The 143,343-nt window shown below is 40.7% G+C and overlaps 2 protein-coding genes and 1 long non-coding RNA gene across 6 annotated transcripts; all 3 read right to left on the reverse strand.

Annotated features, from left to right (window-relative positions):
- Window positions 1–32,581: 32,581 nt before the first annotated feature.
- Window positions 32,582–34,214, reverse strand: LOC140992337 (uncharacterized). Its single transcript, XR_012178021.1, has 3 exons — window positions 33,092–34,214; window positions 32,930–33,008; window positions 32,582–32,848 (listed from the first exon to the last, which is right to left on the reverse strand). It is a non-coding gene; the product is annotated as an uncharacterized lncRNA (long non-coding RNA).
- A 30,899-nt stretch (window positions 34,215–65,113) lies between these two features.
- On the reverse strand, window positions 65,114–92,008 carry tspan4b (tetraspanin 4b). Of its 4 annotated transcripts, XM_073462482.1 has the most exons (8): window positions 91,758–92,008; window positions 86,302–86,371; window positions 85,755–85,946; window positions 85,403–85,477; window positions 84,548–84,643; window positions 82,924–83,037; window positions 67,496–67,579; window positions 65,114–65,951 (listed from the first exon to the last, which is right to left on the reverse strand). In XM_073462482.1, the coding sequence occupies exons 2-8, from the start codon at window positions 86,368–86,370 to the stop codon at window positions 65,883–65,885; spliced, it is 699 nt and encodes a 232-aa protein (XP_073318583.1). In that variant the 5' UTR covers window position 86,371; window positions 91,758–92,008; the 3' UTR covers window positions 65,114–65,882. The 4 variants fall into 4 exon arrangements, with proteins under 4 accessions (XP_073318583.1, XP_073318584.1, XP_073318585.1 ...); XM_073462483.1 differs by lacking the exon at window positions 67,496–67,579; XM_073462484.1 differs by lacking the exon at window positions 91,758–92,008 and having other exon boundaries at window positions 85,755–85,942; window positions 86,302–86,359.
- Window positions 92,009–112,787: 20,779 nt separating this feature from the next.
- On the reverse strand, window positions 112,788–121,525 carry LOC140992120 (uncharacterized). Its single transcript, XM_073462383.1, has 17 exons — window positions 121,234–121,525; window positions 120,906–121,014; window positions 120,719–120,805; window positions 120,120–120,509; window positions 119,865–119,969; window positions 119,538–119,770; window positions 118,498–118,676; window positions 118,143–118,236; window positions 117,828–118,063; window positions 117,529–117,643; window positions 116,704–116,821; window positions 116,509–116,600; window positions 115,398–115,515; window positions 115,199–115,300; window positions 114,953–115,126; window positions 114,265–114,441; window positions 112,788–113,370 (listed from the first exon to the last, which is right to left on the reverse strand). Exons 1-17 carry the CDS (start codon window positions 121,303–121,305, stop codon window positions 113,162–113,164), a joined length of 2,610 nt encoding a protein of 869 aa, XP_073318484.1. The 5' UTR covers window positions 121,306–121,525; the 3' UTR covers window positions 112,788–113,161.
- Between the last annotated feature and the right edge of the window lie 21,818 nt (window positions 121,526–143,343).

The raw sequence follows: 143,343 nt of genomic DNA on the forward strand, positions 1-143,343 counted from the left end.
GGAGCTGGCCAGTGCTTCCAGGCTTTTCCAGGTGAGACAGTGATCTGATCAGGAGGAAGATGATGGCGTCGTCCACGGCAGGTTGGTAGGCAAACTGGAGTGGGTCCATAAAAGGACCCATGGATCGGTCTATGACTTTGGATTGGTCATAGTGGGTGATGTCTGCCTGGGGACAACTCACAAACCATCAAGTGTTAATGTCCTGAAAACACATGTGCTTAGAAATGGTTGTAGATCCCTTCTTAGCCCATGCCCAAACAAAATTCTGGTGAAGGAGTCACTCCACTACATACCATTACACAGCAGCTGCTCTCCAACCTTTTGTACTTAGGAAGGGTACTTTAAAGGGGAGTATAGACGCACTGGGATCTACAGTTTTTGACAAGACCAGGTAAGATGACAAACCAGCATATTCAGTGGATGATCAAGTCTTTCTTGATATAATGAACAAAGCAGTGTACCAGGATGATGGCAACAACTGGGTGGCGCCATTACCATTCTGCTCCTCTAGACAGTGCCTTCCAAGTAACAGAGAGCTGGCAATGAAGCATCTTTGTTCTCTCAGAAAAACACTGGACAGAAAACCTGACATGAAGAGGCAGTACATTGACTTCATGCAGAAGATGCTTGTAAATGATCATGCAGAGCCTGCCCCTCCACTGGAGAAAAATAAAGAACACTGGTACTTACTGTCATTTGGTGTATACTACCCAAAAAAACCTGGTCAGTTAAGAGTGGTGTTTGATTTAAGTGCTGAATATGAAGGAGTGTCCCTGATCAAAGTACTGCTTAGTGGCCCTGATTTGAACAACACCATCTTAGGAGTTCTCCTACATTTCAGAAAATAATCTGCAGCATTCACAGCTGATGTACAGCTATTGTTTTGTTGTACGAGAAGACCACCGAGATTACCTCAGGTTCCTTTGGTATGAAGACAACGACCTCAGCAAAAATGTGAGGGACTACAGAATGAAAGTTCATGTGTTTGGTAATAGCCCCTCACCAGCCGTGGCTATCCCTGGTACACTGCATGAGGCGTGCTGCATTTAAGGGTGAGAGAGAACATGGTACTGATGCCAAGCAGTTTGTAATGTGACATTTTTATTTTGACGAAGGACTTTCATCTGTGGCCATCCACAAAGAAGCTATTGACATCTTGACAAGACCACAAAATATGCTAGCAGAGTCCAACCTGAAATTAGACAAGATAGCATCCAATAGTCACAAGGTTATGGAAGCTCTTCAACCTGAAGACAGGGCCAAAGATTTGAGATTGGATGACCTTCCCCTACAACGCAGCTTAGGAATCCTTCGGAACCTGGAAACAGACAGTTTCACATTTCAAGTGTCTCAAGAGGAAAGGCCATACACAAGAAGAGGTGTTTTGGCAACTGTAAACAGCTTGTATGACCCTTTAGGATTTGTGGCGCCTATAACAATGCAAGGAAAAGTCCTACTCCGTAAACTCTTAGCTGAGCAAAGTGACTGGGATGAACCACTCACCTCTGAGAAGAAGGAGGAATGGAATAGGTCAATAGAATCTTTAAAAGATCTCTAACATCTCCAAATAGCAAGGTGCTATGTTTCTTTCTCACTGTCCTACGCCGTCAGATGCATCCACAACAGCAGTTGGAGCTGTAGCCTACTTAAGAGCCATCGACAGTGAAGGTCAGTGCTATATTGGGTTCATCATGGGCAAATCAAAACTAGAGCCATGGCCTGCACATACCGATTCACAACGAGCGCTATGTGCAGCTGTTCTAGCTGTGGAACTGTATGAGCTCGTAAGAGATGAGATTTGACATTGATGTGGATGCTGTCAAATTCTTCACTGATGTAAGATAGCGTCGAAGCAGACAAATGATCATGGATGGAAGTGTTTCACTAAAGCAAACAGTGTAAGTGACATTTTCCATGCAAAAGGTGTTATACTTCTTATTGTACAGAGTGAAATCTTCAAGGAAGAACACAAATGCCTGAAAAGGGAGCTGTAATTACTAATACAAAGTGCACTCAAGTGGCTCAACCCTATCACTGATGAATATGGATTACTTAGGGTTGGTGGTCACCTGGCAGCTGCCAGTGTGACAAAAGAAGAAAAGCACCCACTTACAATTCCCCATACTCGCCACATTGCAACTCTCTTAATGAGATACTACCATGAGAAAGTGGCGCACCAGTGACGTCATATCACTGAGGGAGCATTCAAAGCCACTGGATTTTGGATCATTGGAAGCAAGTACCTGATCTTGTCTGTTATCTACAAATGTGTTATCTGTCGTAGACTTAGAGGAACACTGCGGATCCAAAAGATGGCAGACTTACCAGCCGGCAGGCTCTCCCCAACACCACCCTTCATGAATGTTGGGCTTGATGTCTTTGGCCTGTGGGTAGTGATGACACCTCATACAAGGGGAGGCAGTGCAGATAGTAAAGGTGGGCAATTAGGGTTTGAGTTACAACAAGAGCTGTGCACACTGAACTTGGACCTGCAAAACTTCTTTGCTCTGACAAAGGCACCAATTTTATTGAGTTAAGAGTTGCAAATTGACAACAAAGATGCTACTCTCAACAGCTACCTTCAGAAGAAAGGCTGAACATGGCACTTTAATCTCCCATACTCCTCACACATGGGCGGTTCATGGGAAAGACTCAGAGGTGTTGCCAGACGGATCCTGGATGCAATGCTTCTTCAGTCTGCACCTACTAGGCTTACGCATGGGGTATTGAGTACTCTGATGGCTGAGGTAATGGCAATAATGAATGCCAGGCCATTAGTGCCATTAGTCTAGTGACCCAGACATGCCGACTATTCTCACAACAGCAGAAGACTCAGAAGACAAGTGCTCTGTCAGCACCCTCTGGCAACTTTGACCCAACAGAACTCCATGCAGAACAATGGAAACAAGTTCAGTGTCTTGCAGACACACAAAGATGGAGGGGGGTGTACCTTGCCATGCTTCAGAGTCGACGAAAATGGACAGGGGACAAGCCCAACATAAAAGTTGGAGATGTCATTTTACTCAAAGATGACCAAGCTCACAGGAATAACTGGCCAGTTGGAACTGTCATCAAGACATTCCTCAGCTGTGACAAGGTCAGCAAAGCAGAAGTAAGGACAATGAAAGTGTTTCTGAGACCAATCTCTGTGATGATTATCGCTTTATCTAAAAGGCAGTTGAAAATTGACTGCATAGTTGTATTTGTATGTGTTTTAATATTAAGTGATACACTTACATTGTACGAGGCAGGAGGTGTCCTGCCCTCTGTTGAATGCATGTGTGTTACAGCCTCTGTTAGCTTTTCAGCAGCAGCAGTAGTATTACAGCAGAGTTAATGAGGCATGGTGGAGAGCAAAGTGCTACTGGTTCTCCTGCTGTGTCTTTCATCTTTCTACATTGTTGCCTTGGACACTATTTGTCTGTAAGTGTTATGTTTATCGTTTTTTGCATGTTAGAAGCATATATAAAGATATATCCTAAGAATATAGTGTTGTAGTTTCTTTACTTGAGACAGAATGGAAAAAAAAAAATAGGGGCGGCTGTAGCTCAGTGGGTAGAGCAGGTGATCAGCAACCAGAAGGTTGCTGGTTCAAACCCCGGCTCCCCTGGGGCGGAACTGAGCTACATGCCAAAGTATCCTTGAGCAAGATACTGAACCCCGAAATTGCTCCTGACATGCAGCCTGGCCTCCGCCCATATGAAAACTGGGATTGGCTCCAGCAACCCCCCGAAAGGGGGGATAAAGCGGCAACATCCCCGCGACCCTCACGGATAAAGCGGTTAAGAGAATGAAAAATAACTTAATTGATAGCCAGCATACCACTGAAATAATGATAAGCAGACTGACTCAGCTGTTTTGACCAGCTGTACCTTACATTGTGCTTATTGTATGTGCTCTGGTCATGTTCTGATTTGTGCTTTGTTTGTCATTTGTGCTTTTGTTGCAGTTTTACAAGTAAAATTGTGGTTCTTCACTAAATTCAAGAGCAGTTACACCTTGTTTTTATTCGGGAACTGCATACTGTTCGCTAACTGTCTAGCTTTGAATATGGCAACTCATTGCGAGGACAGTATAATCTTGTTGTATGGATCTCCATGAGCAGTTTGTTTACAACTGATAACAAACTCAAAAGTTTGATTAATTTAACAGTGTGCACTGTACAGCAACTATTAGTAGACAGTAAACAGTGTGCTGTATGGTTCAATTCAGTACATAATTTCAGTAGACAATGACAGTTAACAGTGTGCAGTATGGTTCAATTCAGTACATAATTTCAGTAGACAATGACTAGTAGAATAGAATACTACCAGCAGTCACAGAATACAGCTAATGATAACAACACGTTCAAAAGCATACAGGGTGTTAGTTCTCAGCAATAAAACTGACTGTAGATGCCGTGATTACCTTAGACCTCGCTGAGTTGTGGTTGGTAAAATTGTGTTCTTGCTAGTGCTATCTTAAATAGCATCCTCTTTGTCTGCATAGGTTTCACCATGCCGTCTCACCAGATGAAGGCTTAGATACTGTCATGTCTCGCTCTGTGTTGTAGTTTGTTTTCCACTGCCTGTAGTATTTACCTTTCCTCTTGTGTCAGATCCTCTCTCCCTGCCCTTGTAGGTTTTGCCTCCACCGTGATTGTCTTTCCCTGCCCTGATTACATTCACCTGTTCCCCATTACATGCTCCCTCTGTTGTATATAGAGTTCCTGTGTTTCCCCTGTCCGTTGCCAGTTTGTCTCTTGTCTCCGTGCGAAGCGATCCAGCGATAATCCCAGTGTTTGAGTGTTTTTTGTTTTTTGACATTGCCTGTTTTCCTCGACCCCGTCTCTGCCTGATCCCTGCCAGATTTGTTTGCCTTCTTCTGACTGATCACCTGTGTACCAAACCTTGCTAAGTAAAGACTTTTACTTTAATCTGAACTCTGTGTTAAGTCGTGCTTTTGAGTCCATTCGTTTGTTGTCACCCAGTTGTGATAGATACATGCTACCACTGTACATAACTTTACAACCGGCCTGCTTTTTGTCCAACTTTCCATCCTTCATATAAATCCAAATTGCTTCCAAACTTTTGATTTTAGATTGGTGCATTGTAAATCTTGTCGCTGTTGTCGGAGAGTCTTGTGCTGACTTTTGAACTTTTACAAGAGTTTGAAGATGTTGTAACTTCACTCATCTGATTCATACCTTTAAAATCAGGCCATTGACCAGTTGACAGTAAGTTTAGATCTATCCAAAGGTCTGTGTATCAGTGTAGTCGTATCTTTAACTTTAAAACCAATTTTCAATTCATATCAGTTCATTTTTACACCTCTAGTGGACAGCTTTACGTCCATCAATTCACACCTGACCATAAATGCATAGACATGCACCTTGTTACTACTTTCCCACTCTCTATGCAAATATCTGTACACCTACATAACTAGGAGAAATGACACAAAAAAGAAATACATTCATGTATAACATCTGCCAAATGAACAAGAAGGCCCAAATAATTAAGACTTAATGCTGAATTTACAAGAAGGTACCAATGATTTAGAATTAGCTGTAGCCATTTCACAAAATGTGTTAAGTTTCTCCTCATGCAACAACTCTGAAGGACCTTGCAAGGACCCTATTGTTTTTGTAGTGATTATTATTAGGGCCCGAGCAGGAAACCTGCGAGGTCCCTATTGTTTTTGTAGTGATTATTATTAGGGCCCGAGCAGGAAACCTGCGAGGTCCCTATTGTTATTGTAGTGATTATTAGGGCCCGAGCAGGGAACCTGCGCAAGGACAGTGCGTTTTGGCTAATAACTCCCATATACTTTGTCGCACATTCAAAAACCTTATATCCACGCATTCAGTGAATTATGCTGACTCTTCTGATATAGGCCACGCCCATTTCCGCCTACAGTTTTTTTCCGCAAATTCGCAAAATGTCGAAAACCTACTTTTTCGAAATCCTCCCAGGCAATTTCACCAATGTGCATGAAACTTTGCACACAGCATCTGTGGACCCTTCTGACAAAAAGTTATTAAAAGAATTTTGGAATTCCAAATAATACTCAAGTTATTACATAACAACTTTCTGCAGATATCGTTCCAAACAGGAAGTGTTGCATATCTCCACATTGGTGTGTCCAAATGACATGAAACTCAGGATACTACTTCCCCATGAGCCCATAAGGCTCTGTGCAAAATTTTGGTGGATGACCACTAGGTGGCGCTCTTTAAATTGAAGTATTTTATATCTCCATATTGGTGGGTCGGATTAACACAAAACTTGGTATAATTCTTGCCACTGCCCTTCTGAGGACAGCTGACGAAGGTGTTACCGATCTGACACTAGGTGGCGCTCTGGTGGCAGTTTCATTTTATATTTGGCACTGTGCCCACACCATAACACTTATGGACATGAAATTCATAGGGGTGGTATAGACTGGCCCCTGTAACTCACACACCAAAAATGACCAGCAGGTGGCGCTATTATCAACATAAAGCAGTTCTTGGCTAATAACTCCCACATAATTTGTCACACATTGTTAAACCTTATATCTACCTCTTCCCTGAATTCAGCTGAATTGTGTGATGTGGGCCACGCCCACGTTCGCACTGAATTTCCATTCGCAAATTCGCGAAATGTCGCAAACCTACTTTTTCGAACTCCTCCCAGGCAATTTCTCCGATTTACACCAAACTTTGCACGCAGCATCTGTGGACCCTCCTGACAAAAAGTTATTAAAAGAAATGTGCTAGTCCACAGAACGGCCAAAATATAAAACAACAATTTCCTGCACATTGTGGTCAAACAGACATTCTTGTGTATCTTGATGAAATACAGTCCGATTAACACAAAACTTTTGGCAATTGTGTTCCATGGCACGATTAGCATTTCTACAAAATTTCGTGCAATTCGACCAATAGGTGGCGCTTTTATTGCTAAATGACGAAACAGCAGCTTCACTGCCTTCAGTTTTGTTTCCTCTACGGAAGTTGTTGCATGAACAAGCCTCGACAGCAGCACGCCCCGACGCGCGTGGACTGCGACGGCCCGTTCATCGCTGCTTGCAGCTTTAATTAGGGCCCGAGCAGGGAACCTGCGAGGTCCCTATTGTTTTTGTAGTGATTATTTTTCTGCCAAAATGATCGCATTTTTCACTGCCTGAACATACCCCAAAACTCACCAAACTTGGAATATAGATCAGACCTGGCGAAAAATTTTCTAATCTGTTGTCATTGTGAATTTTTACCACTAGGTGGCGCTATAATCAAGGACAGTGCATTTTGGCTAATAACTCCCATATACTTTGTCGCACATTCAAAAACCTTATATCCACGCATTCAGTGAATTATGCTGACTCTTCTGATATAGGCCACGCCCATTTCCGCCTACCGTTTTTTTTCGCTAGCTTGCAAAATGTCGCAAACCTACTTTTTCGAACTCCTCCCAGGCAATTTCACCAATGTGCATGAAACTTTGCACACATCATCTGTGGACCCTTTTGACAAAAACTTATTAAAAGAATTTTGCTATGCCAAAGAATACTCAAGTTATTACATAACAACTTCCTGTAAAATCAGGTCAAAACAGGAAGTGTTGCATATCTCCACATTGGTGTGTCCAAATGACATGAAACTCAGGATAGGAATTCCACATGAGCCCCTTAGGCTCTGTGCAAAATTTCGGCTGATGACCCCTAGGTGGTGCTATTTAAATTGAAGTATTTTATATCTCCACATTGGTTAGTCGGATTAACACAAAACTTGGTACACTCATTGCCAATGGCCTCCTGAGGACAACTCACGAAGATCTGACACTAGGTGGCGCTCTGGTGGCAGTTTCCTTTTATAATTGGCACTGTGCCCACACCATAACACTTATGGATATGAAACTGATTGGGGTGGTATAGACTGTTATCTGTAACTCACACACCAAAAATCACCAGCAGGTACACTGTGGACCCTCCTGACAAAAAGTTATTAAAAGAATTGTGATAGTCCAAAGAACGCCCAAAATATGAAACAACAATTTCCTGCACATTGTGGTCAAACACACAGTCTTGCCTATCTTGACAAAATACAATCCCATTAACACAAAACTTTTCCTTCTCTTCGGCTGACTTGCGCTGGCAAAATTTACTGTCGAGCATTTTGAAACAGGAAGGCAGGTCGCAGACAGTAGAAGATTTAGAGTGGGCGGACCGGTGTGAACTTTTGCGTCGTAATCCAGTCACTGCAGCGAGAATGTTTGATTTTCGCTGGCATTTTTTTTTGAGGGAGGCCCTTATGTCTCCCTCACAGCCTTTGGGCAAAATAGTAGATTACTTTTATTGTGTGGAGTTTCAGCAGCGTGGTTCACCACATGTACATTGCTTATTTTGGATAGAGAATGCACCACTCATTGATAAAAACACAGATGCCGAAGTAGTGGCATTTATAGACAAGTATGTCACATGCGAGTTGCCGTCACAAGATGAGACATTATCGGACTTTTGCGTCACAATACCGCATTTTGAGTCGCAATGAAACAAGCAAAAATCACATAAAATTGCAGGGCGGTTTGGGATATGTCATGAAGAGAACACGGACTGAACCAGCAGTAATAAACTGTTGCCAACAGTCTGTCGTCATCCTGACAGTATTTGTGTGTTGTTGGCAGCTCCTACAGGGATTGCAGCGTACAATTTGCACGCTACAACCATTCACAACACGTTTAGCATTGGCACAGATGTTCGCCTACCACACACACCTCTGGGTGAGGCAGAAGTGAACTCTTTGCGTGCTAAATACAGTGATCTTCAGATACTGATCATTGACGAAATATCAATGGTAGATAACAGACTGTTGACATATGTGTATGGTAGGTTGAGACAGATAAAGCAGGCGGGAGACTCGCCATTTGGGAATGTGTGTGTTATTGCAGTAGGAGACTTTTACCAACTACCCCCAGTAAGAGCAAAGCCTCTTTATGAAGAGGATGTTGGAGGCAGCTTGTGGTCGAATTTGTTTCAGGTTGTGGAATTAACAGAAGTGGTTAGGCAAAAAGATCAAGTGTTTGCCGAGCTGTTAAACAGGGTTAGAACACGTTCCAAAGGGACTGCAATGTTAAGTACTGACATCGATACCTTGAAGCGTTGTGAAACGGGTGAGGTTAGTTCTGTTTTGCACATATTTGCTACAAATAGACAAGTGAATGCGCACAATGACCGGGCGTTATTGCAGGCATGTCAGGATTATGTCACCATACATGCGCAAGACTGTGTCAATAACAAAGTAACAGGACAACTGGAAGTCAAATCTGATCATCATAGAAAAACTTATACCACATCTTTAGCTGAAGTGTTGATGTTGGGTAAGGGTGCGCGTGTAATGCTGTGTAAAAACGTGGATGTGTCAGATGGTTTAGTTAATGGTGTCTGTGGCATTGTCACAGACATTGTCTATTTAGAGAATAACACGTTTCCTCAAAAAGTGTATGTGAGGTTTGATGACAGGCATGTTGGTGCAAAGAGGAGGACAGCATTCACAGATGCTGTAGGTATTGAAGCTGAGGAAGAAAGGGTTACCAACAAAGGTGGTGTGCGTCGTCAGTTCCCACTTAGACTTGCATGGGCGTTTACTGTACACAAGGTACAGTGTTTAACAGTTGATAGTGCAGTAGTGTCTCTCCGCAAGATTTTTGCTGCAGGACAGGCGTACGTTGCCTTAAGTTGTGTTAGAAATCTGTCAGGTTTGGTGATTCAAGATTTTGATGAAACGGCCATTTATTGTAAAGACAACATAAAGGACAGAATACCGAGTATGCCACCATTCCTGACACACAAAAGCATTAGGCACACATTAAACACAAGTAGCTGTAATGTCTTTTTAATGAATGTCCAAAGCTTAAGTCAACACATATCAGATTTGGCAGCATGCACGCAGCATTTACAGCTTCACTGTATTGCTGTTACAGAAACATGGCTAGCTCCTGCATCCTCATTAGAAACGGTACACATTGATGGCTTTACTTTTCATAGTAGGCCTCGAAGTGTATTGTACAGTAGTGACCACCCAGCACTGACTGCACTGCAAGCACAACAACATGGTGGGGTTGGCTTGTACAGTGCAGATAAATCAGCTTTTCTTATTCCGCAAACGCCGCCATTCAATTTGGAATGTTTAATGTGTCATAGTGTAACATAAGCAGTCATGTATCGACCACCATCATATCCCATGTCTTTGTTCATAGAGAATTTAGGCTCCTTGCTGAAGTGGCTAGAAGGTAAATATAGCAATATTGCTATCATGGGAGATTTCAACGAGAACATCTTCAAATCAACAACTATCTGCAAATTTCTAACCGACAAAGGCTATGCTCAATGTGTCACGCAACCGACTACAGAGAGGGGACATTAATTGATCATGTGTATGTGAAAAGTATACAGTATGACATTGAATGTGTTGTTTCCCCAACATATTTCAGTGATCATGAGGCAGTTGTGTGTTCTTTTAACAGTAGCAGTGTTGTTACATGACAGATGAAGTAATTGGAAGACCTGTAAGTTGTTAGTCAGTGTTATTTGCCAGTAGTTACCTCTACCTATAGGAGTTGATTGCTTGTTAAATGATGGTGTGTCTACTAAAAACAATGTTTAGCATAATGATAAATACTACTAATAATAATAACAATAAACAGATTCTATATAACCTTGAGGCAATTGTGTGTAACAATTACAACATGAGATTTTATGTCTGTCTGTCTGTATGTATGTATGTATGTATGTTATGTCATGTATGTTATGCTCTACCAAAACAGGTTCATTTTCATACATAACAACAGCATGTATAGTAAAAGTATTACGCTTTTTCCTTCAAACAACATGATTTGCACAGTTTTCTTCAATTCGTGACAAAATATATTATAGATGTCATTGTAACATATGATGTCATGCTACCATATGCTGTTGCTAATGTAGGTTTTGCTTTACCTGTCATATGCCAGCAAAAAGCAAAAGGCACTGGTATTGGCTACTCCTGGTGTATACTAGGATGGGGTTCGATTCCCTGCGGTGCCCTGCTAATTGTTTCGGAATTTACCAGAGATGGGGACTCGAGTTTGCGACTCGGACTCCAGTCGCACGTAAGTTGCACACACAGAGACTTCTGACTTGACTTGGACTCGTGCTCAAAAGACTTCAGACTCGACTCGGACTCGTGTTTTGGGACTCGTGAACAATCATTATGTTTTCTTTTTTGGTGTATTAATATTGAGGAAACTCTGAAACGTCTGACGAGCTTTAATGTGATTCCTTCCTTTTTTTCATAGTAACCATGGTAACCATATGACGCATCAGGTGCGCGCCTCGTGGCCTCACGCACTAGTACCTCGAATGACGACTATGCCGACCGGCGGCACACCTGCAGCTGCTGCTGTACCATTTGTGATTACATTTGGTTATAAAAACTTCAAACAGGACAACACCAACAAAACACGCGCTGACTGCAAAGTCCAAAATACCCGAATCAAGGATGCTGGATCCACCACATCAAATTTTATCAGGCACCTGATAACTCACCCGGATAGGTCCGTCACATTAGCGCATATGAACGGCTAGCTCAGCATCAGCTATGTAACATTCACTTAGCTTGCTACTAGCTTTGTAACTGAATATTCGAATAGATGAGTGAATGTTACTGTGCTGGTCGCACTTGTTTGCATTGAGTGGCATTGACATGACGTACAAAAAGAAAAAGTCCGGGTTACATTAATCATCTACGTTCCGCTGCCACCATCTACTGGCTAACCGTAACCGTAGAAAAATACATAGTTATACTGTCGGCTTACAGGCAGGTTACAGGTTAATTGTTGACCACGTAACGTTAATGTTACAGGTTTACCAGGTTACCATTACACTGATGTTAGATTTACAAGATTACAAGATTACAAGATTACTTTATTTGTCACATACAGAAGTCACAGAGTTACATGCAGTGAAATGTCTCCTGGTTACTCCTAAACTGGCCTCATACATAGAATAAATAAGATACATATGAATAAAATCAAACTAATATGTAAATAATAACAATAATAATAATAATAATAATAATAATAATAACAATAACAATAATAATAATAAGTTGTTTGCATTTTGCTAAAGTGTGATGTTTTGCACTAATTGGAATGATGTTAATTACAATGTCTGACTGGGTGAGGTGTAACATTTTCTATATTTGTTCTTATTATGGTCCCACTGAGCCTGCACAATAGGGGGCAAGATATACTGTAACTGTTTGTTCATGTTGGAAGAATACAGTTTCCTTTAAAGGAAAGCATTCATTGTGTGTTTTCTTCATATTGCATTGCAATAGCCTGTTTAACGTGATCATATAACAAACAACTAATCAGTACTGATATTGTATGCTAATAGATAAAGGAGTGATAATAATACAGCAAATGCTTTGAATGTCTTAGATATAGCTTTGCAGTATTCTTAGTAGACCAGATAGCAGCAGATGACAGAAGGCTCATTACAACCAGAAGAGACATAAGACTTTTATTTTTTAGAGACTTGAGACTTGACTTGGACTCGTGACCAAAGACTTCAGACTTGACTTGGACTTGCAAAAAAAGACTTGTGAACATCTCTTGAATTTACATGCAAGGCCTAATTACACTGCACTGTGCCACATGCTGCATTCACAGGGAAGACACAGCAGGCACGTAGACGTCTTAGCACTTGGCCATTTTTTTAAAATTGTGTGTCAGGGCTAACTAACACTGCCTGTAACAACAAGGTGGTCGTCAAGATGACACATCTATTACATGTCATGTAGTACGTAGTCATGTATGATGTGGAGAAATCAGCCTCTAAATGTCATGTACATCACAGGATATTAGTCCTCAGTGCACGTTGCAGAGGGTAAGATAGTGACTCATTCAAATATGTATGCATGTCTTCTGTGTGAGAGACGTGTGTGAGGCATAAGCTTTTACTTTGGCTTTGTTTAGGTTGTATACAATGTTCTTGTGATGCTTTTTATTTGTATAAAATGTGCCATTGAAATAAAGACTGATTGATATGATACCAACTTCTTGTGTGTAGTGGGTGGGGATGTTGGTAGGTTCTTACCTACTGTATATAACATACATACCCAAAACACAACTGTGCCACCTACAGGACAATTTGTGTCAAACACACACAACACATGAAAATGGCTCTTACATAAGCAAGGCATCAAAATCACTGCACCGCCACGCCCACCAGGTATAAGGGAGACGAAAAATTGTGATAACTTTTCCTCAGTAAGGTGTGTTAATACTGACTGACATAACATCTGTGATGTTACATCTGTAGCAGGAGATTGTTACAATACCCAGCACGCAGGTGGGTGAATGTCCAACAGCTGTGTCAACTCTGTGGCGTTACAGATCGGCCATCAATTGTCATGTTGTAGTGTATCATGTGGCATGTGTGTGGCTTTTGATGTCATGTAAGACATCTGATGTTTGTCCTCACTCGCATTGCTCACTGAAGACCGTGCTTCAGTTGCCTTCGTTATAAAATGTATGCTTGTGCTTTGTGCCAGAGACAGTGTGTGTGTGTGTGTGTCTGTGTGTGTGTGTGTGGCTTTTGGCTTGACTTCTGCTGTTTCTCTTGTTTTCATTCTTATTTTCAGACACTTTATTTGTATGAAATGTGCTATATAAATGATGTCTAATAAATTAATATGAGGCTGACTTCCTGTTTCCAGTGTGTGCTGCCATGGAAAGATTCCTACCTAAATAGGTGCATGTCACCCAAAACACAACATAGCCACCTAGTGAAGAGTTTGTGTCAAACACACACCATACATTGACATGGCTTTTACAATGGCAAGGCATCGAAATTGACGGCCACGCCCACCAGGTACAACGTAGGCGAAAGGTTTTGACAACTTTTCATCATCAAGGTATGAGGATGAGACTTCGTGACTGGGAAGTCTGTGGTGTTAAATCTGTAGGACAAGTTAGATAAAGTACAAGCCATAGAAATGGGTGAAAATGGTGGCGAAATCTCAAGTTTGCACCAAAATGGCAGACTTCCCTTTGGACTGAGGGTATGGGTCCAAGGTGATTTTTTGTGCGTCTGGCCATGATACATAAGCGTACCAAATTTCGTTCATGTATGTGCATGTAGGAGGCGGGGCTTCATGTTTGACAAAATGGCCGCTGTGAACCAAAATGGCCAACTTCCTGTTGGACTGAGGGTTTCGGTACCCGGGGATATTTTGTGCATCTGGTCGTGATACATATGTATACCGAATTGCGTTCATGTATGTGCATGTAGGAGGCGGGGCTTCAAGTTTGAAATATTCCAGGGGGCGCTGTGGAGCCATCTTTTCACTTAACACAGGATTAATGCATAGACTTATTCAGGGACAACCCCTCTACACGTGTGACCAATTTGGTGTAGATGGGCCATTGTATGCTAAAGTTATAAGGACTTCCTGCGCGATGGCGAAGGATCAAAATTGACAGCACTGCCACGCCTCCCAAGCACAATGCAGGATGTTGAAGGTATGAGGATGCTACTGAGTGAATGTGAAGTCTGTGGTGTTAAATCTGAAGGATGAGTTAGTTAAAGTACGAGACATAGACATTTCGGTCCGTACAGAATGGGAAAAGCCATAAGGGGGTCATCAAAATTAACCGCACGCCCACCAGGTATATCGGAGGCAAAAGCTTTTCACAAGGTGTCATCATCAAGGTCTGAAGATGATATTTAGTGAGTGTGAAGGCTGTGGCGTTAAATCTGTCGGACTAGTTACATAAAGTACGAGGCATAGAAATGAAAAAAAATGAATGGGAAAAGCCATAAGGGGGGCGTTAGGTGGCGCTACTGAGCTATCGTGCTGCACATGAGGGCAGTTGTGGTATCGAATTAACGTACTCATGGGTAAGGAGCTACGGGCCAAATTTGGTGAGTCTGCGAACATCCTAAAGTCCCGAAAAATACGTCGGAAAAATGAAATTCGCTGCACGCCATTCAAGATGGCCAACTTCCTGTTGCAGCTAAAATTCTGACAAAAATAATTCCTGGCTAAATCCTTGGGACCCGTGAGTCCTGTAAATTTCAAGACGATCAGAGAATGTTTTCGCGGGGACAAGACAACGTTAGGTGGCGCTATGGAGTCCCCTGACCACACCCACCCCCACATGTGACATATGTTCCAAGTTTGGTGAGTTTTGGGGTATGTTCAGGCCTCCAAATATGCGCTCGTTGTCGAGGGTGAAGAATAATAATAAAATAATCCTTACAGATACAATAGGTCCTCGCACGAGATTCGTGCTCGGGCCCTAATAATTCTTACAGATACAATAGGTCCTCGCACGAGATTCGTGCTCGGGCCCTAATTAAATCTGCAAGCAGCGATGAACGGGCCCTTGCCCCACATACGTCGGGCTGTGGCGCCGTTGGAGGCCTGTGCGCCCAGATGTGTGCTTGCCCGTTGCCTGTGGAAATGTTCTACCTACTGTAAATGGGATACGTGTCACACAAAACACAACAGTGACATCTTCAGTGACTTCCTTTGTCCAGTGGGTGGCGCTATAGATATGACACAGTATTAATGCATAGACCTATTCAGGAAAAACCCCTCTACATGTGTGACCAATTTGGTGCAGATGAGAAATTGTATGTTGAAGGTATAAGGAGTTCCTGCGTGATGGCGAAGGATCGAAATTGACCGCAAAGCCACGCCCACCAGGTACAACACAGGCTGTTGAAGTTATGAGGATGCTAATGAGTGAATGTGAAGTCTGTGGTGTTAAATCTGTAGGATGAGTTAGTTAAAGTACGAGGCTTAGAAATTGGGTTCGTACAGAATGGGAAAAGCCATAAGGGGGTCATCGAAATAAACCGCACCGCCACGCCCACCAGGAACAACATAGGCGAAAGCTTTTGACAAGGTGTCATCATCTAGGTATGAGGATGAGACTTAGTGAGTGTGAAGTCTGAGGCATTAAATCTATAGGCCAAGTTAAATGATGTACGAGGCTTAGAAATGGTTTCCTACGGAATGGGAAAAGCCATAAGGGGGTCATCGAAATAAACAGCACCACCACGCCCACCAGGAACAACGTAGGCGAAAGCTTTTCACAACTTTTCATCATCAAGGTATGAGGATGAGACTAATTAAGATAAAATAATCCTTAATTAGTCCCACAAAGAGGAAATTTGTAATATTGCAGCAGCAAAGGGAATAGCAAAAATATAAAGCATCAATTAAAACAGTAGCATATAAAGTAAAAATGTAACCAAAAAAAAATACGTAAAAAGCAGTAGAAACTATTTAAATAATATAAATAAGAAACAAAAACTTGATAATATTTACACCACTGCACATTGAGACGCAGAAATTGCACATTGGGATAATGAGATTTCACAGTTTGAAGTCGATTTGGTGTTTGTGTGTGGCTTCTGGGAGCAGTGCTAGTTGTACAGTCTAACCACAGCTGGAAGGAAGGACCTGTGATATCACCCCTTCACACACTTAGGGTGAAGCAGCCTGTCGCTGAGGGAGCTCTCCAGTGTTCTCAGAGTGCCCTGCATAGGGTGGGAGCCATTCTCCATCAGAGATAATAGCTTAGCTATCTTCCTCCTTTCTCCCACCACCTGCACTGAGACGAGGGAGCATCCCAAAGCAGAGCTGGCCTTCTTGATCAGTTTGTCTAGTCTCTTCTTGTCAGCAGTCGTGATGCTGCTGCCCCAGCAGACCACTCCATAGAAAATGGCTGATGCCACAACAGAGTCAAAAAAGGTCCTCAGGAGTGCCCCCTGCACTCCAAAAGACCGGAGTCTCAGGTATATATTTGAGACCAGAGTAGCAGGTAGGGTCTGCTTTGACCTTTCCTGTAAAGTGCATTTGTGTTGTGTGTCCATTCCAGTTCATTGTTTAGGTGAACATCCAGGTACTTGTAAGAGTTCACTATCTCAATGTCCATTCCCTGGATGTTCACCGGTGTCCGCACCTGTGGAAATCCACCACAAGCTCTTTGGTCTTCTCTGCATTAATCTGGAGGCGGTTCCGATTGTACCAGTCCACAAAGTCCTGGGTCAGTTCTCTGTATTCCCTGTCATCCTCATCTGTGATCTGTGGTCAATTGGTGAGGTAGTCAAGGATCCAGGATGACAGGTGGTGATCAACCACTGAGTGCTCCAACTTGTCCCTCAGAAGCACAGGCTGTATGGTATTGAAGGCAAAAGAGAAATCAGACAGCTCTGTGCAGGAGCTTCTTATGCTTTGGTAAAAGAGAAAGCAGTTCCAAATAAAAGTCTTTTATACTTTTCAATCCTTTTGTGTACCATGTGGCGAAAGTGTTGTCGTGCAGAGCAGGTGTAAAGGCATGTTTATGGCAAAATGGTGTGTACATTGAAATGCTAGAGACTTTCTAGAGATGTTTGATTTGAGTGATAATCTTCAGTGATTTTCTGACAACAAAACTATGACTTACTAATTTGTTAGCAGATGGAGCATTTGTAAAATATAAGGAAGAAAGTGAGACATATGGTTTTATTAGAGAGTTTAACTCCAATTTACAGGGGATGGCAGAATTTAGTGATAGAGAACCTCATTGCCACTATGTCAATGCCCTGGCATTCACTAGCCATAAGTGAAATTTGAATACTGGATGACCCAGACCACCATCCACAATGGGCCTTATTTTGATAGTCTATGCTTTTGACAACCCCAAATAAAGTCTAAAACATTTCTGTAGAGATCATTATTGGCAAATTTTAGATACAAGAAAATTGGTAAAGTTACCATCCTAATGGCATTTAGTCTGCCAATCATGGATAGGGGCAGGTTCCTCCAGTATTCTATGCTGCATTTAAGTTTATCCATACTCTGTAACAAATTTAAATTGAGATTTTTAGTCCTAAATATGTGATACAATCCTGAACAACCTTGTTTTTAAAAACACTCTGTGTTTTTAACTGAGTCAGAATACAATATATTAAACAGGCGATACACATTTGAAAAAGGAAAGCCTGCCAGGGATAAAGCCAGCTTGATCTGGATGATTGTTGCAATATGTTTGCTTAATCGAGTGGCCAAAACCTTAGTAAAAATTTTATGATTGGCATTGTGAAAAGAAATAGGCCTATAATTAGCAGGATTTATGGGATCTTTTCCCTTTTTCAATAAGGGACATATATTAGCCCCATAAAGAGAATTTGGTTGTGTTTTTCTTGCAGTTGAATAAGTTATCATTCTAAGTAAGAAAAGTGCTAAAATCTCATAGACCAAGGCATTTACCTGAAGGAAACCCTTTAATTGCTTCTGCCAATTCAGTGACAAAAAACAAACTTTCCAAAGAATGCTGATTGCTCTCATTCAAATTTAAGGACGTAAAAAACTGAGAAGTAATCAGTGTAGCTGTGGAAGTAGAGGTGTAGAGGTCAGAGTAAAATTCTTTAAAGCGATTATTAATATATTTTTGGTCCGTAGGTATTTGTCCAGTTTTAGACCGTATTTTATGGATAGCAGTCTTTGCCTGCTGTCCTTTAAGTTGTCTTGAAAGTAATTTTTGGGTTTTATTACATAATTCAAAATGTTTTTGTCTCGTCTTTAGTAAAAAAACAACAACTATTTAAGTATGTGTCATGGTGCTACTGTGGCAGTATGGTTGTTTTTATGTTTTTCTGTGTTCTCCCTTCCTGCTTTTCCCCCTCCTTTTCTCCCTCACCTGCTCCTTCTCCTGTGTGTGTGTCTGTGGGCGTGGCAGCAGCAGCAGCAGCAGCAGCAGAGTGGCACACCTTTCCCAGATCATCTCATCACCCTCTGGCTTTATCTACCTGATCTCTCCACCACTTCGGCGCTAGATTATTACATCCCATACAGTGATTGTAGTGCTGTGATTTAGTGTTCTCCATACACTCAGAGTATTTTGTGTTTTCTGTATTTTCACCTTTGCGCTAATGCCCTTGTTCTTTGGCTGCAGAAATCTCCAGCGCCCTTCTGCACTACTTCCAGTTTGCTCTCCTGTGTTCCTCCATGCCGGCTCCAGCCAACCCTGCTTGCCTGCCTGCCTGCCTGCCTGCAAGCCTGGTCTTCTGCTCCCCATTACCCTCTGGAAATCACAGTTTGTGAAATAAAATCCTTTATTCACTGACTTCTTGTCTCTATCTGCATTTGGGTAATACTCCCAGAGAGTAGAGTCAGAAACTTCCCCATTGTCATTAATCGCTAGAAATTCACTGAGATTTTTAGTCATATACACTGTAAGAAAAGATACACCATATCTACTCAATAAAAATGAGGCAACAGATTACAATATTATTAATTAAATTTCACAATGTTTGGTATTAAGTAAATATTAATTAAATGAGACCCTTAATAGTCATCCATTTAATATGAGTAGATTCAAATAGAAAACAGTACAGAATTAATTATAACCTAAACAAAAATAGTTGATTTGAAAAAGATAAACACCCTAATGTGTAAATAGTACTAATAAAAAATCATTTAATTCTACATATCAATGATATATAATTAATGGAAGCACAGGTATACGCTACCTGCAAAGCATTGCTGCTTGTCGCACTTCCGCCAGTGCCGTTGGGCCAGCTGCAGGGTCGTCAGCTGGGAACCACCCGTCACTGATGTTTCGCCCCATTGATCCCAGAACATCTCTGGGTGGTGGGGCCACGGTAACAGGGACGTCTCCCTACCGCTCCCTGCAGCTGACCCTAAGATCCTTGCTTTCCCCACGCCACATCTTTCCTTCGAAGCCAAAGCCAGAAGCTTCCTTGCTCTGCCTCCTCGGCCAACTGCCTGAGCGCCGCCTTCTGCCTGGACTCCGTGATTCCGAGAGCCTTCAGGAATTGTTGTGTGGATTTTCCAACGAAGCCTCGACAGCCAACTTCCACTGGGTAGGTGGCCGCCTTCCACCCAGCCTCCATGCATGTCGCAGCCAGCTCGCTGTACTTCTCCTTCTTTCTTTCAAAGGCTGCCTCCATGCCCTCCTCCCATGGAATAGTGAGCTCAACCATGATCACAGACCTTGCAGAGGTGGACCACAAAACGATGTCAGGCCGTAGAGAAGTTGTAGCAAACTCATGTGGGAACTGGAGTTGTCGGTCCAAGTCGACTCTCATGTTCCACTCACAGCCTGGTGTCAGGACTGACCACTTTTTCCTGGTGATGCTCTTCTGAGCCTCAGCTCCTTGCCTGATGAAGTGAATGCTCTGGGGGGATGTTGACGGGTTGGTCGTATTTGCCTCAAGTCTTCGTGCCTCCAAAACTTCTGCCAGTTTTCGGAGTACCCGATCATGACGCCACCTGTACCGGGTCAGAGCTGATTTGCATGCAGATAGTATGTGCTGCAAGTTGGGGTTCTCAGCGTCACAGAGAGGGCAGTTAGATTCCGAGGCATACCAGAGATGTAAGTTTCTAGGGCTTGGGAGGGTGTCATACGTGGACCTTATGAGAAAGCTCAGCCGTGCTTGTGGGATCTTCCACATGTCGGCCCACGATATGGTTCTGTTGGTCACTGCTTCCCAATTTGACCACCTCCCTTGCTGGCGTTGGTTTACAGCCTTGATCCTGTACGTCTCATCCTCCACCCTGGACACTTCCGAGACCACCAAATCTTTCTTCTCCTTTCTTGAGGCTTTGGACCATAGCTTGGGAGCTGTTCCCCACCCTAGCCCAGACCTGTCGCGCTGTGACCACCCGACGATCTCCTGATGTTCCAAATGGCTAATAGCTTGGTCGACAGCCTGTTCGGCCCTCCACTTCTGCCCTGTTCGAACTGGGGTCTTGGCCTCCTTCACACAAGCTTCAGTTGAGTCCCTGAGCTCGAAGACAAGCCTCACCTTCTCCTGCCTGTAGCCAAGGGAGAGTGACTTCAGGGGGAGCTGGAGGGTGTTTCTTCCAAACAGGGCCACACTGGAGAGGCACCGAGGAAGACCAAGCCATTTGCGGATGTAATTGTTGGCTTTCAAGTCCATCTTCTCTACTGATGTTGTGGTGATCTCGCACAGTTTCAGTGGCCACATCAGCTGTTGGTACAGGGTGAATTGGTAGCACCAGACCTTGAAGAAGCTTGCTCTTGCACTCTCTTTCCGACTCCTGCGCTTCCGAATCCGTTTGGCTCTCCTCAAGTTTGCAAGCCTGGCTTTTAGTTGGTCCCAGAGAACTTTCAGACCCTCCTTCTCATGCTCTTCAGCTTTCCTCCATGCTTTCCAAAGAAGCCGTCTTTCCTTAACCAGCTTGAAGATCTCCATCTCCCGCCTTCCTTTCTGTTTGGGGGTGGTGTTTTTCTGGGGCATCACTCCAAAACGTTCCTTCCCTTCCTCGTAGATGATGTTACCAAAGATGTTGAATTTTGCTGTTGTGCTGCCTGCCAAGGAGCTCTGGAGGATTGGGTGCACGCTCTGCTTGAAGTGTCTCCATGCATCCTTTTCACTGGATTTTGGCCACTTGACTTTGGCCAGGTGAGTTGGCTTCTCCTTTGGTGTTATTCCTCTTGTGGGTTCGCTGCTTACAGGCTCAAAGTGCTGCTCAACCAGTGGGCTGCGCTCCTGCTGTTGGTGGAGCACTCGCTGCTGGGAAAGCTGGTGAGGTTCTTCCCTCTCACCATCTGCAATAACTGGTTCAGTAGCACTGTGGTGCTCAACCGGGCTCTGAGTCCCTCTTGTCTCACCTGCTGACGCAGTGCAAGCTTGTAGGTGGTTCCTCCCCCCGCACTTTGCTTTCCCTTGGTGGATTCGCAGACCCCGGTAGGTCGTCACTTTGGCCCATCCGCAGGCGCATTTCCTAAGGATCTTTTTCTCATTGGTCAATGTCGTTCCGGTCGATTCCGTGTTGTCCGTCCTTTCCGGTCCATCTTCCATCCCACCTCTCGGAGGACCGCTGGGCTGTTTTCTCTGTATTGTGCTTGTAGTTGGTTTGGGGAACCCATTACGCGAGCTCGCTTCATGGGCATGTGGAGAGGGTAACTAGCCCGTCCACCCCCGGTGCAGTCTTTCCTGCCGCCAGCCAGTCTTCCCTGGCCGCCCACCAGTCTTTCCTGGCTGCCAACTGTCCTGTTCACAGTAGTCACTGGTGACCCAGGTAATTGAGTAATAATCATCTACATTAATCTGTGCATTGATTTGAATTTAATCAATGCAATGAATTAAATCTAAATATTCTAGTTTAGGAATAACTAGTCTATGGCCCAGAAAGTACAGAACTCAATAAATACTCAAATAAGACTTTTATTAACAATTCATTTTTGTGCTTTCGACACATTGTAGCACATCAGTGTACACTGCAACCACAGTCTCATTTCAAGACAGAAGTTAGATCTTGCATTTCCAACCAGAAATTTTAAAAAAGGACAGAATGCTGACTTCAAACTATTTTGTAAAAACAAAAATAAATTCCATTTTACACAGCACAATTATACTTCTTCAAACTTGCATCGACAAGCTGATGGATTACTGGAGCAGAAGCGGTGTATATAAAATGAAGCTCCTCCACCTAATCATCAGTACATTTACCAGAAACGTTGTGCACACTTTCCAACTTTAAGAGAAGTGAGCCAATTCTTTGGTGAATTTCATTTGATATATCCACTGGAGGATGTATACTGTTATCATCATGATCACTATCACCTGGGACTAAAAGATCAGTTTCATTTGGTAAAGTTTAGTGTTCACCAATGACATCTGGCTTCAAGTCTTCAAGTGAATGAGAGTTGTGCTTTCTGCTTTTGTGCACAAAAAATGTTCCATATATATTTGTCTTAAATGTACATCCAATAAAAACACACTCTACAGTTTCATGACTCCTTAGGTGATTGCCAAGGTGTTGGAAATATTCTTTTTCAGTGGGATATTTAGCTGAGCAAATAACACATGTGAAAGAGAGGACTACTCCTGGCCCCTTAGCTTCATCCTCTGCATGATATCTTGACAAATGTGTGTGGAGGGCACTTAATGTTTTAAACGAGCATGGACAATCATAATCGCGACAAGGTACCGAATTTCCAATCTCAAACGTCCTGTGCTGTAGTCTGTAATGCTGCAGAAGATCACCCCTTGCTGCCGCTCTGAATCCACAGACTTTACACTGCCATCTCATTTGGCGGCACCTAAGGAAAACACAAAGTTTTAGATATGAGAAGTGCCTTTCAGTTTCACATTTCTACAGATGAAAATCATCCCCGTGTGAAAAATGAAATGAATTCATGCAATATATTTACATATTTATAGATCCTGTATTTTTTAATGAGGGAAAATGAGTTGATGTTATTTTGTGTAAAACCCATATTAGACAAATTATTATTCTAAGTAGTCTTTTTTTAAAAACATTGTAAAACATATCTGGATGGGATCTTTGATCAAGTTAATAAGACAAAATTCTGGAAGCAATCTATTGCAGGGTCATTGTTTTCACATTTTCATTTCTTATCTCTTAACAGGAATTACAACTCAATCATAATTGAGAAAAGGTACCTAATTTCCAATCTCAAACGTCCTATGTGTGATGCTGCAGAAGATCATCCCTTGATGTCGCTTTGAATCCACAGATTTTACACTGCCATCTCACTTGGAGACACCTAAGGAAAAAACAGAGTGTTTTAGATGCGCCTTTCAGCTTCACATTGCTTATTTGCAAATGAAAATCATCCCTGTGTCAATGAAATGAATAAATGAAAATATATGCCTATTTATAGATCCTTGGATTTTTAATGAGGTAGATGTAATTTCAAGCATTTTAATGAGATAAATAAAATTTTCACCAACACCAATATAAACATCAACGCCAATATAAAATGAAATTGCAGCTCTAAAACGTAACAATGTTCATGGACTGATTTTACAGATGTTCTTGTCTGTCTGTGTTTGTATGACTGTAAAGCAACAATAACATGTTCTGAGTTATCAAACCACAGAAAATGTGTTATTAACCACCCAGCAAACGTATAATGATTTAGAAAAAAAAATCGTAAAAGTACGTAAAATTATGTTTCAAAATAGTTTAAAAAAAAAAAAGTGGCAGAGTGCTCTGAGACACTGCTGAAGGCGCCGAAAGCACACAAGTACAGCCTCTAAGCCTAATTTCATGCAGAACTCCCCAATAAAAATACGCAAATTGAAATAGGCCTTCAGGACGAGCAACATGATGATATTTTAAAGAATAAAGTAACGGTAGGGGCCACTGTTTGATTCGGCAACTATTTTGTGGGTAAATGTGGACTTATTTCGGTAAAAATGTAACTTAAATGACTAGTTAACAAGCCATTCATCACCACTCATCTATATGTGAAATGGCCATTTTTTCCAATGGAGTTTGGCGGCCAGCTCACGAAACTCCAACTATCAAACTAAACACCGCTAATCAGATATGAAACAGTATTCTGTCACTAAAATGTTTTCAGAAACTTTTTTAGTGTACTGTTTAGCTGTAAAATGAGAAAGCTTGTGCCATGTTAAGCCCCCTCCCCTCCTGCTAACGTTAAAGGTGCAGTTGGTAAGTCTTATGTAGCCCAGGTGTAAAAACACACAATTAGATGAAACCAATAGAAGAGGAGAGAGAGTATTCATTTTCTTTATTTTATTTATTTACATTGGCGAAGTTCAAATATCCTATTGCACTTGAATGCACCACTCAGTTCACATGACCCCACGTCGGGGGGACCTAGCCCTCAACAGCCAATCAGAAGCTACGCAGGACCACGTTCAACCTGTCACCTTGGAGGTGAAGTTCAGATGTGTTGTTTTCCGGTTCATTCTGCTCTCTGCCACGGGAGTGACGGCAGCTACCTGCTACGAGGGCGGAAAACGGAGGAAAATCCTGAGTTTAACTGCAATAAGAGGAAGATAAAGCCAGTGCTCTTACCTACTGGAAGTCCGGAGCCGAGTGACTGAACGAAGGAGATGAGTTTATTATTTATTGGATAAAAGGATGTTCGCTAATACTTACCGTCATCGTCCATGCTAATGCTAGCTCTGTGTGTCGCAGGCTAATTTCCATTTGGTGAGCCATTGCCAGCTCTGACATCAACGTGCAACTGTGAGTTTAAAGTAAATTGGAGGGTAATTTTTGGTGCAGTTTCTCTCACACTAGTAGGCCTATAGTGTAGGAGTAATTAAGCACATTTCTTTGTTACCTCTGAAACAAACTCAATTTCTATACTGTTATTTTACTTGTATATGTTATCCTGGTTTTGATATGGTTATGACATGATATTTTGAATGTTAATGGTTACTTACCATAAGTATTATTGAAATACTGTTTACATGAACAGTTAAATATGTGAGTACTTGGATGTTTAGTCCTCATATTTGATATAACTTGAACTTTGAATGTTGTACAACAGAAACTGAAAATTTGATAAGATTGAAGATTTTGAAGATTGAGGTTTGATGCAATATTTTGCATTTTTGACATTTAAACCTTTAATGATGCATCTGAGAATAGAGTGTAATGAATATGACCTTGTTTATAGGTCAGGTTTTTTGAGAGGACGGGAAAATCCGAGGACCAGGACGAGATCCCAGTTGTGACAGATGGCGAGCTAGGAACTTTGAAGGAGAGACACAGACAAGGAGATACACACATACCCCCTCACACACACATACATTCACATCACATTCCCCTGAACCTTTAAAACCGGTGCACCTGAAATCCCCTGAAATTCCTTGCAATTCCTTGCAACAATTCCCAGTTCATAAGGGCCCCAACGGACAATCCTATTTCATTTTCGTGTGCACACTTTTTGTTTCTGATCATTTGGGTCATTTGTGTATGTTTTTGTATAAATTGGTCATTTTTCTTTTTTCACTGTAACAATATAAGAGTGGCTACTCAACAGTTATCCCTGTGTTTGAATCATTATTGCTGCTCATCTACATGGCTCCCAAACGAATCTGGGTTCTTCTGATTCTAGCCATTGTCTTATTACTAGGGATGTCCCGATCAGGTTTTTTTTACCCCGATCCCGATCTGAGTCATTTAATATTTAGTATCTGCCGATACCAAGTCCCGATCCGATACTTAGCCCTAACTAATATTTTCTTAGATAATACAGCTGCATTAAGAAAAAAATCACCTGCATCCAAGCTGTTCTTAATAGCTTTTTTTATTTTGTTGAAACACAGTAAATACTTTCATATGGCTCTTTCTTATTCTGCATATCCTATTGCAAAATTGGTTTTCATTAGTTTTTTTTTTTTTTAACAAAAACAACAAGTAAACAAAGTCAGTAACTAAACCCTGATCCTCTACCATAGAGGTGGGCTGGTTATCCAGAACGATTAATTCAATGACCTTCTCTGTAATATTTGTGGCCATGTCGCTGACTCGAGGATATTTCTCTTAACTTTTGAAAGTATCCATGAGTGTTTGTTGCTTCGGTGCCTTTGCTTGTATTGCTTGAGTGAACTCACGTTTTTGTTTATGTGCCATATCAAATTTGTAGTATTAAATGCAGCTCTTTTGTTACCAGCTCGCGAAACTGTCATATTGCAGATGTTACGTGTTGCCGTTGGACTGCTTTCGCTCTTGCTTTCTAATTTGAAATATTTCCACACTGCAGACATTTTATCCACAGGTTCTCCAGACTAACGTTACGAGCACGACTGCATTCTGCCACAAATTGTGCTCCGTTGACGACAGCTGACGTAAAAATAATCGGGCTTGGGTCCACGTTCAAAATTGCCGATCCCGATCAGTGAAAAAATGCCCATATCGGCCCCGGGACATCCCTACTTATTACTAATCTAACTTGTTATTATACTGTAATTCACTTTATCATCGCTAAATTGGTTACACACTACAAAAGTAACTTTTTGTCATATTTGCTAAAACTGTTACTATGTAAAGACATCATTACATGAAACTAGTAATCTGTAAAAAAAAAAAACAGGCTCATTTAGCCCCACCTACTACTCCTACTGCAATTTGCCAGAATCCACCGCAACCGAACAAAAAGAACCAATCAGAGCCAGGATGGTGTCTGATGAAGTGTCTGACAGCTGTCAATCACTGCTCACGCACACACTGCAGACAGCCCCCTCCCTCTTCCTCCTCAGCTCATGCTAGCGCTCGGTCAAGCTCATATCTCCGAGAGCAGCTTCAGGAGCTTAGAGAAAGTAATGGCACAGCAACAACCATCAGCGAGGAAAAAACTACCGATACCTCCGTTACCAACAACAGCATACACGGCAAAGACTAGTAAAAAGAGGAAGCCAGAGCCGTAGTGCATATGATGTTACTGTGACGTTGCAGTCGGGCTAACGTTAGCTTGTTTCCGATGCTAGGGCTAACGTTACTGGTTGGCGTTGTTTTATTAGAAAGTAGCAGAAAATATCTTTATGAAGTGACCTTGCAGTCTTATCGGTTTTGTTTTTGTCCTCATAATTATGTTAACGTTTCTGTGCTCTCACAGATAAATGTTGTCATATGTGGTTTACTGGCCATTTAGCAATATTCACGACAGTTTTGGTTATAAAAAAAACATCGAAGTAACTTACTGAAATCAGTGTGTGCTGGGTTTTTACTGAATACATATTGCTGTAGATTACTTTTCATGTCGACATGATTTATTTCTGCTCGTTTGTTGGCCAGCAATGTTGACTATTCACAACAGTAATGTCTAATGTCGCGGCAAGTACCGTCCGAAATATAAGATACAATATACTTATTTACGCAATTTCATAAAAAACATACTGAGGATATATCAACACGCAAGGGACGTAGGAACCATGATAGCGAAAATGCTAACCCGCATCCTTCAAAATAAAAGTTTGACTTCGATACATATGAATTCTTCCAAAATGTATAATGCTGCGTTCATATAGCGCAACAAAATCACACTACTACATTAACATATAGCCTTGCCAACAGAAGCCAACTTTATGTTGCTGCTGAGTCTCTTTTTCTGTGATAGCTCATTTTATATTGTAATATACCACTACATGCGTTCTTCTTACTAGCCCAGTGATAACAAAAGAAGTTTTCTTACCTTAGTCAACCAGTTAAATTTTGCAAGATGAGCAATGTGGAAGAAGATGAACATTCACTGTCTGTACTCTCTTCAAATGTGTTGTGGCTAGATGATAGCCTGCTGCATTTAAAAAAAGCGCACTTTGACAGGAAGTGCTTTTCAATTCAAATTTGCCTAATTACATTCATTTGAATTCACTCAATATTCTCTCTATTTGGGATTAGATAAATATAATGCTTATGTTTTCTTTAACTACAATGGGTGGATTTTTATTTGAAATGTAATTAAATATTTGCCTCAAAATCAAAAACACAATCATATTAAATATATTTTACCTAATACATTAATTCAAATCTACATGACCACAGAATCATTTCTTACAGTGTACTTACGTTGGGTTAAATCTCCAACTTATATTTTGGTTTGGGAAAGGAGCGCTATAACTGCAGTGTAACAGGACTATGGTCAGAAATCACTATATTATGATATATGTTGCTAATATTGGAGATTGAACCAGCTTCCACAATGAAGTAATCAATTCTAGTATATGACTGGTGCACATGTCAGTGAAATGAATATTCCTTTTTGTCAGGGTGTTGTATTCTCCAAATGTCAACCATAATTCTTAATCTTAATATGAATCCAAATAACAATTGAAGTCACCACCAATGAAGATATTGGAGGATCCATTCTGTGGGAGTAATTCAAAAGCTTTGCGAAAAAAACGTGGGGTCATCAGAATTCGGGCCACATATATTCAACAAGGATAATCGGAAAATAATTAATATAACCAGATATAAATCTCTCATTCTAAACTTGGACTTAAGTAAAAAAGGTATAGTATTACAAAACAATATTGCTACACCCTTTGCTCGAGCAGTAAAGGGTGCATAGTAAATCTGTGGGATCCAACTAGGTTTTAGTTTACATTCTGTGACTTTAACAGTGAGAGTCTCTTGTAAGAATAAAATATCAGCTTTCAGAGAATTCAAATGAGAAAGAACTTACCACATTTAGTTTTTTCCAAGTCCTCTAACATTACACAAGGTTAGTTCTATTTGATCATTAAGAGTCATGGCCATACTCTACAAAAAAAGGTCAAATGGACAATAATCCAGTCCCCATGGTGTTCTTGGAGTCAGAGGCCTCACCTCCAAACAAATTGATGATCATTGTGGCCTAACAACTCAATTTTTGTTTCATCTGACCACAGAACTTTCCTCCAGAAGACATTTTCTTTGTCCATGAGATCAGCAGCAAACTTCAGTCAAGCTTTAAGGTGCCATGTCTGGAGCAAGGGCTTCTTTCTTGCATGGCTGCCTCTCCCTGCAAAACACACTGGACTGTGGACACTGTTGCCTGTCTTCCAGCAGCTTCTAATTCATTGCAGACTTGCTTTTTGGTGGTTTTTGGTTGACTCTTGACCATCCTGACCAATTCTTTCAGCAGCAAGTGATTGCATTTTCTTCCTGATCGTGGTAGTGACACAACTGTGACATGCACTTTATACTTACAAACAGTTGTTTGTACAGTTTATCTTGGGACCTGTAACTGCTTTGAAATGGCTCCAACTGACTGACCTTGTGGCTGAGTCTAGTGGGTGCATCAAATAAGCCCTATTAAAATGGGCCCAGAAAAGTCACCAGCTGTTATCAATCAGAATCACTCAGAAGGCCGTGCTATGAAGAAAATTTGATTCACACAACTTTCTGTAATCACAAAAATTGGTCGTTCAAGTTACTGTATGTATATTTTTAAGCCAGCAGATTTGGTAACATTTTCTTAACAAGTGTATGTAAACTTTTGATCATGACTGTACATCTTCAGTGTTCAGTGTATCTTCCTCACAAACAGACCCCAGATAGTTCAGATTGGTAGCCACACCACCTCTACATCAGTGCTTAACACCAGCACTCCCCAGAGCTGTGTGGTCATCACCCTCTTATTCACACTGTACACCCATGACTGCGCTACCAGACATCAAGAGAACTCTATTTTGAAGTATGTGGATGACACCACCATCATCTGCTGCATTATGAACAACAATGAGAGTTCAATACCTGGAGGAAATTAACAATCTTGCAGAGTGGTGCACAGAGAACAATCTACTGCTCAACATCAGCAAATCAAGGAGCTAATTGCTCACTGCTGTGTCGTGTGATCTAGAGATTTGGATTCTCACCTATTTCTACAGCCACGCATTCATTGAGTCAACAATTCTTTCAGCGGGGTAAAGGAAAATCACATCATCATATTAATCGTTTTTTAATGAAAGGCAAACATCATGTAAACAGATAAAGCAAGCAGGAACCTTGCTGCAGCAGCAATGCAGCTGCCATGCAGCCTATGTGAAACAAACACACGAGTGAGCAACAGCAGCTCAGTAAAGCAGCTGCCACACAGCACACAGGCATCCAGTGTGTTCAGCCTGTTATAGGTTCCTTGGTATTACCATCACTGAGAACCTGTCTTGGTCATCACACATCACCACCCTGGTTAAAAAGTAGCTGTACTGCTACTTCCAGTCAACTTCCAGACTGGAAACATCACAAACAAAAAACATATTTCTGCAACATTTTCTTTTAGGATAGAGATACAGAAAAAAAACAGATAAAATGAATCATGATAAGCATGATCAGGGAGGAATCACATCTTCTTGGACATAAACAAAAATAGAGCTATGGCCACCCAGTTGACCCTGCAGTTATTATCTTTGTTCATATCAGTAGGTCCAGACCAGACCATATATGGCCAGATATGTTTGTTGGATTGCTATGGTAACACAGTTAATAAAGTCTGGATTTAATGACGTGATGAGAGTGGTAAAGGATGCTATAGCAGATAATAAGACGGACTAGACCTCCTTCATAAACAACTATCCCCGAAAGGCTGCCCGCCCAGTAGTTATCAGGAACACTTCTCTTTATCTGCACTCTTTGAACATGAGTCTGTCACTATCGCTCCATCAGCCCCCTGCCCTCTAGCTCACCATCATTTTGCATCCTGATTCCTGCTGCACATTCTCTGTCTTTAACACAATCAGCTTTCAACTAGTATAAAACATATCAAGGATATAATACAGAATTAAATGTAAAAGCAAAAGTTTGTAGTAAAAAAAAATACTTAAAACAAATGAACAAATACAAATAATGGAGGACTTTATAAACACTTTTTTAATTAGTGTGTGTGTGTGTGTGTGTGTGTGCGTGCATGCCTGTGTGTGTGTGTGTGTGCTTGCTTGTTTGTGTGTCTCAAAGTCACTAACTGTCCCCCGATGCAGCAAATTATCAAATGAAATTTCAGAGTTGAATTTATTAAAGTAAATGTTTCGTATTTTATTGAATGGTTTAAATTCTAGGGGGAAGTTCATCTCTATCTCAACCTCACCTCTCAAACACTGACCACATATTTAGGGATCCAAAAAGCAAAGCTCTTGTCTGTTGCCTGTCTGAGCCCGGATTATTCTTCATCATCATCTTCTTGTGCCATAAAAGTTTAGAGATCTCAGAATACTCAACAGCTTCAGTCCCCAAACTGAACTGAGCAGATACATGTGAATTCTCAGCCACTACTCAAACAAAAAAAAAAAATCAATTGGCCAAATGGTAGCCATTAATGTTTGAACCAAGTTCAGAAACAAAATAGTTTCTTCCTAGATTATGAGGGTTAAGACAAATATATCCATTTAAACCACACCAATTTGGACCTTCTTAGTTTTTTGCCATTTCGAATTTGGTCCGTATTTGCTTTATCGAAATTTGGCATCAAAATTGCCACATAGTATATCTGGACCAATTTGAAAAAAGGGGTACTTTTCAGAATTTTTATTTTGCATATGCTTATGTAAGACTTTGAAAAATGTTTCAGCTGCCTCTGAGACTGCTCTGATGGACTTCCCCAGGGCCTGATCGTGGCTTCTGAGATCTTTCAGCAGTCTGATGGTAGAGCATCCCACACTTTGTTGTTCCAGCCACGCTGCTTCGCTTCTGCTGCTAGTTCTGCATAGCGCAGCTTCTTATGCTCATAGGTCTCTTCAACCGAGTGTGGCACGTGGAGGGTGGAAAAGTTGTACCAACAACGCCACCTGGGGAGTTTCGCCCCAGGAGATAGTTAAATATTTGAAAGAAAATAGTTAGATACCTTTACTATTGTTACAGGCTGCTACAGGTTCAAAATACCACTGGCAAGAGACGTTTTTAGAAAAGTATAAAGACAATTTTATTTTACAGTTAATCAATGAAGTGCATCAAATCGACATATGCTGCATAATATTTGAACATTTAACCTGGGCCAAGAGGAGGAGGTGAACGGGGCTGGGGCTTATCACGGCGACCCTAACTCAAATCAAGGGAGGGGTTACTAAACAAAACACCCGTGGCACCGCATACACACACACACACAAGGGGTTCGTGAAGAAAAGACCACCACCAGGGATTCGGTCGCCGCCTTGGCCCACAGCACCTGTCCACAAAGAAAAAAAGGAAATGTAAAACAGGCCTCACAGTTAAATGCAGCGTTTAAATATACAAAACGCACGCACGCACACTCCCCAAAGCAATATACTTTAAATAAAGAAACAAACAACAAAACAAACAAAACAAAAAGGTAAGTAAATGTTCGTTAAACAAACAAAATTAACAAAATTAATACAAAATAACTCTTATTCACATTAACAAGAATAATTAATAAACCAACAAAATGCCTGGGGCCAACAAAGCCCCGACACCAGCTCTGTGAAGAGCCTGTCTTGTCAATCACTGCTCCATCACAGCTCAGGAGAGCCGAAGAGCCACAGAGCACAGTTCCAATGAGCCAAAACAGCAGTGGGTCCAGGAGATGATGGCTTTAATATTTTTGGGCCTCACCAGCATGGTATTTACGGAGCGCCAGGAGGACGTATTCTAGGACAACAGCACAGGACAATACAATCAGCTGGGAGCGAGCAACAGACTGAAAGCGAGGAGCGGACAACGCCGACTTACCATGTGGAGACATCACAACAGCACACAGAAGGGCTTCCAGTGGGGCAACCCAGCCCCATGGCACCAACAGTCCGCCACACTGCAGCGAGAACAACCATGTCACAAAACATATTCGGTACGTGAATGTAAAGAGAGGCAGCGGTGCGCTTTAACACGCCTTACCTGTGCACTGCAGAAAATAGCATGCATCTTTATGGCAACACGCCAAGGACGCTCCAACGCCAGCACAGCCACACCACCTGGGCTTCACTACGCCAGCTCCGCCACGCCAGGCCACAGCCACCACCAAGGACGAGCGGAACAGGAAAAGAGAGAGCACGCAAGGTGGAACCAGGTGCCTATATAGAGGTGCGTTCCCCGCCCATCAATCAGTGCGCCAGAAAGACACAGCGCCCCGCTGCGAGGAGGAGTGAGCCGTGCTCTGGCCACACGAGTTCTCCCATGGAAATGTGAGCTCTATGAGGTAAGCAGCCTTTAGTGAACAGGACCAGAGTACCAAGTCTGGCCTGAGGTTGGTGGAGGCGATCTCAGGTGGGAAAATTACTTTCTGGTCGATGTCTGCCAGCATCTTCCAGTCCAGGGCCATGCATAGGTGTCCTGCCCGGGCTTGGTAGACGGATGTTTTGGCATTTTCTGGTTGGTTTGTGTGGTTTCAGGCCAAAGCCTCCTCTTCCCTGCTGGACTTGCCCCACAATGTCTTTGTGCCTCAGGGCTAATGTAGCTTGCTGCTATGCATTGGATGGCGTCCACTTCTGCCGAGTTACTAGGGGCAGTACAGCAGAACTGATGAACTTGTCTCTGGAGTTCATCAGTTAGAGGTAATTCCAGGACTCCTTTGCTGTAGAAGCCGATGTTACTTAGACATCGTGGGACGCCGAGCCATCCTTTAGTGTATGAATGGTGTATGAATGTATGGTTCGCTCCATCTTCTCCACAGTTGTTATAGGGACTTCACACACAGTGAGTGGCCACATTGTCTGGGGGAGGAGTCCAAACTGTAGACACCAGACACACCTTTAGTTTCCCAGGCAATAGTGCCCTGTTGATGTTCTCCAGGCTGTTGACAATCTCTTGCCTTAGTTGTTGCACTTGCTCTTTGTCCTTGAGGCTTGCCTTGTACCATCTGCCCAGGCTTTTGTCTGGCTGCTCAGACACCATTGGAATTGGGTCGTCATCAATGAAGAACCTTGTGTCACTCAGCACTCCCTTAACTATGGAGATGCTTTGAGATTTGCTGGGCTTGATTTTCATTCAGCCCACTTGATGTTTTCCTGCAGCTTTCCAAGTAGCTGCTTGGTGCATGCTGCAGTAGTGGTCAGTTTTGTCATGTTGTCTATGTATGCCCTGATAGGTGGAAGACGTAGCCATGGCCATCGTAAAAGCCACTGGTGAGACTGTGCAGCCTGCCATGATGCCTGTAGGTTGTAGAAGGCAATTTAAATTTAAGTTCCTTAATGCTACATAAAAAACAAACTACTTTATAGAGTGGAGTGGATATATTTAGGAGTCTTACAGCTAGAGGAAAGAAGCTGATCCTTGGCGGTTGATAGTTCTGTATCTTTTGACAGATGGCAGCTGGGTGAACAGACTGTGGCTCGGGTAGGTGCACACATCTCACTAATCACTGATGCTTGGTAGATTGGTACCAATGATGTTCTGGGCAGATCTATTCAGCCACTGTAGAGCCTTCTGCTTCACGATCGGCCGATCATCAATCAATCAATCAATCAATCAATCAATCGCTCAGGGTACAGCAGCCACAGCAGTAGTAACAGCTTCAGTAATTGAGATATAAGTTTTAATAGTACTAAAAGTGTAATAACAATAATAATATTTAAAGTTGCAAGCAGCGATGAGCGGGCCCTCGCCCCACGTACGTCGGGCTGTGGTGCTGTCGGAGGGTGTGCAGCCAGATGTGTACTCGCCCATTGTCTGTGGAAAGGTTCCTACCTAAATGGGATCCGTGTCACACAAAACACAACAGTGACATATTCATGACTTCTTGTGTCCAGTGGGTGGCGCTATAGATATGACACAGTATTGATGCAGAGACGTATTCAGGGTGAGCCCCTCTACATGTGTGAGCAATTTGATGCAGATGGGCAATTGTATGTTGAAGTTATAAGGACTTCCTGCTTGATGGCGAAGGATTGAAATTGACCGCACAGCCACGCCCACCAGGTACAACACAGCTGTTGAAGGTATGAGGATGCTACTGAGTGAATGTGAACTCTGTAGTGTTAAATCTGTAGGAAAAGATAGTTAAACTACAAACCACAGAAGTCTGTGGCATAAAATCTGTGGGCCAAGTTAAACAATGTACGAGGCTTAGAAATGGGTTCCTATAGAATGGGAACAGCCATAAGGGGTCACTGCACTGCCACACCCACCAGGAATATCGTAGGCTTCAGCTTTTGACAAGGTGTCATCATCAAGGTCTGACGATGATATTTAGTGAGTGTGAAGTGTGTGGCGCTAAATCTGTAGGACAAGTTAAATAAAGTACGAGGCATAGACATGAAAAAAAAATGAATGGGAAAAGCCATAAGGGGGGCGTTAGGGGGCACTACTGAGCTGTCGTGCCGCGCATGAGGGCAGTATTGGTAACGAATTAACGTACTCATGGGTAAGAAGCTACGGGCCAAATTTGGTGAGTCTGCGAACATCCTAAAGTCCCAAAAATAGTGTCGGAAAAATGAAAATTGCTGCACGCCATTCAAGATGGCTGACTTCCTGTTGCAGCTAAAATTCTGACAAAAATAATTCCTGGCCACATCCTTGAGACCCATGAGTCATGTAAATTTCAAGATGATCAGAGAATGTTTTAGAGGGGACAAGACAACGTTAGGTGGCGCTATGGAGTCCCCTGGCCACACCCACCCCCAATCATGTCAAATTATCAAAATTTTTACCACATGTGACGTATGTTCCAAGTTTGGTGAGTTTTGGGGTATGTTCAGGCCGCCAAATATGCACTTGTTGTCGAGGGTGAAGAATAATAATGAATTAAAGCTGCAAGCAGCGATGAACGGGCCCTCACCCCACGTACGTCGGGCTGTGGCGCTGTCAGAGATGTGTGCTCGCCTGTTGTCTGTGGAAAGGTTCCTACCTAAATGGGATCCATGTCACACAAAACACAACAGTGACATATTCAGTGACTTCTTGTGTCCAGTGGGTGGCGCTATAGATATGACACAGTATTGATGCAGAGACATATTCAGGGTGAGCCCCTCTACATGTGTGAGCAATTTGATCCAGATGGGCAATTGTATGTTGAAGTTATAAGAACTTCCTGCTTGATGGTGAAGGATCGAAATTGACCACACCGCCATGCCCACCAGGTACAACGCAGGCTGTTGAAGGTATGAGGATGCTACTGAGTGAATGTGAACTCTGTAGTGTTAAATATGTAGGAAAAGATAGTGAAACTACAAGCCATAGAACTTGGGTCCGTATAGAATGGGAAAAGCCATAAGGGGGTCATCGAAATTGACCGCACTGTCACGCCCACCAGGAATAACTTAGGCGAAAGCTTTTTATAACTTTTCATCATCAAGGCATGAGAATGATACTTAGTGACTGGGAAGTCTGTGGCGTGAAATCTGTAGGCCAAGTTAAACAATGTATGAGGCTTAAAAATGGGTTCCTACAGAATGGGAACAGCCATAAGGGGTCACCGCACTACCACGCCCACCAGGTATATTGGAGGCGAAAGCTCTTTACAACTTTTCATCATCTAGGTCTGACGATGATATTTAGTGAGTGTGAAGACTGTGGCGTTAAATCTGTAGGACAATTAAATAAAGTACGAGGCATAGACATGAAAAAAAATGAATGGGAAAACCCATAAGGGGGGCGTTAGGGGGCGCTACTGAGCTGTCGTGCCACGCATGAGGGCAGTTGTGGTATCGAATTAACGTACTCATGGGTAAGAAGCTACGGGCCAAATTTGGTGAGTCTGCGAACATCCTAAAGTCCCGAAAACAGCGTCTGAAAAATGAGAATCGCCGCACGGCATTCAAGATGGTCGACTTCCTGTTGCAGCAAAAATTCCAACAAAAATAATTCCTGGCTAAATCCTTGAGATCCATAAGTCCTGTAAATTTCATGACGATCCGAGAAAGTTTTTGGTCACATGACCCGACGTTAGGTGGCGTTATGGAGTCCCCTGGCCACCCCCACCCCCAATCATTTTGAATTCTAATAGCAGCACACCAATGTGACGTATGTTCCGAGTTTGGTGAGTTTTGGGGTATGTTCAGGGCGCCAAATATGCAGTCGAATGGAAGGAAAAAGAAAAAGAAAAAAAATCCTTACAGATACAATGGGTCCTTCGCACGAGATTCGTGCTCAGGCCCTAATAATCCTTACAGATACAATAGGTCCTCGCACGAGATTCGTGCTTGGGCCCTAATAATGATGATGATGATAGTAAAAGTCAAGCAGGACCACAGCAGCAGGGCCAACCACCATCCATGGGAACCTGCAAGACAAGAGAGCACAAGAGATTTCAGGGAAGAAGCCAATTCGGACAAGTGTCCTGGGAGCAGAAGCACAGAGCTGGGAATCTCAGGTGGAAGGCCTGGTGTCAGGACTGGTATGCAAAACAGGTAAGGAGGTCGACCAGGAGGCAGGGCTGAAGAGCAGAGCAGGTCAGGAGGTCTTGAAGAGCAGCGCAGGTCATGAGCACCAGCAGGAGCCAGGGCTGAAGAGCAGAGCAGGTCCGGATGGTGACCAGAAAGACAGTGGCGTAGGTGGAGCAGCTCTGGTGGCCAAGCAGAAAGCTGCTGGCAAAGGCAGAAACCCTCTGGAGGGTGGTATCGAAGGTGATATCCAACTTGAGACCGGCATTGAAGGCAATACCCCTCTGGACGTTTGGCTGGAGGCCACCACCGAAGGCAGAACCCCTCTTGAAAGGGGATACAGCTGACGTCAGAACTAGAGAGTCATGTGGTTGGACCGCTGACGCCGGAACGGACAGGACATTGGCCAAGGCACTGGGCAGCGGAGCTGGGCCACAGTGAGAATGAAGAGCTGGACAGCAGAGAGGCATGACGCCGGCATGGGCCATGCTTCCTTTGGAAGGGCTTCCCCGATAGTGATTCTAGGGCAGGATCTGGCAGAGAACTGGGCAGCTCTGTGTTAACCAAATGTTTGGCTGGAGCAACCTTTGGCTAACCAGGGAGCTGAATGAGAGGGAGCCTGGACATCGTCGGAGGCCTCGCTTTCTAGTAGAGCTCTCTTATAAGCCAGGCGGGTCCTCTTGAAAGGTGACTCCAGGGACTTGTCGAAGGTGTCAACAGAATGGATGCCAGCCAGCTTATCAACTATCTTTGGCTGGAGGTTAGCAGGCCATCAGCTCGTTGAAACAGGAGCAGGCAGGGGGCTGGCTGGCTGGTGGCTAGCTGGTTCAGGCATGAAGGCTGCGGGCTAACAAAACAGAGCCTAAGCAGGATAACTTTGTTATTTATTTGCAGAAAAAACTTACATTTAAGCCAGTAGACAGGCAGGAAGTCAGGAACACAGCAAGGTTCACAGGTCCAAATAGCAAAAACTACAAATACTTCAAAAGGCAAAATCCAACAAGGCAACTAGGAATGAACTGGCAGATTCTGAGTGGGAATGGGCTGGTTAAGTATCTGCAGGACTAATGAGGAAGAGTGGAAACAGATGAGAGTGGGCAGAGTAGGCCAGTTAACTGTAGAGTCAGTGAGAAATGAGAACAGGTGTGTGGATGGGTGGGAAAGTCAGGTGATAATGAAAGGAGGGAATGTACGAGGGCATATGGTGGATGAGGGGACAATAGCACTGAAGTGACAGGGAAAAACGTATATGTGGCTGGAGAGGAGTTACTGGGGGGCAGACTGTGAGAACAGAGCCTTTTCTGTGGGTGGTGATGTGCAATGACCATGATAGGTTCTCTGTGATGTTGATTTCCAGCAACCTAAAACAGTTCACCTGTTCCACCCCAGCTCAACTGATGTAGACAGGGGTGGTTGTCTTTTCTTCCCGTTTCCCAAAATCAGCAATCAGCTCCTTGGTTTTGCTGATGTTGAGCAGTTTGTTGATTTCCTCCCAATATGAACTCTCATCATTGTTGATAATGCAGCCAATGATGGTGGTGTCATCTGCATACTTCACTCTTGACATCTGGGAGTGCAGTCGTGGGTGAACAGTGTCAACAAGAAGGGTGCTGAGCACACAGCTTTGGAGGGCTGTGGTGTTGAGCACTGAAGTACAGGACATGTGACTGCCAATCTGAAACTGCCTGGGTTTTTGAGGGGGGACCAATATCCAGGTGCAGAGTGTGATACTGATGTAGCTGTCTTATTCTCAAGGTGTGTGAAGACTGAATGAGGGGCAGTGGATTTGGCATCCTCTGTGGGTCTGTTGGTTCTGAAAGCATACTGGTGAGAGTCCAGGCTGGCGGGGATGTTCTTCTCGATTGGATGGAGAACCAATTTCTATTAACACAATAAACTATCATGACAGTTAATACATCTTCCTGAATCAGTATTGTATAAGAGTCATAAATGTCATTTCTCAGGGCTCTTGTACTGGATTTCATTGGAATGCAATTGTCTTCCTCGAGTAATACTATTTTATTTGTATTTCAGTACATCAGGAGCAGTGGAAGCCTTAAGTTTAGAGTAATTTTCCCGAGTGTAATTAAAAGATACACAGGAAGGAATCAGTGTGTCTGGAACCCTCTGGGTCTAATGAGTATCATATTTTGTTCTAATGTAAGCATAATGAATAAAAGAAAAAAGTATGTACCAAAGTATTATCTAAACTATCCTTCTAGTATGTGAAAATATACTGTTGGCGGTAATCAATATTTTTTGTAAAACTGTATGAAATGACAATGTGAAAACAATGTGGCATTGTAAAAAGCAATGATGAACCTTCAGAGGATAATCAACTGAATCTGCAGCTCCCTTTGGTTAAACAAAGCTTTATAGTGAGTTTCAGCTCATTGTTTAGCTTCCCAGACCACACTGTTTTTGCCGCTCTCATAGTGTCATTTCCGGCTGTAGCAGAAAGCTGTTATCAGAGAAAAGCTCTGAAAAACAAACTGTAAACTCCCTGGTCAACAGCAGACAGACACAGAGACTCTGATATTTCTCTCAGGAATTGATAGAGACCAAAAACACAGGATGTCTCCTACTTCACTTTAAAAGGCTATTCTCGGTGTATGTTATTTGGAGGCTTCAAGTTCCTACATCACAGTTGTGTAAATTGCATACTGGATCATGATTGTCTTCAAAGTAGTTGTGACACAAACTTGTACAGGTATGTAGGCCTAATTCTTCAACACAGATTAAAAGTGAGCGCAGAGAAACTTTTCCTGTTCAGCAGATGAAAGACAAAACAGCCTTCTAGTGTCAGCCTCAGTCCAGACATTTGAATACACCAACTCCATCGAGTTGACTGATTCGGAAAACCAGTCTACCAAGTTAACAATTCTGTCTGTTAAAACAGTTCTAGTGTCTAATAGCTCATAAAACTAACACTTAATTTACCTTTTCCTGACCTCTAGAACTCTATTCAGAGCCATCAGACATCTGCATCTCTTTATCTCTCCCTTTCTCATTAACCCCCTCCTCCTTCTAATGGTTTCCGGGTGTTTGTTGTTAGTTTCCTGTAACAGAGGAAGGACCTCACCCTGCTGCCTGGCACCCTGGGGGGGTGCGCAACAGCAGAGGCAGAAGGCAGAGATCAGTGCAAAGAAAGCTCCAAATATAGTTGAATGAGAGTTGGAGAGAGCAGACACTTGACTGCCAGGAAGGACATGGCTTTGTGTTGCAGGAGGTAAGCATCCACACAACAACACAGACAGATGACTAAACTACCTTCATTAGAATGTGTTTAATGTTTGATCATCCAAGAAACAAATACGTAGCAAGTAAGTCATTTTCTAGAATTTAGTGTAATCAGCTTTGAGTGCATTGCATTTATCTGCTTTATTTTAAAGGACTGATAAATTGGTTTGTTGTTATTTTGTTTTCTTGTTTTAACAAAATAAGTTATTGTTAGAATTTCGTAAAAAACGGCAATGATTTAGAGTAGAGAGTAGAGTAGAGAATTTATTGCACCGAGTGTGCTGCCCATCCTTATTAATGCCCTTCTTGGTCTGGTCACTCCCAATCCTTGTACCAGTGTTTTAATACAACATTGACGCTGGACAGGTTTGGGGGGGGCTGTGCTAAGGACTGCTAGTGTTATGTGATTGATTATCTCCTGTGTTTGAAATAAATACATAAATAAAACAGACAACAGTGTTGCTTGACAACATTCCTTTTCTTTCTTTCTTTTTTTTTAAAAATTTTGTATGACTGCAGTTTTGCTGTGACTTGAACATGTCATTGTTTTGCAAATACTAACATTACGGGATGGCTGTTGCTCCATCTGGAGGGTCATTGTGCAGCATGGAGAACGTTTCGACTGGTACCTGGAGAGGTGCTCAAATAGGCGGAAACATGAACTCTTTCAGACATATTTATAAAGCTCCAGGTACACATTGTTCTGTTTTATTCATCTCAGTCACTGCAAAACTGCAGAGCTGGTTTTCAATTCCTTAGTCATTAATGAACATAGACATGCTCTTATTATATCTTCAGGGTTCAAGTTATAATCTGAGCTTTGCTCTCTAAATTATCTAACCCCTAACCCTAACTAACGTCTAGGGCACAAATCAATAAATTGGCCGAACAGGTGTGTTCTGAGAAAGAGACTGTTTATGTTTGGTTTACCATTTGTCCTGAGTGATCCAATCATAAGTGGACAGCTTCGAGCCCATCAATTCACACCTGACATTAAATGCATAGACATGCACCTTGTTACCACTTGAGATCTGATCTTACTTAGGAATCTTCTTTGACCATTTCAAGAAAACAAGTCCACAGACTTCAATATATCAGGGAAGTTCATGAAAAAAAAGTTGAAGATTGTCCAATTTCAAATTGTGCCGCCTCATTCTTAAATTTAAGGGTGGCTGCAAAAGAGCATCAACGATTGAATCCCAGTGTAGTTTGCTCCAAGAATGTAGTGGAACTTCCAAAATAAAATATTTTCGAGTCATTTTCAATTGCATCTTATTGAGGCAATTTTCGACATCCCAAAATGCATTTATAGCCTACCTAATGAATTTCGTGGAATTTCACTGGAGGCACATCACTCCTCCCCTAGGGCTGCACTGCTAGAAACTTAAGCTGCACACACAAACCGGAAAGGAGACCGTGTGCTGAATCTCCCCGAAACACTTACAAAGAGGTAGGCTACGTAAAGACGTTGCATGGAGTTTAATTCATTCTGTCCTTTATTTACATCCCGTAAAAGTTACTGAAATGTTTTATGAAACTCTGTATTAACTTTGCGCAGGTTGCAAACCTTGGTCCTAGATAAGTCATTTTCGGAGATTCAATGTAGATTTCTCTGACATTATCATCACACCTAAACAAATTCTTTGTAGTGTGATTCTGTTAAAAATGTATTTGTTTCAACATTTATCTGTTAGTGTGTTAAAATATACAATCTGTATATATATATATATACACATATATATGTATATATATATATATGTATATATATATATATATATATATACATGTATATATATATGTATATATATATATACACACATATATATACATATCTATATATATGTATCTGTATGTGTGTATATATATGTATATATATAAAAGCAAGTAGCAATGTAGTGCATACATCGTCCAAAACCATCACTGTAAAAACAAATAGACCACAACTCAATTCAATTTGGTGTGGTTGTGTGTGTGTGTGTGTGTGTGTGTGTGTGTGTGTGTGTGTGTGTGTGTGTGTGAAAGACATTTCCCAAAATTCAGTCAACTTGGTAAATAGTTGTTTTGTTTTCCCCATAACCCCTAAACAGTTCAGTTCCAATCCAGTTCACAACCATAAAACGGAAGACGACTCAAAATTCTACTCTGGGTTTCAATGGCCCTAATTAAACTGCACAACCAGAGGCACTATGTGATGCTTATGTTAGTGCTCGAAGTGCTTTTGTTTGTGCAACACACTTTAAAGTAGAGACAGTGACCAAAGACGCATACACACCGACAAAGTCAGACTGGCCATCAGGAGCACAAGGGGAAATACTAGTTGTAATGATGGCCAGCCCAACAGTCATGATGTCAGATCGGTGGGTCACTGTGAGCTTCCTGTGTATCCACAAAAACCTTAAAATCAGTAAATTATGTCATATTAGACATACCTCCCTTGTAGAGTAGACATGGAAAATTAGAGCCAGCAGGTTATCCATTTGTATCAAGCAGACAAAAAGAATACAAGCATGGATGTACAGCTTAAAGGAATAGTTCACTCTAGAACGAAATTCAGTCATTATCGACTCACCCTCATGCTGATGAGAAGTCCGGTGTAGTTTCTTATTCCAAGCAGACAAAAAGAATACAAGCATGGATGTACAGCTTAAAGGAATAGTTCACTCTAGAACGAAATTCAGTCATTATCGACTCACCCTCATGCTGATGAGAAGTCCGGTGTAGTTTCTTATTCCTCAAAGTGCAGCTGGAGACCCGTGGGGGTACCCTCCTGCAGCAAAAATCCATATAACGGGCGTCAATTGTGCCCGAGACGAAAAGCTCCATAAAACTAAACAAAAACTTTGTAATATTCCTCCATACTGCTCGTCCGCTGCAATCCAAGTGTCCTGAAGTGGCGACATCCAGAGTTTACTCGAAACAACGTCATTTAGTACATTTTTACAGCCTTAACAGTCACTATACTATATTTGCCTGGAGGCACGCTCCCGCGTGCACGCGAGTCTCCCTCACAGCGGTTTGCACTACGGAAGCCGCGCCAGACAAGATCAACAGAACTGGCGATAGATACACGCCAGTATTTACATTCTGCTGTGAGTTTCAAAGTTTCAAATCACTAGTGCAGGCAGATCCCTCTTGTGTTTGTGTGTCGCTCAGTCGCTCATAGCTGTAAATATAGTGTCGTATCTTCTGTGGTGATGCAGTTGAAGATGTTTGAAGAGAAACTCCGCCGACACTGTCTTAGTTGTATAACAAATTTATTACAATAAGTTCAGTATCGTATACAAGTAACACGTTACTTGGAGAGCCTCCAGCCGAATAATGAGACTCTCCCGAACGTATACAGACAGCTCCTTAAATACCAAGCTTGTTCTGGTCAAACACTTAGTTTCCACATATGGTTTTAGGAGAGGGACAAATAAGAATAGAAACACCTCTTTTACGAAGCCACCATATGTCTCTCCAACTCTGACCCAGGACTTCTAGGACCCTGCTGACCTGCCATTTGGTATATGTTTACCTTGACCAGCTCTAAATCAGGAAGGCCCAAACAACAACTAACATTCCAATATATTCTCCTAATACAAACCATCTATATAAATATGCTGCATCTAACAGCAGACACCTCAATAGCTCGCAAGCAAAACTCTTCCTTCACTTTTAAAAAATTATTATTATTATTTAAAAACTATATATCATTGCATTTATGACAGTAATCTGATACTGTGTGATTAAAACCTGTTAAGCCCAACACAATTGAGCTCTGCGAAAATAGGTCAATTCAAACATTTTTAACTACCATATTAATTTCTCAACATATTACTCTAAGGTACAGGTATTACTTGAATTGTGAGAAGGGGTGGGTGGGTGGGGGGGGTCATCCTTGGCAGCCAGGTTTTAACACCTGCCCTGGCTGCTCAAGCCTTTAAGAGGCTGGGAGGGAGGGAGGGATGGAGGGATGATCTCCCCAAAAGTTACACTTATTCCTGACTATGTTACAAACATATGCAAAGATGACACAAAAATAGGAAAAAGAGAAATGGTTTTTTACAGTAAATTGTCTTTGTGTACTGCAAAAATTTCAATTTTATGCATTGTAATTCATTGTTGCGCTCAAAAAGAAAACAAAAAACAGTTTGCAAAACATAATTCAACATATAATGATTGACAGGTGGGGGGGGGATTGTCCTGAGCAACCAGGCTGTAACACCTGACCTGGCTGCTCCAGCCTTTAAGAGGCTGGGAGGGAGGGAGGGAGGGATGGAGGGACGATCTTACCCCATCACCCAAAAGGTTAACATGTACACCTTGCAGTCACTTGAAAGGATGACACAAAAAAAGAAAATTATCATCCTGAGCAAGAAAGCGCAAATTCTAATCAGTAACAAGGCCATCTGTGCCTAGGAAAACCTCTTTAAACAAATTTAAGGAATATTAAGCAAAAAAATCTGGGACACACACACACACACACACACACACACACACACACACACACACACACACACACACACAAATGTCATTTTGAAAATACCATGCCAACCACTGAGCTGGAATGCTGGAGAAGCTGGAGATAGTAAGTGAACTAAACACCAACAAGCATATACATACATTTACCAACTATTGCATCTGATGATTTGAAACGGATGCCCAAGCACAAGTTTGGATGCTTATTTCTGTTACTTTTCGATTCTCAGAGGTAAAGATACAAACTTGTAATATATGAGCTATGTCTTTTCTGTTTGTGTGCACTTGTGCATTTCAGCTAACAAACACATTTAAGGCATGACTTGTCAGCCCAGAAGGACATAAGAAGTCCAACAACACTTCACTGTACTCCTCACTGCTAACCTGAAAGATCCATATATGTGGGAAATGGGAGAAACCACAGACATCTGCTTCAACTTTGAATGACATGGACCTGGGCCTGGTGTGTACCAACATTTGCTGTCTGCTAACTTCAGGTAATTATTTAGCAGTATTTGTTTTCTATGTTTGTGTGCTTGTGCTTGACAGGAAAATCATGTTCCAGAGATGACAATCAGCCTGTGAAGAGATAAGAAGTCCAGCAACACTGTAATGCCAACCTAAAGATTTACGTACCTGGGAAACGGCGACACCATAAGAGGCCACTGTTTTCACTTGGCTTTCTGTTTTAAAAGACCTGGACTCTTGCATGGTGGGTAACAATTATAGCGTTCTTTAAAACCTTTGAATACTGCTATCAACTTTAAGTGACACAGTAAATTCTGACAATCTGCATCACTCATTAATGTCTTATCCCCTTCCAGTAGTCTGTTTGAGAGGTGAAGTTGGATAAGTGTTACAGGCAATGCCACGCTGACAGAGCAGAGCCTATGCAACTTGACAACCACAGGCATCCAACCATGTTGCCTACCTTCACTGACAGATGGAGACTCTATCTAGAGGCCACAATCATGCTTCATACATCTCTTTACCTGTTCCAGGCAAACAAGGTAAAGCCTCCTCTATGGATAAAGTAAATGCCACATGTAGTTTTTAATAGCAAAGAATGAAAGTGTACTACCAGTTAAACCAACAGAGACATGCACATGTTGTCCACTTCATGTTTAAGTTGGGTGTAACAGTTGTCTGTCTCTCTCTCTGTATTTCATCAGGTTATGGAGAGGTAAACTGGAGTCAAATCACAGACCCAAGGTCTACAGTAAAGAGGTTTCAAGATCCTGCTGTCTGTTACGTTTCAGTTTAAAGAGGTATATTCAAACTGTCATGGTATTTTCTCATCAGTTGTAATAAATAAGGATGGCTTTAGCAACACTTTCACTGTTTTTCGCAAATTAGAAATACATGTAAGTAAGAAGGAGAGAACACAGCTACACTACCGTGTAAAAATCTGGACTGGATCTGCGCTGGGTATGTAAATACATCTGTATACTTTGGAAAGTTGCAAGCACCTTTTGCACCTCATCTGTATGACAACTATATGTATGTAACTTTTTTTTTTCACTGACTTTCACAAGGCATTGACTAGAGGTGAAATTGGAGATGTCGCCAGCAGTCATCTTGAGCTGAAACAAAACATGTAAGTTAAACGTTACAGTTCAAGAATTAGGCATATTTTGAATATTTATAATTATCATAGATAGTAATAATTTAAAACTATTTAGAGGTTTAAGTTTTCTGTAACACTGAACAGGTATAGGCTGTATGTTACAGCCACAGTCATTGTGTTTTCCCCTTTTCTGTGTCTCCAGTTTCCCCAAATGCCTCTGTGCATGTACATGGTGTGGGTGTGGCTTCCTTCTTGGTTCCCCACTCTGCTCTGGCTGCAACTTCATCGCCAGGTTTTAGGACCACTAAAGGTTTGTTAACATGCCAGGCTTCTAGCTCTGAAACTACAGTATTTTAGCCTGTCAGTAACACTTGCTTCTGTTCTCTCTGTCTCCAGGATTAACCTCATGCCTGCCCATTTTGTCAAGCCCGCTAACCTGATCTCATCCATTGTAAGCTTTGCCAAGCCTCTGCCTGGACCTCTTCCTCCTCATCTCCATCTCCAACTCCAGCTAGCCATCATCTCATCATTCATGGACCCCCAGCAACACTTCACTGCAATTTGCACAGCTAAGCTACACTGGGAGATAATCATACACCTTACACATCTCTGGACCTGTACCTGGTATGTTACACCATGACTCTTCAAACAACTGAGACATTTTCGCTTTGGTCACCTACATCATTGGTTTTCTCTTCTTGCCAAACATGAGGCTTAGATGGATTCCTCTCAAGAACTTTAACCTGTAAACCCAGCTCCCGCCCCACTAACACTACTGTTACACTGTGCACTAGTGACTGTCAACCTTAACTTCGAACCATTGCTGAAGAGCAGTGAAGTTGGACAGTGTCTTATGTCCTTACTTATCAATTCAGAGCTCAATATCTTTTTCTTATATTTTGTTTCATTATTGTTTTTTTCCCTAAAGAAGAGTTTTATTAACCTAGAAATATGGACTGTTAAAAGAATGTTCAAGTCCTTTTCTCTTACGCTTTATTATATCATTGTGAGTGTCCATGTTATGATACAATATGTACACTATGTGGGGTAGGCTTTGGCTCAGGAGCAAGAGGGGTTTATCGATGTGTCCTGTCATGCCATGTGTTACAGTGTCATTAAGCAAAACACTGAACCCCACGTTGCTCCTGATCAACCAGTTCTTGCACAAACATTTTATCTAATTTAATTTATTCATCTTTTTCTTTTGTCAAATTGACTCAAGCTCTTCTGCACACACACATTTCTGATGTTACAAATCCTAAAACCTGCCACTGAGCCTGATACTGTGTTTTTACTTGATACTTGCACTTACCTGTTATCAAAATGTAGATTAACCTTAATCAAACTAATAACCATATTACTACATACAACGGGATGACATACATACATACTACTTACCTTTTTACATAGCTACAGTGCTTGAACCAGAAAAACATGATTTGTCTTAAATTTAATATAAGTGTCTGTAGACACCCTGTATAAAATGCTTTTTGTCACTCAGGTAGAAAATTCTCAGTATTCGCAGTTGTGCCCTCCATGTGCTGCATGCTCAGCCGTCCTAGTAGGGGATCCCTCAAAGACTTGGCCTACTTAAAGGTTTCTTCCTTTTCCTAATGAAGTTTTTTTGGGAGTTTTTCCTGACATGCTTTGCAGGTCGAAGGCTGACGATGCATTTAAGACTAAGTCATCTGTTTTAATACCTTGCTGATACCAGTTATTTTTTCCTCATAGTTTCTGTTCATGGACACCAGTTCAGAAAAAAATAGCATACAATACCATCTGCTATGTACAGTCCTAAATGTACTTGTCAATTTATTTTATTTTTCTGTTCTATAGTTATGTGATTACTGTTATGCTCAGTATTTTAACCTGATTTTTGCCTTTGTTCAAAATGTGTTTTTGTTTGTTTTTTTTACTTTTATATTTTGCAAAACTTTTAAAATGTTAATAAATGTATTGAAATGAAATTATATTGCATTTTCTTATGGTAACAAGTAAGAATTACACAACAGCATTTTTTTATTAATTTAAATTTATATTTAAATTTAAATTTAACTTGTCAGTCCCATTCAGAGTATTTGATTCATTCTCACTGTAACATCTCTTCATACTCCTGTTTGGCTCACAGCTTATATTCTATTTTTAATCCTTCATTCTCACCCAACTATTAGGAAGCTTCATTGACTTCAGACGAGACTTCAAATAAATTCAAGCCACCAATTCAGTTTGGCCTTAGCTTTTCAACAAACCCTAATTTATTTCACAGTTTTTAGATATTCTGGACATTATTCAAAGTTTTCAAAGCCAGCAATCCGCATTTGGCGTCAGCTCTTCAAAAACCTTAAAATATTCAACATATTTCATATATTCTTGACATTATTCAAAGTTTTCAACGCCAGCAATCTGCATTTGGTGCCAGCTCTTCAAAAACATTAAAATATTCAACATATTTCATATATTCTTGACAATATTCAAAGTTTTCACAGCCAGCAATGCGCATTTGGCTTCAGCTTCTCAACAGGTAGCATTCACAGCTGCAAGTTCTTCAGAACTTGCCTTCTCTAGTTGCAATTGTAATACCTTACAATAATGTCAAACAACTGGTTAGCACTTAAGACAAACAATGAACTTCAAGGGATGACATTTGCTCAGGCAGACAAACAAAACCAGAAACAGTTGCAGAAATGTTAAGGATAATGTGGACCATTTAATGATATTTACAGAGGATAATAGATCATGAGAAGCATGTGCATGTATGTGAAGTATCTCTTGAATATCAGCCAGAAGAATAGAATAAGTACTGCTGGTGGGCAGGAGAGCAACTGCAGACATGAAATGACTAAAGAACTAAATGCAGATGTATATGGGTCAGTGACATATACACCAGAAAAAAGTGTTTTTTCAAAAACTTCAAATAACGGGCATAAAAATGATTGACTTTCGTTCCACTAACTCTCATCTGTATAGAAACATATGTTGTTTTTAGATTTTCAATTGGAATCAGAAGTTATGTGACAATTTGTTGCATTAGTGCCTAAAATCGTCATATGGTGTGACATGGAAATAATTGTATATAAAATGAAAATGGATTATACCTTTCTTAAGTTACTCACTTTATCAAAGTTCTTTATCATAACTAAACTGTGATCCATCATAGTTTTGTGAAAATTAATTAAATTTGTGTATTATTTTCTAAAGCATTGCTCAATGTGAGACCTATGTCGTCAGTCATTCAACGTTTTTTCTATTCATTGTGACAAACCTTGCTATAAAATTATAAAAATATTCGTGACTATTGCTCATACTATTTCCTATGTATTCCATGAACATTTTCACGTTTTATCATCAATAAAGGTATGTTATCTTCACAATTTGGAATGTCACACCAAATGATGTAGCGTCACACCATATGATCATGTCGCCATGTGTCAATGCAAAACATGTATGAACCTTCCAATTGGTGAGTACTGATCACTCATATGGCAGGAAATATTAATTAGGTTTGAGATGAGATGAGATTCTCTGCATTTCATAACTGCGTTCCTCTTAGTTGCACTGCCTACAGTGTTCTAGTCCAGTGATATTTTAGATATCATGTATTGCCAGGCTTTAAGAAATCTGCCCCAAGGCCTTTTGAATCAACAATGAAGGCACCCTCTAAAACCCTCCCTCAGACCTTCCTATTGGTCAGCGAATGGAAACAGACCGTTGTCGTTTACTTTTCTTTTCCTTGCCTCAGCAACTCCTCTCTCCTCGCAGGGTGTCATTATTTGCCTCAAGCTGACAAAAGAAAAGGGAATGTATGGTTTAAGACGAAGACAAAACATTGTTTAGACTTAAACAGCATTCTAAGGTTTCTGTGAAGGGGTCTGCTGTGTCTGTCTGATAAACTAGAAATCTGTATCACCGAATAAAACTAAACTAAACTAAACACAATCTATTGTGGATAATTACAGCTTTTATGTGATGATGGACCCAAACAAATGTTTGAAAGGACAAAACATACATTGGACTTTGTTATTTATTGTTATATCTGCAGGAAATTACAATTCGTATCATATGGTGTGACAATCTAATCATATGGCGTGACAGGCAGACAGGTCACACCATATGATAAAGAGTCACACCATAGTATGTTTTCTGCATTTAGCACAACCTTGAGTCTTGTAGCTACACATTAACATGCTGACAAGATGCTAGCTGTGACAAAGCAACATAGATTTACATGTAATCATGACAAAAAATATAAAATTTCTTTTGCATTTCTATGAAAAATGTGTCACACCAAAAGACATCTGGAAGTGGGACTTTTGTCAGAGTGCCAACAAAATCTGATTTATTGAAAATATAAAAATGATAACTCACCTCAGAAACCTGTCATTGTCTGGTATTGATAGTACTGAACAACCTTGCTGAAGAAGGACCTCTCATTCCCAAGGATGTCAAAACAGTTGCCCGTTGAATTATCCCAAAATGGTGTCACACCATGTGATTGTGATTTGTGGGACAAAATCTTTTTGATCAGAACTGGCTCAAAACATTATGCTTGGACTTTGAAAAGAGTAGGCTCACAAATAGACATCTGTATTATTTTTCTGTATTGTTTTGAGAATTTTTGCATTTATTTTTCTTAGCTTTATTCAAGTTCTTACTTTGAGAAACGAGTGTCGGACAGTCACACGACATGAGTTTTGTTGTGTTTGGTTGAAAATTCTGAAAAAATGAGTGATGAACTGTTTAAATGTTGAGTATGTTCACATAAAGCATAATCTTCTGCACAATATTGAGAGGGTTTTTGACAAAAATATTTTATATTTATACATGTTTGACACTGAAGACAGCAAAATTGCCATGTCACGTCACACACCCATATGTCAAACATGTACAATGCCAAGTTGTCCATGCTTGCAACATTATAGATGAATATTACACAGGTGCATAGGCACAAAATTAGTGGATTTTTTTTCTTTGAACAATCCGGTTTTTGGGGAAGGACAATAGTTGTTTTTACCTGGAACAACATTCTTATCTTTCTTCTTTTTTGATGACTGAGGAATTGGTAATAGTATTTTTTGTGCTCCTCTATTAGCACTTGACATCTTATAACAAATATAATGTGATGCTTGTATGATGTTTAAATCAATAAATCAAGTTACTATATTTAAACATATTTTTGGTTTTTAGAGCATTCATGAGGAAGAAAGGGATTAATGTGTCCAGATGGAAATGTGACACAGTGCCTCATCCACACCAACCAGACAGCACCTCCTGTGGGGTTTTTGCCATCAAGGTATGAAAAAAAATTGCCCTTTCTACTCCATGATAGATATAAAGATATAAAGTGGTGCTTCCCAGATAAACTATATATTTAGATTTGTATGTGTAGGTAAATGATAACTTGTTTTTTAATATCAGTTCATAGAGAAAATCTTGAACAATGAAGAGGTCAAATTCCCTGCTGGCCAAAATGATGTGGCAGAGTTACACTGGCAGATTGCCACAACTCTTCTTCGGGAATCTGGTAAGTTATATATTAAACTCTACCCAACAAGTTGTAAATGAAAACATCTTTGACTACTCAGGTTATTATCTCTGAAAATTACAAAAAATACAATTGCCGGGGATCAGACTCAAAAGATATCATCTTGTCCTCACAAATGTTGCCCTCTTTCAAATACTTTTCCATTTTTCTGACAGACGATCTGACAAACCTTTGCTTCAACTGTGGGGCAGAGGCAGAGCTGACATGGGTATTATATTTTATGTATAGAATGTGGTCCTGTGTTTGTATCTATTTTACTCATTTACTCATGTAAGTGCCAGTATGTCACTTTCCATTAAGAAGATATTTCCGAAAAGGTCCCATCATGGGGAGCAAAAAAAAATCTTATTTTGCACGTTTTGCCAATATTAATTTGTCTTTCCAAGTTTTCTTTAAATATTTCATGCAGTGTTAAAATGTTTTTGCACTACAGATATCCTGTGATGCCTGTGGACGGTGGTTCCACCATGCATGCATTGGAAGGCCAAAGACAGAGGACAAATTTGTATGTGAAGCACGCTGAAGGAAAGGAACTTAAAGTTCATGTATCAATAAGAAATTTTCTATTGACAGTTTATTTTTCCTTGATTTTGAATGTTTCATTTTTTAAATTATTTTGATGTTTTTGTTGATGTGTTAAACATTGCACATTTTGCCATTTAATTTTGTATTTATTGAATTTGAATAATAATTGTATGTTCTAAAGAGTAAGTATACACTATTTATTTTTTGTTTAATGTTATTAAAGTCTTTAATGCTTGTCTGAGCCTCCTTTAATATTGAACAGAGAGGGAACAATATCTGACAGTAATAATCCAAGCTGTCAGGATGCGTTCCCCCTGCTGTAAATGGACAAATGTAATGGTTAGCCTGAAAATCATAGGACTTATCTGTTGTGGGGAAAGAAGTCAGCAGTATGAATTTGAAAGATGTGTGAGCCTCCTTTCCTATGGAACAGAGGGGGAACAGTATATGACAGTAATATTCCAAGCTGTCAGGATGCATTCCCCCTGTTGTAAATGGTCAAATTTAATGATATCAGCCTGAAAATCACAGGACTTATCTGTTGTGGAGAAAGAAGTCAGGAGTATGAATTTGAAAGATGTGTGAGCGTCCTTTCATATTGAACAGAGGGGGAACAGTATCTGACAGTAATATTGCTATTGCTGCTATAATGGAGCTAGATTTAAGACAAATATGATAAAATAGCGATTTATATTTAGCCTATAAATGAATGAGCACACTTTCTTCCAAAAGTCCATAATATTCAAAATGAAAAGTCTCTCACAAATATAATATTTTTTATTGTTAGAAATAACAGTAGTTGGTCGTGAAATTTGGATTTCACTTCTACAATACAACATCTTCAGATAAAACTCGCTAAAAAAAAAGAGTCAGTTTTGAACCTTAGCTCTCTCCACAGTGCCTCTGTGGTACCAGCACAACAGCTCGGGGGCGAGCTTTTTGTGAACGCGTGCTTCCTTCGCCCTTTGGGCCATTTCGGACAGGGGCGGGACTAGGGGAAACACATCTCGACGAGGAAACAGCTCGATACAACACCGGCATGGAGGAACACAGGAGAGCAGGCAAGCTGGAAGTGGAGCAGAACAGCGCTGGAGATTTCTGCAGCCAAAGCACAAGGGCATTAGCGCAAAGGCAAAAATACAGAAAAACATGAAATAGCAGCACTCTGAAGTCACCGTATGGGATGTAATAATCTAGTGCCGAAGTGGTGGAGAGACCAGGTAGATAAAGCCAAAGGGTGATGAGATGATCTGGGACAGGTGTGCCACTCTGCTGCTGCTGCCACGCCCACAGACACACACACAGGAGAAGGTACGGTGGCCCAGAGGTGTCAGGCCAAATACAAAAGCCACAACACAAATACAAAAGCCACAACACAAATACAAAAGCCACAACGGAAGTGAACTACAATGGAAGTGACCTACAACACAAATACAAAAGCCACAACACAAATACAAAAGCCACAACGGAAGTGAACTACAACGGAAGTGACCCACAACAGAAGTGACCTAAAACGGGTCCGTGCATGAAGTATAATGAATCTGCATTGTTTACGTTGTATAATGAAACATCCCATTTTGGGGGTATTTGCAATTTCATTGTCGTAAGACATGTAACACAGCTTGTTTCTTTATCCGACTTGTACAATGAACATTGAAAAAGGAAGTCGAGTGGTGGAAACAGACTTCAAAGTAAAAGTTGGGCGTTTTGAAGCGTGTTGGCCGCAGCTGTCAGTTTAAGGAGAGTGAAATGAAATAAATACAACCTAACAACAAATAGCCTAAATAATTTAGATAATTCATAACTGTTATACAGTGATATTTCCGCCACTTTCCCACAACTGAGAGAGATAATCACCGGGATTTTCAAAGTAAACACACCGTGTTTGGGACGGAGACTGAGCCGCTGGACTGCAGTCGTCATGAAGTACCGGTAAGTCAAACTTTTTTGTTGTTCACCTTATCCACCAAACGTCTCCAACCAAACACTGTTTAAATCTGTTGACCTGCCAGGAACGTAGTTAGCTGTTAACTTCAGAACATAGCCAATGCTAACAGTGCTATTTTGTTTGCAGGTAAAGTTGCTAGCTGTTGTAGCTAAACAGCTGTTGTAACGTTATGCTAACGTCACTCGTTTGTTATTATCAGCTGTTTTGCACGTCATTTTAATATTTGTCCATCTAAGTCTGTGTGAAATGCCTACAGTTATGCTAGAAGTGAGTTAACTGGACCCTGCCCAGTCATATAAGTAAGGCTGAGGGGTGTTTTGATATTAATTTTGATGAATTAAACTGTAGTGTGGTCTGTGTTCACAAATGTATGTTACCAGCAGTGTTTGTGCATGCAGACAGACTGCAAAGTAAAGAAATATTCTAAATAATATAATTAATGTCATGTATCCCTATAATAAGTGAGTAAAAACTAAAGCTACAATTAATACACTGTTCATCTGTGGATGTACAGTTGACACCATCAAAATAAAGACGAAAGATGAACCCCGGCCATATATTTTCTTTATGCAGTCTTTATGTAAGACATCTGTTTTTAAACCTAACAAAATATGTATAATAATAATATGTATAATGTTAAATGAGTGTAATAGCACTACACTCTCTAGTGTATGGTCTCTTTCATCAATTTGAAATAAACTTGACATCTTTGTTGTTATTGTCATTACAGCTGAAATGGAAGGTCCTGTGTTGGCACTGCTCATGGCCAGGGATGATGTCTACCCTAAGTGCAGGGCACCAATATCTCAGGAGAGTACAGTGGCTGTGGCTGGCCTGTCCAAGGCCTTGCAAGTAATTAGAGGCAATTTCTAAAAATGTTGTTGTTGTTGTTTTTATAAATGTGTTAAGTTATATTGTTGTGACACATTGTGTTCATCAATTAAATGTTAAGTTGGAACTCAGAACCTGACTCTGATGTGTTTGTTAACTGCACTGTTCTGACATTTTCTCAATCTACACATCCTACAACACACAATTTCCTTTAGTGGGTATTTTATAACTCCCTCCACTTCTTTAAGACATTTTGCATTTTAATAGGCTTATAACTATGGCAAGAGAGGATACAAATACACCAGTAAAAATAACTTTATTTCATGAATTGTTGCATTTTTTACTGACATAATTAGACCATGTGTATACCTTTTATTGATGAATACAAACAACAAATACAATACCACAGTGATTCATAATGACTTCATGGTTTTCTGGGACCAGTATGAGCTACTACATATTTCATGTGGGTACAAAGATTAACCATCTCTTCTAATTAAAAAAGTGTTTAAATAAAAAACTGAATCAGTGTTGAAACTCCTTCACTCCTCCTGAGGTGAGCGACACTCCTTCCACATAGATAGATAGATAGATAGATAGATAGATTACTCAGTAATAAATGACTAAAAACAAATAAAACCACAGCAGTTATTGCACATAGTTATTGCCTGAGGGGAGGATGGGGAACAGGCAGTGTCCGGGGTGCAAGGTGTCCTGCTGGACTAAGGACGCAGCCCTGGGGGAGGCCGGTGTATGCTGAGTGATGCTGGAGGAGGTGTGGTGGCTGATCCTGATGCACTGGGTTCTGTTGGTGAGGAAGTCCTTAATCCACCTGCAGAGAAGGTCTCCCAGACCTAGTGTTTGTAGTTTGTCTGTCAGTTTTCTGTGTAGTGGATCTATTGGTCCTGTATGCAAATTGGTGTTGGTCGAGGTCAGGAGGGATGCATGCCTTAATGTGGGGCAGTAGTCTCTCGCAGCATTTTCATAATCACAGACGTGAGGGGCGGCTGTAGCTCAGTGGGTAGAGCAGGTGACCAGTGACCAGAAGGTCGCTGGGTCAAACCCCGGCTCCCCTGGGCGGAACTGAGCTACATGCCGAAGTATCCTTGAGCAAGATACTGAACCCCGAAACTGCTCCTGACGCGCAGTTGGCACCTTGTGTGGCAGCCTCTGCCGTCAGCGGGCCCTGCGATGAGCTGGCGACTCGTCCAGGGATATACCCTGGCCTCCGCCCTATGAAAAACTGGATTTGGCCCCAGTAACCCCCGCAACCCCCTGAAAGGGGGGGGTAAAGCGGCAACATCTCCGCGACCCTCACGGAAAAGCGGTCAAGATAATGAACTGAACTGAACTGAACAGACGTGAGGGTAATCATTCAGGCTTGTGATGGCTGAGGTTTTGGGTACAGGGATTATGGTGGCAGTTTTCAGACATCTGCCTCTCCAAGGGTCTCATAAGCTCTCTACTCTGGTCCTCTGGAAACTCTGCAATAAAAGGTAATATTTTGTTAGATTTAAAAACAGATGTCTTACATAAAGACTGCATAAAGAAAATATATGGCCGGGGTTCATCTTTCGTCTTTATTTTGATAGTGTCAACTGTACATCCACATTTGAACAGTGTATTAATTGTAGCTTTAGTTTTTACTCACTAATTATAGGGATACATGACATTAATTATATTATTTAGAATATTTCTTTACTTTGCAGTCTGTCTGCATGCACAAACACTGCTGGTAACATACATTTGTGAACACAGACCACACTACAGTTTAATTCATCAAAATTAATATCAAAACACCCCTCAGCCTTACTTATATGACTGGGCAGGGTCCAGTTAACTCACTTCTAGCATAACTGTAGGCATTTCACACAGACTTAGATGGACAAATATTAAAATGACGTGCAAAACAGCTGATAATAACAAACGAGTGACGTCAGCATAACGTTACAACAGCTGTTTAGCTACAACAGCTAGCAACTTTACCTGCAAACAAAATAGCACTGTTAGCATTGGCTATGTTCTGAAGTTAACAGCTAACTACGTTCCTGGCAGGTCAACAGATTTAAACAGTGTTTGGTTGGAGACGTTTGGTGGATAAGGTGAACAACAAAAAAGTTTGACTTACCGGTACTTCATGACGACTGCAGTCCAGCGGCTCAGTCTCCGTCTCAAACACGGTGTGTTTACTTTGAAAATCCCGGTGATTATCTCTCTCAGTTGTGGGAAAGTGGCGGAAATATCACTGTATAACAGTTATGAATTATCTAAATTATTTAGGCTATTTGTTGTTAGGTTGTATTTATTTCATTTCACTCTCCTTAAACTGACAGCTGCGGCCAACACGCTTCAAAACGCCCAACTTTTACTTTGAAGTCTGTTTCCACCACTCGACTTCCTTTTTCAATGTTCATTGTACAAGTCGGATAAAGAAACAAGCTGCGTTACACGTCTTACGACAATGAAATTGCAAATACCCCCAAAATGGGATGTTTCATTATACAACGTAAACAATGCAGATTCATTATACTTCATGCACGGACCCGTTTTAGGTCACTTCCGTTGTGGGTCACTTCCGTTGTAGTTCACTTCCGTTGTGGCTTTTGTATTTGTGTTGTGGCTTTTGTATTTGTGTTGTAGGTCACTTCCGTTGTGGGCCACTTCCGTTGTGGCTTTTGTATTTGTGTTGTGGCTTTTGTATTTGTGTTGTGACTTTTGTATTTGTGTTGTGGCTTTTGTATTTGTGTTGTGACTTTCGATTTGTGTTGTGGCTTTTGTATTTGTGTTGTGGCTTTTGTATTTGTGTTGTGGCTTTTGTATTTGTGTTGTGACTTTTGTATTTGTGTTGTGGCTTTTGTATTTGGCCTGACACCTCTGGACCACCGTAAGAAGGAGCACGTGAGGGAGAAAAGGAGGGGGGAGAAGCAAGTAGGGAGAACAGAACACAGAAAAACAACCATACTGCCACAGTAGCACCGTGACAATTAGGTTATCAGAGCGGCAGGTACATTCAAGTACAAATACAATCAAAATACAAGGGCAAATATAGAAACAATAAAGTACTATATACAATATACAAAAAACAATAAACTACTATATAATCAAATGCTTAAGTAGCCATAAAATAAAATACCGAGGTAAATAAAATAAAATACTGAGGTATCGAAGAGTAATGGTAAGTGGAACATAAGGTGTAAGAGGATAAGGTGCAGTATTTACAGTAATAGTAATTTAAAGAGCGTTATTTGTGTGAAAATCATTGTGTGTGTGTTATAAAGTCTGATGGCACCAGGTAAGAATGATTTCCTGTGCCATTCCTTTAGGCCAGTGGTTCTCAAACTTTTTCTGACACGCCCCCCTTTGGAGGAAGAATAATTTCAATGAAATATGAGGTACCTTATTCTTTGAAATTTAGAGCCACTGAGTAACTATGAATATAAGAAAAACAAAAACAAGTTGTTGGGCTCAGGTCTCTGTACTCAAAACTATACTAGTGGCTGCAATGCCTGTTTTTCACTGCAAATTCTCTCAAAGTGGGGCTGCAGGCTAGTTACTGACACTCTGACTTCATGCTCGATGTTCAGCCTAGATCTGTATTTTGTTTTGAGAGAGGCAACAGCAGAAAATCCTATCTCGCAGAGATAGGAAGTGGTAAAAGGAAGCAAAATCCTCACAGCCCTCTGACCAATGAGAGGATGCTCCCTCTCCACACCAATCCAGAACTCACTCAGTGTCTGTGACACAAACTTCAGTCTCAGGGAGGATTCAGACGTTACCTCGATGAACTGGTCCTCTTCAGCAGAGCTGAAGTCAGCAGGTGCTGCTGCATTGAAGGGATCTCTCACCCAGTCATACTGGCGCTGCTGTCTGGGAAGTATTTTTGGAAGAAACCTCCCAGTGAGGATATGTGCTCCCTCAGACACCGAATCACTGGTGTGGCATCCAAAGCATTCATTTCAATGAATTCACTTAGATTCTCAAAAGAACCAGTACTTCCCCTCTCAAGGCGTTTGTTCCACACCTCCAGCTTTCTACTGAATGAGCTGATCTTGTCTGCCAGGTGAGGAAGGTGCTTATCTCTGCCTTGAAGTTGGAGATTTAAGTCGTTCAGCTTTCCAAATATGTCACTTAGATAGGCCAGTTTCATCAGAAATTTTTCGTCTTTAAACTTGACTGCAAGTTCCTCCGTGCGCTCCTCCTCCAGAAACACGCAAATTTCTTCTCGAAGCTCAAACACTTGTGAAAGCACTTTCCCCCGCGAGAGCCACCGGGCTTCGCTGTGTAACAACACAGCAGAGTGTTGCGCTCCCATCTCTTCGCAAAGTGCAGAGAACAGTCGCGCTTTCAGAGGTCTCGTCTTGATGAAATTGACAGCGTTGATAACATCGGTCAAGACGGTGTTCAATTTCGGGGCTCATCTGTCTCGCGGCCAGCGCCTCCCTGTGTATAATACAGTGCGTCCACTGAGCTTTTGGCGAGACCTTCATGATGACTGCCCTCAGCCCCTTCGTCTTTCCTGCCATGGACTGTGCTCCATCCGCGCAAACACCCAAACAGTTGTCCCATTCCAGTCCGTGTTCTGCCAGGTAATCGTCAATAAGGTTGAAGAGCTCGTCAGGTGTAGCTCTCTACGCCACATATTTGCAAAACAGCAAATCTTCATCAAACGACTCAGATGTGACGAATCGGATATAAACAATTAGCAGGTAGTCTTTATTGCTGTCAGTGGCCTCATCCACTTGTATGGCGAAACGGGCGCCTTTCAATTTTTCCACCAGCCGATCTTCCAGGTCCTTTGAAATGTCACTTATGCGCCTTGCAACAGTGTCGTTAGACAGGGGGACAGCCTTTAATGTTTCCGCACTTGTTTCATTGATCATGATGGACACCATATCTATACAGCTGCGGGGAGTAGGGATGTAACGGTATGAAAATTTCACACCACGGTAATAGTGACCAAAATTATCACGTTTATCGGTATACCGCGGTATTTTTAAAATGTCTTCAAAATGTTGAAAAAACACTGATACACTGATAAATTGAAATAATTTCACCAAGATTTATATTTAAATAGATTTATTATATATTAAAAGGGTTAGGGTATAAGCAGCCTGTTTTTGAAACGTGTCCTGTAATGTCTGCGTTACAGAGGTAGAATGAGATGTATTGGCAGTAGCACTCGATTGGCCAGCAGACCCTCTCTGTGAAAAAAATGAATAGAAAATGTCATTATTAATTATTACTGTCATTGTTACTTAATACTAAGGGTGCAACCAACAGATCACAAAACTCACAATCTAGATCATGTCACTTTTGTGAGAAACAGGTTGGATAATCTTTTAGATCAAAACAAAAAGGATTATTGTTAAATTAATTATGAATACTCTATTTTGGCTCTTATCTCTATCTAGACACTTGTTATATTCACCATTTTATATTATTCTTTATATATAGTCTATTCTACAAATAATCCACAAGTATTATATATTTCTGATATTACTTATATATATTGGCTGTCTGTCTCTGTCTGCTTGCTCGTCTGTTGTCAATGGACTCGGTCAATCTGATTGGTCAAATGGCTGCTGAGCCACAGGTAGACGCTGCTCCGGTGAACGGAGCTGAGATGAAAGTCAGTCATCTCAGTCAGTTTGCATTCACTAACTCAGTCCACCCAGTACGTGTTTGTCTCAAATCCTCCTCACAGCAGCTCTGCATCAATATTTGGGGAATTATTAGGTCGACTTTAAAAAGTAAAATCTACAATTAATAAGCGGTTCAGATAACGTGCCAAATCACGGATCAACTTCGTTCAGTTATACCACTATCTGGTCAGTTTGCATTAGTGACAACAGCAAATTAGACAGAGAAAACTCGACATACACACATCATGCACCCCAGCTTAAGGTTAATTTACCTTGCATTCACTTAACAGTTGAGGGTGATGGTCGCGCAAATGAGTAAGTAAATTGGATGTGTTGCCGCCCCTCGCAACAACTTTCTTCTTGCAGCTCCTGCAGATAGGGCTGCCATCCTCGACCAGCTGTCCCTGAGCATTATCATAATAACCAAAATACGCCCAGACTTCAGATTTGGTTCTCTTTGAAGGCGGAAAATGCCTTGAGGGCCGCTACTATCACGTCCTCCCTCCGCCATGTCTTCTTCACTACATAACAAGCGCACGTTGCACGCTGCGCCTGCGTAGGGAGACTTGGATAAAGTATCTTGCGAGTTTTCCACACCGTGGTTATCGACCGCGTCGGTTACCATGGTAATTAAAACTTAAACGGTAACCTTCACCATCGGGAATTTTACCGTGGTTTACCGTGACACCGGTAACCGTTACATCCCTAGCGGGGAGTATGAGCTCCTCCGCTATAGTGTGTGGCTTCTTACATTTCGCAATTCTGTATGCAACCCTATATGATGCTAGCTGTGCTTTGCTGCTCACCGATGCTGTTGTTTTAAAGCGATTTTCCTGCTTGCGGTATTCATCCAGTTTTCTCTTGAAGAACTCAAGTGGCTTACTGACATGGGAGGGATGTAATGTCTCCAAATGTCTTTTCAATTTATTGGGTCTCATGCTGTCAGCTGCCAGAGTTTTCAGGCACACAACACAAACGGGCCTCTCCTCCTCTCCTACCATATTCACTGTGAATCCAAGGAAAAGATATGCGTCGTCATACTTTCTGGATTTGGGCTTTGGCTGTTGGTCATCATCACCGTTGCCCAACTTGTCGGCTGATTTTCTTTTCATTGTTGAAAAGTATCTGTCCATTTTGTAAGCTCTCTTCTTCTCTCTCTGTCTCTCTAAATGTGAACAATGAGTCCAGGTAAAACAATAATAATAATAAAAAAAAATAAAATAGAAAAAAAATAATAGAACGGGAGCGGTCACACGCAGAAATAATAAAACGGGAGCGGTAACGCGCAGAAATAATAGAACGGGAGCTGCTTAAAGTTTAAGCAGCGGGGTTGAATGAGTCTGTTGCTGAAGCTGCTCTTAAAGTGTAACTCTCGCTAAAATGCAACCTAGGCTTTTTTTGTGAAGGTACCCCAGTCAAATCTTCGTGTAAAAGAACAATTACGAAGGAAAAGCCACTTTTAAGATTTACCTTGGTTTAGTTTTCTGGTCAAAATCATTTTCAATTGCGTGCTAGGGGCAGCTGTATGGTAGCATCAAAATCGCTATTTTTAAAACACTAAGAAGACTCGACACAACATGAAACTTTGCTCGTAGTATCACCAGGGTCTCTACACATGAACACGAGCATTGAGAACATTGTTTGTGTACACAGAGTTTACTAAAAAGAAGGTTTTTGAACAACTCATGTTAGCAGCCACTTGCTCCGCTCGTCGCCGTCCTGCCAGTCGAGATGCGTCGATCCCCGATTCCCGGCGTAACATGGAGCTTTCTCCTCCATGTTACGCTGCACTCGGGCGATTTTGATGCTACCATACAGCTGCCCCTAGCACGCAATTAAAAATGATTTTGACCTGAAAACAAAACTACGGTAAATCTTAAAAGTGGCTTTTTCGTCGTAATAATGCTTTTACACGAAGGTTTGACTAGGGTACATTCACAAAAAAAGCCTAGGTTGCATTTTGGCGAGAGTTACACTTTAAGCTTGTCCAGAGTTTTGCTGAAGGTTAGGGTAGCCCAGGGCGTCATGCAAGCTTGGACCACCACTGATTTCAGTTGAGTGCCAGTGTCTGCAATTACCAGATGTATTGGAGTGGTCAGTTGTGGAGTTGATGACAGTATTGAAATCTCCGGCTATTATGATATTTGTTGAGTTACATAGTAAAGAGAAGAAATGGGATGGGTCGTCATTGTTAGCACTGTAAATAATAGCAAGAGTGAATGTTGAATGTTTGGTAATAAATTTTCCCTGTGGATCAATAATAGATGAAGTATGGACAAAAAGAATGTTTTTATTGAGGGGGTGAGAATATTTTATCCAATTAGTTAAATGTGATTCTTTACAGTTCATGTTAGTTACTGTGAAGTGCATTGTTTGTTACTGTGATTTTATACAGTACATTACTGGATACTGTCATTTTTTACAATACATGGCTTATTACTGTGATTTATTACGGTATATTGTTTGTTACTGTAATTTGGTACATTGTTGGTTACTGCGATTTTCTACAAGACATATTTACCTACTGTAATTTTTACAGGAGTAACTTGATTAGTTATTTTCACAGTACATTGATTCTTGAGACTTCAGCAAAAACATGTCCTTCTAAGAAAAGTGCTTATTCTGTCGAAAATGAATAACATTTTCATGTTTAAAATAATCATGGTTGATCATCCATGGGTCTTTTGCACAAATGTAACATTTTTACATATGTTTGTTTATGATTTTATAATATTTATGATATTATGTCAGCCCAGTACCAACAAAAGCAGTTGTCCCAAAAACAACAGCATCACATTTCAATTTGATAAAAAAAACTGTGATCATGTCAAATGAATAATACATAATCCAGATGAAAGAATAGAACATAAAACATCTTTAAAACTAAAAGCAGTGACTTTTCAACAATATTCATTCTTATTTTGTGGTTTGTCAAAATGTGTCTCAAGTTTTTGTCAACACTGTCAGATATTTATGAAAAAGCAATAAAATCAGGCACGCATGTGGTCAACTATATTCCTGAGGACCTCTTTTCCACCCTCCATGTTTGCTCAATGCAACAAGGTCAAAAAAGCTGCTAGAAGTTTGGTCATTTTTCAAGAATTTCTTTTACATATTTATTGATATGTCTACTGTCACAACCATGACATGTCAACATTGTCTCTTTTTAGAAAGGATTATTTTAAATTATGCATTTTAAGAAGAAAGGGGTAAGGTAAAAAAAAAAAAGTGTATTTTGTTTACCTTTTTAGACTAAAAAAAGAGAAGTTGTGAAATGTAGCAGACAATACTTGCCACTCACATACATCTTCCAGCTGAAACTAAGGGGGGCTTTATTATTTGCCTCCTTAGGCACAAAGTAGTATTATTAGACAGGCTGGGGCTAGTTGGTTAGTGTGTATGTACATAGACATCTTTAACATAATGTCAAAGCTGTTAACAAATACTGTTAAATTTGAAAACTTATACTCTTACATAGATAACATACATGGCACCTTTAACACACAAAATTAACCAGCAAGTTATATATGGTGCTCTCTTCTCTTTTTGACATCCTGGATTGATTTTGAAATGATGAATGCCAATATTACTGTGTGCATAGAGTAATATATTACTTATTACACTACTTTTTATTAACTTTCAACAACAGGCTCAAATAAATAGCCTAGATTTTTTAAATAAACGAATGGCCTTGGACACAGGGATGAGCAGGCAGACAGAGGATCACAGTCTGATATATTATGAGATAGGAATGGATATTTTTAATTGTAGGCTTATTCATATGAAACACAACAGACCTATACCTTCTACAATGTAGCCTATAATGACATGACAAGACAAAAATCTCTTTTTCTATGCCTTTTTATTATAGTCCACAGAACAAGGAATGCAAGAATGTGATTCAAGAATGTAAATTTAAGTGTGCTCGGAGGATTAGGCTTCATCATTAGGCCTATGAAATATGGCTCATTTCAGTCACAAAGAGACTTAACAAAGAATTTATAGGCTTGGCTATATTAAACATACACATAGCCTAGATTAATATGGTCATGTGTGGATGGGTTCTTAAAAAAAAAAAAAACACTTCGGTAACACGGATTGTAACGCATTGTAGTAACTGTAGTAATATATTACTGAAATATAATTAGCAACACGTTATAGTAGTCCGTATTATTGTAATGCTTACTTTTGTAACGCGTTAGAGTAATATATTTATTTTTTAGTGTTACTTTGTAACACTGTATATAATACATTTCACACTTGATTATTTTCTATCCATGAAAAAATCTAAAATTAGCTGAAGTAATGCAATGTTAAACTGTGATGATGTTCATGATATACATATATATATATTATATTGCTTCTACAAAGACATCCAAACTCCTTAGTCTGTTAATCAGTCTCATACCAACTTGCTTTGTCAGTGATGATTTTGCCCACTGATGTGGTTTTAGTTTTGGGGGGAATCTAAAGGGGAAATTGTGACCCAATACGTCAGGTCATTTGATAGACACCAATTTCAGATCTGTTTTTAAGTAAGCACTGAAGCACCACAGATACCAGGGGACTGTGATAACCCTTCCCATCACAGGCCAGTGAACAGCTTGTCTGTTTTCAATCCAAGTCCTTCTCGGCACACAGAATTTGACAATACATCAGCATGGAGAACACCAGGGCCAATATCTGACAAGAAAAGAGGAGGAATAGGTTCAGAGTGTGTAAGTGTGTGTGAGAGAGACTGTTTGATAAATATTACTGTATGTTAAAATCAACTATCATTTCTACAGTAATGTCTACAATGAACCTTTAATAGTGTTGTATTACTTAACATCACACCTCTTGGTCTCAAGACCGCTCTTTTTGAAGGTCTTGGTCTCATCTCAGAATCAACTTCATTTTACTCAGCCCTGTCTTGGTCTCAACTCAGATGAACATTTTTTGCATCACGGCAAAATGGTTAAAAATATATATAAAAATTCTGTTATATAGCTGTAATAAAGTCCTAATGCTACAGCACTGATCATTGTATTCTGTATTCTGTTGTTTTATTTCATTAAATATTCTCAAAACTTGTTTTGTATATTGCCAATTTCAATTTGAGGTAATTTTTCCCTCCCTATGTGTCACAGTTCCACAATTGTAAAGGACGGTCTTTAATTAATGGCACACACAAAAAGCACAACTGCAGATTCTGGATAAAATCGCTTCTTACCAGCAATGGCACTGGTTAGTGCTGTTAAGATTTGCTTTGATCATAAATATTTTATGATCCCTGCAGCAGGGAATACCCTGCATTTGGGTCCATCTTCTCTACTCCAGTGTGACAATTTTGCCTCAATATAACAGCAACAAAATAATTTGCTGGTACACTTGTTGTAGGGAAAATTATGCCTCTTTCATTACCACCCTGAATGCCTGTTCTTGCACAGTGTAACTTGGGTTGAGAGGGTACAATCTCCTGTGAGAAGTGCGCAATTCATGCCACTATGTCACACACAGCCAACAATGGATCTTCAGCTACCTGTACGAAGATGCTAGCTTGTTATTGTCAGCACAGACATCATGAAGTTATGTGTAGTGATCTGCCTCACAGTTAACACGAAAACAATAACAATCCAACAGCTAAATGTACATCCTTACTGATGTTATTATAGAATTGATTGTAACTTTATCTGTGTAATGTCTCACAGAGTTTTGTAGATTTTCCAGATGCCAAAAGTCTAAAGTGTAAGCTGTAGGGGCACCAAGTCACAATAAATACTAATTCTTACATAATTATGTTTTTAATACCAATTCCTGAATAATTATACATCAATAACACCTTCATTCAATATTCCAATATTCACTGACCTGCTGTAGGGGACTGGGAAAGATCCTACTGTGTGTGTGTACTGTCTGCGCCACATGTTATCCCATTATATAAGCATTACATTTTTATTGATGCAATTTTATGTGAGAGCTGCATTGAATTGAATTAATAGAATTAACTTAAATAACAGAAATATGAGCATACAACGGACAGTGAATGTGTGCTCTCATTTCCTTGTAAATATTGTATTTCACACACACCACCCTTGTCAGACAATGTCAGGTTTTAAGGAAGATTGTAAGTAAATATATACATTTTGATAATGTGTTTTTCATAATCGATAGGGTTTGAGGCTTTATGACCCTATAGAGAAACAATCAATAAATTATTTTAATTTAATAATGTTGGAGATAAATACCTGCACAACACCAATACACACTCCAAATACCAGAACAGAGGGGATATTATCCAGCAACCATTGCCTGGCCTTCTGATAACATGGCTGCAGAGGACAAACAGAGACAGAGAGTGTGAGGGAGGGCTAGAAAGCTCAGACAAGTAGTAAAAGAATAAGTAAGCCAGAAGTAGAAAAGATAACATCTGTAACGATGAAGAGACAAGTGAAAGGAAGAATGATTACAACTTATTTCAGCTTTCAAGGAAGGATGACAGATAACTGGCTAGCAGACATTTGCATGATATTGCTCACAGTTCTATTACTGGCAAGTAGAAAATACTGTACAAACAAATGCAATGAGGAATATAAGACAATTCCAGCTTAGAGTTAGGACTCTGGTCATCTATTTGTTCTGGCCATCACTGCCCAATAACATTGTACTTAAGATACAAGATTAATTTATTATCATTTAACACATGGTTATATTATGGAATATAGTTTGTAGTCCCTTTATGCTACCATTAAAACATAAATTATATAGATGTATTCATGAGTCATAAAAATACAACTATTTTCCATATTTGAGTGCGGAGGATAAGTAAAAGCTGCCATTTAGGCTGATGGTACGGCAGTAGGTGTTCTCTTTTAGCATTCTTTGGACTGTGCAGGCATCTCCCCAGACCAATATCTACTGATGCTCACTAAACAATAGCCCTTTTCACACAGAGACGCCGCATTATTGCCGCAGCAGCGGTTCGCCAATTCTCCGCCGTTGGTTGTTCACACAGAGCCAAGCTGCTCCGGCGTAAAAGACAAACCAGAGTGTAGCCCCTTTTAGTTAGAAAATGCGCCACATTTGCAGCCAGGTAAAGGCTGCAATCTGCTGTCTTGTCTATGTGAAACGGAGGTGTAATATTCCTCCTTTGCAAAAAAGCCGCCACTGGGGTAGGCATAAACATGTGACGTGACAGGAAGCATGAAGTTGGGCTAGACCTATTGTACAATCTAAGGTTGGAATATACAGTAACTTTTATGTTTGGGCTGGTAAATACAGTAACACAACAATCCTCAGCAAAATCCACTAACACACTTAATAGAAGAGAATAAAGGTTTTACATAATAAGTAGTGCCAAGGTTACAGCTATACATAAAAAGTCATGTCCTGCCTCATTGGCACATATTTTTTATGTGTAGCCTACAATATAACCTAATAAACAAAGACAACTACGTCCAAATCAATCAATTAATCAGCTATGAGGGGACAGCCTTCGAACACATGTTCACAGAACACATGCATGCACGCACTGACAGACACATACAGTGAGGAAAATAAGTATTTGAACACCCTGCTATTTTGCTATTTCTCCCACTTAGAAATCATGGAGGGGTCTGAAATTTTCATCGTAGGTGCATGTCCACTGTGAGAGAGATAAACTAAAAAGAAAAATCCAGAAATCACAATGCATGATTTTTTAACAATTTATTTGTGAGATATAGCTGCAAATAAGTATTTGAACACCTGTGTATCATCTAGAATTCTGACCCTGAAAGACCTGTTAGTCCGCCCATTAGAAGTCCACCTGCACTCCATGTATCATCCTGAATCAGATGCACCTGTTTGAGGTCATTAGCTGCATAAAGACACCTGTCCACCCCATACAATCAGTAAGACTTTAACTTGTAACATGGCGAAGACCAAAGAGCTGTCCAAAGACACCAGAGACAAAATTGTACACCTCCACAAGGCTGGAAAGGGCTATGGAGCAATTGCCAAGCAGCTTGGTGAAAAAAGGTCCACTGTTGGAGCAATCATTAGAAAATGGAAGAAGCTAAACATGACGGTCAATCTCAATCGGAGTGGAGCCCCATGCAAGATATCACCTCGTGGGGTCACAATGATTCTAAGAAAGGTGAGGAATCAGCCCGGAACTACACGACAGGCGTTGGTCAATGACCTGAAAAGAGCTGGGACCACCGTTTCCAAGGTTACTGTAGGTAATACACTAAGACGTCATGATTTGAAATCATGCATGGCACGAAAGGTTCCCCTGCTTAAACCAGCACATGTCAAGGCCCGTCTTAAGTTTGCATATGACCATTTGGATGATACAGAGGAGTCATGGGAGAAAGTTTTGTGGTCAGATGAGACCAAAATAGAACTTTTTGGTCATAATTCCACTAAGCGTGTTTGGAGGAAGAAGAATGAAGAGTACAATCCGAAGAACACCATCCCTACTGTGAAGCATGGGGGTGGTAGCATCATGCTTTGGGGGTGTTTTTCTGCACATGGGACAGGACGAGTGCACTGCATTAAAGAGAGGATGACTGGGGCCGTGTATTGTGAGATTTTGGGGAACAACCTCCTTCCCTCAGTCAGAGCATTGAAGATGGGTCGTGGCTGGGTCTTCCAACACGACAACGACCCGAAGCACACAGCCAGGAAAACCAAGGAGTGGCTCCGTAAGAAGCATATCAAGGTTCTAGCATGGCCCAGCCAGTCTCCAGACCTGAACCCAATCGAAAATCTTTGGAGGGAGCTCAAACTCCGTGTTTCTCAGCGACAGCCCAGAAACCTGACTGATCTAGAGAAGATCTGTGTGGAGGAGTGGGCCAAGATCCCTCCTGCAGTGTGTGCAAACCTGGTGAAAAACTACAGGAAACGTTTGACCTCTGTAATAGCAAACAAAGGCTACTGTACCAAATATTAACATTCATTTTCTCAGGTGTTCAAATACTTATTTGCAGCTATATCTCACAAATAAATTGTTAAAAAATCATGCATTGTGATTTCTGGATTTTTCTTTTTAGTTTATCTCTCTCACAGTGGACATGCACCTACGATGAAAATTTCAGACCCCTCCATGATTTCTAAGTGGGAGAAACAGCAAAATAGCAGGGTGTTCAAATACTTATTTTCCTCACTGTATATGCAATGTATAATGCAGTCCGAGAGCATAGTTCCTAATAAGCAATCACATAATATTGACTAATATTTTATATAGGCTCTAATTATCATACCGGGGAATACTAATGAACCCCAACCTAAATCTAAGGTTGGAATACATAGCTTTCATGTTTGGCCTGGGAAACATAACAGCAAGTCAGCAACAGACAGCAAAATTCAACAACACTAGCGCTTAATAGAATAATGCTGTAGTGCCAAGACAACTATTATTACAAATGAGAGCCATTTATGTCAAATGGCAGTGCCTGGTGGTGTTCATATGTCTGCAACTTGTTGCATGTTGTTGCTCTACTGTAGAAATGATTCTGTACCTTCTGCCAACTGCTCTGCACTGGCTTCTCCTGAAGCACCAGCAGGACTGATTTCATCACATCACTATAGTTCATACAGTAAGATAGTGTAGCCTATGTCTCACTTGATTTGCCCTTGTATTCATATACATAATAATGGAATGATTATATCCCATTTGTTGCAAAAATAAATAATTTCAAAAGCAGTAAATGAAAAAAAAGTGGCTTGTAAATCAGTGATTTTAAAATCCCAATCCTTATTTTAATTTCAAGGCCAGGGCCTAGTAGGCTACATATTTACACTGTGTAAAAGTGTACAGCCTCAAGGACCCTTGGGGGTCCCTGGACCTCATACATACACACACCGCAGCAGGTACCAGACACACGTCACACACCCCTTCCTCCACACGCTGTCTGTGTGAAACGGAGGTGTAATATTCCTCCTTTGCAAAAAAGCCGCCACTGAGGTAGGCGTAAACATGTGATGTGAGCTGAAGCACGAACTTTGGCGTGAACAGTGACGAGTGATCTGGTTATTGACGATTCACTCAGCTGTGATGGTTAACATCTCCCGGATCTCAGCGGCTTTCCAGTTGCTCGTCTTGACGTCCGCGGATGAAGTGATGAACTGACTGCTGCGATCAGCTGTTTCCTGCTTTTAAAACTCCCGGCTGTGGGTCGCACAACAGTGCATGTCATCGACACCTCCGCCCATGTCATGCAATTGCTGGCACATTGACACCTTGGATTTACATAGCAATGGAGGCGGCTAAAAGTGTTCCCATCCGAGGCGTCATATTGGTGGACCAAAACAGACCCCCAATATGCCGCGATCTGTCTAAATTCGCGGACCTAGCCACAAAAAGGACAGCCAAATTGGCGGGTTGCTGTCCAGTGTAAAAATGGCGGATGCGGAGAATTGGCACAGGATCCCCGCATGCAAACGGCAGTGTGAATGGAGCTAATGATGTTCTGGGTGGTTTAAATCAGCTGCTACAGAGCATTGCTGTCCTTGGCTGTGCACATCCCATGCCAGTTTGAGATGTTTCCACTCTGAAAATGCTTTCTCTGTAAAGGCTGACAAGAACTTTGCGAAGGAATTTTGCTTTCTTAAGTTTCATTAAGAAAATAAAGGCATTTGTGGGCTTTTTTCCAGCAGGGTAGAGATATGTAATGTCATTGAACCTAAAACTGTTTACCTACTTCACCTCAGCTCACCGCAGTATGTGTCTTTGCCTCCCTTTTCTAAAATCAATCATCAGCTTATTGGATTTGTTGAGCAGTGGGTTGTTCTCTGTGAAACATGTTGCAAGATTGTTGTTGTTCCTCCTAATATGAGCTCTCATTGTCGTTTGAAATCGGTCAGCCTTGGGGATTAACAGAAGACATGTAACAGGATTACGTAATTAGGATACAAAACAGAAGATAAATATATTTTGGTAAAGTTACAGAAAAAAAGACGTAATTAGATTACAGTTATATTCAGTAAAAAGGGTATTACTAACAAGGTTTACAATACTAGTGTGTAACCACGCACATGCGCACACATGACAACATTTCAGAAGTCTTGCACAACATCACTCCGGTCTTGAGTGAAACCTAATGCATGAGTGATATAAATATATTGATATTTCAAACCTCAAACTTCACAACAGAGTCTGGGATTGCAGTCATGGGTGAACAACATCAACTTGAGGGGACTGAGCACATAGCTACAGTGTTGAGCACTAGAGTAGAGGAGGTGTGACTTCCAATCCAAGCTGTCTGGGGTCTGTTTGTGAGGGGGTCCAATTTCCAGTTGCAGTGTGTCATACATTTACATTTACATTTACATGTAGGGCATTTACATACAGAAGCCCAGAGTTCTAAGTTTTCCAGTAAGTTTCACAGTGGAAATAATGTGGAATGCTTAGCAGAAATCAGCAAAAGGCATCAAGATGTAAGTATTGATAATTTCAAGGTGTGTGAAGACTGAGTGGAGGGCACTGGATATGGTGTTCTGTGGATTTGTTGGTTCTGAATACAAACTGATGAGGGAAAGCGTTGGCTGGTGGTTCTGAATACAAACCTTGCTGTGTAATCATATAAAGGTTGTTTTTTTTAAACTATAGATGTAATCCTAACACAATTTAGTGGCAAAAACAGCTCTAAATAAAATGCCACCCTAATTCACACTTTTCTCATAATTTTTGCCAACTCGCAACATCACAATAATCAGACTGAAAAGACTGCTTGCATGGTACGCATAGTTTTAAAGATGTATACCAGTATCACATATTCTCTCCCTCTGTGGATTTTTATAAATTCAGAAATCTGCATGGAAAGTGGCAGTGTAAAACATGTAAATGTCCTAACTTCCTAAAGAGCCCCCTAGCGGCTGAAGTTAGATATTGTATTTTTAAGCCAAATTGTTGTCCTGGCTCTGGGATCATAGTGCGTACCATAGAGGGTTAAGAAGTTAGTTAATTGCTGTTGTTTAATTGCTGACTATTTATTTTGCTACTCAAACTTTTTATGGCTCGTTTCTCTTGGTTGTCCAACAGGTTATATATTTTTATAGCAATACTACAATAAAGGTTTGATTTTAATTTCATTAAAGATTATTTTAGATGTTCTAAACTGCTTAATTAAGTTGTTGTATTACCTGTCTATGGTTAACAGTAAGATTTCAGGTAACCTGTTTTAGGTAACAGTATGTTACTGTAAATTCATTTCATTCACAGAAATACACTGTTTTTTATTTTGACTGTAACTGACACTTCGGCTGTACCGTTTAACTGTATGACCACTGTAGAAGTAGAGTATATTGCTGGCGTCTCTGCTGCCAGTATTTTACCGTCAATTAAAAATGCATGATCATACTGTATTTTATTTTTATTTTAATAAATTAGTGAATTTAAAAAAACCCAGAAATATTCTGTAATTAACAGTATGAATACTGTAGAATTACACTGTTACAGGTAAGAGTCCATATTAATTAAGTGAGAGTACATAAGCATCAAAATATACTAAAAGTACAAAGTGTAAAAGTATGCTGAATTATGCCGAATGGCCAATTTCAGAAAAATGGACATGATAATCTTGTTTCAGAATTGTTAATACATTTAATGTGTACAACTTTAATATGGCAGCTAGTATAAGGTGGGGCTAATTTTAAGTAATTTATATTCTGCTGGGTAGTTGGTGAATTGGGCATGGGGATCAATAAAGTCTTAACTTAACCCAGATAAATGTAATGATGAATCTATTAAAATTACAATACTGCTGTTCACTGGCTGATTACATTTTGTATTGCCAATCTGAATCTATAAAATAAATAGTAACTTAAATTATCAAATAAAAAAATATTAAATACATAAATGAGAGTAAAACTTACAGTTATTGTCTTCTGAAATGTAGTGACGTAGAAGTATTAAGTAGCATTGGATGGGAATACACAAGTACCATTTTACGTAAGTAGTGTACTTTGTTACTTTCTATCTCTGGACTGGAGCTAGGTCTCTGTAAAATTGTCGGGTCAACAGTATCTGATTTCCCGTTGCTGAGTTAGCCTGAGTTTTCTTTCATCCATTTTGTTTTCCTGCAGCTCGACACTGGTTGGAGGAATAGCCTTGAGTCCAAGCTTAGTTCTGGTCCCGGCTCTCTTCCCTCCCTTCCCTGTGCCCCGGTGAAAAGTTTATGCTGGTCACAATGGACTTAATTGTATGTGAAAGATAAGGAACCCGCTGAAGACTTGAAGATTATTCCTGTTTTGTAGTACGCAGCCAATGGGGTATTTGTTTTGTGTTTTACTTTGGTAAAATGTAATTCCTCATGCTGTGCAGGCTATTATTTATGTTAAGCTAACATCGTCTTTGTATTGTGTGTTAAGTTTTGATGGTGGATTTGGAGAAATGCCTTGAAAACCACTTGTGTCTGCATGTGCTTCTTGGGAATTACAGTGAAAACTTGGACTGTTCCAGTGGTGTTGCTTGGTTCGCATCCTGCGTTTCTGACGTATTAAAATCTGAAAGGAACTCACTATCCATGTGTCCAGGAGACGCACCATATTTTATCCCTGATAATGCAACATTGTGAACAACAAATCTGTATAACTAAACAAATCTAATAACTCGCTATCGTGACAGGAAAAAAAAATCCGCTGGTCACTGTTTCTGACCATCTGCGCACTGTGTGCATATCTCAATCATTGTGACATGTGACAAAAGACGCTTTGGCGATGTCAAAAGGTATTTACCATTTTGAGGATGCAAGCGTCTCTGGATACGGTAAATGTAATGACCTCCGAGCCATTAACAAGTCCAACTGCTGTCCATTGCTACCTGGTAATGGGAAAGTCAAGAGTTTCACCAACCATTGTCCCAACTATACCGAGACTTGAACTTACTGCAGCAGTTTTTGCAGTTCGAACCAGTGACATGCTCCAGAAAGAGCTTGAAATCCAAGATCTGCAAGATCTGTTTTGGACAGATTCCTAAGTTGTTTTAGACCACATAAACAATGACTCCAGAAGGTTTCAGGCGTTTGAAGCTAACCACATACAGAGAATCAAGTCAAATACAAAACCTGAAAAATGGGCTTATGTTGCCTCCGAGGACCATCCATCAGATCATGCCTCTCGAGGTTTGACTGCACAGCAACTTGAGCCCTCAAACTGGTTCACAGGACCACATTTTATGTGTCAAAAGGAACTACCTGAAAGAGAACGCAAGGTGTGGAGAAATCAAGGTAGCTGATCCTGACTTTCACTTTCACTTGCTTCTCTCCTTAGGCTGTGAGTCTTCAATTCATCATCTGCACTCCACTTCAAAGGGAAATTATCCTTGTTGAGGTAGACAGAAGACACACAGTGTTCTCTCCATGCTGCATGTATTAAAGAGAGTCTCTACCTAAACAAGGAGAATTTCTCTTACATTTTTGCGATGAGGATGGGATAGACGCTCTGCTGATTGATGCCTGAGCCTGGACTGAAGGTTGAACTGCTAGCAGGAGTCTCAAGGAGACTCAGACAAATGGTGGACTGGATCCCACCTGAAGTCAGGCACAGGTGGCGGACAGTAGATGCTCCATCTAATAAGTGAGTACGGTGTTATAAATCATTTGCTCTATTGTGAAACCTAGGTTGCTCACTTGATTCCTTTGTAGTAGTGAGTTCATATGTCTGAGGGCCCATGAGGGACACCTGTTTCTCCATGTAATTCCTTCGTGGTATTGGACTTTTGTGTGTAAGGGCCCATGAGGGGTGCCTTTTTTCCCCATGTTATTCCTTCGTGGTAGTGGACTTTGGTGTAGAAAAGACAAAACCATAGAGAAAAAAGAAAAGAAAGAAAGAAAGAAACCAAAGTATACCTAACTTTACAGCAAGATGCCGTTGTAACCTAACAAGTAAAGCATTTGAAAGAACTGATTATATATATACATTGTGATGGGAAATTTAAAGAGGCTGAAGGAGTTCTAGATAATCCTTATAGATGAGTAAGAAATTGAATAGGGGTGTTTGGTGCAAACCTGATAACAAGTAATATGAGATAATACACCAATCAGGCATAACATTATGACCACCTGCCTAATATTGTTATGGTTCCCCTTGTGCAGCCAAAACAGCTCTGGCCCGTCAAGACATGGACTTAAGACCTCTGAGGGTGTCCTGTGGTGTCTGGCACCAGGGCGTTTTATAGTGGATCCTCTGGGTCTTGTATGTTGGGGGGTGGGGCCTCCATGGATCAGACCTGCTCCAGCACGTCTTACAGATGCTCGATTAGATTGGGATCTGGGGAATTTGGAGGCCCAGTCAACACCTTGGGCCCTTTATTGTGTTCCTCAAGCTGTTCCTGAGCTGTGTTTGCGGTTTGTCAGGGCACATTGTCCTGCTGGGGGGCCACTGCCATCGGGTAGTGTTGTTGTGATGAGGGGGTGTACTTGGTCCACAACAGTGTTTGGATGGGTGGTGTGTGTCAAGTGGCATTCACATGAATGCCTGCAACCAAGGTTTTCCCAGCAGATCAATGTTATTCATGTCACCTGTCAGTGGTTTTAATGTTGTGGCTGATCGGTGTATACTATAATGTAATGTGTTATAATATAAGATACTGTAATAATGATATGATACAGTATAGTATGATATGTTAGGCCTAACTACAATAAAATGGGCGTATGAATGAAAAAATATATGAAATGAGAATATAAAGAATAAACTTTGTGGTGACATTCAGTGTCTATTATACAGCATGTTATGAAAATCCAGGGAAACCTCTGCGACACAGGAAACACCAGGCAGATGTGGCAGGGAGTCCAAGTGGTGACGGATTACAAGTCCAGGCAGGGGGTCACTGATGATGATGCTTTTCTTCCAGACAGGCTCAACAACTTCTTTGCACACTTTGAAGCACCAAACCCGACAACCAGAGGGTGGGCTGGTCCTTCTATACCATCTATCGGGCCAGCCCTCACCATCAACGCAGCAGACACACGCAGGGCCCTAACCAGAGTCAACCCATGGAAAGCGGGAGGCCCGGATAACATCCCGGGACGTGTGCTCAGAACCTGCGCTGGTGAGCTAGCAGATGTCCTGACTGACATCTTCAACATCTCCCTCAGTCAGGCCATCGTCCCCAGATGCTTCAAAACATCCACTATAATACCAGTAGCAAAGAAATCAGTTGTATCCTGTTTGGACGACTACTGCCCCGTCACACTGACACCAATTGTGATGAAGTGTTTGTTCACATGACCCACACCAGTTTGCTTATCGTCCCAACCGCTCCACAGAGGATGCAATATCCACCACTTTGCACTCAGTCATCACCCATCTGAACCAGAAAGACACCTATGCCAGAATCCTGTACATTGATTTCAGCTCAGCATTTAATACCATCATCCCCCAGAGACTAATGGAGAAACTCCTCCTACTTGGCCTGAACACCGCCACATGTCTCTAGATACGGGACTTTCTGACGGAGAGACCTCAGTCTGTCCTTGTCGGAAAATAACTCCTCCAACTCCATCACGCTGAGCACTGGATCTCCTCAAGGCTGTGTACTCAGTCCATTGTTGTTTACACTGCTAACACACGACTGTGCATCCAGACATGAGGGGAACCAGATCATCAATTTCGCGGATGGCACCACAATGGTGACTCATTCGTAGAAATGAGGAATCAATGTTCAGAGAAGAAGTTAAACACCTAGAGGGTTGGTGCAGAGAAAATAATCTGGTGCTCAATGCGGACAAAACGAAGGAGATGATTATCGACTTCCGGAGGTCTCAGCCCGAGCACGCTCCTCTCAGCATCAGTGGCTGCACAGTGGAGATAGTGGAGAACATCAAGTTCCTCGGAATGCAGATCTTGCAGGACCTAAGCTGGAATAAGAACACCTCAGGGATCACGAAACGGGCCCAGCAGAGACTATACTTCCTGAGGAAGCTGAAACAAGCCTCTCTCCCCATCAGCATCCTCAGGACTTTCTATAGTGGTGTGGTGGAGAGCATTCTGACATATTGTATCTCGACATGGTACCCCAGCTGCAGTATGTCAGACAAAAAGCCCTGCAGAGAATAGTTAGAGGAGCTGAGAGGGTCATCTGAGTTTCCCTCCCCTCAAGAACTCTTCCTAAGCCACTGCAAGAGCAGGGCACTGAACATCGTCAGGGACCCCTTCCACCCTGTCCACACATTCTTTGAACTGCTCCCATCAGGAAAATGGTCCCGGAGTCTAAAAGGTCGAACAAACAGACAAATCAACAGCTTCCATCCACAAGCTGTTAGATTGTTGAACTGCTGATCTGGAGCATGCGCACTACTGCACTCCATGAGCTTTAGTCATAGTTTTAGTTTTAAATTATTATAGTAATGTATTGTGTGTATTTGTTGTGTTCGTGTTATGGGATCCCGGAGAAACATAATCTCGTTTTTGCTGCACTTCTTTTGTTGTTACAGCTAAATGACAATAAAGCTTTGATTGATTGATTGATTGATTGATGTATGCTACAAGGGTGCAAACCACCTGGCTGAATAAGTTACCCAAATGTTAGTGTCTACTTGATGAGATCCAACCATATGCTTGTATGGAAAGATCAGTGTGATAGTAAATTTTGTGTGAATGATAATCCCATTGGAAGTTTAAGCACATCTGTCCCAGTGAGTCAGTTAAAAACATGGGGAACAAAACCGGAAAATAAGAAGCTTTATCTGACCCTCTTACAGGCCCTGCTAAAATTAGGGCAGACAAATGGGGAAAGAATATGGTTGAGGATGTTCAACTTTGGCACTATGTCACCCATGGGGTGATTCCATTGAAAGGAACATTAAGCACAGAATGTTTAAGATGGTGTAGAGTATGTTAGAAGAAAAGGGAAAGGGAAAGAAAGTAGGAAAGAAATAGATAGGCTGACAAGTTTTTTCAAAATCAGTAGTGGGATTAAACAATAATGGGAAAAAGAAAGTTTGAGTAAGAGGAAGAAGGAGAAACAAGAATGTATGGCCAGAATTAGGAATTCCTCCTCCATATGTGGGGAGAGGACCCAATATACCCTGAGCTTTCAGCCCTCTCTCTATCTCCTTAAGAGCCACAGGTTAACCCTGCTTCGCCAAGAAAGGATTTTTCTCCAATAGAGGCTTCTTTTGACTACTGGTTGTGGAGTCAAGGTGACAGAGGGGATGATGGTTCCTAACCCCCTGCCGAGGTAAACAGGGAAGCGGACTGTCGTTGAGATCCAGAAGTGTTTGTGCACAGGCCATGTCAGCCGAACAAATTGGAGGAGGTTGCAGGGAACTACCTGACACCCAAAAGACTGGAGATGGAGAAGTCCTGGACAAAGATGGCAGTCTCAACAGAACAGCAAGAGGAGAGGGAGACTGGGTCCACATCTGACACTTCAAGAAAAGTGCAACAGAACTGACCAAAAGACCAGCATATTTGATGCTGCAGATTGGAAGGCTATGGGCATATATCACATGATCGTGCTACCACTGAGCTTAATTAGCAAGAAGGACGAGATCCAGAAGAATCTTGGCCACATGCACATGTGTCTGTTCATTCTCCAGGATTCCTCTTGACAGAGCCATAGGAGACAGCAGAGGAAGGTCAGAGCATTGAGCAACACACAGACAAAAGCACAATTAGACACAAATAATGACAATGACACACACACACACACACACACAAAGTTACACTCATTGACTTCTAAAGACAAAGCATTGTTTCCAACAGTATCTGGTCGCTTGAGGGCTCAGAGCAAGTTTGATTTTTGGGAATATAAAAGATGCAACTTCTGTTATTGTTCTGTTATTGGGTGGAGCACAGTAAAAAGACCTTAGGGTGATAAATGAAGCTGTTCAGCATCCAGCAGATGTTGTAACACTAATGTCAAAACTTCTATCAGACTGCGGGTGTTTCAGTTATTGATTTAGCAAATGCATATTTTAGCATTCCTGTTCATCCTGACTCAGTTCTTGGGTTGCTTTCTCTTTCAATGGTAAACTTAATTCTTGGATGCAGATGCCATAGGGTTTCTTCTCCAGTCCAGCTCTGTTTGCTGTGGAGCTGAGAACTTGTCGCATTGCCAGCCATTGTGTGGTAGTGCACTTGTTCAGTATGTTGACAATTTTTGTGTATGTGTTTTCCTATACATGGGCATTGTCAACCTCAGACAGTGTCTCTACTTTGTTTTCTGGCAGAAACAGTCCAAAAGTTTAGAAGGACAAGTTGCAACTTATTTCACACAATCAATGCGCTACTATACTCAGGAGGGTCGCAAATTAGGTCCCGACCACATCCAGACAATCTTGGATGTTCCAAAACTACAAATGAGGAAAACAAAAGATTGCCTTATTGGATTTAGCAGTTCATTGTTGTCGATGGATTCATAATTTTGTGGATATCTCCCAACCCTGGTATGACATCACACATGGGTGAAAACTTTTGACCATGACTGACTTTTGACTCTGACTCTCTGAGGCAGAGACAGCCTCTACGACTTAAATCTACTGACTTAAATCAAGCTTGATGTATTTTTTTTGTTTAGGTCTCCCAGACCCTAGAAATCCCTTAAAAATTAAAAAAAAAAAAAAAACAACAACTAATAATCTATTTCTGAATGTGGTGGTTTATGTCAACAGCCTTTACTTACAAACAGTAACTAATAGGTCATTAATCAAAATGACTTTCCACCACAGAGAGAGCTATGGTAAGATTATCTAAGAGCTGTAGCAGCCGCTACCAAAGAAGTTATGGCCACAGCTGATATCATTATGTGTCCTCTAACTGTTCATGTTCTGCATGCTGTCTACTCCTTTAAACCTCAGAAAAAACTACTCACCTGATCACAGCATGAGTATTGCACTAACAAATGTGCTACTAACCTTGTCTCATGTCATCTAAACTGCTGAACTCTCCTTAGCCCATCAACTTTGCCTCCTAACTTTGACAGGGACAGATGATGAAAGTGTAAAGATATTGTTGTGAGCTAAACTATGTCTTGAAGCTTGTCTTCCCTGAAGTAAAAGCTGCTCTTCCTGAGCCTAATGCCACATCAAGCCTGGAGACCTGTTGATGACTCCAACTGTGTCTGGATAGCTGAGGAAGAGGCGTGAATCCAGACCAGAGCATCCCAATGCAAACCTTTCCCCAGTGATGCCTCTTCTGAGAAAAAGACAACCTAACCCAAGGGGGAAGTGATGAGGACTTCTGGTGGAGGATCTTGGCTACAGTTCCATCATTGGGCCAGTCACCACAACTGTCCAATCCTGGTCTTCAGCTTAGCAGCAACATGAGAGCTGGTCCTGCAAATTCAGAAGCCTGCAACAATTGGACTCCAAATGTCCTCATATATTCATACCTACCACACCACCCGCTGTTTCACTTGCAATCACCTGTCAAACTGATGTAATTTATACTGATATTTAGACACCCCATCCATCACAGAAGGATAGCAATGGACTGTTATCAACAAGGGCACAAGAAGACACAGAGGGGAAAGTGGCATTGGCATGCCGATCACACAGTCAGGTGACTCCAAAAGAAGATGACATCACAACAGCCACAATAGCGCAGTTGATCAAGGAATACAAAAAAAAGAGGCATTAGTTAGAAAAAAATGACAGCCTTCATCTAAGGTGTGGGGGTTTGTTAGAATTAGAACAGGTCAGGAAGTCATATGAGGGGCAGTTCTCTTTGCCTGAGGTGTTAACAGGATGGTAGATAGGATGACATTTACTGTCCAATAAAACATCAGGGTCAAGGGTCACTGCCCTGGGAAAGGCATGATAAACACAAACATCAGGGGGTCATTGTTAGGGGAAGGAGTAATTAACAACTGTTGTAAGTATGTAACCCCTATTCTGTTGTCTTTAAGTCAGAAACATTTGGAAGACTGCAGAGAACACTGTGGGTCTTCTCTCCATGCTGCATGTATTAAATAGATCTGATTCATCACATTGAGTCTAAATCTTCAGAGATTTAGCAACTCTCTACATCAACAAGAAGAATTTCCCTTACACAATCCACTTTATAAAGTAGATTGTTTTGTTTTTGTTTCTCTTATGTAGTATGAAATGACTTCAACTCAGTTTCATTTTGCAACCCTGGTGTTGTTCCTGCAGGCTGTATTGTTTTTTTTTACTACTTTCCAAGTAGCTTTTGCTATAAATACATTTGCTTAATCAAAATCAACTTGCAGAGACCTGTTTCAGTGAGTAACAGGATTAGCAGGTTTATAAGATAGAAAATTATCAATCTGCAGCTCTGACAAAACCAACAAAAATATAGTAGCTTGGGGCAAAAAATCTTATAATCAGAAAGGAGTGTGGAAAGTTCAAGTACAGAGACTTCATAAAGAAACTGCATTGTCACAGAATGAGCCATAAAAAGGAGGTCACTCTGCACGCAGTGTGCACTTTGAAGCAGGCGGGTAATTGCGGGGGAAAGGGTGATCAAACCTGGATTAAACTGAGAGCCTGGCAGAGAAAGAGACAATTGATACTTCTATATCTGTCTACAAGGAGCCAAACTGACATGCTGATGCCGTGTGACAGAATACCTCAGATGCTGAGTACAGGGCACACACAGCGCCATTTCCAAGATCAGCAACCATTAATTTAGTTTAGTAATGATTGCTGTGCGTTACCTTAACATTAAACAAACAATCATACCAAGCCCCCCCCCCCCCCTTTTTTTTTTTGCTTAGCAGCAAACTGACCTCACTCCATCCATCAACACATTGGTCTGTCCCAACAGAGCAGCAGGATGAGGGCAGCGTTCCATTCAGCACATCATACCAGTCCATTTTGTTAGTTACTCCACAACATTTGAACTGGAAGAGGAGACAATAAGATATAAAATGTAAAGTAATACCACTCAACTAGATAACTCATGTATAAGCAGAGGGACCCCACTAGCCAATATCTACCCTGCTCAGTAATATTATCGTGCCACCACTTGAAAGCAACACTGTAAGGGCCATCCACACCAAGAACAATAGCTATAACAATAACTATTTCTATAAATAGATTTTAAAAATCTTGCAGTGGATGGTGGAGTCCACACCACAATTACAACAACAACATTAGTGTGGAAAGATATCATTGGCATCACTTTCAAAGTGAATTGAGGAGTGATAGAAACACAGACAGCCAAACAAAATCCATCTGAATTGACAGCTTGATTTTGCAAAATAATGTTGCAGGAGTGCTTATAATATTGGTTTCTAACTGTTTTATGGAAGCTAATGTATGGCATTTAAGAGACGCTTTTGAGAGGGTCTACTCTAGTAACTCAGTCTTGGATATGTATACAACTTATTAAATACTTATACAACACATATTAGGCTGAAAATGCGATTCAAAAAGTATGAATAAAAATTGTCTTCAAAAGACAATAACTGGTAACAGCAACAGACTTCTGGATTTTTCTAACTCCTGTGATCTTTGAAGAATTTTGTACAACCATATCCCTTTGTGGGTTTTCTTTTTTTTGTTTCTCTGTGCAGCATACAGGAGTAACAACTCATAACTATACAGTATCCAAAGCTGCTGACAAAGTTGGAGCACTAGCGCCACTAGTTATTAGAATGTTATCACTCATCAGTGAGGATGCTCCCATCGTTATCTTCATATTGTTATAGTGGTCGTTCTCGCTGGGATGGCCTTTAACGCCTTTAAAGTGATGGACTAACCAACACAAAAATTACAATAACAAATGTAAACCGCCAAGTTCTCAACAGACAATGGTGACAAAGACAAATAATCAGAAACATTTACATTTTGGAAACTTAAATACCTGTCAAGCACTAGGATTTATGGGGAATATGGGATGCTGCAACCCCTGTATTACCTGGCTGATTGGGCAGCCGAATGCTGTGTGACTGATGTGTTTTTTTTTAATCAACTTCAGGGGTAAAATGGAGAGGAAATACAAATCAGGTGCATTAAAGTGCAAGGAGCAGGAAAACAGGAAAAGTTTCATTTCATCTTGTGTTCTTACATCTTCCCTCTCATAGTGGCATCTTTCAACACAACCACGTCCACAACAATGATGGAATGATGGTTAATCAGTCTAACATAAGTACTGCTGGCTCGACTAGCCTGACAGTGGCTAGCGAGAGTAGGATGAAGTTTTAAAAAGGTACCGTGATATTTTTAAGATTAACTCGTTTTGATAATTTTGTTACAGAGCTACTCTTTTTAGTTCTTGTTATAAGCATGGTCCCTCAAGGGTGGTGTGACTGAGATCTTCCACCTTCAGTGACATAATTGATTTTGTTGTAGACAGCTATATTTATGCAACATAAATACAGCAATGCATTGTTTGCTGAGAGTACTCACCATTTTCTGGACATTATCCCAAGATTTTTTTAGACCAGGTTCTGATTTATAAATCTTCATACCTTCCTTTAATTCACCTTGTGCTTTGGAATCCAGCTGAAAAAAGTGAAAAGAAAGAAAGAAAGAAAGAAAGAAAGAAAGAAAGAAAGAAAGACACATGTTGATGAAGGTTCTCAGTCAACCAGGTCATGGTACATCTTGGCCAGAGATTACAGATGGTTTGAAAGAGGAGTAAAGGAATCCATCTATGTCAAACTGGAACAACCATCTTTGAACAGAGGAGGTGGCCTAAGACATTACTTATCACCCACCTACAATGCAGTACTGAGTTCCCTCCCCAGACAGCTTAACAACCTTTTACACCTGGGCTCACTTAACCTTAGCAATCCACATGAAGGCCGGTTGGGTCAATGACTCACAAGTGGCCCTAAAAAACTCTGAAACTCAGAGCTCACACATGTCCTTAATGACTCCGTAAGGACACTCCCACACAGAGTTTAAAAGCCTGCCAACTCCCCTCCAGTTAGTTACAACTGAAGAAGCCTCTTGGATGGGAGGTGAAACGTCTTCAAGAAACTAAAACAAGTCCAGTTGCCTACGATACAGCACAATTATATTTAATTTAATTCTTACAGAATGATGAAGGATTTAGACGAAGACAAAGAAGAGCTTTGCTGCATTGTGGATGATGAGTTGATCATTATCAACTAAAGGTGACACACACCTACTATACAAATAAAGACTGATTGAATGATCGATTGACAATATATTTTTTATATTTTACTTATTTAATTCCTACTCTATTCATTGTCAATTTTAGTTGACTCTAACAAGTTGGAGGGTGCACAAGCTTACCTTGTGATGGAAGATGTGTATAACCAATATTAGCGTCACCTCCGTCAAGACCAAGAGCAGAAGGATCACAAAGAACTGCAGAGCAGAGAAAAGCAGTTGGAGACAGACATAATGTTTACAAGCTAAAGCTATATAGACAATCCCGATGTTACTGCATTAAGATCATAATATCTGAACTGCAGTGTGCCCAGTTCATGTCAAAACATCTCTGTTGCATGTCATTTCTCGTTCCCCTCTCCCCCCTTCTGTCACATCTCTACTGTTGGCTATCAACAAAAGCATAAAGTGACTGAAAACTATAACCCTAAAAAAAAAGAATATCTGCAAATTCTCAGTCATGTGGACCTCTCACCATGAACAACAGGCAGCGCTGCTCCTTAAGTGCTCCAAGACAACCCAAGAACCCAGTCACCATGGTAATGCCACCAGCAACTAGCAGCAGATTGGCAGCTGAGAGCGATGGAAAGGACAGGGGAAGAGAGGAAAACGGTGCCTGTGTGAAGGACAGCCAGACTCCAACGCCAAACAAGCCGCATCCTCCTAGCTTTTCAGAAAAAGTACTGTCAATCAGTGTCAAAATGCACCATTGATCACAATGCATTGTCCTGAAAAATATTTATGTTTCTAGTAAAGAGTTGGAAACCCCATATTGTGAGTGAATGAAAACAACATAAGATTTAACTTGGCATGTCTGCAGAACTGTTAAAGCATTGCAGTAGTATGCCGTGACCATATTTAAACTTAACTCGCCACAACTCTTTATTTGAGAAACACTAAATTGGAAGACACCGCTGATTGTTTTGTTTTTTGGTTGTTTTTTTTTTTTGGAAAATGTTACAGAATACAGAAAGAATGAATAAGTATGACACCAACTTGGCACTGATTTGGCAAATACTAACCCAGAAGATGAGGTTAAAGACAAACATCAAATATTTGACACAGCACAAACACCTCCGAGACACTGACATCCTGCAAAAGAAAGACAGAACAGAAGAGCATTATTTAAAGGAGACCTGTTGTGCTTTACCTTATTTTTTGTCATAGTTCAAATTATGAGGTAAAAAAGTAATATCTGTGAGCAAAAAGCTTAGGTCTCAGACCTAATGACCTCAGACCATGTTTACCTTTCTGACTACTTTTGCAGCGATCCGTCGTCAACACATCAGTTTGTTAATTGGTCATCACATAGCTTTGCAACACATAGCTTTGCTTGATGCAAAACTAACTGCAAACTGCTGCTAACTGAAATGTTAGCTGCCCTTAGCTCATTAGCCATGCAGTTAGTGGTCTGATTAGCTGACTAGATCATCCCAGTAGAGAATAGAAAACTTCTTTACAGGGTAATTACAGGGTTGTTGCATTAGATTGTACAAGGTCAGGCCCAATACATTAACAGTAGATATTTTCCAGTTATAGCCCAACCAATAGATCAGGGGCCAAGGTATCAGCTGCTATTAGCTTATTATGTATATACAAAGTATCGGCATAGGCTATGTGTTGACTGAGATGGAACAAGTAACAGAAATGCCAAAAAAACATTATTTAGAAAAAATGTCTGATTACATAGTGTAAATATAAAATATGAAAATACTAAAACAAATTGTGAATATCAAATTGTCCCTGTCAGTACATGTCTTTGTTGCAATTCTTTAACCTGAAATAACCATTTATTATTGGTCTTTGTGACCCTTATGTAAAGTTCACAAATGCATAAGGATACTGAATAAACATTACGTAACCACAACTCACCATTTATTAATGCTCTTTGTTGAATGCTGAATCAGTCAACATGAAAATGTGATTTTGATCAGGATAAAAACAGGATTTGATGCCCCATTTTTTTCATTGAAGTCATGTTAGGAAGAAGTCACTTCACAGCTACAATGAATATGCCAGTCTGACATCAAAAAGTTTCAAAGCGACATTGGTCAATTGCGCAAATAGTGGAAGTTTAACAATAATGGCTCTAAAATTGTGAGAAACTTACATTTTGTTCCACCTATTCTTTTCTATTGGTATTATCTGCATTGATAATACTTTACAACAAGAATGCATTATGTAAGGAATAATGCCCAATGAAGTGTCCATTAATTCCTGATTATCGTAACCTTGGGCCAAATGTATAAAACTAGAAAATAGAAATTTGTGTACACATGAAGCAGCAAACATGCATATGCAGATTTATAAAACCCCACATACGTCTGTTCCCACACATCTCTTCCTCATACATCTCAATCATCCAGAAATTTCACACACATGCATGAGCCGTCTGACCATCCCCACAATTGACTATAAATGGCTCTAAACATGCCCCCAATTACCTGGTTTGCATATAAAGAGTTTAGCTGAGTGTTGAGGAGAAATGTCAGAGGCAAAGAAAGAAGCAGTTTTAAATGGAAAAGTAACTTGAAGTAATGATTGATAAAACTAACAGGTGAAAAATAATATCATTTGGAGGCTTAAGTTCTGGCTTTAGCATCAAAATGAAGCAATTGGAATGGCTGTGACAATAGAGTGACAGAAGCAGTGGATACCGGCAGTTCAGAGCCAGTCTTTGGGGGAGTTAAAAACAACTGATCTGATTATAAGCGAGCCAAAGAAAAAAACATTCAGATCATTTGCGTATATTTGTATGTGTTTTGCCATCAAAATATAATGTTTTTCCCTAGCAACATCTGAGAATTTGACTAATAGCTGGCACAATCATTACAATCCCAAAAGGTTCATATATAATGGAAACGTTTCCAGTATATAGGAAGGACCTCAGATAAGACTTAGCAATGGAAGATAAATTAGTCGACTCAGCTCATTGAACCCTTAAGCTCAGCTGTTAGCTAGAAAGCTAATGTTATGCTAGCAAGATTCAAAGTCAATAACATTGTGTATGTTGACAAACAACATAATTTCACAGCACGTTAAAAAACAAGACTTGCTAGCCAACCCAGCCATGTCACTGTCCCCAAATCAATACACATTTTCATGAACAAATGACTGGCTGGCTGCAACAGAAGTAGTAAGTTGAACAGTGAATGGGATCTGGGAGGATCGCTTCATAAATGTACAGTAAGCTCAGAGGGACAGTAATGGAGTTACCCATTACTAAATATGGGTATAAAAATAAAAATAAAAATATGAGTTTAGCTGGCGTGTCATCAGACACTTAAAATTAATTGGAAACTAATAGTGGTCAATACAATACAATTAGTTTTTTAATAACAATATAATTTCAAGGGAATTAAATACAATTTAACTTTTAATATACAACTGCTATTCATCAATTGAATATATTTAATTTTAAAATAAGTTTCAATGCATGGAATTATTACTCATTAATTAAATGTGTTTAATTTCAAAATAAACAATCATTGCATCTTTTAAGTTGTAATATTGAAATCATAACTTTATTCTGGGGTGCCCTGGTAGCTCAGTTGGTAGAGCATGTGTCTCATGTACAGAGGTTTTGTCCTCACTGCAGCGGCGCAGGGTTCAAGTCTGACCTGTGGCTCTTTGCTGCATGTCATTCCTCCTCTCTCTCTCATTCTGTTTTCTGTCATCTCCTATCAATGAAGGGCCAAAAAAATAAATAACAATAACTTCATTCTGTGGATAATTCAGTTGGGAAGATGTTTTATTTTAGTACCTTGAAGTTCAGTTCACAGCTATTTTTTATTCAAGAAGCATTTGGTTTTATTAATCAAACACCACACCAATCTGTGTGATCTTGGCTCGATTATCTTTTATTTACAATTTTCGTATGCTATTTCATCACTTTAATTTACTTCTGGGAATATTTACGTGAGAAATAAACTGTGTAGACTCAAATATGGGCAGTTATATGAAAATTGATGGCAAATGGAAAATATGCCCTAACGTTTTCATACCCTAAGTGTCCTTTTATGTTATTTTTGTCATGTTATATAGCTGTTTGTTATGTAGCTTTTTTAAGCTAATTTAAAGGTCCAATTTGTAAAATAGTTGATTTTTGAGTCTCATAATGATGCTTTGGGTCTGTGGAGGGCCTGACCTACCAACCCAAAGTGCCATTGTCTGGCAAGTTGAGAATCTTACAAATTAGACCTGTAAGCTCTAAATCTTCTTTTTTTTATTGCAAGAACATAATTGAACAGGTACAAAACATAACACAAATAACATAAAAGCTCACACAACTACACAACACAAAGACAATACCAGCATAGCAAAAATTACTAACACACTCAAGATCAACCACACTCACTTAACACATACATACAAAACATACATTTCTCGCTAAAAATATTATCAAAAGTCATGTGGCAGGGACACAAGACAATAGAAAAGAATAGGCAGAACAAATTGTAAGTAACTCACAATTTTGAAGCCATTATTGTGAGAATAGTGTCAGAATAAAAGTCTGCTGATTCCTGATATGTTGACAATGCAAATCAACTGCCAGTTTTCTCCAAGGAAGTGATTGTTATTGTTAGTGCAACATTGGTCGATAGGAGGAATAATAAATGCAACTAACTGTTCAGGTGACCAATGTCTTAAGACTAACTTGAAACAATGTGAACCGATGATTTCAATCAAGAATTTATTATAATATGACATTGCCTATTATAAATAAAGCTTTTTGAAACATTATCCCGCACTCTTTTAAAGTACCGGATAAGTATGAGTTTGCATTAATGTTCATGTGTTAGTAAGTACATGAGGATCTTTACAATAGAAATCTAATTTATCTCTGACTGAGATTTTCTCACACAGTCTACTGACTTTACACAGGATGTCAAACTCCTGACAGGAAGGAAGCTCCCTACCCTCCTCAGTAGACCTAATTATACTGCTGAAGGCATTTCCTTTGACCACAGCAAAGTTCTGGGAAAACCGTATTTCAAAGAAGTAGGGGCCTTGGTAGGGGCCTTTTGAATTTGTATTTATTTGTGTTGCAATTGCAGGAAGCTGTGTCCTCACCACAGCTGCCCAATGTTCAAATCTGACCTGTGGCCCTTTGCTGCATGTCATCCCCTTCTCTCTCATCCAATTTCCTGTTGTCTCTAAACTGTCCTGTCAATAAAGCCATGAAAAGGCCAAAAAAGAATACGAAAAAAACAAACAAACAGAGATTGTTAAATCAGTTAAATCAAATGTTAAATGCTACAATTTGCTCAGATTTTTGGGACTGGTAAACGGAGTTGCTTAAAGACTAAAACCAGGACTGTGAAAATACATTAGAGTGGGCGTGATATGCAACAATTAGTTGGTCACATTGGACCTCATTTACTGGAATTATTACATTTATATCATTATAGAGCTATTTAAGTACTGAACTGTCAAATACATGTTTGAATTAAATACATCCTATTGATTTATAATCATGTTTTGATTGTCAACAATTGTTACAACTTTCTTTTTGTTTTTTAAGAGCATTTTCCCCATGAAATTTTCTCTCCCATTGCACCTACTGTCTGAGCAGCAGCTCTTCATCTCCTCAACTGTCTCTTTTAAAGTGTCTATTCCTTTTTTTCCTGTCGGAAAGGAAAACATCATGGTTTGGCTTAAAATACCTGGTTTGGTTGCCACATTAACAGATGGAGTTGGTCCGTCTTTGCATGAAAAATAACGATTTTGCCCGCCTCAAAATTTGCTGGAAATATCCTCAGGTCTCCTTAAAAAAACACCTGCTTTTAATGTTGATGAAGGTTTTCAGTCATCAAGGTCACGGTAATTGTAAGTGTTATGTGGTTTAACAAACCACAGATACATCCAAGGTTGACATTTGTAGCCAACATGGCATATCGTGTTCAAATTAAATGCTTATTAGCTGACTTTCACATCAGGAGGTGGAGGGGATGGTAGTGCTGGTGTTGTGGTGGAATATATTATTGCAATTTTTATTTTATCAAATTTCTGATGTTTTCTCTCTGTTGTGTTAACAAACTGAGAAAAGACTCGGCAGACTATTTTGCTAATGTTCCATGGTGTTTCCATGGTGTTTCCATGGTCAAGAATGAACTGTTCAGCTGAATATATAATTTTTCTGACCTCTATTTAGCAGCATCACATTATTTGCCATGTATCTTCTAAAACCATTCAAAATGAAAAATAAATGGTTAAATAAATAGATGAATAGCCACAAATGTGAGGGAGTCTCTGGGGAAAACCTACTGACTTCCTGTTTACTTGCTTCTAGTCAATCTGATCCGATAGAAATCCTCTTTTTATTGGTATGACATGGACCCACACCTAAATATAATAAATTATGCGAAATATACCAAAGAAAATGTTACATTTTTATCGCCAAACAAAGACTGATTTTGATGTCTGGATTGAGTAGGCCTATGTGTGTAGTTATCTGTGTAATTCAAATAGACTTTACCTGAAGATGAGTTTCAATTTCTTCAAATATTCAAGTCTTTGTCGCACTCTTCGTAACTCCTGGCTCCTTCATCCCCTGGTTTCGGGCTCTCCTTTGGATTTGTCCCTGTGCCGTCAGGTTTTTCAACCAGCTCTATTTTCTTCGCTTCCTTGGTATTGTTCTTCACTGGTTGACTGTGTCCGTCCACTTTCCCCAATTGTATTCTTCCCAAATGTTGTACTTTATGTGATTTCCGTTCGGGATGACCGTTTATTTTGTTCCGTTTTGTTAACGGAGCGGTGTAACTCCGTCAGCCCCACCCTCTCAATTCCTCCCTCCCCCTCTCTCTTTCTCTCTCACTCACGCTCTCTCTCTCTTCAATTATTTCCAGATGTGTACGTTGTTGCCCAGTCCTCTCTTTTTCCAGTTACTCCCCTAAACCACAACCTCGGCCGTATCCCACTTTTTTCTCCTTGTTTTAAATATTTAGGGTCACACTCTGTTTCCGCTCTACCAGTGAAGTTCACTTAGAAATATGTCCAAGAATGCACATTTCTTTTCCTGACCAATTTCCAAAGCACACTGTTGTAGTTAATGTTTCAAGCCATCTCCTGCTTTCTATTCCTTTCACTGAACATCACCTTAGTGTGATTAAAACTTTGATATTGAGAATGTCATCTGCTTTTGTTATCAATGTTCACTGCCAAGCAATAAACAAAAACATAATAATTTCACAAATCTAATGATCATTATTATACAATAAAGAAAATTTGATGAAAAAAATTAGAAGAAGATGTCTGCTCTGTTTTCATGCATAGTAAGCCTGCTGCATTAAAGTAAGATAAACAGTCCTTAATTACTGTCTGTAAACTTATTGGACACTGTTTTGCTTTTTTTTTTGTTGTTATCCCGACATTCAGTGGACCCTGTAGTGCTCTTTGGAAAATGCACTTGACTGTGCTGGGGTTCCTTTGCCTTCAGAATCAGAATCAGAATCAGAATTCCTTTATTTGTCCCGCAAATGGGGAAATTTCTTTGTCACAGCAGCCAAAGGACAGTAATTACAATAAACAATTATAAAAAGTAAAAAATAAACAATATAATAAGAAGATAAGAAATAGAATTGACTCGTATATACATAATATTTACAATATGAACACTGTAGTAATATTTACAATATGAACAGTGTAATTATAAACAGTATGGTATTTTTATTTACAAATAATAATAAATATGGGTATTTAAAAATTGTCCAGTTAGTGCAAACCAAAATGTATATGGGATATGTGTAGAGTTATTTATGGCATAGTGCACCTGTGAGGTCTACTGGGAGCAGTGCGGGTTGTACAGTCTAACAGCAGCAGGAAGGAAGGACCTGTGATACCTCTCCTTCACATACTTAGGGTGTATCAGTCTGTCGCTGAAGGAGCTGACCAGTGCGGTGATAGTGACCTGCAGGGGTAGGGACTCCTTCACCAGCATCGATGACAGCTTATCCATCATCCTGCTCTCTCCCACCACCTGCACTGGGTCAAGAGGCCATCCCAGGAAGGAAAACTTAAAACATGATCGTGAAGAGGTGATGAGTAGCCAACATGCACATGACAGGGAGCCCCCCTTGATGAAGGTGGATGATACAGAGAACTGCAACACAAGTCTACTGCCACTAAAACCACTTACAAAGAATAAACTGATACTTATCAATAAAAACTCAAGCACATGTCAAGTCTCCCACAAGATGGCACTTCAATACATCACTCTTAGAAGATCCAGATGTCAGCTCCCTAATCAAATGAGAGTGGGCATCCTTTCTGGAGATGAACGGCTCTCCAGAAATTTCACGATCACAATTATGGGAGACAGGAAAAACAGTTAAAAGGAATAATCATATCATATTCATCACACAAGAAAAAACAGCAACAAGAACAGGAAACTACTTTAGACACAAAAATTAAACACCTAAGTTGCCAATTTAATAATAACCCCAGTGAACAAACACAAAATGAATTAACCCAACTTAAAACTCAACTTGAAACCATACACAAAAAGAAACAGTTCAGGCCGCCTCGGTGTGTGCATTGTTTTGTCTTGTTTTGTCTATAAACTCTGTCTTCCTTTTGTGATACCCGGAGCTTTTTTAACCAGAGAAGAGCTCATGAACATCAGGGGAACAACTTCAGCGAACTTGTTTCCGACTTTTTTCTGTTCAACAGTGGAATTATTGGACATTGTGGTCGAAGGTGCGCTCACCTTTGTTGATGCAGTTAAACTCCGTGGGAGAGGAAGACGTGCTGGAGTGCTTGTATGTCTCCGCAAGCGCGGAAACCGGACTTCACTACCCGGTATATTTCTATCCAACGTATGCTCTCTGTGCAATAAACTGGATGAACTGCAGCTACTCGTGGGGAGAAACAGAGACTCTTCTTCATCTTCCGTTCTCTGTTACAAGGAGACGTGGTTGTGTGGATCAATACCGGACTCTGGGCTGCAGCTGGCAGGCTTCCAGGGTCGCGAAACAGAACTCTGGCAAAGCAAAAGATGGGGAAATCTGTTTTTATATCAACAGTGGCTGGTGCAACGGTGTGACAGTGATCCTACAGAACTGTTCTCCTGTTCTGGAATAATTTTTCATCAACTGCAAACCATTCTACTCCCCCACGAGTCCGCTTCATTCATTCTGGTCGGTGTTTACATTCAGCCGCAGGCCAACATGCAAGACGCGCAGCGCATGCTCGCTGACTAGATACTGTGCGTTGAGCAGACATACTATTAGTTATTGTCCTCGGTGACTTTAACAAAGGACACCTCAACCATGAGCTTCCTTAATACAAACAGTTCATTAAATGTCCAGCCAGACAGAGGAACGTTTTGGATCACTGTTACACCACAGTCAGCGGTGCTTATCATGCCATCTCACGTGCTGCACTGGGCCATTCTGACCAGTCATGGTCCATCTGATTCCTGCATACAGGCAGAAATTAAAGCTCTGCAAACCTGTAGGACATTTAAGAAGTGGGCCAGTGAGGCTGTGGAGGATCTTCAGGATCTCTGGACTGTACTAACTGGGACGCTTTCAGGTCTGTTACAAACAGTCAGGATGAGTACACAGAGGCTGTGACGTCACACATCAGTTTCTGTGTGGAGTGCTGTGTACCATCACGCACCAGGGTGAGTTATAACAATGACAAGCCCTGGTTCACAGCCAAACTCAGACAGTTAAGGACAAAGTACAAGTTTAGCAAGGCGGTGAGAGAAGCTAAACAACAATACTCTGAGAAACTCCAACATCAGTTCTCAGCCAATGACTGTGTTGCTACTGTCTGGAGTTGGGCTCAGGAAGATAACAAACTATAAACCTACAGCCCCCCCACTCCATAAATGACCTGCGCCTGGCTAACAAACTCAGTGAGTTCTCCTGTCAATTTGAAAGACAATGGAGCAGACCTGACACCTCCCCTGTCACACACTTCATGAGCTCCAGCCCAGGATCTCGACCTCAGCGTGGGCCCCCGCTTTCCACCACGGCCCACCTCTGTGCCCCCCTCCCCCCCTACCAGAAGGACACCTCTCTCCCCCTCAACCACAGTGCCACTTCTCTCAATCCTGGAGAGGGATGTCAACAGACTTTTTAGAGACAGAACCCCTGCAAAGTATCAGGTCCTGATTGTGTCTCTCCATCTACTTTCAAACTCTGTGCCAATCAGCTGTCTCCAGTGTTCACCAACGTTTTCATCACCTCACTGGAGACATGCCACATGCCAGCCTGCTTCAAGTCCTCCACCATCATCCCCATCCCCAAAAAACCAAGGACCGTAGGACTTAATGACTACAGACCCGTAGCCCTGACATCTGTGGTGATGAAGTCCTTTGAGCGCCTTGTTCTGTCCCACTTAAAAACCATCAACGACCTACTACTTGACCCCCTGCAGTTTGCCTACAGAGCCAACAGGTCTGTAGACGAGGCTGTGAACATAGCCCTCCACTACATCCTCCAGCATCTGGACTCCCCAGGAACCTATGCCAGGATCCTGTTTGTGGACTTCAGCTCTGCTTTCAACACCATCATCCCGGCTCTGCTACAGGAAAAGCTCTCCCAGCTGAGCGTGCCCGACTCCACCTGCAGGTGGATCACAGCATGTGAAGCTGGGAAAACATGTCTCTGACTCACGGACCACCAGCACTGGATCCCCCCAAGGCTGAGTTCTTCCTCCTCTGCTCTTCTCCCTGTACACCAACAGCTCCACCTACAGTCATCAGTCTGTCAAGCTCCTGAAGTTCGCGGATGACACCACCGTGATTGGGCTCATCTCAGATGGGGATGAGTCAGCCTACAGGTGGGAGACTGACCATGATGGGTGACTTGATGCAGTGAGAACAACTTGGAGCTCAATGCTCTAAAAACAGTGGAGATGACTGTGGACTTCAGAAAGAGCACAGCCACACCCACCTCCATCACCCTGGCTGTTTCCATCGTCAACACAGTGGAGTCCTACCACTTCCTGGGCACCATCATTTCCCAGGATCTGAAGTGGGAGCTGAAAAAGCCAGAGGATGTACTTCCTGCAGCAGTTGAAAAAAATCACAGAGTCATCCTCACTTCCTCCATCACCATCTGGTACGCTGCTGCCACTGCCAGGGACAAGGGCAGACACCAGCATATCATTCGCTCTGCTGAGAGGGTGGTCAGCTGCAATCTGCCACCCCTCTTGGACCTGCACACCTCAAGGTCCCTGAGACGTGCAGGTAAGATAGCTGCTGACCCCTCCCATCCCAGACACAATCTCTTTGAGACTCTCCCCTCTGGCAGGAGGCTGCGGTTCATCAGGACCAAAACCTCTCACCATAAGAATAGGGGTTTTTTTGCAACTTGCCTCATCAACAAAGCTCATGACCCCAACTGACACCGACCCTCCTCCCTCCCCATTCACTTACATTACATTAATGTAAGTAGCCACTGACGCTCTTATTTTGCACATTGCAATATCAGTATCTACTGCGAACTGGCACAATCTAGGTCAAACTTTTTGCACTACTGGACAAATCTGGACAGTCTTCACCTACTTTAAAATCGGTCACACTCTATTATATTTATATTCACACTCTATTTATATTTATATAGTTTGGGGGTATTTTGTCCGTTGTTTGTTGTTTTGCACCTACAGACCACAGCAAATTCCTTGTATGTGTAAACTTACTTGGCAATTAAAGCAATTCTGATTCTGATAAAAGAACTTTCAAAATCATTACTGACTTCTCTACAATCGTACACTACACAATAAATTGCACCAAATCCACTATTCTACCATTGACCGAAGACGCCTGGGACTCTGCATCTCACTTCACACTGGCAATATCAACTATTTAGGCAGTATTATTTCCTCCAGGCTGTCAGAACTGTTCAACCTAACTTACAGCCTTCTGCTGAAAAATATAGAAGATGATTTAAAATGCTGGACCAGATTACCACTCACTCTCACTGGAGGTATCGCAACAGTTAAAATTAAAACTTTATTAATTATTAATTAATTAATTAATTAATTATTCTCACTGCTCCCCATTACACCCACTGACAAATGGTTCAAAACACTAAATTCACTAACAACTCAATTTTACAGGAAAAACAAAAAAATGAGAATCTCACTTGCAAAATGCAAAATGAGCATTTGAGGTGGCCTCAAAACTTTCTCTACTATTTTCTGTCAAATCAATTGCAATATTTATTCAAATGGATTCAAAAGGAAAAACACAATAACCAATGGTTAGATTTAGAAAAAATCAGTGTAAAACCACTTCACTTGCAGATCTCCCCTTCCTACCACTCAATCAATCAAGAAACAGGACTATTGTAAGAACATCACTGTCTGCTCAACTTGGGCAGCCTGGTGAAAAACACATAAAGTCACCAACTCATCACTGGCACCATGTAGATACACCCCCATTTGGCATAATCCAGACTTCTAGTGGGGCGGCTTAACAGCATAATTCCAAAGAATCGTGCACTTTGTGATAAAAGCGTGAAATTTGATCATATAGTTAGCTAAATTTATTTACCTCCTTGGAGTTTGTACATGAATGATACAAATAAATTTCAAGATGGCTGTTATTTTTCAAGATGGCCACCATGACTGGTTTGAAAATCATTACTGCTTCAAAGTTGCATGGATTCCTGTGATATGAATGATATTGGGGTCAAATCACACATTTTTATGATTAGGAATTCAGGTGGCAACTTTAGTATTTAGCCTATTTGGAAGCTCACAATGCAAGATAGGCCTAACTGACAATAGTAACTGTCCAAACATGGGGTCAATCGTGGAAGACTCTCAGCAATCCCCTTCACAGTAACAGAGAGCTGTGCAGTCTAAGGCAGCTTTTTTGCACTTACACTGCTTAACACAACCCTTCTTACATTTGCAGGAGATAAGTTTATAGCTGGACTGGCCTGCATCATGCAGGCATGTCCAAAATGGTTCATAATGACCCTCAGATGCCTTTGACCAGCCCCATCTACAAGGAGAAGGAAGCTCTGGTGTTGACACCAGCATCTGACCCCATACATGGCCTCCTTGATAGACTGCCCTCTTAACATGCTCCTTTAGGGCAGCCTTTGTTGGAGGGATTGACTGCACATTGTGCCTCTTTAGCAAATAACTTCCTCCTAGCTTGGTCTATGTCTGTGGATGTGCTGGTTCGATCATAGAGCAGGATTATAAACCTTTCAATAGTTGCCATTACCTCCTGTAGAATGTCATGTGGGGCAGAAGACAATTCTAATAGGACATTTGTAAGCTTTTCATGGGCTGCTAGGTATCGAAAACTCTTTCCAGTACTAAATGCCAACCAAAGCTCATCCCCACAGCTAGAACCACAACATCGGTATCAACAGTTTGGATCATAATTTTCTGGTGACCATTTCTTCAAGAACTGCCTTATATACCTGCCTGAGAAGGAGGGCATTCTGTTCTTTGACATTTGAAAGATGTCTTGTTTTGTCATTGGGTGAATAACTCAGAGAGGTTTCTGATTAGTCTGTGAAATGACTTGAGGGCCACACCCCTTCAATGGGGAGGGGAGAGAGCTGTCCACATTTCGAAGGCATCAGCATGTTCACTATTCGGTCTGCGGTATCTTCCTACTAAGTAGTCTTATATTAACAGCAGTCCACCATTTGAAACGTGGTATTAGCACGTTAGCACGTTAACTATTTATGTGGAACAGGGTGTCAATGGGGGAAATATAAGGGTTTTTCTTAAATAAGTTTTATTTATCTAGTTGTGAGCTAATTGTAATAACAAAATAAGTTTTAAAATAAGTTTTATTTCTCTAGTTGTAAGCCTACCTAGAGACGAGCATATGACAAATATGAACTCGAGGCATGTTGCAATGGTCAAGTCACATCTGATCTTTCCAATGAATTGAAGGACTTGAAGGTGACATCAACATGTCACTATTTTTGAGACTTATGTATTTGTGAAGTTTGAGGAAAAAGATTGAAATTAAACTAAATTCCGTTTAGCTAATTATAACTAGCACCGCTTACATTTGTGTGTGATATCTGCAAGTAATTGGTGGCCATCTTGAATTGTGAGAACAAAGGAAGATTCTGGGCTTATTACACATTGCAGATTTTTATTTCTGCATGATAAAATGTATAATTATTTATGGAGATCGACCATATCATATGCAATATGCAAACCTTTATTACAATTACAATGTTCATGCTGATCGTGGCAACCATCTTGAATTTTTATTGATTTATATGTATTCTTCATGTATAAACTTCATGTATAAATCTTCATGTATAAGAAAATTGATCTGAATACTGTTGTCAGTGGTGGCCATTTTTAAAATGGCCACCACGACTGCCATGTTGAAAATTCACAATGGCCCGATATCCAATTTTTTTCAGACTGCCTTTGGCCTTAACTGTACCAAATTTCATGCTTTAATCACAAAGTGCACAATTTTTCAGCTAAGCCACCCCACTATTCCAGCTACACAACTCCCCCATTTACTTTTCATCATGGCAACAAAAGGGAATCACCTGCATCACCTATTCCAAAACAACCAATTCATATCATTCAACACAATAATCCAGAATTACGGGGTTGGGAGAGACCAGTTCCTCCACTACCAACAACTAAAATCCATAATCAATTCTAAAATTAACATAACCAACAGCACACTACAACCCTCTCAGTTGAGTGAAGAGATTAGGAAAAATAGCAAACTAAAAAAAAAAAAAATTCAAAACTTTATAAATTTATATCCCTGTCCAACAAGTCCTCCAATTCATACGACCACAGTTGTCGTTTGTCCATGCACTCAAATACGACCCACTGGAGCGTTTTACCACCACCCTGGACCGCCGAAAACGCGCCTCCTGGCGGTGACATGGGAACACAGATACTTTTAGCGGTACACAAGAGAAGCGAAGACAGATAATTTATTTGGGAGCCGCTCTTAATGAGCTAACCAAGGTAAGTAGTCGGTAAATATTAATTAATTAATTTTATACGATAGAGAATGTTGTCAGTGCGACTATGCCTTGCGGGTTGTCATTGTCATTGCGTTTTAATGATGTTTCAACTTAGATTAGTATGTAGTCTAACGTTAATTTATTAATGCTGTTTACCGGCTAAGGCCGGCTAATGGTTAGCATGGACACCGGCTAAGGCCGGCTAATGGTTAGCATGGACACCGGCTAAGGCCGGCTAATGGTTAGCATGGACACCATAACTGTCATGAAACTACACAAATGTGTGCAAAACTATAAATGTGTGCGCTTAATCCTTCGTATTAGACAAAATATTTTTCTTCAAATGTTTTATAGACGATGGTGCGTGTGACGGGACGAGGAGTAGAAAAATCGATTTTCTGACAGTATTATCATATAGCCTAGCATGTTATTTACTTTACAAACGACTGTAGTCATTACTATGTTTAAATGGACACTTTATTATTATTTTATTTATTTTGGCGATGATTCTGTGAAGCTGGAGCAGCAACTAAAAGGTCAAGGCTACTTGATCGATATATTGACAGCAGTGAACTGTATAGAGGCAGCTAAATATTGTTATATGAATTTAAAACGGCACCTGGATGCCTGTAAAAATCATGGTGTAAAATTACATGACAGGTAAGGATGGTAATTAAACAGATGTGACTGCATAATATAAACCTCTGTGATGATGTCTAGGCATCACGTTTAATCACAGATGTAAAAAAAAAAAACAAACAAAAAAACAAACAGTAACATTAACAAATGATTTTTCCATAATCATAATAGCTTAAATCTGATGGGTCACAGAAGTTTTTGCAATATCTGACACCATTCAGCTTCTTGCGATGCACTATGTGTGCATTCTTTTAAGATAAAGGTAGGTTATCTGTTAATGTATGTCATGTATTGGTTGATTATATGATGATGATTATGTCCACTAGAGCTGAGTTTCTTAGAGGGCTACCACAACTTTTAATTTATTGAGTTCATAATGAATAGAGAGGACCAGGTCCTTAATAGTACTAAACTCACTGAAAACCAGCACATTGAGTTGCTGTGTTGACTGGTACCATGATTCCTGTCAATGAAATACAGGCTAGAAAATGAATTTATTGATGACACACCCTGCAGTGTTCCAATCATTAATTTATGTTTCTTCTCCAGATGCCAACTAAAAAGATATGTTCAGTGTGTGAGGAGAAAATTGGGGTGGCAAGTAAGACTTGCCACCACTGTGGTGCAAAGCAGGCCCTAAAAGAAAAGCTGCAAAAGAAAAAAGACAAAATGACAGCCGGGTGGAAAGAGCGGCAGAAAAAAAACTGCAGCTTCAATAAAACGTACGATTCATCACATTTACTGGTAAGTTTTTTTTTCTTTCAAATGTTTTTAAAAATTTTTTATTCCATGTCAGTTTCATCTACTCCACCCCCTGGTTTATATTTTCTTTTGTGCATTTTATTTTTCAACTAAATCAACATGAAAAGCCAAAATTGGGGAAATGACCTGACCACAATCTTTTACGCTGACAGTTCAAGGCAAGAATATTGTCTAAGAGGCGGAGTACACTGAACAAGAGAGACACCCTCACACAAAAACAAACACGGGCATTTGTGCAAAAGAAGCAATGTTAAAGAAACACTATGTAGGATTCGCAGTAGCCACTGGTTCTCTGGTTGAGAGTAGCAACTGTCTGCTACTGAGACTTTTTCAGAGAAGCACATATGTGAATTTGTTGCTGGTGCTGCCGCCTTTGCCGTGCAGCCCAGCACAGGGCGTTGGTGTGTGGGTGAGAGGAGCAGGGAGACTAGGCTTGAGCTCGGTCTCTGGAGCTCATCACGGTTTCCTACCCGTGCAGGGAAATTAGAGTGCAGTTTCAGCCAATGCGACTCCACTCAGGCTGCAGCAACTGCACCATTCATCTTATTAACCATTTCTACCACTTCATTGAGTTTAGAAACGTTATTTTAAGGTCAAAAAACTATATAGCTGCTTAAAGGCCAGTTCAGACCATAGGTTCATGATACAACAACTTGAAACTTTTGACTATGTGCACCCACTTACAACTTCATGCCCTAACAAAGCCTTGCAACTGTACAGTTCACACTGTGGCACAGAGTTGAGACAAGTTTTTGTGATGTCACATAAAGCGTGTTGTTTCCATACCAATAGTTGCATTAGCCTATAAGGCAAGGCAAGGCAATGTTATTTGTATAGCCCGTTTTTGTCTCAAAGGGCTTTACATGGAATCAAAAACAACATCCTCTGCCCTTAGACCCTCACATCCACTGGGGGAAAACTCCATAATATCCTTTTAACTGGGGAAAATTGGAGAAATCTCAGGGTGAATAACAGAGGAGTGATCTCTCACCCAGGACAGGTAGACATGTAATAGATGTTGTATACACACAAAAATAGGTAAAGAATAAAAAAATGCACACCACAGCAGCTCCAGCAGAGAATATATTTATTTATGCATTTTCTACAGGAGCTGTTTTGGTGTGCAGTTACAAAGATTGAGACAATCTGCACACTCTACCTGAAACTGAACAGGTTCAATCCGTGGGCCCACATGAGTCAAGATGCAACAGGGTCATTCACATTGCTTCAACGCCCCTGTGCACCCTTCTTAAACTGCTTTGTTGCACTGCAAATGTTTGGGCAGACTTAAGACTAGTACTATCCAGGGACACATAGAAATCTTTGCATTGTTATGTCTGTGTGTAGTTCAAAAAGAGCAAGGGAGCTGAATCGCCTGTTGTAGTAGTGGAGTGAAATGTGAAAAGATTGTAGATACCCCAATAATGAATTATCACTGTGCAAAAGGCATTTTTAACACAGAGAGAGCTGGGAGGATACAGAGCAAACCAGTGGCTGAAAAATAGCCACTGAAAATATCAGATGCATCATTTTAAGATCACTTTCAGACAAGAAAGTGCAGTAGTTGTCGTTTCGGTAAACTCTGAATTTGCCGTTCATATCATTCATATATACATTGAGCGGGGAAGCTCAGTGCTGGCTGCCATGTCGTGTCATGTCAGCTCAGGTCAAGGTGACGTCTGTGAAAAGTCACCGCGGTGCAGTGAGGAAGAATGGAGCTAAAACTAATGCTAACACTGATGCTGCTTTCAGGTGCAGTCTGGCACAAAGCCGTCGGTAACAAACCAGATGTCATTTTAGTCACAGAAGTTGAGAGAAAGCTGGTAAAACGTGGGTCAGGTAAACAATACGACATCGCCATGACAACATATTGTCACATGTATTGTTTAGCCTCCTGCTGACGGACCACTTGTTTACATAGAGGCTTGTTTATGCCGTTGCATGCAGCGGTTGTCTTCCGTATGCCACCTTCCCAATATCACGTGAACGTAGCATGAAAAATACGACTGAGTTGCTTGGGATATACTACTGTAACGCTAGATGGAGTAATTCCTACACAATATACCTTTAATGTATAATGAAATTATAACTATGCAATCAATCACAACAAACCATTAGTAATATTAAAGACTTTGAATAGACAGTACAGTAGCATTTGCATTAACTTAACTAAGTAACTAAAAAAACTAATTTAATTACCCATAAAAACAGTTACTATATTATTACTTTTCATTAATCCAAAATCAAAGTTCTTAACTATTTAAGGCGTTAGTCACAGATTGTATGTAACTGTATTCATGATAATTAAATCAATTTGGCACAGTTTAGACACAAAACCTTGAAAAGGCCAAAATGGCTATTTTTATTTTAGTGGAATTTTGAGGTCTTCCAGATCCATATTTGATGCCCAGCATGTTGTTCTGTGGAGCAGTAGCAACTCTTTCAGATGTACAGATACATAGAGGCCTGTTATTATTTTTGACTTGTCTTTCACCAAATTGTATTTCATTTTGCCATTGCTGACATTGCTATTCAGAAACAGTTTATTTGTAGCAGTAGCTACTTCACTCTAACCTTTAATGAATCGCTGATCTGTCTCGATAAATATGCATAAAACAACTTTTCTGTACTCTATATTTTTGTAATCCAATGAATTGTGTGATTTTGTGTCTTGTGTCTTCCAGCTCCATAAGTGGGAACTTTTGGAGAGGCACCCCATCCTCTTCCTTGGAAAAAAAAAAGGAAGGCGCTTTGTGGCAGAGTGGCTTTGTCCATGGTACAGTGAGGATGAGACTGTGAAAGCTTCCATCAAAGCCATGGAGCTTATTTATGACAGACTTCTCAATGGTAATGTATATAAATGTGCAATAACCCAAACACACGGAAGTCTTCAGGGAGACACTGATTACATTATGTGCCCACTGCCCCATCCATTGTTTTTTGTGTTCTTTTAAATGATTAGTTTGATGTTACAATAGGCTTTATGCACAGCTCCACTACTTCCTGAACTTAAACAAGCTCCTTTATTTCCTGTCTAACATTATTGGACAAACTGATTAATTCAGGTGTGTCTGACCATTGTTGTGAATCAACAAAACAAAATTAAAAAGACAAATAAATCTGACTGACAAGAGCTGTGACACTGTTTACGCAGATAAGGTGGTAAACTTTTCAAGTAAAGGCGTGGACTGTTCATCCACCTCAAGGTGTAACTGTCCATCTTTACAGGTTTTTCTATCTCCTCTCTACTCCCTGACAGTGTCATGGATGTAGGCTGGTGTGTGTGTTTGTTGAGGGCTGAGCTAACCAACAAAAGCACATTAACTGCCATGCAAAAATTTAATTGAAGAAGGCAGACCTCTGTCAAGGCCAATTGTTCCTTCCTCTTTGCAAACCTCCAAGCACAACCACTATGTATGTCCAGATAAATTCCAAAAACATTAAATCATGTCAACGGAAACAGGCTGGGATGACTTGCAGATCATAGAATTGTCAGATTTAATGGGTAATATCACTAAGACAACATATCAAAAGTTGAAACTGAGAAATAATTTCACTGTTTTTTTATAATGGTGTACTCATTTTGAAATTAATGCCAGCAACGCATTCCAAAAAATTTTGGTATGTGGCAACAAAAGACTTTGAAAGCTGTTAAATACAAACAGAAAACAGCTAGTGGAAGATCTCACAATGAATGTCAATGTCAAATGTCATTTATTCAGGGGAGCCAATTGAGAGCAGGCTCTCTTTTTCAATGACGCCCTGATTACAGGAATAAAAACAACACAATTAAAACAAAGTATACACTATGATAAACAAGTGTCAGAATCAGAAATACATTGAACAGACACAAGGAGAACAGCATGTGTGGTTAACTGGCAACAGGTTAGTAACATGATTAGGTATAAAAAAGAGCATCCCATACAAGTTTTTGAGAAACGCTGCCAAGTAGACAATGTAGGTAGAGACAGACAAAGAAGGTTTTGTTTATTAAAATGCAAGAGTTGGTACATGATCCTGTTCCAAACATGTTGCTGTATCTAATTCAAAATGAGCATATCATTTTCAACAAGAATTTGATTAAGTGTTGTTGTTGTAATTCTTTTTTGTAATATTCACACAATCAAATGGGGTGACCTCGAATAGTCGTATAGTCGAATAGTCGACTATTCGACGATTCAGTTCGGAGGTCTGATTCCTCTATCAACCTCGTCAAATCGTTGTTAAATGTGGTTATGAAAAAATGATCGTACCATTCTGAAATCTCACTGCTGCTGAACATCTGATTTTACATAGAATTTATTTGTTTTCTTATAATATAGACTATTTTGATAGAAACATCACATTGAGTGCTCAAACACTGATGCCAACTGTCTCTCTCTCTCGCTCACATCCGTCTTTCTCACTCTCTCTGTCTCTTGCTCTCGCACTCTCTAAATTCGGGCAGAAAGTTTTATTTACAATATTAAAGCAACAATGCCGAGTTTATCAGCCGTAATATAATGTTTTCAGACTCACTGCAATGGTAGAAAAATGCTTAACGGGATGAACGGTGCAGCCGTGGCAGCCTGGACGGGTCGCCTCGGCTGAAACCACACTATGTAACTTCCCTTCGCGGGTAGGTATCGTGCCCCCTCCTCTCTGCTTTCAGTGCGACCTGCTCCACGGCGTCACACGCTTACCTGACTGTAGCCTGGAGTGAGCCAGCAGCAAAAAAAGAGAGCGTAGACAGCAGCTAACTAGAAAACAAAGTAACAGAAGTCTGAAGTGTGTTTTCCAGCACTGAGAGACGGTAATCGCCACAGATAATGCGCGCTGGCTGATAAGTTTTGTTTTTGTTTCGCAAACAGACAATAGCGTGAACTCCATCAGATGGTGGAAGCACTGAGCTGAAACTCGACAATGTTGCTTTAAACTAAGGGATGCGCTCTTGTCTATTGCACAGCAGACACACACAAAAAACAAAAAACAAACAAAAAAACAGCGCTGTCCATGGTACTGTGACACACGACCCCTGAACCATCTATGCTAGCACTGATACACGTAACATGGCCACACAATGATGGGAGTTTTTATTTTGCATACACACTCAATTTATAGCACAAACTCAAACTTGTCATCGCTACACTGTCCCCAAAAGATTAACAGTGATGTCATGCACGCAGCCTAGTAAGTGGGATCAGGAAAAAGATGGGTGCAGAATGACCTATAATCTTATGCCATCTGCAGGAGTTGTTTATTCAGGTGTTCCGTTTCTTCAGAGCGTAAAAAGACGCAAATGAGATCATGAATCAATGAGGGAAAAAATAACAGGATTCCACGATAAGTTGACTGTGGGCAAATCTGTAGTCAAGGACACCCCTAATCAAATACTTGTTGTATTTCCCTATCCAGCTTAAATCAAATTAAAATGCCTACACCAAAGTGTACATCACAGTTTCCTCTTCTCAACAGTGATAACGGCACCTGCACCAGCAACCGCAGCGGGCGAGATTACAGCAGCAAATTCAGAGGATCCTGCCTTGTCCACCCCTGAGGCTCCTCCTGTCTCCTCCGGTCCTGTGTCTCCCTTCACAACTCCTCCTGTCTCCTCCTGTCCTGCGTCTCCTTCCCCAGCTCCTCCTGTCTCCTCCTTTGCTGTGTCCACCCCCCAGGCTCCTCCTGTCTCCTCCTGTCCTGTGTCCACCCCCCAGGCTCCCTCTGTCTCCTCCTGTCCTGTGTCCACCCCCCAGCTTCCCTCTGTCTCCTCCTGTCCTGCGTCTCCTTCCCCAGCTCCTCCTGTCTCCTCCTTTGCTGTGTCCACCCCCCAGGCTCCTCCTGTCTCCTCCTGTCCTGTGTCCACCCCCCAGGCTCCCTCTGTCTCCTCCTTTGCTGTGTCCACCCCCCAGGCTCCTCGTGTCTCCTCCGGTCCTGTGTCTCCCTCCCCAGCTCCTCCTGTCTCCTCCTTTGCTGTGTCCACCCCCCAGGCTCCTCCTGTCTCCTCCTGTCCTGTGTCTCCTTCCACAACTCCTCCTGTCTCCTCCTGTCAAACCCATCCACAAAAAAACAGAAGAAAGAGAGGGATGAAGCAGATGACTGGTATGTATGTGTTTGGGGTCATCAGTAGTCTAATTATCACAATACGAATGTTTGTCAAGCTGTTTCAGTGAGAAGAGTCTCATTCTAGCCTTCTCTCAGCCCATAACTTGCATTGTTAAATGACTGGCCATGATTTCTACAAAGGAACATAACATGCATATAATAGCAAACTATTTAGTGAAAAATAAGGGGTAAACATGAAGTTAAACACGTAACTCCTTGATGGGACAGTTCTGCTGATGTCATCCAGCATCATAAGGACTATCTAATCTACATTCAAATCTAAATGTACTTATATAGCACAAAATCAAATCCATAAAATCAATGAAATTTTTCTCAATCCATACAATAACATGCTCTGTCCTTAGACCCTCAATTTCAATTTGTGTAAGGAACAACTACTATGATTTTTGTCAGTAAACCAAATTCTGACATAATTTTCTGCAGTACGTTATACTTCTGATGTTAGAAGCGTTATGTGTAATGTTATACTGCAAATTGAAAACATGACTGGCATGACCAACAAGTACCGACAGGGTGAAAAGATGCCATCTGTAATTCACGGTAATAATTGTGAGATCTCTGTCTCTGTTTAATGAACAACTGTCATGAAGTAGGATAAAAGAACAGCAGTTTTGACAGATTTTGAACACTTTGTCAGAGAAAATGCCTGTTTAGATGTGTGTTTAGATGTCGGTCAATAAACCATTGCCATTTCTTTTAATTTATTTCAGAATGTCCCATTCATCAAGGCTCAAGCAGTTTCCCCTACAAGAAAATCCTGAGGCAAAGAATCATGGAGGTGTGTTTCAAGGCAGATTTGAAAAGACAGATAATGAATATATCTCTGTGGCACCATAAATTTACATGTTTTGTTATAGCTGGGGCATATAGGTGGAGGTCTAATGAAGTGCTGCCTCCATTTCCTTTCAACACCTATGTTAATTGGTGTTGTGCTGCAAATGTATCTGGCAAGACAGCACATGAATGATAAACAATAACAAGAAATAATGTATTATATGACTTATTATAATGAAATTGTTGATTTTTTACTTTCCTTTCTGTTTCCCAGATGTTATTCTGTGACTGCAGATTACCACTCACACTAGTGGGCTTTAGACAGGACATCTCTCTACACACAATCATAGAGGGCAAAGTTATTATGACTTCAGTGTTGTAGAAGATATGGGGAATAGGTACACATATAAACTGCAAGTACATAATGTTGATATATGAATTATGTATGATTGGAAAGATTGGCCGGTGTGGAAATGAGCTTCAGCGGTGGACAGCTAGACTACTACTTGTGTGAGCTGTCCTATTGTGCTTCACTGCAGCTCTTGACCCGTGTGTGTCCCATGCTTGGTTTATCCAACAGCTTGTCCATTCTTTAGCCAGACTACACAAACAAAAATCAAATCACAACACTCCACTGTTAACTACAATTACACTTTACTATCTGAGTTCACTTACACATATGTTTGCATTTACAACAGGGAGGTATGTAAGCCGATGTGCGTTTGCATCATAAAGAAAATAAAGGAACATTTGTTTATGCTTACTTTATGTATTTCTTTATATTTTAAGGGCCGTGTGGAGGTGTTGGTGCAGTGGCATCCTTGCTCTGGATGGTATGTATCTTATTCTAAGTTGACTATTGTTTATTTACTCCTCAGTGCACACTTGGGGAGTCATAGAAGGTGACGGGGGCGTGGGCGGGTGCACTCACTGCAGTCTCTCTAAAGTCCAGAACCATCTCCACCATCCTCAGAGCATTGAGCTCCAATTCTTTCTGGCTTAATGCTCTGAATGGTTACCATTAAAACCTCACTACACTCAATAAGGTCTTCAGTGGTATGTAATATTTCATAAGCAACCACTGTAGTGGTTTATTTAGGTTTCGTTAGTGCTGTATGTTTGCACCTTGTGGCTGCCTCGCTACATAGTACATAGTATGTACATTGTGTCCTACATGCATTATCATGCATATCATTATAAATTATCGTGTCATCTTCAGATACAGGCTGTTGCATAAATATACAGAATGTTGTTCATTTTACCAGGTACTCTGATTACAGAATGCCTGCATATCTGAGGACTCAATGTGTCATTGGAAATTGTAGTGTCAGGATAGTAAATTTTCAAACAATATAACAGTAATACTTGCTATCTAATCTAATGCTGTCTATCTATCTGTCTTACAGTGGGACGAAGTGGAAAAACTCCTGGGAACCAAAAGACAACATTCAAAATTGAAGCTATAACCAGCTGTGATCGGGCCTCGCTCACCCAACCACGGGGGACTGAGGCTGTTGTTCATCCCCATAGTTTGTGTTTGTTGGAAGATTGGAGGCTGTGTTGAGGTTGCCACTATATTTTTAAAAATCTCCATTCAGTTGGTCATATGTTCCTGTTTTTAACAGAAAGGTGGTGAAAGAGAGAGACGTTGTATTTGTTTCAAGTAGAACTGCAGAGGTTATAGAACTGAAGGAAACTTTGAAGTGGACCCAATTCTTGTGTTGTTGTTCTTTTTTGCCAAACAAGGAAATTTCACACTGTATGTGGAAAATAACATCACATCTTTTCATACCTTTTCCCCAGTTGTCCTACACTTTTATGTTCATGAATGTGGTGTCTCACCTCTTCATTAATTTTTAGAATGGGAAATTATATTAGTTGACATATTTCCCCTGTGTTATTAATGTATGTGAATCCATTTAATAAATTTTATTTTTTCTCCTTCCACGGCTCTTTATTTCAGACTACAGATTGTGTGCAAACTAACTGTGACATGTAATTTACCTGTATGTCTTTTGAATGGGATGTCTTGGGAAGAAAGCTAACATATCTGGACTGTACTCACTTGTATATTAGTTTGTTCATAGAGCAAGAATAAAACAAACAAACTTGCCTAGCAAGTTTGAACATGATTGAGGATTGTGGGCTACAAGACTTTGATGCTCCCACTTGGAGCGCATGTTCTTGAACATTAGTGTTTTGTTGAGATGCTTTTTTTTCCATTGAAACACAGACACAAATAAACCACAAATGACCTATTGGACATCATAACAATGGGATCTGATTTAGGCCTACTCAAACTCCACTGACAAATTGCTGTTGTGTTTTAGTTTTCACATAATGTTTGGTTCAAGATGTCTGGTGGTGAGGACAGGAAGTAAATGGAAGGCAGTGGAGGTGGCAGAGTCACGCCTAAGGCAAAAGGCTCTGGTGAGGGCCTTGGCATCAGGAAGAGCGGGCTTGGGCTAACTCCCAAAGAGCCAGGTCAGCGAGGCCTGGGGCAAGGAGAGACACCAACTATTCCAGGAACAGGTTCAAGCAGGCCTGGAGGAAGCAAGAGTGAGAAGGGCAGTAGGACTCAGGCAGCATGGTCACCTGGTCAAACATCATGCAGGCAGACTTCTATCACATCCGGTTCCTTGTGCATGCAGTCTACAATGTCCTCCCAAGCTCAGCAAACCTCCTGGGGGAAGAGTGAGACACCCTCCTGCCTCCTTTGCTTCGGAAGAGCTCCTTAGAACACCACCTCAGCAGGGTGTCAGATACAATATTAATGACTAAAACAGTTGTAAATCTGTCAGATATTATTATATTACATTTTTTTTTATTATAATTTTAAAAAAAAGAAGATATTCCTTATTTCATGGGCTCAGCCCTCAAAGGGCTCTCAGAATCTAAGCCCAGGCATAGCTGTGTCCGTGGAATGTGAAAATCCATAATTTGTCGTAGGACTACAATAAAGACATCACTGGAAAGGTCTCCACCTGGGGAATGAAATATGTGGGTTTGGGGATCATAAATGGTTCCTTCTTTAAACTATTGACCTTTGAACCCTGACTTCTGAGAATTTTTGAAGGGTTGTAATTCAGTACCAAAAGGGGCTACAGGAATGGGACAAAGTGTTCTAGAAAGCTTATGAACTCAGCTGTGTGACTATATCATGTATCTGGACTATACATAGTGGATATAGTCAGCAAGTGGAGGTGCTGCACAAAATGGGAAACATATATTTTTTACCCACTTTTATTATATTCTGTTTACAGAAATGTGTTTTCTACTCCCCTAAAACCCCTGTAATCATTTATTTTATTATTTATAACCACCTATTTCCAGGAAATCAATAATCGTTGTAGAAACTACAAATCCCGTGAGCTGCGACGTGTGGCTTCATACAAAGTCACGTGATATTTGTAGTTTTTCTCGGTTTTCAAACGTATGTAAAAATAGGGTTGTAAAAAGACATATATACTGCGAACATCGAACATCTATTAGAGCCGAACTAGCGATGACAGTGCCTTAAGTTGATATAAGTTAAGAAAAAAGTAAAAAGCGTTTATTTAAGATGTGTTTAGAACCGCACAATGCAGATAGCAGTGGAGGCTGGTTCTTCCGCTGTATAAAACGGAAGATCTAGGGTTAGGGTTGCTTTATAAACTCAATACATTAAATATTTACTTAAGCCGAATTTGTAATGGCAGTGATTATAGTTGTGTCAAGTTAAAAAATGACACACAACACTACATTCGAGTCATTTATTTGAATATATGTTTGCTAGCTTTGCTAGAAACCGAACGCAGCCAATCTACGGGGGACAGCTCATTGCAGGAATCGAATGAGTCCAACTATGTCACTAGACTGTCTGCCGGTGTCATAAGCCATCCTTTACAGCTGTACTTTTTTTTTACAGCTCAAAATGCACGTGTGTATCAGGTTTAACGAATGCATTAAATAATATGGCATTAGTAGCATTCACTTTGAGGATGTGAGTAATATTTTCACACTAAGCTTGCCTAATATCCATCTATCCCGTCTGTGCAGGGACACCTAAATTTCCTCTGGCGCTTCCGGGAAGATCCCAAGGGATTCCCAGGCCAGCCAAGTGACGTAGTCACTCCAGCGTGTCCTGGGTCTTCGGCGGGGATTATAATAATAATAATAATAATAATAATAATAATAATTATTATTATTATTATTATCAATAACAATAATACAACAACCACAATAATAAAATATAAACTATATTCTATCATCTGTCATTACCACAAAGTGGAATTAAGACACAACAGACACAGTAGCAGTGGGTTAGCCATTTTTTTATGAGGCTGAAATCTCAATGTCATGGTTTATGTTTACATTGTGTACATAAACAATTCAATGTGTCAGCCCCACCCCCCCAAACACAATTCACTTCCGTGACACCTAGTGTCATAAAGAAGTAGCGCCGGCTGTACTCCACATCGCCACGCCACGTCACTACGTATAATTCATTTGTTTATCACTCGAAATCTTAGGACTTGGACTTGACTTGGGACTTGAGAGCAAAGACTTGAGATTCTACTTGGACTTTCTCCCACCTCTGGATGCAGCGATGAACTGTCATGACAGACAACGGCTTTATGCAGTGATGTCTCCTACAGAATCCTGTCTGTTTTAATCCAGCGTTGTCAGTCTACAATTCTTCGTCTGAACTACTAATGTCCTGTTCACTCTCCTCTTCCTCTTTTTCTTTCCCCTCTTCTTCTTCCTCAAATGGACTGAAAGAGGAGCTTGCAGCCACAAGGGCATAGGTGCTGGTGACACGGCTCAGTTTCTCATGAAGAAGGTACCGTTTGTGCAGAAGACAGCAGTGTAGTCCCCTGTATCCCTCTTCAGTCATATCTGGGGATGACAGTAGAATGAAAAGAAATTTTTGATAAATAAGGCATCTTGTATTGATTAAGTCTGGATCGTGCATTTTGAAAATGTTACTGGATTTGTGACAAAAAAATTGTATTTGGATTTGATGAAAATGCAATAATTACATGATACTAGTGTGACAGTGTCATTACATGTCATGCAATACATGCCATTTTACAGCTCAGTGGCACTGATTTATCTTTACATATTATTGTGACATTGGCAGAGATGTTCAGAAGTCATTTTGGGTTGTCCAATCAAGTCTCATGTCTCTAAAAAATAAAAGTCTCCTGTCTCTTCTGGTTGTAATGACCCTTATATCATCTGCTGCTATCCGATCTGCTAAGAATACTGCACAGTCATATCCAAGAAATTCAAAGTATTTACTGTATTATTATCATCCTCACTCCTTTATCTATTAGCATACAGTATTGATTAGTTGTTTAAGATATGATCACAAACAGGCTATTGCCAAGCAATATGACAAAAACACACAATGCTCTGGAAAAAGAAAATACAAAAAACAAACAAACAGCCAGTTCACCTATCACACGTCACTGACCAAGCTGTCAGAGGAGCTCTGCTGTTCCTCTCTCTATAGTCTGTGTTTGGCTGTACTTTATATAAAAGGAGTTCAATATATGAAGGTATAACCTCCATCTGAATTCAGATCATGTGGCGCTGCTCAGCTATAGCAGTGTGTTTTCTAACAGCAAAAATCGGTTCGAAAGTTCGAAAACACAAGTCCAACTCAAGTCTGAAGTCAATGTGTGTGCGACTTACGTGCATCTAGAAATCAGTCATTGGGTTTAGAAAGATGTCAAAGTCACTGAGAATGCATCCTACTTTTAGTAAGGGGAGATGTGTGGGACCTACCGTGGTTCTTGATGTCGTGGTCAACTTGGTGAAGGAGGTTATCCAGTTTGTCCAAAGCATTTCTCAAATATTGACAATGCTGGGTCATCTCTTTCACAATGATAAGCCTCTCCTCTTCCATTCGCCTAACCAGCATGACCTGGTCAAACAGTCGCCTCTTCAAGCGTAGACTCACCACTGTTTTGAAAAAGAGAACAGATATGAAACCATCAAAGCATTCGTACAACAGTTCAGTCAGACAACTCTTGAATGAGATCAAATCATTTATTGAGTGTAAGCATGGTAAGCTGAAGCACAGCATAGGTAGCATAGTGTCCTTGAGCATGGCTGCAGCAGGTTTAGCGTCAGGCTCTGTCTCAGTAAGCGTTCCCTGAATGATCTGCTTTAAACAGACATTACAGGGAATGAGGCAGACCCCTGCAGGGGATCACAGAGACAGAGCCCACAGGTGGATGCTGGGGAGGAGGAGGGTTTGCAAAACCTCATGAGCGACAGCGAGATGTAAGCAGTAGCAGCAAAGCAGCAGCAGCATAGCCAGGGATGAACAGGTAAGCTGGGGGGTTTAAATAACCCACCCTATTTGGATGAGGAGAGCAGGTGACTGATCAGCTGATCGGGATGGGCGCAGCTTCAGTATTCTCATTATTTGAATTCTATGAATTTCAACATCACAAAAACACTTGCTTACCATCTCCTTGCACATCCCAAGGCAGAATGACATTGTCTGACAGACTGCACACTGCTTCAATGTCAATTTTTGGCTCAAATGCAGGTTCAGCATTGTACTGGATGACTGTCTCTTTGAGTTTTTTCTTGACCTCAGCTAGTCTCCTCCTTTTACGCTGCCTCGTTTTGTTGCTGTCTGTTTAATTAAAAGAAATATTAGGAAAAGAACAAAAAACCATAAGCTGTTGAGTGATGTAATACTGCATACCATTTTGTCGATAGAGATCATTTTTCTTCTTTCTTATGGAATAAATCATGTTCTCTATCTCCCTCTGGAGCTCCTCCTGGGTACTATCAGCAGTAGGTCTCTCTAGAAAAACAGAAATAAGGCAAGATGTAAAACGTCATGTATTCAAATATCACAAGACCTATCATACTGACACACCACCACCAACCACATTACACACCAGAGGCCGCCCACTGCTTCACATCATCCACCCACTGCTCTGTGTCCTCCAGAGATATGTTCAGCTCCTGTTTGAGATGTTGGAGGTTGGCTGCTTCCACCTCTGCTCTCTGCGTGGCCTATTATGATGGTTTGAAAAAGAGAGATATATACAAGAGCCCAAGGTGTAATCTCTCAACATACAATCTCATGATGTGTCAAAGCTAAGAGCTTCTCCAGACTTTCAGAAACTTATTTAGCAGGACAAACTGATGCATCGGTTACAGATGTGTCTGAATGCAGCATTTTATCTGTTAGTGCTGTTATCCAGAACTGAAAAGATCATGATTTCACCATAAACCGGTCACCACCAGGTGCTCCTCACAAGATTTCTGACACAGTCCAAAGAAAACTAAGAAGCGTTGTCCAAGAGCCGAGGACCATTGACAGAGACATTTAGAGACACCTGGAACTAGCAGGTACAGTTGGAGAAAAAAAACAGAGTAATGTACTCGACCACCATGGCCACAATGCATGTTTACCATGTAAGTCTATGGACGCGTTCAATACTTATTTTCCCCGGTGTATAAGGGCTGTTCGATTTTGCCCAAAAATATAATCTTGATGAAGAACTCAGCTGTAATGGGAAAAGACCTAAACCGAGTCGAGCAGAACAGAGCTGTAACTGTCTAGTGGAAGAGGGCCATTGGTTGTTGTGGCAACAAAGTCTTCACTGCGCCCTGTGTGTGGGGAGAGCGTGATGGGCAGAAGGAGGCGGAAGTCACCACAGTACCCCAGTGCAGCCTAGACAGATGAATGGAGACTGTACTGTTTACCCTAGTTAGATTTAAAAAATACATGTTTCGATTTCACATTTTTAACATGGTCCCAACTAAATAATTTTGATCACGATTCAAAATTGATAAATCAAACAGGCCTATTAGATATATTAGAACATCTGACAAGCACCAGGAAAAAAGGGAAAGAGAGGAAGATTGAAATGCAACAAAGAGCCACAGGTGGGAATCAGACCAAGGGCTGTTCATGAGGATTCAGCCTCAGTACTTGGGTTTCACACTCTGCATAAATGGTGCCCTATTTTAACATACAACATAGACCCACAGACTTCTTACTTTGACAAATCTCTGGGTGAGTGTCTTGTGGAGACTCTCGTGTTTACGATGGTTCCACGCCATGGCAAGGACTGTTATCATATCAGCTCTTCCTGCAAAAAACAAACAAACAAACACACAAAAAACCCAGACCAGAAATAAAATAAATTTTATCATTTGATGCCATTTCCAAGCATACATTTTCATATTACCAACCTGACTTGGTCATATATTTTGTTGTGAGAGCTGCTCTTGACAGGAAGCTGTTGACTTGCTCTACTTCCTCGCCAATTGTGTTTCCTGCGCCCTCCTGGTTTCTCCCCCCCCACCTCACCTATTCCAAAAACAGACAATAAGATTGAGATATTTGTACTAGAGTCATGCTTTCACACCCAACCTATTCACTAGGAACCTAAGTTTGCTTGGTTAATGGGGTTCATTGGAGATGCCAGCTGAGCTCTAGTACAGATTAAAAGACCCACATTGAGACAAGATGGTTATCTTGGTCTTGATCTGGTTCATACTGCAAACGCACCTGTCCAGACTTCTAGAACATGTGAACATGTTAGTGCTACTATACATGCTTAATATTTCTTCTGCTCAGTCATCTGGGGGCAGCATTCCTTCCTTTACAAAGTGTAAAACCGTGTCGGATTTTCAAGAGGTTTCCTCAAAGTACATTCAGCATTATGATGCTATACTGTTAAGATAATCATCATGGTTATCAGTAAATGACAACTGTGCTTTTGACACAGGTTAGCAATGTCTCTGTCAGAGACGTATACACTAGTCGTGAAGACAAGGCCTTGTTCCTGTGTTTACTTTCTTGCTCCTGAACACACCTGACCTACACACGGGCATGGTGTGCACACAGAACAGCACTTTAAAAGCATGTAGTGTAAATATCTGGTCCTACAGGAAACTTAATAAATGCACAACATGATTACATATAATAATCAAAATTAGTTCATGGATGTGAACTAATATCTGAGCTTGAAGGGATAAAAATAAAGCTACAGTATGTTTAACTTGCCACTGTACCTCACATTTGCCAGTGTGAGCCTTGGCGTGCATCACTGACAGAAATGGCTTCATCTCAGTGAGGGGCTGGAGCTCAGGCAACTTCTCTGCCATTTTTTTCATGTAAGGCCAATACCTGTAATAGAAAAAACACCACAGCCTTTGAGGCTCATAATGGACTGGAAAGATTTCCTCACCACAAAATGAGTGTGGTCGGACCAGTTTAACAGAGCTATGATAACCCATGCAATGACAACTCAGTAGTGATGGCAACACTGGCGGAAAATATATAGTTATGATGAGGCAACAGTTGTGACTACCTGCAAGTGATGTCCATGCAGAAGAACGTAACGTTTGCCTTTTCAGTTAACTCCTTCTGCAGGAACATCGGGTATGCATAAATTTCCCCACGGTAGTGGTTCAATGCTTTTAGCAGTGACCCATGTCTGCAGACGGCTATTTCGAGCCCCTCCTCATCCACCTTCGCTCTCGATTTGTTTGCCGTTTCTCTGGCTGCAGTGAAAGTAGCCGGCCCACAAGCATCATGACCTGTCCTCTGAAAGTAGATACAATGTGTTACACGTAATACTGAGACAAAAAATAAAGAAGAATTAGATGGTTAAAAACATCCTTACAACTGTCATCTGACTTCGTAATGAGTCAACAAATGCTGACACTTGCGCATCTGGGGCAATGAAGACTCCATCATATACAGATGGTTCATCTGTCCTGGTACATTAGGAAAAAAAGTGTTTGACAACATAATCACACATCCACAAACATCACATATTGTCTCTAGAATTTGTGAAAATGCCTATGACATGAATCTAATCTAATTTAAGTCTACAAACACTTTCAAATTAAGAAAAATAATTGAGATAACATAAAGATTATTGAAAGTGTATGTAAATGGAACGTTAAATGTATTGGCAGTGAGGTCTAGTATAGTCAATAGATCAATTACTAAAATGAGAAAGGGATTCCACTAACCCTTTGGACTTCCGGAAACGGTAATGTTTCCTGTTGCCATCCGCTGATACAGCCAGCATGTCAGGGGTGCAAGCAGGACACACAAATGGCTCCACCTGGCACAGCTCGTTCTCCTTAAACTTGCAGTATGCAAATTCTCTAAATGATTTGTGAAAAGAATCTCCACAAATACTACCCATCTGGAGAGAAGGATAGAAATAATCCAAATCAATACAATTTGAAATGTAAAAAAAAGCTGGAAAGATAAACACAGGTCAACAGAGGACAACAACCAAAAAACATATGCACAGACATCAGAGCAACAGCACAGACGATTACATAGTCAGTTTAGAGCAATAAGATTCAAGGGTCAGGGGCACACTGCAGATCTGCGCTTTCAAGAAAATGTAAGAAAAGGCCCCAGATTTTATAGAATTCACAAAGTCTATGTTTAATACTATAAGTCAGCTTCTCTAAAGCCAGGCATGATGATAATTTCTTCAGCCAATGATTAATAGGGGGACATGATATATTTTTCCAATACAAAGCAATGAGACGTTTTGAATGGACAAAACAGAGATTAATCAATTTAATTTCATGCAATTTTAAGAAGAGATTTTCAGGACAGAACCCTAAAATACAGAATTTAGGGGAGATAGGAATGGGTTTGGAAATTATATGCATTACTTCCTTCCAGAATTTTGGCATCTTCTCACATTCCCAGATGCAATGGAAGACGGTGCCTTTATGACTTTGACATTTCACACGTGTCTGGAATATCTGGATTAGATTTGTTCATAAACATGGGGTGGTGTTTAGCTCAGTTGGTAGTGCACCTGCCCCATGTGCTATAGTCCTATAGTATAGTATAGGCTATAGTCTTCACTGCAGGCGACCCCGGTTCAAATCCTGTGCCGAGCGGCCCTATCCTGCGTGTCAATCCCCCATTTCCTGTCTCTCTCTCAACTATCCTGTACATTAAAGGCATTATGAACATTTTTTAAAAATAAGTTAAAAAAAAAAAAAAAAAAAAAAGATTTATTCATAAACAGAGGTCTTACTCGTCCTGTGCTGAGGGATCTATGCACAAGCATTCTCAGGAATGCTTGTTGCGACAGTGCTGGGCTCGCCAACTTCATCTCCTCAAATGATGTGAATACATCAAACTTAAAAAGGAGTTGGCAGCTGGTGGTTGCTGGCCAGTATCGGCATCCCAGCAGGTCATTTATCCCTGGGGTCCACTTGTACTTGCAATGTGGGCAACACACAACAGGCAAGCACAAGTTGTATGGGCCTGAAAACAAAATTTATATTAACTATTTGACCAGTATCTGTACAACATAAGACAAAAGGATAAAGTAAGATATGTAGAGGAAGTGACGACGCACCATTGATAGTCACCAAGACAGTCTGTTTACCAGGGACAATGGTGAAGTCTTGGTCTGTGCCACAGGAGCAGACTTGCAGTGGTGGAGGAATTGGAAGGATGCACACTGCAGTAAAGAAAATGACCGGAATTAAAAATAATAATGTCTGTATTAGTCAAATATAGTCAAAACAGTCAAATGAAAAAGCAAAAAAAACAGTTAAAGCAAACTCAAGATGTGGCTTATTATCTTACCTACTAAATTCTTTTGACATACCTTGTTCAACAAGTTGATGTTGCCCACTTTGGTCCATCACTACTGAGGATGTGGGAGGAATAGGTTTGAAAAAACCATACATCATGGCTTCTCTGTCATGGAACACCATTTTTTTGTGGACCTTTGAGTCGCAATCAGGACAGAGAAACTGAGTTCCCGAGGGAACACAGTCCAGGCAACGGACCACAGCGTCAGCAGCTTTGCATAGGTAACAGCAATGCTTTTCAACTGTCTCTGCAGCCAGTTTGTAGTTCAACAGCTGTGGCATTGCAGCTCTGAAGTTTTTTTGGGCAGCCGACTGTCTCCGGGCCCATGAAGACGTGGTGGGTGTGTCTTCAGTTGAGGCAGGGACAGAGGACAACAGGTCCCTCAATGTCTGAATAAGTTGGTCTAAATGAACAAAACATACATGATGTGTTAAAATGAAAAAGTGATTTTCTGCATTGCTTTGTCACTGCATATGCATCAGACATATGGGAACTACAGTACACTACAGTACAGTAGTAGTAGTAATACAATCTTCAGATGACTATATTTTACATTTTAAAACTGAAAGAGTACTGCTGACTATGTAAGATGTCATAATTCAATATGCATACCAAGATTTGGGACCTCTTGAGGAATTTCATCGGCGTGTACCGGTAGTTCCTCAACTCTTGGGAGCTCCCGAGAGCTGGAAGGTTTAACTGTAAACACAAAGTGTATTGTACAATGTAAGAACTCTAACTGCTGACCAACAGCAGTTGGTCTGTGAATAACAGCATAACTATGTTATACTTTACTCACCCGATTGTGAACGATTTTTCCTCACACGTTGAGGTATTATGTTACCATCCTGGTCCCACCTCCTCCAGGTAACATTGGAGCCTTCAGCCCTCTTTCGCTTCCTTGGAGGCTAAAAGTTTAAAAAACTATGTTAATATGTTTGCACCCCCACACACTCTCACATGTTCAGCCCTAACCCACATGCGCACACACACATGCGCACACACACATGCTGTCTCAAATCAAATACTCAAAAAAAACTTACTTTGATTAAAGAAGTATTCAAATTGAGACACACAACACACACAGGGCAAATATAACAAAAGAGAAACATTTAGGAAATTTTTACTATTGGTGCTTTCGCTGCCAACTCATCCGCCAAGGCTCTCCCCTTCTCCAACGCTTCTTTCAATGCCTCCATGACAAGGGAGGGAGGGGAGGCAGGGAGGGAATGAGGAAGGAAGGAAGAAAGGAAGGAAGGAGAGGGATAAAGTGAAACAACGAGAGACAGAGTAAGAAGAATTAGTGAAGGAGAATTAGTTCTTAAAAGAACTGTTGGTTTTAAATAGCTGGATTGATAACTGTGATGAAAGGTGGAATGATGTTCAAAGACCTGCAAGCAAACAAACAGACCAAAAGGACCTAGGATTAAATCACTTTCTTGTTACCACTGAAATAAACATTTAGTCACATAACAAGTAAGTTATGATAAAGTTAAAAAGAACTTAGCTGTGTCTTGTTCAATACCACATCTCTGACAATAGGATAGGCCTACACTAACGTTAATCAAAACTACCAACACTGTATATCACTAGGCTAGGATTGTTTACAGGCTGGTCCCTGATTACTTCTGCGTCCTTTTTTGTTTGTTTACCATGCATTATGATTTTCTACTTTTGGCTTCTGAAACCAGCATAACCAATTATGAAAGTCTCTGCAGTAATGTGAATCATCAGAATTAGGTTTCAGGTGCAGAATGCCATGTTGTCCTAGAGCTCATCAGCTAATTTAGCTGTACTGTTTGCTAACAGCCACCCCTTTCAGGTAAAATCGCATACTTTCAGAGGCATGACTGAGTGACTAACTAAAGCGTAACTAAGTGTAAATTGAACTAAGTAAGGTGCATATTAATTGCCGATGGCTATTTGTTAAAAAGGAAGATAATAAACACATAAAATCAAACACAAAGTAAGCGACCTACCAGAGCCACGACGTTCAGTGCTATGGCAGGAACACGCCCACTCGATGCATCATTAAGGTCAAAGGTTAAATGGTGGTAAAGTTAGCTAGAAGTAGAGGTTTTTATATCTTGTCTTCAAAACAAAAGCATTGTCACATTGTCACTGTCGCTAAGCTTTTATTTTGTAAACAACCCGAAATAACTGTACTTTGTACCGTCGCTAGCTTGCGAGTTGTATAGCAACGTCGGAAGCAAATTTGTAAATAGGCTCTATTTGGACAAATTGACCACATATTTGGGATCTACGTTGCTACTTTCTCGCATTAAATGTTTTTAAAACTTATTAAAGTGACATATTAACGGCCGTAAAACGAAAAGTGGAGTCAGCCTTTCAGGAAGGCACGGACTGTGAGGCTGCGATTGCCGCTAGAGGTCGCTGGCTGCCTGCTAAACGTAACACTGAGTCGTAATTTGTGTGCATGCCATACGACAACTGTGGTCGTTTGGAGTAGGAGGACAGTCTGCCCTGTCAGATATTTCCATGACACATTCACAAATGGGAAAACTTGGCTCTGCCTCCCAACCCTGACTTCTGGATAAAGATCAATAAAAACATCTTCTCCATTACAACTCACACAAATTTACAATTTACACAATATAAAACTATCCACAGAATGCATGTCACCCAAGGGAAATTGTTTGAAATAGGATTAGCAAACACAGATATCTGTTCACAATGCACTTTGGCTAGCACAGGCGATTATTTTCACACCACTTGGACCTGCCAACCAGTTCATTAATTCTGGATAACAGTCAGCGAAAAAATCTCCTCTGTCTTAGGCTTAAGAGTCCCACCGTCCCCATCGCTTTGCTTGCTGGGAGACTTGACACAAGTCACTATAGAGAAACCCATTACTCATTTCTCTAACTATCGCCAAGAAATTAATCTTTCAAAACTGGAAATCGAAAACATCTTGCCATATGACTCACTGGAACAACTTACTAACAGAATATATCTCAACAGAAAGAATAACAGCCTGCAAAAAACAATATATCAATCTTTAATGAAACATGGAATACATTCCTAAATTATCTAAACCCCTACCACAATCCAACCCGAAATTAAAGCCACGTACATGACCATATGTACCCCCATGACTAACAAACATACTGTAATTCCTTAATCTCTGCATCTACCTCATCTCCTCCAACCCACCTTCACTTATCAACACCCATCATTTTACACACACATATTAGCCATTACACATACCCCATGATTATTATTATTATTGTTATTATTATGTATTTGTTTCCTGAGACACATGCACAGCAACATTACACATTCACCCAGCGACATACATAGTATCTTTCCTTCTATCGCTCCCCTCCCCGTTTACCTACTAATGTAATGCTAATCAAATATCCACCCTCACTCTTATTTATATGATCGTTATTGTTGTAGTATTATTATTAAGTATTATGATGTTTTATATATATATATATATATATATATATATATATATATATATAGCTATATTTGGCCTCTGCCTGCTGTCTCTATTGATTATATAACTTTTTGTTCTTTTTATTATCGTTGCTGTTACTGTTGTTGTTTATGTCATCATCTTGGTGATGGTGAAAATTAATTATATAGTATATAGTATATATATAGGTAATTATATAGTCTTTTTTTCCCCGAGGAATGAGAGGGTCACCTCTGTGCGTCTGAAAGTTGCTGGGAGGAAGGCTCTGACTGTCGTTTGTGCTTAAACAGCAAACAGCAGCTCAGAATAACCAGCCTTTTTGGAGACCTTAGGTGGTGTCCTGGAAAAGGTGCCGTCTGGGGTCTCCATAGTTCTTCTGGGAGACTTCACTGCTCACATGGGTAACAATGGAGAAACCTGGAGGGGTTGATTTGGAGGAACGGCCTGCCTGATTCGAGCCCGCGTGGTTCTTAGTCATTGGACTTCTGTGCTAGTCACAGACCATAACGAACATCATGTTTGAGCATAAGGTGGTCCATAAGTGTACTTGGTACCAGGCAACGTCAGGCCAAAGGTCAATGATCGACTTTGTGGATGTATCATCTGATCTGCGATGAGGCGCAGAGCTGTCAACTAATCACCACCTGGTGGTGAGTTGGATCAGATGGTGGGGGAGGCTGTCGGACAGACCAAGTAAACCCAAACGAGTTGTGAGGGTGAACCCGGAATGTCTGGCGGAGGGTCTTTTTTTCTCCCATCTCCAGAAGAACTTTTTGCACATTCCGGGGAAGGTTGGGGATGTGGAATCCTAGTGGGTTTAAAGCATTCGTTGTAGAGGCGGCTGCTAGGAGCTGTGGTCAGAAGGTCATTGGTGCCTGTCGTGGCGGTAAACCAAGAACTCGTTGGTGGACACTGGCGGTCAGGGAGGCCGTCAAGCTGAAGAAGGAGGCCTTTCGGGCTTGGTTGGCCCAGGGGTCTTCTGAAGCAGCAGACAGGTACAGAGAGGCCGGAAGAGGTCGCTAAAGAGAAAAACTCGGGTGTGGGAGGAGTTCCGGGAGGCTATGGAGAAGGACTCAGCCTCGAGGAGGTTCTGGCAAACCATCTGGAGACTCAGGAAGGGAAAATAGGGCTTAGGATATTACGACTGGGATATTGTTGAGGCAGTGGAAAATGCACTTTGAGGAGCTCCTGAATCCAAATAACACGTCCTCTGAAGTAGAGGCAGAGTCTGAAGACTCAGGGGAATACTCGTCCATATCACTGGCAGAGGTCGCTCAAGAAGCTCCCCAGTGGCAAGGTGCCAGGGGTGGACAAGATTTGCCCTGAGATCCTGAAGGCTCTGGACATTGTTGGGCTGTCTTGGTTGACACTGTCTTGGTTGGAACAGTACCTTTGAAGCTGGAGTTGTTAGGCCGAGGAGTTCCCATGATAATTACAGAATCGCGTGCGACCACAGTTATACGTATGTGTTATAAACACAACAACAAGAAGTGTTCCCAACCGAAGAATTAGAAGAAGTGCTTGGATTTGTCTCTTTTTTTTAGATTTTTGTGCTGGCGTCAACGAATTAACCAGATGTGATGTTGTTGTTTCGGTGTCTGACTTCCTGTCTGCTCTGTCCTGAATTCGGCTGAATTACTGTGCCTTGCTCTGGCAGAAATAGAAGCCTTGTGTATCTGCTACAGAAGGGTCCAGACTGCCGGAGCTGCAACGGAGTAGATACGCAATGCAGCGGAGCCAGTGGAAGTAAACACATAGACTAGAGTGAAACCTATCAGCTCCGCTGCCGTGACGGGGCGGAGACGGACCAAACACGGATCTGGTGGAATTTGGGGTTAGCCTGCTGCCTGCGTGACCCGACCCCAGATAAGTGGAAGATGGATGGATTATTTATGAATTTATCAATTAATTAATTAATTTTCTTTCTAGTTTTGTCTTGTCTTACTGTCTCCAGTCTTTTTTTAATGTATTTTTATGTCTTTCCTATGATGTCTCTTGTGTTGCGTCACTTAATAATAAAAAAAAAGAAAAAACTGATCTACACATCTAAATTGACAACAAAGACTAATGCTGCATTCCATTGCAAGTCAGAAGTCAGTATTTCCGAATCGGTATTCCAGGCGTCCATTCTAAAAGCTCCTTGTCGGAGGTTGTGTTTTCATAGCTCCGAGGGCAATGGTATTCAGCATTAGAGACAAGTTAATGAAAAAAGGCTCAACACTTTACAGTTAATATCTGTTTTGCACTTCTGTTAAAATCATCAGCACAGTCTCAACAAGTATTTCCCCCTTTCTCAAGGTTTAGTGCAACCCCTTTTTGCCATTTGTCTTTTATATATATCATTTGTTTCTTTGCAAATTCATTACTGCACATTGTTTCAAAATTGTAAAGACCGAAATAATTACTACTATGTATATATTTATGTACCAATAAAATAACCATTGCTCAGTTGCATTCTTTTGTTACACAATAAGTGCTAAATAAAACTTTTGGAGATATACATTGGTACTAAATTTGGAGAACAACTCATTCTATTGGTGTAACAAACACAGTTCCGTGGAAGCAGGCATACTAAACAACCACTGCAACCTGCATTATGAGTAAAGCCGGCACAAAAGCCTTTCCAGCATGTTGGAATGTTTCATTTTAGTTATTGTCAACACAAGAAGCCTTTCATTACAGCCATTTATTACAAAGTTTACAAAATTTACAAAAATATCAGTGCAATAGTGGACACTGAAATGCCACTCATTTTTAAGAGGAGGGAATTTGCCTTGGTGTCTGGTGCATAAAAAGAGACTCGTTGATGAGACCAGCTGCAGATGAGAATAAAGGGCAGGGTGGTAATTCATCACTGGTGGTGGCTGGACTTGAATTCTGGTCCTAAAAAGACAAAGGTGTGACAAGGAAGTAAGTTAGGTCAGACACATTGTTTTCATTAGAACGTGTTAGCACTGTGTTATTATGCAGTGTGAAAAATGATATGATCAGGCTAAGATATCTACAGTGAACACTGTAGTATTTTTAATGTTTTTTGTAAAGCTTTCTGTACATGTAAGATATGATTATTAAGATCTTTAATTTTAATATTACAGACAGGACTTCACTCATTATTTCACTCTGATGATGTCAGTACTCATAATACATAAATCACAGTGCCACCTGCCCTCTTTCAGGAGGAAAGTAAGGAACAGTTGTGTACAAAAATAATGATTCTATATTGTCATATAGCGAAAACATGGACTGCAGAGAAAAACATGTTCAGACAACCACATCGTTTTCACAGGGCACACCATTTAAAAAGTACAACTAACAGATCTTCAGTCTATTAAGACTGATGACCCTGTCCAGTTTGTTGTGTGTTAACCCATTTCCGTGCAGGTGATTGAGGAGGTGTGTCGGGAGGAGATGCACATCAGGGCTCCTCCTCTCTATATAACCTGCGCCCAGTATTTCAAAAATGATCCAACAGGATTATCCTGGTCGGATTGGATTAAATCTAGATCTGATCTGAAAACTGGGTATTTCAACACAGATCCAGAGAATCCTGATCTTCAGGATCAGGATTCTCTGGATCTGTGTTGAAATTCAGCTCTGGTAATCCAATCCTCCCTTGAATCCAGATAAAAGGCTGGATTTGGGTATTTCAAAACGCAAGGCAGATATCTGGATCAACTTGATACCAAAATTTCAGGATCACTTGAATCCCACATCAGAGGTGGATTTGACTTGGATTGACAAAGTCTCAGCTCCACTTCTCCTAGATATTGTTACTCAAGATGTTCATTACACTTAATCTAAAGTGTTAGTGTTTTACTTTTGACAAAGAATTAAAGTAACTGTAAGAAATTTAAAGCATAATAAAATATTTTTGACCACACTTTCTGAAACTGCTGTAAATAAAAGTAACAAATACAGACCTATTTCTCAAATTCTAGTTCACCAAACATTGTAACTTGCATGTACCAAAACATCAGAGAAAGACAACAGGAATGCAGGATCCAAACAAAGTTTAATTCCAACAAAACAAAGACATTTCAAATAATGTGGCCAGCTGTTTCTCCAATAGCTTTATTTTCAATTCCTTTTTTTTTTTTTTTTTTGCTGAAGCAGCGTCAGCTTTATTTGTTTGTTGGCCAGTTCAATTTGTTTGACCGCCCTCTCAGTCTCCATTTTGAGGAGCTTTTCATAGGCATCCTCATCACCAGCATGCCTCTTCCGTCTCCGTCTCTCTGGCGCTGGCTCTGGCCCACGAGCCTCATGTGGTGGATCGGGTGGAGCAATGCTGGCACTTGTTGATGGTTCACCCTCTGGAGCCTCCACAGGTGTGAGAAACACACACTCAGACGAGAGGTTGAGTGGCTCGTCAGCTGGCTCCCCAACACTGGCTGGCAAAATCCCATGGAGGGCGTGGGAACTCTCCCCTCCAAGGATGTCTAGGACAGCCTCTGAGAATTCACCAGCTTTAAAAAATAATAAAACATTTGTATTGCACATTTCATATAAGACATGTAGCTCATAGTGCTTCACAAAAGTGACATGAATTAGTACATTTACCATTAATGTAACATAATATGGGATATAAGTGCACTGTAAAAAAGGAAAAGTATGAAAACTGACAAACTTAATTAGGCAACTAGCTGCACAGCCTTATTGAGTTCACTCAACTTCAGGGTCCATTAGTTGTGTGCACTAACAAGTCCTGAATTTCAGTCAACTCCATAAGGCTGTGCAGCTGTTTTAAATAGCTTAAATTGGTGACAATTTAATACCCAATATTGTAGATATTGTAGATATGTGATATTATATCATAATTTAGAAAACAGACAGTTAAGTCTTACCTTTGAAGGGCTTGTTCCCAGTTTGTTTTTTTTTTTGCCTTTGCCTGGTCCTTGGTGGCTTTTTGTTTCAAATTCTTCCACCGAAGTTTCAGCTGCTCCACCGACCTTAGTTGGCCACTGCCAGTGGCATTTATTTGTGCTGTGATAGCAGCCCAAATCTCTCCTTTACTTTTTGCAGACACATTGGTCTGGCCAGGGGTGCTGAATGTGCCAAACAAACTTTTGTAATGTAAACCGCACCCCATCCAGCAATGCATGGGTTTCAGCAGCCGTAAAATTCAACCCCTTACTTTTTTGGGCCTCCATGTTGTCTGGAGGTTGGTCAACCGGTCACTCTTTTATACCATGCCAGTGAAATTACTTTCAGTTGTGAGAGTATCCCAGGTTCATTGGGAAGGGCTTAAATTGGGTTCTCTGAGCATGAATGGTTCTCTTTACATCAGAAGGAGGAACAGACAATGACCTCAATTGTACACCGACACCAAAGGAGAAGGTATAAGCCACGACACTATGCTGAACGCCCCAACCTGCTCGAGCATTACTCCAATGATGAGCTTTATGCACGATACAGATTTGGGGCGAGATGATATTGCTTTCATCTGCAATATTCTTCATCCTCACCTTGAACGTGCCACTTTGAGGAGCCATGCCTTGACTGTGGAGGAGCAAGTGCTTATAGTGCTACGTTTTTATGCATGTGGTTCCTTCTTTGAGGTAATTGGGGATGGACTGGCGGTGACAAAGTCAGCAGTGGGCCACGTGGTGCATTCAGTGTCATCTGCCCTTACCAATCTTCTGGGTCAATTTGTGAAATGGCCTGAAAATGAAGATGACATGGCAAGGACCAAGAGGAAGTTTTTCTCATTGGGGGGGATGCCCAATACTATTGGTGTTATTGACTGTACACATGTGCATATTCAGGCACCTCATGCCAGGGAATGGGAGTATGTCAACAGAAAGGGCCGGCACAGCATTAACGTGCAGCTTGTGGGGAATGCTGACCTCGTTGTCACCAACTGTGTTGTAAGATGGCCTGGGTCTGTACACGATGCCCGTATTTTGAGAGCAAGCCACCTCTTTCAAAGGTTCCAGCAGACCGCCCCAGATGGCATCCTCCTCGGTGACAGCGGTTACCCCCTTCTACCCTGGCTGATGACCCCTTTTGCTACTGTCACCAATGACTCCCAGCAGAGGTACAACAGTGTCCATGCCACAACAAGAGGGACAATTGAGCACCTGAATGGTGTGATAAAACGCAGATTTGCCTGCCTGAACTATCTCCGTGTGGAGCCACAGAAAGCCTGTCACATCATCTGTGCCTGCATTGTGCTCCACAACATGGCACAAACAAGAAGAGTGCCACTTCAGGAGGCTCTCATCGATGGACCTCCTCCCTGCGCAGAAGTCCCTGATCCGCTGCCTCCACCACCGCCGCCTGATGGTCCTGCTGGAAGAGCTGTGCGAAATGCCATGGTTAATCTTTATTTTTCCAATTAAATGGTTAAACTATGAGATGTGTGCACTTGCATTTTTTCAGTGTCACAGTGTATATCATGCTGCACATTGAAGCACTTTCCAAGCATTTTCAAGGTATATTTTCATGCTTCTGATTAAATGAAGACAAATTTGACTTCAATCAGAAGCATGCACTTTTAAAATGTTTGGATATAGCTTGAATGTGATTTTAAAACATGCAGCAATGTATTTCAGTAAGTGTTTGTGTACACTCTGATTATTTTACTTCATCAAATCAGATCCTTTTATAAATGACCATAATTATGTTAAGTGAGAGACTTCTATATACGGGAGGGAAATTAGGATGAAAAAATGTTTCTAATTGTGTCACTGACCAAGGTATATACCATGAAAGTAATGCTATTACAATTTTGAGCAGTTTCAAGCACTTTATTCAAACTCCAATTACTTGAAAACCTTAAATGTATCAATACAATTAAAGCATTTCCAAAGATTTCCAGCACTCGCCCTGTTGTAGCTGAGTGGTCCATGGCTGTGAGTGGACTCTGAAAGTAGAAGGTGTATGAGTATCTTAATCCACAATCCCAAATTGTGTTTATGTACACAAAAACATGATATCATCACCAGCATTACTGTAGCATTCTGACACTTCTGAACAAACCATATAGTTAATACTCATACTGTGTAGCGTTATGTTTTCTAAGTACTGCAGCAGGTCTGTACACATGTAGCCTATTTATAAGTCTGCTGTGTTGCCAATGACGTGACGCTAATGATAGCCCGCTAGCTGCTTAACACACAAGTCAGTGGAGCCGGATTAGCTCCCGTTAGCACGGCCGCGGCTCAATTAGAGATCGCTACGGCCTGGTTTTAATAAGGTGACAATTCAAATAGTTGGCTTGCATGATATGTTGGTTGGCGTTCGTATGGTCTTAAAACTGCTACACATTAGACGACGGTAAATTTACACTTTCCCGGAGGCGGAGACTTGAGATTTGGAAATCCGTATCTGGCAAGGTCGGGATCACGGTGATCCACCCTGCCAGTGTTTTGAAATACTCAGATAAAGTCAGCAGGATCACCGTGATCCATGACTGAGAAAAGGAGGATTTCATTATCCGGATTACTCTGATCGAGATTACAAGTTTTGAAATACTGGGCCCTGGCTATCAAGTCATCTCTGCCTCTCTCTCCTTCCCAGTATGCAGGGCTTTTGTTTGGTTATGTTGTTTAGATTTATTTGCTACACTACACTTACTTACACACACACACACACACACACACACACACACACACACACACCCATACACTTCAAACACCATTGATAATACTGACCTACATACTTTATTTTAGATTAAAGTTGTTTAGTTTGTACAATAAACACCTTTGTTAATCAATTGAAATCTCGGTGTGGTCTCCCATATTTTGTCTGAACCCAGAGCTTGTTCATGACAAGACTTACCTGTCACTGTCACTCAGTCCAGTGCTTGATGCAGCAGGATCTTCCAGCTCTGCAGGCCTGGTTGTTTCCTCAAGGGGGTAGAAGCTGGAGGTGCTCCTTGTTCTTTCCTGGAGCAAGAAGTTCACAGAACTGTACACAGTATCAAACAGTGTCATTGCTGCAGTGAGACATGCTTAACAAACCTTTTAATGTCCTCAAAAATATATAGCGAAGTTACAAAACAGTCTCATAACCGTAATGCCAAGTCATTACAATATAACAAATTGAATGACAATATTAGGTCTACTACTGGGTACATACAATCGCAATTTTCAGTCAGCTGTTACAAATAAAGGCAACTAATAACTGACAGCAGAGCAAGGATACAGCCAGTCAAAATAAGACTGCTATCTTGATATAATCTTGTATGTGTGTATGGGTGTGTGACGTGACATGGCAATTTTGCTGTCTTCAGTGTCAAACATGTATAAATATAAAATATTTTTGTCAAAAACCCTCTCAATATTGTGCAGAAGATTATGCTTTATGTGAACATACTCAACATTTAAACAGTTCATCACTCATTTTTTCAGAATTTTCAACCAAACACAACAAAACTCATGTCGTGTGACTGTCCGACACTCGTTTCTCAAAGTAAGAACTTGAATAAAGCTAAGAAAAATAAATGCAAAAATTCTCAAAACAATACAGAAAAATAATACAGATGTCTATTTGTGAGCCTACTCTTTTCAAAGTCCAAGCATAATGTTTTGAGTCAGTTCTGATCAAAAAGATTTTGTCCCACAAATCACAATCACATGGTGTGACACCATTTTGGGATATTTCAACGGGCAACTGTTTTGACATCCTTGGGAATGAGAGGTCCTTCTTCAGCAAGGTTGTTCAGTACTATCAATACCAGACAATGACAGGTTTCTGAGGTGAGTTATCATTTTTATATTTTCAATAAATCAGATTTTGTTGGCACTCTGACAAAAGTCCCACTTCCGGATGTCTTTTGGTGTGACACATTTTTCATAGAAATGCAAAAGAAATTTTATATTTTTTGTCATGATTACATGTAAATCTATGTTGCTTTGTCATAGCTAGCATCTTGTCAGCATGTTAATGTGTAGCTACAAGACTCAAGGTTGTGCTAAATGCAGAAAACATACTATGGTGTGACTCTTTATCATATGGTGTGACCTGTCTGCCTGTCACGCCATATGATTAGATTGTCACACCATATGATACGAATTGTAATTTCCTGCAGATATAACAATAAATAACAAAGTCCAATGTATGTTTTGTCCTTTCAAACATTTGTTTGGGTCCATCATCACATAAAAGCTGTAATTATCCACAATAGATTGTGTTTAGTTTAGTTTAGTTTTATTCGGTGATACAGATTTCTAGTTTATCAGACAGACACAGCAGACCCCTTCACAGAAACCTTAGAATGCTGTTTAAGTCTAAACAATGTTTTGTCTTCGTCTTAAACCATACATTCCCTTTTCTTTTGTCAGCTTGAGGCAAATAATGACACCCTGCGAGGAGAGAGGAGTTGCTGAGGCAAAGAAAAGAAAAGTAAACGACAACGGTCTGTTTCCATTCGCTGACCAATAGGAAGGTCTGATGGAGGGTTTTAGAGGGTGCCTTCATTGTTGATTCAAAAGGCCTTGGGGCAGATTTCTTAAAGCCTGGCAATACATGATATCTAAAATATCACTGGACTAGAACACTGTAGGCAGTGCAACTAAGAGGAACGCAGTTATGAAATGCAGAGAATCTCATCTCATCTCAACCCTAATTAATATTTCCTGCCATATGAGTGATCAGTACTCACCAATAGGAAGGTTCACACATGGTTTGCATTGACACATGGCGACATGATCATATGGTGTGACGCTATATCATTTGGTGTGACATTCCAAATTGTGAAGATAACAAACCTTTATTGATGATAAAACGTGAAAATGTTCATGGAATACATAGAAAATAGTATGAGCATGAGTCACAAATATTTTTATAATTTTATAGCAAGGTTTGTCACAATGAATAGAAAAAACATTGAAAGACTGACGACATAGGTCTCACATTGAGCAATGCTTTAGAAAATAATACACAAATTTAATTAATTTTCACAAAACTATGATGGATCACAGTTTAGTTATGATAAAGGACTTTGATAAAGTGAGTAACTTAAGAAAGGTATAATCCATTTTCATTTTATATACAATTATTTCCATGTCACACCATATGACGATTTTAGGCACTAATGCAACAAATTGTCACATAACTTCTGATTCCAATTGAAAATCTAAAAACAACATATGTTTCTATACAGATGAGAGTTAGTGGAACAAAAGTCAATCATTTTTATGCCTGTTATTTGAAGTTTTTGAAAAAACACTTTTTTCTGGTGTATATGTCACTGACCCGTATACACTATGTTTACATTATAGCTCACTTAGCTCAGGTTTGGCAAGGTTACAGTACCTAGAAAAAAGTCACATCACGCTGTTACAGTTTGTGTTGTCATTAGCTACACTAAAGAATATATTTCAGTAAACAGACGTTAGATGTTACTTACCGGTCTAAAGAACCATTATGAGTTCATCTTTTAACTCGTCCACAGCTGTCTCCACTGTTAGAAAGTGTTAGGATCTGCTGTGCCTTGTCAATTTCCCCTTGTTTCTCCTGTGTTTTCCCCTCCCTTCTTGTTGCATTTTGTCAGTGTTGTCTCAGGCTGGCCAGGGCTGACCTACTTTCTGATCATCAGCCAGAATCCTCTCACCTGCTGCTCCACTAACCTGCGGTCCATCTACACTAATCACCAGATACCTTAAGCCGGTCTTTCCCCTCCAGCCTCTGCCAGTTCGTTGTGAAACCAACCGTGGTAACACATAGGCCTAGTTGAGAAGATTTTGTGTAACTCTGCTCTGTATTTTTTCACCTGTCTGAAGCCTGCCTTTTTCCCCCTCTGCGCTGCAGATCCACCACACGCACCAGCCCATCCAGTCCTGCCCAGCCTTGCCTGTTGTCTCTTCAGTAACCCAGCTCTGGACTATCCACAGAGGACTTTCTGGGAGCTGCTGCTTTTTTTGAACACTTTGGTTTGTTGTCATTAAAAACTGCCTTTGCTTAGAACTCCTGTCTCAGCGTCTGCATTGTGGGTCCAGTTTCAAATACTATGCAGTATAACAGAAAGCCTCGACAATATGTACTCCTTTTTGGCTTCTTTTTACGTCGCTTCTTTACCCTGCCACAGATGTGGTGCCTTTCAAGAGTTGTTGTTTGTGATGATTATAAAAGTTGTTTTTCTGAAGTCTCTGCATCTTTGTGTTTGCTGAATAACTTACTGAGGCTGTTAACTTTGCGGTAGTTCCCGCCAGCGGCCAGTGTACTACAAGACAATGTCACAGATTTTTCACAGATAAACTGCTCTTGAGATGAACACTACAGCCTGCACTTTATTGATAGTACAGTAAAGTTTCAAATATTTTTATTTGTGAAGCAACAGTTAGTCAGCATTACAATTTCTAGTATAAACATTGCTTCATTTCAATATATTCAAAAACAGACAAACAAACAACAAATAATCAAAATAAACAAACAAAAAATACATAAACAATGTTGGGAAGATAAATTAAAAAAACAAACAAAAACAAAACAAAAACAACCAAACAATAAAATAAGCACTGAGACCTCCCTCCCCGTCCCACCCCACCCATCAAGTGCCACTCAGGTCTGTGTTACATCTCGTCTTAGAAATGAGGTTATTGGTTCCCAGATCTTTTCAAAGTCTTCTAGCTTGTCATGAAGAGCATAACGAATCCTTTCCAAGTGTAATGTGTCAGTCAATGCAGTTACCCAAGCCCTGAAAGTTGGTGTCTCCTTCAGTTTCCAGTGTAAGAGGACAAGTTTTTTACCACATAGGAGGCCGTAAGACAGAAGGTGGCGCTGAGCATTCTGCAGGCTTCCAAAGTTCACTGATGCCCCCAGTATAACCAAAAGTGGATCTGGTCTTATTGTAGTTTTAAAAATCTTTGAAAAGAATGAAAATATTGCTGTCCAAAAAGCCTCTAGTTTAGGGCATAGTACATAGTTGTGAAGTAAGTCTGCATCTGCCCGATTGCACTTTTCACAGATGGGTGACACGTCTGGAAAGATTTTATGTAATTTAACCCTTGAGTAGTGTAACCTGTGCAGGGTTTTAAACTGGATCAAACAATGTCTAGCATTCAGAGAGCAGATGTTGACATACTTCAGGCTTTCCTTCCAGATATCTTCTGCTATTCCCATACCCAGTTCTGTTTCCCACCTTTCCTTTATACACTCCATATTTACTTGATCTTGCTCTTGCAACAAATCGTATACAAATGAAATTGCCTTGCTTTCCGTTACGCAGTCTCTGAGACATCTGTCTAGCCTGTCCGGTGTAGAGTTTTCAAAGTGATTCAAATGCGTCCTTACAAAGTGTCTGATTTGAAGATATCTAAAAAATTCATTTTTCGACAGACCATACTTCTCCTGCAGTAATTGAAATGATGAAAATGTCCCATTAATGTAGAGGTCTCCTATACTTCGCAATCCAAGTTCTTTCCACCTATCGAAGCCTCCATCTATGATAGAAGGGGTGAATGATGGATTTGCTGATATCGGGAGTGTAAATGATAGTTTCCTAAGTTTAAGTTGCTTTGTTATTTGCCTCCAGATCTGAATAGTACTGTGAATGACTGGGTTATAGTTATAACACGATTTTTTAAGGTGGATGGGAGACATTATAATAGCACCAATTGAATAGGTAATACAGTCCTCTCGTTCCATGTCCAGCCAGCTGGCGAGCACAATCGACTCATCCAGCCAATAGGAGATGCAGCGGATATTTGCTGCCCAGTAATACTTTATAAAATCTGGAAGGGCCAACCCACCCTCTACCTTGCTCTTGCACAAATGCCCCTTTCTGATCCTGTGAGATTTGTAATTCCAAATAAATGAAAGAATCATAGTGTCTAATTTTTTAAAGAAGGTTTTACTCAGAAATATAGGTAAGTTTTGAAAGAGGTATAATAACTGAGGTAGACATATCATTTTCACTGCATTTACTCTTCCTATCAAGGAAATGGGGAGGGTTTTCCAGAATTCGAGTTTATTTCTAAACTTATTCAATGTAACCATAAAATTAGCTTCAAATAACCTGCTGTATTTTTTCGTAATTTCTAACCCCAAATATGTAAATTTTTCCCATGCCAATTTAAATGGGGTCTGCTCTAGCACGCTCGGGTCACTGCATCGTACAGGCATCAGCTCACTTTTCCCCCAGTTTATTCTGTATCCTGAAAATGAGCTAAATAATTCAATTGTCTCCAGTAAAACCGGCATTGAAGTTTGTGGCTTTGTAATGAAGATCACAATATCATCTGCGTACAGCGATATTTTATTTGAGGTGTAATCTGTGTCATAACCATGAATCTCTTTATTTGCACGAATTGTTGCCGCTAGGGGCTCCAATGCAAGTGCAAACAACAAGGGGCTAAGCGGGCACCCTTGTCTAGTGCCTCTGTGAAGGTTAATCGTGTCTGAAATTGTCTGATTAGTGAGGACTCTGGCATTAGAATTCGAATAGAGTAGTTTTATCCATGAGATAAATTTTGTTCCAAGTCCAATTTTTTCTAATACAGCATACAAGTATGGGAACTCTACACAGTCAAAAGCCTTTTCGGCATCTAGACTTAGAATGAATAAATCTTCCTTGGGATGTCTGGGTGAGTACAGGATATTAAAGAGGCGTCTAACATTATGGAACAAGTGTCTGTTTTGAATAAATCCTGTCTGGTCGGGGTGTATCAATTTGGTTACAAGAGGGCTGAGCCTTGATGCCAGAGTTTTAGCCAAGATTTTCAGATCAGTATTTAACAGTGACACTGGTCTGTATGACCCCACCTGCTCTAAATCCTTCCCCTTCTTCGGTATAAGTGTAATGGTAGCCTCATTCAGTGCCTGTGATAACTTGCCATCCTCTAGGGATTTGTTATACATCTTGAGTAGAAATGGAGTTATTATGCTGACAAACTTCTTATAAAACTCGTTACATATCCCATCCGGTTCTGGCCTTTGCCATTTTTTAGGGAATTTATTGTTTTTCTTATATCTCCTTCTGTGATTTCCATTCCCAAAGAACTCTGATCTCTCTCTGATAATGTTGGTAGCTGACATGCACCTAAGCACTGTTCCATAGCTTCTGGTGCATATGCTTGAGAGCTGTACAATACTTCATAGAACTTGCAAAATGTGGTGTTAATATCATTGTGCGAAGTGACAGAGATGCCAGCATCTGATTTTACCTTATGAATAGCTCTGTCACTTTCCCTTTTCCGCAGCTGCGTTGCCAGTAGTTTTTGAGGTTTATCTCCAAATTCAAAAAAAGCCTGCTTAGTAAATGTAAAGGCTCTGGAAATTTTTTCAGAGAGTATCTTATTAAGCTGATATTTGAGAGCTGAAATTTTATTGTGCTTCTCTGCAGAAGGTTGAGCAGCATTTTCTGCATCCAATCTTCGTATCTGATCCTCCAAGTCTACTTGCTTTTGATTGTTGCGTTTCTTTTGTGAAGCCTGATAGGAAATAATACATCCTCTTATATATGCTTTGAAAGACTCCCATAAAAGAACTGGTGAAACGTCATCTTTATCATCAATCTCAAAAAAACATCTTATGTGAGTCTCCAAGTAATCACAGAATTGTTTTCTTGTCAGCAGCTGGGAATCAAGCCTCCAGGATCTAAAATTCTTTTTCACCTCAAGCAGTTTTAGTGAGACCGAAACCGGACAGTGGTCTGAAATTATTATGTTGTGGTATTTGACATTATTAACCCCAGACAAAAGTTTGCTGTCCAACAAAAAGAAATCGATTCTGGAATACACATTATGAGCCCGAGAGTGAAATGAATATTCTCTGCCTGTTGCATTCAAGGTTCTCCACACATCGACCAAATTGGTGTTCTTGATAAATGATTTCAAGTAATTGGATGCATTAGATTGAGCTAGTCTCTGGTTCGATGATCTGTCCAAATAGGTATCTAAGACCAAATTGAAATCACCACCTATGATCAAGTTTGTACTAGAGATATCTGGGATCAGGTTAAATGTTTTCCTAAAAAAATCTGGATCATCCGAATTTGGTCCATACACATTTAATAATGTGATTGGAATGGAGTGTATCTCTCCTGCAACCAGAATATATCTCCCTTCTTTGTCAGCTATAGTACGCTTGTGTAAAAAAGGAATCCTTTTGTTAATTACTATAGCCACTCCCCTCGCCTTTGCTGAAAACCTGGAATGATATACTTGATTTATCCATTTGGCTCTAATTTTATTATGTGCATCATTCTTCAAATGTGTCTCCTGTAAGAAAATCACATCTGCTTGTATCTGTCTCAAGTGAGATAGTACTTTCCCACATTTTACTGGTTCATTAATCCCATTTACATTCCATGAGCAAAAAATTAAATTTTCCGCTGTTTCTATGCCTCTCTCTCCTGTGTTCGTATGTGCAGTCATGGTGACAGGACCTTCATTAACTGTACTCCTAATGTGGCATCCTCATCTTTTATGTGTCGTGGTCTAAGTAGCACTTTAGCCCCACCTACCCTTGTCTCATCATTACCCACCACAAATAACCCCCACAACAAAAGGAAAAGGCCCATCTCCCATTGAGCCCTATCTTCATCAAAAAACCTTTTCTTACTCCTCATCATCCTACTCCTAACTGTGTAGCTCTGCAGTTGTGTAAACAATCCAAAACCTTAGTGAACTGTGGCTATATTGAACACAAAAGGGGGGGGGGGGGGGGGGGGGTCCATATTCAAACAGTAAACAAGGAACCTTAGAACAGTGTTTAGTTCCCCTCTTGGTTTGCCCCATCAAAATCGGGTTAACACATACATATAAGAGCAGTACAAAATGAAGTCAGGAGTAACTCTATCCCTGTTGTCTGCTCTGTCAAAAACAAACAAACCCGTTTTAGTATCAAGTTGTTAGCCTATGGGTGGAAGCAAACTTTGTTTAATGCAACAACCTAACCCCTTTAACAATAATATCAGTTGTAACTCGGCAGTTGCCGTGATTTCTGGTCACCTGTTCAGGACACCGGCTTAAGTCCTCAGTCTCAGTTCCTCTCTGGGAATGAAATATTTCCAACATCTGGACCCGCTATTTGGAGATCTCACCCTCGCTCTGCTGATCCGAAATGATGAGCAGCGTATTGGCGAGCTTCCTCTGGATCCGTGAAGAGCCTCTCCGACCCGTTGTGAGTCACTCGTAGCTTAGCAGGATACAGAAGTCCAAACTTGACCCCGGGTTTGTCGCGTAGCATCCTTCTGACTGGGGTGAAAGCAGCTCGGCGTCTGGCGACTTCCGCTGGAAAGTCTCTGAAGATCTGTATCCGCTGGCCTCGGAAAGTTAGGTCCTTGATGGACATCGCCTTCTGTATTATATCTTCATAAATGTGGCAATAGTGCAATTTTGCAATGAAGTGTCGGGGAGGCTCGTTATCACCAGGTCGTTTTCGCAGGGCTCTGTGGGCTCGGTCTATTACTGGTGCATCTTCAAGGTTTAGCACTTCTTTCAACAGCCGAGCCACAAACTCCCTCGGTTTTTGGCCATTTTCCTCCCCCTCTTTAACTCCGGCCACTCTCAGGTTTTGTCGTTTCGAGCGGCCTTCCAGATCGAGGCATTTCTCTGACAGTGAATCAACTTGCCCAGAGAGTCTCTTAACTTTATCTTCCAACACTTGTATTGTGTCCGAGGTGTCGTTAGCAACGTCAGTTAGCTCTTTCAAGGTTTGGGTGTGCAAGCCCGCTTGGGTTTTAAGCGCTGATATTGCTGTGTCATTCTTGGTTCTCAGTGCAGCTATCTCCCCTCTCAAGGTGGTGGTTACCTCTGCAATCTCTGCCTCGATCTTGTTGCAGATATCGAACTTCACAAGTGCCAGCTCTGAGTGGAGTGCTGATATAGCCTTTAGCACGTCGTTGCTGTCCGCTTGGTGGGCGTTGTCGCCGGCTCTTACCACCGTAGCCGAGCCTGAGGCCTCGTTTTGACCTGTCTCCTCGTCGATGTCAAGCTTTGTATTAACTTTCCTCGGCATTTTCCAGGCGTCCCCTTTGGCCCACAACTTTCTAACCTTAAGCCTTGACGGTTTTCCTGAGTTTCATTTATGTGGTTCTGTTATATTGGAGTTTTTAATTAAAATCTGCGAGAGCTACCGGTGAGTGCGTCCTACTCGCTCATCGCTCGACAGCGCCCCCCGCCATCTCGATAGTCAGTGTTGGGCAGTAGCGTCGCTACAAGTAGCGGCGTTACTAGTTTAACTACATTTCTCAGTAGCGTGGTGGTAGCGTCGCTGTTTTCTGAATCAAATAGCTTTTCAGTAGCTTAGCTCTTTTATTAACCAAGTAGTGCGGTAGCGTCCACACAAGCTACATTTTTACAAACATCTCTGAAGCTCAGCGTAGCGGAGCTTTCTGCTGCGGTCTGAAATAAAAGGATCAGTCAGTGACGCCACCGCCATACACGGCCGTGTATGTGGAGCCGACAGAAGCACTTCCGTATGACGGTGACATCACGGACCAATCCTTGGGCTGGCTACAACGTCTCTGCTGCAGGGGAATACAGACAAGTTAGCTTGCTTGAGTGAGTTACGATACTTGATGGAAAGATGGCAGAGGGTGAGGAGGACGGAGACGAATTGATCCCGAGGGAGTCGCCGTGGCCGTACCTCGAGAAATACATGAGTTTGAATGAAACAACAGAGAAAAATTATGTGTTCAGGTGCTTGCTGTGCAACCCCAAGAAGAAGCTGCTCTCAACGTCCAAGACTTGCAAAAGACAAACTTAAATAATAAACAAATACAGTAACGTTACATATAGGAGGTAAGAGGTGGGGAAATGAGGGAACAGAGAAACACAAAATCAAAGTATGGTGGTTAGTCAAAATTATCAGCTTAAAATGTATGTAGATATAGCTACTAGTACAGAGTGGGCCTAATAAAAATACCACTTTTGAAACTGCCAGTTATATGGGATACTGGTAGATGGATAGAGTACTTTATTAATCCCAAAGGGAAATTAAAGTGTTACAGCCACTTGACATGATTCAAAATACAAAAACAATGAGAAACAAATACAATTAAAAGGCTGAATTATATAAATAACTAAATAGACTAACTCAAATATAAAATATAAATATAAAAGCTGAAACTAGAATACAGCCTAGAGAACCCTAACGAAAACTATAACTATAATATACTATTTGCTGAGTATACACTGTTTAATTATGTTAATGTGCTACAGTGTAGGACACTGTACATTAGTGCAAGTCAGGTGGATATTGCTATGGTAGTAAGGTGCATGATTGTCCATGGATGTTAGAATTAAGTGTGCATTGATAGTTGAATAATACAATATACAAAATTGTAGAATTTTATTTCTTTTGTAGCTGGTCCACCCAACTAAAATGGCCTCCATGGAAATGGAACGTGAGCTGATTGACAGTTTTATTGATCACTGAGATAGCTTTGCCTTGGAATGAAGTTGTTCCAATATAAAAAAAAAAATAGCTTCGATGTAGTTAAACTACTTTTGCCATGTTGCTGTAGCTTAGCTTGCTACATTTCTCTGGGGGGTAGCTTCGGTGTAGTGAAGCTTAATTTAATGTAGAGTAACTGGTAGCTTAGCTCACTACACTTTCCAAGTAGCTTGCCCAACACTGTCGATAGTACAGTAAAGTAATTGTACATAGAAATTACTGAGTGAAAAGCACATATTGATCCTGAGGGAAATTTAGATATCCAGTTGCTTATAATTATTAGTGGTACTAAGTTATGTTTTATATAGTCAAGTAAGCTAGATGCAAATGTTATTTTGATAAGCACAACTAGAGCAATTACTAACTCCAAGATGTAAATAAATGTATGGAGATATAGCACGTCATTCAGCTGTAACAGTACCAATTTTTTATATTAATCCTATAGCCTACTTATCACTTGTCAGAAGGTTTTCCCAAAGCAGAAACACAATCATAAAGATTTCCTCTCACCAAATAAAACATGATACGAAATATCTGATGTATGAATAAGCTTCAGTTACACATCAGAGTTTGTATTCCCTGGACATGTCAATTTCTCTTTGAGGGGTGAAGGAGTACTCCGCTTTGTGAAGTAAAAGTAAAAACTGTCCGAGCGCTTCTCAAATGGGTTGGCAATCATTTTCTCAACTGAGCATTTTCTTTTAATGGACTGGATGGGTGTTATGCGTGCATAATACAGGTCAGAGACTGACAAAAACCGACACTGACTGCTTCATGACTGTGAAACTGGATTAAGAATAGCTGTAAGTATTTTGTGTAAGTTTTACTGTCTTCAATGTGTACAGAAAACCGTTGCTGCTATTGTGTGTTCATTCTTCTGTTAAAGGTCCCATATTATACTGTTTTTCATCAATTTCACACAGCTGTCAGAGGTCCAACAACATTGTATTCGAAATGTATTGCCCCAAACCCATCCGTCGTCCTGAATTTCAGCTGTCTAAAAGTCGCTCAAGTGAGCTCTACTGAGAGCAGGCTGTTTCTGTGCTTGCACCTTTAAATGCTAATGAGCTCCGTCTGTCAACGCCTGCCTTGCCTGCTACATGCCCCTCTCGGGGAGAGGATGCCGCTTACGCTAGCGGTAGCATGCGCTAATGTTTACGTGGATGTATCGCTATGGCTCGCCGAGATGCTGTCGTTCAACCATACCAGTTTGACCCAGAATCGGACCCAGAAGGAGAGGCTCCTGAAGAAATACAGACTCTGCGGCTGCAGCAGGACATTTCAGAATGGTTAGTGTGTCTGAATATGTTACTTAGTCACCAAGCTCCCTCGTAATATTATTAACATTAAACTCGCTCCAAACGCCATTGCATAGCGGACCGAAGCGGAGCTAACTAGTTAGCCAATTTCAAGCTGACTTCACCATACTTGTAGGCAACTGTAAACACTATCA

This window comes from Pagrus major, chromosome 24 (genome assembly GCF_040436345.1).
Source record: "Pagrus major chromosome 24, Pma_NU_1.0".
In the NCBI taxonomy this organism is placed as follows: domain Eukaryota; kingdom Metazoa; phylum Chordata; class Actinopteri; order Spariformes; family Sparidae; genus Pagrus; species Pagrus major.

What these genes read in the sequence shown, in the direction of transcription:
- tspan4b (XM_073462482.1), bottom strand. Translation starts at nt 86,370, where the DNA reads ATGTCAGTGTCTCGGAGGTGTTTGTGCTGTGTCAAATATTTGATGTTT. An exon ending in GGGATAATGTCCAGAAAATG is followed by an intron (nt 83,038 to 84,547) that starts GTGAGTACTCTC and finishes CTCCTCTTCCAG; the next exon opens with TTCAAATGTTGTGGAGTAAC. An exon ending in GTGTTGATGGATGGAGTGAG is followed by an intron (nt 67,580 to 82,923) that starts GTCAGTTTGCTG and finishes TGTCCTCTGCAG; the next exon opens with CCATGTTATCAGAAGGCCAG.
- LOC140992120 (XM_073462383.1), bottom strand. Translation starts at nt 121,305, where the DNA reads ATGGAGGCATTGAAAGAAGCGTTGGAGAAGGGGAGAGCCTTGGCGGAT. An exon ending in TGCATGGACATCACTTGCAG is followed by an intron (nt 117,644 to 117,827) that starts GTAGTCACAACT and finishes TTTCTATTACAG; the next exon opens with GTATTGGCCTTACATGAAAA. An exon ending in TGATCTCTATCGACAAAATG is followed by an intron (nt 115,127 to 115,198) that starts GTATGCAGTATT and finishes TTAATTAAACAG; the next exon opens with ACAGCAACAAAACGAGGCAG.